The sequence below is a fragment of the Mytilus galloprovincialis genome, chromosome 7 (genome assembly GCF_965363235.1).
Source record: "Mytilus galloprovincialis chromosome 7, xbMytGall1.hap1.1, whole genome shotgun sequence".
In the NCBI taxonomy this organism is placed as follows: Eukaryota; Metazoa; Mollusca; class Bivalvia; order Mytilida; family Mytilidae; genus Mytilus; species Mytilus galloprovincialis.
This window is the reverse complement of record NC_134844.1, coordinates 16,480,860-16,625,038: the sequence shown is the minus strand read 5'-3', so window position 1 is coordinate 16,625,038 and position 144,179 is coordinate 16,480,860. Positions and strand designations below refer to the sequence as shown.

Genomic DNA, 144,179 nt, shown 5'->3' with positions numbered 1-144,179 from the left:
AAGACATACTTGTGACATCAAAAGTAAAGAAACAAGAAACTTCTAAATTTGGGTGTTACAAACAATGCGGTAGAAGCAAGTGCTGTAAAGCCGCCAACACTGACCACTCTTTCAGCAGCACAGTAACAAAGAACCGATACAACATCTATGTTACATCTACTTGCAAAACGGAAAATAGTATTTATATTCTTACTTGTGGAACTTGCAAGCTGCAGTATGTTGGTGAAACAGAAACTAAATTCAACATCAGACTTAACAATCACCGGTCGTTCTATACCAAAGAAAGAAACTGTCCATGCAATTACGAGACACCTCTTAAGAACAGACATACTTTTGATAATATCACCTTTCAAATAATTGAGGTAAACCAAAATTGAGACTCCGAAAGGAGAAAACAGAGAGAAAGGTTCTGGATGCATCAGCTGCGTACTCTTGAACCTGATGGACTTAATGGGAGGGATGAAAAACAGTTCTACCCAAAACCAAAGGAATAAATCACGAATTTCATTCTATTTAACTAAAAAAACTATTTGTTTAGATTTAAAAATTATTATGTACAATAAACGGCAAAAATATGTTTTATATAGACCATCAATCAATATGTTAAACTTTTACACGAATTTTGTGTAGCCGTCAAGCTACAAAGATATTTTTTGTCATGCATCCAATTTCACCTAGATAGATGCACACGCCCGATGAAACTAATTTGTTTAGCGAAATACTGCGTGAATAATATATATAATATAACGACTAATTTTATAACACTCATTAGTGTGTTAAAGTTACATTCTTAGACACTTATATATATATATATATATATATATATATATATATATATATATATATTGTTAAAACTTGTGACACAGAAGAAGGCCATTTGTTGAGCCGAAATATTTGTCAACACGATTTAATAACAACATTTTCGTATAATAACATCTTATATCAGTACCGTTGTGCAAATTTTTAGACTGATATAATTTTTTCCTTATCTGCATAGTATCGCCTATAATAGTAAATATATATAGGGTACTTTTTCTAAAAATGAGAATACTTTTTATATGTCCTTCCAAATACCGTTTCGATCCCTAACATCACTGAAGAGACATCTATTGTCGAAATCCGGATCTGGTGTACTAAAAAAATATTGACACCGTATGTTTGTGGCATAACATCGTGGCCACAAGTTAAAAAAAAGTTTCTGTTTAGTATTAAATTTATATTAAGATCCATTTTGTTACATCTTGTGATCAATTTTATTTGGCAATCGCCAATGGAAGTCAGCAGGGTTAAAGAACATCAGTTGTTCGACCTGTTAGTCAAATGCGTTTTGTTTAAATATACTTTTTCACTTTTTTGGTCTTTTGGAAAATGTTGTTTGTGCTGTTTTTAGACCCTTCTACAACGAAATTTGTTTTACATGCACACGTATAAAAATTGCGGTTTTTATCCAACGCAATCATAGGGTTGAACGCACACGTATAAAAATTGCGGTTTTTATCCAACGCAATCATAGGGTTGAACGTAGTTTTCAATTTAGACTCGTATATATATATATATTTCATCTACTATCCGAAAGCACTGGCGTCTTATCGAAAATGACTCTTCCTTAAAAGAAATTTTTCCATCACCTCCTGTTATTGCCTATCGCAGACCCAAAAATCTCAAAGACATACTTGTGACATCAAAAGTAAAGAAACAAGAAACTTCTAAATTTGGGTGTTACAAACAATGCGGTAGAAGCAATTGTAAGTGCTGTAAAGCCGCCAACACTGACCACTCTTTTAGCAGCACAGTAACAAAGCAGCGATACAACATCTATGTTACATCTAATTGCAAAACGGAAAATAGTATTTATATTCTTACTTGTGGAACTTGCAAGCTGCAGTATGTTGGTGAAACAGAAACTACATTCAACATCAGACTTAACAATCACCGGTCGTTCTATACAAAAGGAAGAAACTGTCCAATTACGAGACACCTCTTAAGAACAGGACATACTTTTGATAATATCACCTTTCAAATAATTGAGGTAAATCAAAATTGGGACTCCGAAAGGAGAAAACAGAGAGAAAGGTTCTGGATGCATCAGCTACGTACTCTTGAACCTGATGGACTTAATGAGAGGGATGAAAAACAGTTCTACCCAAAACCAAAGGAATAAATCATGAATTTCATTCTATTTAATTAAAACAACTATTTGTTTAGATTTAAAAATTATTATGTACAATAAACGGCAAAAATATCTTGTATATACCCCATCAATCAATATTTTAAACTTTTACACAAAAACGTCAAGCTACAAAGATATTTTTTGTTAATATTTTTTGGAAAATGTACAGTTTTTATCAGTATAAATAGATAGATATAAATGTGAAAGATAAATACTGAAGTGTGTCATGTCAACTCCAAATTACAAAATCCTGGATATATATATAGTAAATAGTAGAAGAGATTTTTTTTATTATTTTTTTCATTAATATAAATTATACTGTCACTATAGAGTATAGGGGAAATAACTCTAACATTTATTATGAAATTAATATAATCTTATCTCCCCTTAAAACATCTATTCCTTTGCTAGATTTATTCATAACTATATAATGCCATACTGTAAATTAGTTTATACATTCAATGTTGAATGAAGAAAATAATATGCGACATCTTATGTTTGTATGTGTGTATGTTTGTGTATGTCTTATTTGTTACAATTGTATATTTGTACTTATGAACTTGCTTATATGTTTTATACTTCATCACTTCAGATATAATCATGGATAATAATGTAACGATATTATCAATGAATGTGAGGGGTCTTTTTTCAAACTCCAAAAAGAGGGCAGATGTTTTTGATTGGGCTAGGAGTAAAAATACTTCCATAGTGTGTTTTCAGGAAACTCATAGCAATAAAGACATTGAAAAATACTGGGAGGATGAATGGGGAAATAAGTCCTTTTTCAGTCATAAAGACAGTAAAAGTGCAGGTGTCTCTGTTATGTTTAAAAAGGGTCTGGATTTTGTTGTGCATAATTCTATTATTGATGATAATGGTCGTTACATTATTTTAGATATAACAATTTTTTCACAAAGATTAAGTTTTGCATGTTTGTATGGTTATAATACAGATGAACCTTCATTCTTTGACACAATAATGCAGAATATTTCAATCTTTAAAAACACCAGTGTTTTACTATGTGGTGACTGGAATGTTGTATTAGATAAATTTATGGATACATATAATATCAAACATAATAGAAACCCTAACTCCCGTAAAAAAATTGATGAAATCATTGATGTTTTTGAACTACTTGATCCTTGGCGTACATGCTATCCAGAAGATAGGAAATATACCTGGCGTCAGTCCTCACCAATAAAACAAAGTCGCCTTGATTATTTTTTAATTTCAGAAGACCTTTTTTCACTTATGAAGAATACCATTATCATTCCTGGTTATAGAACAGACCATTCGGCAATTCTTTTCACCTTCTCAGCTTGTTTAGAGAAACGGGGCAAAAGTTATTGGAAATTTAACTCTCAGTTACTTAGAGATGCAGATTATACAAAAATGGTTAAATCATGTATTAATGATACTATTTTGGAATACCATCTGTCAGGTGATATGGAAAATCTTCTTTCTGTTGAGTTGTCATGTAATGATCAAACATTTTTTGAAATATTAAAAATGAAGATTAGATCCTTGTCAATAAATTACAGCATTAATAAATCCAGAGAGGAAAAAAATGTCACTCTCAAACTTGAAAATGATATTTTATATTTTGAAAGTATTATGAATCATTCTCCAAATGATGAGGTTCAAAAATCTTTATTTGAAAAAAAACTTGAACTAGAAAATTGTAGACAAAAGAAAGTTGAAGGCTTGCTTCTTAGATCCCGAGCTAACTGGCATGAGAATGGTGAAAAGTGTACAAATTATTTTTGTAAATTAGAAAAGAAAAATTTTATTAAGAAAACCATAACAGAACTTATTGATGATAAAGGTCAGCATATTTCAGAGCAATCAAAAATTCTGATGGAACAACAAAATTTTTATAAAAATTTGTACTCAAGCAAAAAATTAGATTGCAATGATACATCATTTTTTAATCATAACATTAAGCTTACAGAAGAACAAAGTGATCTTTGTGAAGGAAATTTAACTTATAAAGAATGTGCTGAATCTTTAAAATTTATGACAAATGGTAAAAGTCCTGGTTCTGATGGGTATTCTGTAGATTTTTATAAATTTTTTTTGGAAAGATATTGGCCCTTTTGTCTTTCGATCTCTTCACTTTGGATATGCGGGGGGTAAATTTTCTGATTTTCAGTATCAAAGTATAATAACTTGCATTCCTAAAGAGGGAAAAGACAGACAGTATATTAGTAACTGGCGTCCTATTAGTCTTTTGAATACTGATATGAAAATAGCTTCTGCTGTTATAGCTAATAGACTTAAACCCGTTTTACCATTTATCATAAGTGACACACAAAAAGGTTTCATTAAAGACAGATTTATGGGTGAGAACACACGCCTTTTATATGATTTGATGCACTATCTTGAGGAAAATAATAAGACAGGTCTTTTATTACTTGTTGATTTTGAAAAGGCATTTGATTCCTTGGAATGGTTATTTTTAAAAAATACTTTGAAAAGCTTTAATTTTGGGCCTTCTTTATGTAGATGGTTTGAAACTTTATACTCAGGGGCATCAAGTTGTGTTATAAATAATGGACAAATGTCTAAGTTTTTTCATTTAGAAAGAGGTTGCAGACAAGGAGATCCTCTTTCTCCCTATTTATTTATAATTGGGGTTGAATTATTATCTTTGAAATTAAAAGGTAATCCTGACATAAGGGGAATTACTATCAATGATGATGAATCACTTTTAAGCATGTACGCAGATGACACATTCCTTATGTTAGATGGAAGGGAAATATCGTTGAGGGAAACACTTTCATGTTTTGAATCTTTTTATAAAATTTCAGGTTTGAAAATAAATGCTTCAAAGACAAAAGCACTATGGGTTGGAAGTAAAAAATATTCTGATCTTATTTTATGTCCAGACTTAAAACTTCATTGGTCACATTCAAATTTTAAACTTTTGGGGATTGAATTTTCTTTAGATTTAAGCTGTATCACAGAAATTAATTTTGCTAAGAAAATTAAAGAGGTCTCTGCAATTCTGAAGAGCTGGCAACATCGAAAACTCACATTATTAGGAAAAATTACAGTAATTAAATCACTTGCTCTTTCAAAGTTGGTCCATTTATTGACTGCATTACCAAACCTATCACACTCCAGGTTAACAGAGCTCACTTCATTATTTTATGATTTCATATGGAATGGAAAACCAGACAGAATTAAGCGAAACACACTTGTTGGTAATATTTCACAAGGTGGACTTAATATGGTACATCTTCATTCATTTAATATCTATTTGAAAATTAGTTGGATAAAAAGACTGCTGGCAAACCCTAGCGGTGGCTGGCAGCAGTTGTTACTGGCAGACCTTATGCAGTATGGGGGTGAAAGGGTTTTAAATCTTCAGAAAGAAAAGCTGATTGAGATTGCTAAAAGATGTAAAAATTCTTTCTGGAAGGATGTTTTACTATGCTTTTCTGCTGCAAAACCTATTACTGAGATTTCTGTCAGTGACATTTTATCCTTAGATATTTTGAACTTTTCTTCTTTGGATGATTTCCCATATTACATTCAATGGGAAAAGGGGGGTGTGCAGTCAGTAAGTGACCTTATTAATCGTGAAAATATGATTTTTTATAAATTTGAGCAATTTCAAGAAAAAGTACAAACCAACAATTTTATTAAATATTATGGTTTGATATCAAAAATCCCTAACGCTATGAAAAAATGCCTTAAAGATAACTGTCAAAATCACGATTTAGATAAGTCTAACACTGGTGATACTTTCTTAAAAAAAATCAGGTGTAATGTGAAAGCCAAATTTGTATATAAAAACTTAGTAGATGAAGTTATTCAACTACCAACAATTAAATTTTTGAAATGGGCAGAGCTGTTAGTTATTGATACTACAGAATGGTCAGAGTATTTCATGATAACAAAAAAGTCTTGTAGAGATGCTTATTTAAGAACCTTTCAATATAAATTTTTGCATAGAATTATAGCAACTAATACCTTTTTGTACAAAATCAAATTAAAAGATACCAAGTTATGTACTTTTTGTAAACTTGGAGAAGAAACCATTGAACACCTGTTTTTTGAATGCCCAATAACTTTTCAATTGTGGCAGTCTTTTTCCAATATTGTGAAACTTTTTTTTGTAAATTTTGATCTCAACAAAGAGAATGTGTTTCTTGGTTGCAAACATGAAAGTTTATTATTGAATCTGCTAATCATAATTACAAAGAATTATATATACAAATGTAAATTAAATGAAACAAAACCAAATATGATCGAGTTAAAGAATAAAATAAAGAAATACCAATTTCTTGAAAATCATATTGCAAAGAAAAATGATAAAGTCCAAGTTTGTGAAAAATTTTGGTCTCCTTTACATGTAATATTTAACTAAGTGTTGTTTTCATATTATCTATGTTTAGTTCAGAGAAAAGAAATAATTTATAAATTATGAGCAAATTTGTTTCTTTAAAAAAACTTGTATTAAAAAGTAAGTCATGATACATATTGTAGCAAAACAGATGAGTGAAAGTATTAGTGTTGTATGTGAGTAAGTCAGAGAGAGAGAGAGGAGAGATAAATCAAATACAATTTATAAGTAACCTAAAATATTTTTATTGGTAAAAATTAATTAGTCAGAGATTCTTTTTGTATATATTGCTATATTTTTTTCTTATATATTCTGTATTTACCCCTTGATACCATTGTCAGGTGGTAGTGTAATGGGGTGTGTAAAATCCTGACTATTGAAAAACAAATAAAAGATAAAAAAAAAAGATATTTTTTTGTCATGCATCCGATTTCACCTAGATAGATGCAGACGCCCGATGAAGCTAATTTGTTTAGCGAAATATTGCGTGAATAATATATAAAATACAACAACTAATTTTATAACACTCATTAGTGTGTTAAAGTTACATTCTTAGACACTTATATATATATATATATATATATATATATATATATATATATATATATATATATATATATATATATATATACATGTATATATATATATCTTGTTCATATATATATATATGTGTGTGTGTGTGTCTCTGTGTGCATGCCGGCTGTGCAACGGCAGTTTGTACCATAATTTCAGGACTGAGTAAAACAACTATGTTCAGTCATGAAATGGTTTGACAAGCTATTTCAGAGTGGCATGGCTGCGTGTCAGAATGATCTCTTATCGTATATACGTATACAAATATGTTATCAGGGGCTTCTTTTTTCCGCTCTGAACAAGATATTTTCAAATGCTAGATCATAAATGTTTAGGATGTTACTATACATAGAGTTATAATTTTAGTTCTTTGGTCACTCAAACCCACTGGAACTTAGCGTCAAGGATTGTATAAGTCTCAAGTGCTTTTGACCTGAATATTTTTACCTTGCAGAGTTGTAAACTTTGACACAGCAAGAAGGGTTTCATATGATGGGTTATAATCCTTCTGTACAAAACGAATGTTCTCTCCAGCACCTTTTTCTAATTTTGTAGAGTCAAATGTCCGTGCAGAAGTGCCAAGCTAGATGGGAAAAATTAACGTGTTGTTGAAATAAACATTGTTTATAAGTAATTATCGAAATTCATTCATTCAAACATAACTTTGTTTATTTTATACATGCTGGTTTGTTCACACATCATTGTCAATATATTGGAATTGTATGCGACTGTCATACGAGTGAGAAGTTTAGTTAGCTATAAAACCTGGTTTCAACCACCATTTTCTACATTGGAAATATGACAGTTATTGTTCATTCGTTTGATCGTTTGATTGCCATTTGATTAGGGACTTTCCTTTGGGTTCTGTATTTTTGTGATTTAGTTTTGCTTGACATATAACACAGCAGAAAAAGGCCAGATACAAAAAAAAATATAACAAATGCATTTACAAAAATAGCTCCCTTGAAATAGCTTAAGAATCACAAAAAATTGCTTCGCTGAGCGCAGTTGGATGCGACCGCTGAGGGCCAACCCTGAACAGATGGGGCAAAAATGGACACAATATAAGCACTTGAAACAGTTCTGAATTTGGATTGTAATTAAATATTTGACACATAATAGGTTTATGATACAGACACAGAATAACTGTAGTGAAAGAACTAAGAATTAGTTATATGATTTAAATTTATTTTAATTTTATTTTGCTTTTATGCAATTCACTGCTGTTGCCACCCCAAAACATTCTTTCCCTCAAGATATGGTCATAATCTCATTTAAATTTCTAATGGAGTTTGCAACCATTATTACCCATTTAAATAAATTGTTCTTTGAATATGACTGGATTACCTCTCTTATACTGCTTTAATTGGTCTTTATTGTCCATCACCCCCCCCCACACACAATTCCTAAATGGTTTGAGCCATACACCACCAAAGTCAATCCTAACCGTCCCTTTGTGGTATGGAAACTTGTGGTATAATTTCAGAGGGATTCATAAACTTAAATACTCGATATTGTCTGGAAACTACATGTACTAAAATGCTGATTTTGGCCCCTAACTGTTGGGACCATAACCCCCAAAATCAATTCCAACCTTCCTTTAGAGGTTATTAACCGTGTGTAAAATTTCATGGATATCTATTTACTTATACTAAAATTATTGTCTTGAAACCAACTGTCTTTGGACGATGAAGACGAAGATGACCACGATGCTTACTTGATACCAATATATGCCCATAAATTTTTTTTTGCGGTTGTATAAAAACCGTAGTTTCATTTTTAATTATTGTATGTTACAAAAATGTATGTATTCTAAGTATGCTGAGATACAGCATACATATATAGAAGTTATTTTGCAACCAAATAATAAAGTGTGGTTGTGTCTTTCCTCATAGAAATATTATTGATCTCCTGGTATATACAGTATTTGGTCGTGTATAGTCTGCACTTTAATTACCTTAATAATGTAGTTTGTACAATGGGTGCAGATTACACACAACTATAGACGGTTTTCGGAATTTATAAAATAAACATTTATTTTTTTTTTAAATTAAATATCGTTTTTTTTTATTTATGTATATTGGAAACGTTTATCATATTTATTATATTTATTCTTATTCTTTTTTTCTTTTTCTTTTTAACTTTTCTCTTCAAAATTGATTATTTAAAGTGAAGGTGTGACCACCTGAATGGGTAATTAAGGATAAAGTATGGGTGTGTAGCAATTAAATAATGATGTAAAGTTGTGACAGGTGTTAAATATTATAATCCCAGACACAAAAACAACATGATCAATGAAAAGATTATATAAGATTAAAAAGTTTTAGAATTTTGATTACTGCTTATTAATTGTTTGATCTCTTTTTTCTTTTGTTCCCTAATATTTAAATTATTTCTGTTATATTATATATCAGCTTGGACATACTTAGACAAATGTTGATTTTAAAAGGGATCTTTAAAATTATTAAATATTAATGACCTGATAAAAGCTCTACCATTTCATTATTTTTGACTTTATTAATTATACAATTAAACAAAAAATGTTCCAAGTTTTTTTTTTATTAAATACATGGATTAATAGGTCTCTTTCAATGGATTTTTACAGTGAACAAGACTTTTATATAAAAAAAAAACAATTACATTAAATTTATTTTTTTTACAAAACGTTTTCTTTTGATTTTAAGGGGATGAAAAGGGGTTACTTATAACTGCGTCCTATGCACGGCTGAATACGGTATACACAACAGGGCAGACAACCATATATGTGGAAAAAAATTCTGAAGTTAAATAGTCTTGTTTATTAACAGTATTTCTGATAACTTGTAATTGAGTAAAACAGATTCATTTTTTTCCCAGACATTGTGTACTTATTGTCAGAATGCTAATCAATATCTTGTGGTGTTTTCTGCTATCCTAATTATATATAAGAATCAAAGACAATATCATTTCTTTTCCATATTTTAATCAATATTAACATTAACAATAAGAATGTACATAAATCATCAATTATTTTTCTGCATATAATAATACATATCAATTTAATGATGCAATACAAAATATAATTTTAAACAAAGGACTTGAAAACAATATATAGAAATCATGTAAAACAAATAACAAAAAAAATATCAATTGCAAAAAGTTATACAAATAAATTCATGACACCCTAGATGATGTTGTGTTACTTCATACAAATGGATAAACTTGAATACTATATATGATAACACACCAAAATAAATCATCAATGATTATTACAAAATAATGAAAATAATGGTAACAAAAGAAGCTTAATAACTTACAGGAACACAAATGTTATTTTTCCATCGACTAGTATTCAATAAAAAGTTTATAATATAAACTGCAAAGGACTTTTCTTCCACTAATGTATTTATGGATTCATTAACCATAACACTTCACCAAAAAAATACATAAAGCATGCATTTAAACAGAATTTCAGGCTAACATACTCCCATGAATTGACATCGGTTCACACAAATATTTTACCATTTATGTTTTATATGAGTTTGATTCTTTCAGTGTAAAATATTACAGAAGGAACCTGTTTATCAAATTTTTATTCCACATCATTTTGGATGATTCTTTATTCACTAGATCCAGAGATATAAACTTGATGTAAACTTGAACCATAGTGCACATAGCATATTGACCTATTTAATTGTGATATATGGATAAAATTGCTCCCACAGGAAAATAGATGATCTTTCATCTTTTAGAAAAATAAAACAGTGCCTGTAGACCATAACAAGGAGGTTATTCAACTGAATGCTGAATAGCTCATAAATGTTCAAAAACGTTCATAACCATCTAAAACATATGCATACAAAATCAGATGATTCTCTTTTCAAATATCATATACATTCAACAAATGTACATTGATATGGGTGATCAAGGTATACCTACAAACCATATCATCTGATTGGAGGGTCTAAGGGACCTTTTTTTAGGAACTCCAGATTGAGGGGTTTAATTTGTGTGATTTCAGGAACAGCCCATAAAATAATTGGTAATTTAGGAATTTGGGATTTAATTATATCATGTTGCTGGACCTTACTTATTATTTCATTGGTATTATTTTTGTTGGAAAATCAGGACGCGACCCCCTCTTACCAACTTCACCTTTTTGAAATGACCTAAAACATGATGTATTTATGATCACTATGAAAAAATACTATGCATATAAGATATACACACAAGTATCAAATTTCATTCACTCAAATAAAAGCTTAGTCATTTGTTTTACACATTTCGAGCACAGCAAAAGCCAAAAAAAAATCACTTTTTCCTACCATTTGTTTATAAAAAAAATAGAAATTCATATAGATGTAGACATAAAATGTATAAGATTTGAGTTGGTCCCTATCAATAGCTTAAGAAACACAAAAACTGTAAATTCATTTTGACTTATCGAATGTTACAGTGATGTAGAATTCTACATATATATACAAAAATATTTTTTCTCCATTGAGGCACTTTTTTCAAACAGGAGGGATAATAAAAAATAAAAATTTCAACTTCTGTTTTCTTCTGAAAACATAAACATCCCCCCACATCAGATCAGGCTTAATTATGCATAAAATCTAAGGTATTAAAAAAAATCTGGATAATTTTATACCTATACCCCCTTTCCCACCATTCATTTTCTATTCAATAAACTATTGTGTTGGGCATATCAATGTGTATAAAGCTAAAAAAAAAAATAAAAAAACATACAATGTAACTGCTAACACATATAAAACAAAATATATATTAAATTAAAATCTACAACAACTGTTGATAACGCATGATAAACATAAAGATATATACACACACAATATTACTATGTAAGCTTAAAATAATACTTAGGAACATAATGCAGTACAATTGATACCCTGCTGTTAAATTAGTATTTAAAAAAAATCTCATAAATATCTTTTTGGAGTAGTAATGCAAAAACAATGTTCCCAGAGTCACTGAACCTATTTCCTGATTTCTTAAACTTACACATATGCATACTCTTAAACCAAATAAACATATCTTTTTCTCAAAGAATAATGCAAAAACTTTCCATAAATACAATATAAATAAATGAGAATGTTATTCCAGTGTAATGTCTTTGGTCAATTGTTATACATGATTCTGGCAGTGTAAAAATAAACTCAATAAAACAAATGCTACACAACAGATATTACAATTAATTAATTAAAGCTTAACATATATCTGGGACTTTGTAGCAATTAAATGATATTAAAGCAGTCAATTTTGAAACATGTATCAACATTTTAATACTCTGCAAATAATTAAAATGTTAGAAAATGAAGGGACTTTTTAATACTTAACAAAATGACATTAAAGCAAATTCAAATGTATCCAAAGTTTATGATATGAATAAAAAAATATCAGCAATTAATTACGACTAGTTACAATCATATTTGATTTGGTATAACAAATTATAAAAAAGTTATGGTACACATATATGTACAATTTCCTTTTATATTTCAAACAATACAATCTGATTGAAATACAGGCCATGTGTCCATGGTCAGCTTACAAGGATCTAAATACCACAAGTTCTACTTTCTGTTCTAAAAGACCTTTTGAGATCCTAAGGTTTGTCATAATTATTATAAATACATTTGTACCATCAAATATATGAAAGCATAAGTTTCATTGGCGGATGTTATAATTACTGGAACACAAAAAGTTTCCGGTACTCAGATCCTTCTAACCATAATGTTGACACATGATCTGATGTGGGTTTCACAAAGAAACTTACCACTAAGAATGATCACTAGTATACTGAATTGTTCATGACTTAAGATCAATCTTAGTCAGAAGTTTTTTGTGAAATTGACTTCTGTATTTTAATCAAATTGCAAACAATATAAACTCCATTTTACTAATTCTCTACCATTCTTACTTGGGACTTTGATGATCATCAGATCATAAGTAATAACAAGCAATCAAAATATAATATATACCCTTTAACCAGTGATAAATACTCGGTTTAAACAATACAATGTACATTATATAAAACCTTTTACCAGTGATAAATACTCTGTTTAAACAATACAATGTACATTATATAAAACCTTTTACCAGTGATAAATACTCGGTTTAAACAATACAATGTACATTATATAAAATAACAAAATACTTATAATCAAACAGACATCAGCTGCTAATATGAGTTTTTTTTTAAATTTTCTTATATTTCAATTGGTAGGAAGTTAATAATCATTCAAACTCTTTGCTAATTTTAGGCCAAGAAACTTAATTTGTTACAAATTGGTATTGCAACCATGAGACTGTTTTATCTTCAGAGTAGAATACAAAATCAATTATAGATCGAAATGGGTAATTTCTTTTGCACTTTATTTTTCTATCTATTAATGCCTGGAAACAATCAGGAGCAGGAACATTATTATGTTTTTATTGAACATATAATACTGACATACATTAAGCAACATATTCAGTATAGCTGCCTTAAAGATGCATTAGTCTTCCTTACTGACAGAAAAAGAAAAAAAAAACAAACAAATAAATATTTTCCGAATATTGAGACCCTACAGTATATATTTAGAAAATTAGTAATATTTATACTTTCAAATAGTGAATACAGAATGAGAAAATAAAAACTCAACATAGTTAGTATTTTAACTTAACAAACTTATCAAACTTAAATGACTGAATTTAAAATAACATACAACTGAACACATAGTTCTTCACTTCCATAATAGCCTATAACTTATTACTGTAATGGATTTCTAATTATACAAATCATAATAGTATTATGTTATGAATTTCAGTACCATAACAGCAATTAAAAGAAAAGGCATGACAATGACTATAGCACCTTGAGCAAATCAAAATTGTCTGTTTTTTTCACAGGTTATCTCCCTTACACCACTCTCCATTCTGCTGGGACTGTTATAGACAGGAATTCAACGTGGATTATCACAACTGTGTCACCTGTATAGAACATTACACTTTATCTTTCTCATCTGGAAACAATTCCTTTTTTAATCTGAAGTAGGCCTCTAATCGACAAACAGCATACTCCTGGAAAAGAATGATGTCTGCATGTTAATTTAATATATCAAATTTACTTATATGTCATATTGTGGGTTCATTATTATTGTTGGCTACCAATCTTGGTGGATTTTATGGGTACAGGGAAACAACAAATTTAAATGTTCAATGAATAACAAATGTTTCACAGAAATATATGCTGCCTAAAGCAAAATGTATATGAAGATATATAACAGATGAAAAATAGGTGCTTATACATTTGTAATAATAACAGACGTTAGTTTTCTCATTTAAATAATTTTACATTTGTCATTCCGGTGTCTGTGCCACAGGGGTTTCTTCATTGTGTAAGGCCTTACCATGACCTATAGTTGCTTACTTTGTTTGGTCTCTCATGAGTTGTCTCATTGGCATTCATACCAATAATTGGTGGTCTCTCCTGAGGAGTTGTCTCATTGGCATTCATACCAATAATTGGTGGTCTCTCATGAGGAGTTGTCTCATTGGCATTCATACCAATAATTGGTGGTCTCTCCTGAGGAGTTGTCTCATTGGCATTCATACCAATAATTGGTGGTCTCTCCTGAGGAGTTGTCTCATTGGCATTCATACCAATAAATGGTGGTCTCTCCTGAGGAGTTGTCTCATTGGCATTCATACCAATAATTGGTGGTCTCTCCTGAGGAGTTGTCTCATTGGCATCCATACCAATAAATGGTGGTCTCTCATGAGGAGTTGTCTCATTGGCATTCATACCAATAAATGGTATGACTAAAACAAGGATCAGATATTTTTTTCAACAAATTTTGGTAGTCTTCATTGAAAAGATTAGGTTTATCATTCAATACAAATGGAAATATTTTTTTGTATAACAGAAAAAGAATGGCAAACAAAAAATTAAACAAAAAGGACAATTATGAAGCCTGATCCTGAATGAAATAACTAAAATTATTTCTGTTCTATTATAATCATTATTATTCATGAAAATGTCTGGCAAATATGACCAGTTCCAGACCCTTAGACTATCAGTGACTGTTGGTCCAAGGCCAAACACAATAAGCAATTTGCACGATTAACATTAAACTCACCAAATATCCAAACTGAATATCTGACTTGTCTCTCTGGACGATTGACCAGACTAACCACATTAGATGTGAAGCTAAGGCACATGTATTAGCCTCTATATATAAGGTCTCTAGTACTTCATCTGTACAAGCCTCATTCTTAGCATCTAAGTAGGCCCTGAAGAAATGGAACTGAAAAAAACAAAATCCAAAATAAAATAAATAATATAAGTATCTATGCTATATGTGATTATAATGTCTCAACATAAATACAGTGGTTTATCATTCTTGTCAGTGGCGGACCAGAAGTTTTCATAAGGGGGGGCCGCTCCAGTGATTCCCTATATTATCAACCAAATTTTTCAGACAAAAGGGGGGCCGGCCCCCTAGGGCCCTCTGGATCGGCCATAATGTTTTTACTAGTTAGAAAATTCAAATCTAATTTTTTTAAATAACATGTACCAGTATGATATATAAAAGCATGCTTTGAAACAATGCAAGAACGGATGAAGCCTCTGCAACATAATTTAAATTTTTCTTTTGATTTAATCAAAGAAATGGTTGTTTTAAATCTCACCTTTTTATCTTTAATGTACAGGTCAATAAATCAATAGATTTTATAAGAAGGACAACGTTGACCATAGAATAGATAAATCATGGCTGAATAATCAATAATTAGCAAAAAATATGGCATTGATTTCCACTTTTGATTGATAATGTTGTTTTTTTCAAATCAAAACTTATTTCTTTTTTTTATAGATGGCCAAATTTTAAGGACATTCAGACTAATTATCAGCATAAGAGAGGTAATTCAGTCAAAAGCTAAATAGTTTAATTTAGAGTTCCCAACATTTAGAGGATTTCCTAATTATCATAAGCAAGGATATACCCATAGGCCATACAGACATACAATTACCTTTACTATTTCAAAGATTTATGTATGAGGGCATCTATCTAATTTGATCATCTTTTTCAGGCATGGATGCAGGCAAGAGCATGTATCCTTTAAAAAAGTTATCAAAATATGTAATAAAGATAAAATTATATCAAATTGTGTAACAAAATAAGGACCTCTAATTCCTAATTCTCAGGAGAACTGCATCCTAATATTAAATCCTGGAACTATGCCTGCTTTTTATTGATTGAATATCAGCCATTTATTAATCTATACTAATATAGACTGGCCAATATTGTACTTTGAGGAATGATAAACCACTATATTAGAGACTATGTGGGGATAGGTATTTCTCTGACAGTCTCCTGAAAACATAACTGATACTCACTTGTTGTTGTTTAGATGGGTAAGAGACTATGTGGGAGATAGGTATTTCTCTGACAGTCTCCTGAAAACATAACTGATACTCACTTGTTGTTGTTTAGATGGGTAAGAGACTATGTGGGGATAGGTATTTCTCTGACAGTCTCCTGAAAACATAACTGATACTCACTTGTTGTTGTTTAGATGGGTAAGAGACTATGTGGGGATAGGTATTTCTCTGACAGTCTCCTGAAAACATAACTGATACTCACTTGTTGTTGTTTAGATGGGTTAGAGACTATGTGGGGATAGGTATTTCTCTGACAGTCTCCTGAAAACATAACTGATACTCACTTGTTGTTGTTTAGACGGGTAAGAGACTATGTGGGGATAGGTATTTCTCTGACAGTCTCCTGAAAACATAACTGATACTCACTTGTTGTTGTTTAGATGGGTTAGAGACTATGTGGGAGATAGGTATTTCTCTGACAGTCTCCTGAAAACATAACTGATACTCACTTGTTGTTGTTTAGATGGGTAAGAGACTATGTGGGGGGTAGGGATTTCTCTGTCGGTCTCCTGAAAACATAACTGATACTCACTTGTTGTTGTTTAGATGGGTAAGAGACTATGTGGGGATAGGTATTTCTCTGACAGTCTCCTGAAAACATAACTGATACTCACTTGTTGTTGTTTAGATGGGTAAGAGACTATGTGGGGATAGGGATTTCTCTGTCGGTCTCCTGAAAACATAACTGATACTCACTTGTTGTTGTTTAGATGGGTAAGAGACTATGTGGGGATAGGGATTTCTCTGTCGGTCTCCTGAAAACATAACTGATACTCACTTGTTGTTGTTTAGACGGGTAAGAGACTATGTGGGGGATAGGGATTTCTCTGTCGGTCTCCTGAAAACATAACTGATACTCACTTGTTGTTGTTTAGACGGGTAAGAGACTATGTGGGGATAGGTATTTCTCTGTCGGTCTCCTGAAAACATAACTGATACTCACTTGTTGTTTAGATGGGTTAGAGACTATGTGGGGATAGGGATTTCTCTGTCGGTCTCCTGAAAACATAACTGATACTCACTTGTTGTTGTTTAGATGGGTTAGAGACTATGTGGGGGGGAAGGGATTTCTCTGACGGTCTCCTGAAAACATAACTGATACTCACTTGTTGTTCTTTAGACGGGTAAGAGTCTTCATGGTAAGAATAATAAGGCATTTCTTGTTCACTTTGATAGTCTAAGCACCACTCACAAAAGTGATTACCAAAATCAAAGCCTCTGAAAACAATAAATAAAGATATACCATTAATAATGGAGTCTAAGCAGAGATGCCTTGTTACAGTCACTGGAATGAGTATCTAGCACTTTGTATGCTAACCAAATATTGGTGATCAACATAAATTATATTTAAACCAAATGAAATATTAAAATGAAATGTTAAAAAATTTCAAGTGGAATTTTAAACAAACTGATTCCAAATGGTGTAGTTGCCGAATAAGAATTTTAGTAGTTGCCAATTGAAACAAGATTCAGATTTTTTGTGTGTTAAAAATGAAACCATTTTCACTAAATGAGGTCAATAATTTTTGAATTGTCAGAGTTTAGAACCATAGCCTTTTATTAAAACCCTCCTTCCCCAAACCCAAACCCCAGAAAAATAATTGTTAGGTTTGGTTTTTGCATATATATTTTAACTACACTAAATTTGATGGAGGTTGGAAATGAATGTTGTTAGACTTTGTGAAGATGTGCTGAGTGTTACATAAGTATAAGAATTAAGTAAAGCATTGCATTAGAAGAAAGAGCTACAATGTTATGCAAAAGACCTTAGAACATAGACTTTTTTTTTTGACAGGCTTGATATACAAATAAATAAACTACTTAGACCAATCAGGCACATAAGCCCCTATTACAGTACTAGTTAAAAACTGTAAATTCAGAAATTATTGGGTGCATTTATTATTGCAATTTTTGAACAATAAACACAAATGTAAGTTTAACTGTTGCAATTTCAGAAAAAGATGCATACAATTTATGCTATCAGTATCAAAATCAATTTTGCTACAATGTTTGCAATACCAAAAACATTGCAATAATTTCTGAATATACAGTATCTACATATCAATACAATGTGCACTATGCTATAATTCTCTATATATATGACTAAGTAACTGTGGATTCATTAATTTTCTTGGGTACAAATTTTCATGGAGTGAAGAACACTTGCATTTTTGCATTTTTGTGGCTATTTGATTTTGAGGTTTGCCAAAATCTGCATATAAGACATAAGGGTTGTTAGTCATTGAACATTTAATTTCATGGTTCACCTGTAAAGGAACTCATCATAGATACTATCAGTCAATTTTTGTATTATCTCAAAGAAAGTGTACATTTTATCGTCATGCACCAAAAATTAACGTTACCCTCATCTGACAAGAATTTTTAGAGTTATTTGTCATGAAGATACCCCCCATTACTACCCTCCAGTAACAATGAAACCCATGACAATAGGTATCCGACGATTAATAATGAATCCAGTATCATAATCAACAGCAAACATAATGCAGCATACAATGATTAAAGAAAGTAGACCTCAGTGAAGTCAGATTAAAACTTTAAATCACTACAATGTTTGTGATAGGCAGTTTCATCATAGCTGTTAAAGCATTCATATGAAAAAGTATGAAGATACTCAGTGGTAGCTTGAAGCTTAGAATGAATAAGGCTGTACAAACATACATGCAGCAGTGACTTTTAAGAATTATACCCATAAGCCTAGGCTTACCTTCTTTAATCAAGATATATAAAATAGATCCCTCTCAGAACATACCTATAGTTATAACTGCAATACTCAAGATCTATGACAGTCAGCTGTTTTTCTGGGTCTTTACAATCTTTCATATATAAAAGGTTCCCTGAAAAAGAAAAATCTAAAATTAGTATACCTGTCAGATTCATATTAAAATGAGTATACCTGTCAGATTCATATTAAAATGAGTATACCTGTCAGATTCATATTAAAATGAGTATACCTGTCCGATTCATATTAAAATGAGTATACCTGTCAGATTCATATTAAAATGAGTATACCTGTCAGATTCATATTCATTCATCTATTTTCTAGGCACACATACTTCAGTAGTTTTCTTAATTGGTTACATGCAAGCAGACATTCTTGAAAAAACTTATTAAAATGTTGCATGCTTCCAAAACAATGTCTCTGTATAAAAACAATTAGTTCTGCATCATCTATACCCTTTGTCCTTCTGGATGATATTGGACAGGAAGGGTGGTAAATGGCTCCCAATGTTCATTGGACAGGAAGGGTGGTAAATGGCTCCCAATGTTCATTGGACAGGAAGGGTGGTAAATGGCTCCCAACATTCATTGGACAGGAAGGGTGGTAAATGGCTCCCAACGTTCATTGGACAGGAAGGGTGGTAAATGGCTCCCAATGTTCATTGGACAGGAAGGGTGGTAAATGGCTCCCAACGTTCATTGGACAGGAAGGGTGGTAAATGGCTCCCAACGTTCATTGGACAGGAAGGGTGGTAAATGGCTCCCAACGTTCATTGGACAGGAAGGGTGGTAAATGGCTCCCAACGTTCATTGGACAGGAAGGGTGGTAAATGGCTCCCAACGTTCATTAAGACTTCAGGAAATTTTAACATGCCAAAAACCCTGTACGTTAGAACACTAGTATCTTTAATTTTCTTGTGAAGCTTAACGCAAATAAAACTTTGTATTTACAACCCTTTATTATGTCTATGCTGTAAAAAATGCAATTTTGCATATATTTCAATGCCACTTTACATCCAATTGAAATTTTTATAATTAGCATTGACAGACTGTTACATTTGCTTGTTAAACTTCAAAATGAATAACTGAACATAATTTTTTAACTTGGTATTAAGTTTTTTTTGTACAGGGGCGGATCCAGCAATTTTTAAAGGGGGTGTCCCAACCCAGGATAAAGGGAGGTCAAACTATGTGTCCCCATTCAAATGCATTGATTGTCAAACAAAAACGGGGTCCAACCCTGGGAGTACCCCCTCTGGATCTTCCACTGTTGTACAAATGGTGAAACAGAACACAGTATCATAATAACATAAAACATGAAATTATTTAATTTGTTTTTATTTTAACATGCATGTTCTGTTCTTTCTAACAAGTCTATCTTATTACTGGCACTTAGACTAAGACGAATTAAACGTCATGTCTTTCATTATTCATGGAACTAGCAGGAGTTGGGTAATTCAATTAAAAGCTTGGCTCATCTAAAAAAATCTACAACAATCTATATTTAATGATTTTCTGTGGCTGTTGTCATTTGTTTTATTACAAGGAAAATCAGATCAATAAATGAATGTATATAAGTTTTCATTATATACCAATAACATGACACATGTTACACCATAACAATCAATGAAGCAATGTAATTCTATTAGTCATATAACAAATTTTCCTGTTCATTTATATAGGAATGAGTGTCAACTTGTTGCTCAAAAATATTTCACTTTAAACATAGGTCACATATATTGTGGATTCACTTTAAACATAGGTCACATATATTGTGGATTCACTTTAAACATAGGTCACATATATTGTGGATTCATAATTTTCATGGGTACCAGTTTTGGTGGATTGATGAAAAACTTGCAATTTCCTGATATTTGATTATGGTTTTCCAAAACTATGCATTTAATCATACAAAAACTTGCTATTAGATGAATATTTGAATAAGAGGTTTCCTTATACACACAAAATCCATGAGAATTGGTATCCAACGAAAAATAATGAATCAACAGTGTCAGTATCATATAAAATTTGAGGAAAGAAACAATTTCTGGTCAGTTATAATTACTGCATAAGCTCTCACCTTCTTGTAAATCATTGTGTGAAAATACAACTGGTGATTTCAAGTCTTCAATCTTCTTCCTGCAGAAAATAAATATAATAAGGGTTATATTATGAATGGCAATAGTAGAAATGAGGTAGTCTAATTTGTTTTGATGGTGTTATGGATTAAAATGTGCAATTTCAACTCATCCTACTAATTAAGAAACAAAAACTATTCAAATTTTAAAAATAAACATGTCTAGGTTTCTGAAAATGTTTAATTTCACTAGTAACCATGACAACAAAAGTAAAACAATAAATTTAAAAAGAACTTTTGAAGTATTCATGTTAATTGTGCTATTTGAATAGATTTTTAGATTTATTCTACTTTCATCCTGTTCCTAGTTTGATGGTAACGACTAGTCATCATTTTAATAGCAATGTTTATTTATCTAAACTTTTTTTTATCTAATTTTATTGATTAATAGATTCTTAATGAATATAACAATGATAAAAAAAAAATAAAAAATATGGTTCTTGTAAGCACAGTGCATGTGGGTAATTGTAAGTGATGTACAAATTCAGGTTGAGAGAAGATGGTTGATAGCAATGTAGCATTTACAATCAAAATCACTTGATATTAAAAAAAAATTAAGATGCGATATGATTAACAATCAAATGAGACAACTTGAATTATCCTGAGAATAAAGAAGAAGATGTTACTCTGTTACAGGCTTCAACAATGAGCAAAACTCATACAGTACAGCAAGCTATATGTTTTTTTTTGTTTTTTTTTTTGTGTGTGACATTTTCTGCTTTTCTTGTTACACTTTAATTTAAACTCTGATTAAGTGAAAATTTTGATCATTTACTGAATAGATTAACAAATGATGGCTACTGGTCCAATGTCCGTGTAATAAAGCACACTGGTGGCCCTCTATTTGAAGAAGAAGGATTCAAACTGCAACTCTATTGGCAGTAAACCAATCTTTTGGTACATGTATCCCTGTCCCTGGAAAGACAGTATTTCCTAGCAAATTGTCTACTAAAGTAATATATGATATTAAAGAAAAAAGTGTGAATTTTAAATCGACACTGTACTCCATCACCTTGTTTTCAAAATATTTTGTTGTTTACAATTTATTAAAATGGGTCAAATCTTACAATAGGGCCAACCTTACTTTTAATGTACACATTTAAAGTTAGTCAGGTCAAGAGCTTACAGTATTATGTAACCTTCTATCTAGGTTGCATAACAACATACAACAATGCCCTTTAAATACAATTCTTTCAAATAAAAGTTCATTGACACTATACAACTCAAATAGACATGTATATGTTTATGTCAGTTTGATGGAACATTATAACATTTTTACTTTCGTAAACTTCTTTTAGTTTTTCCATAATACATTTTTTTTTATTACTTTAATATTTATCCACTGTAAAACTGATTATTCCTATATTTGTGTTACTTGCTTACTTCATTATACCATTAAACATGTTAAAGGAATACTCCAAGATAATTAAGTGTACCTAAGTTATAGCCAAAGGATTTGGTAAATAGAGACACAATCAGTGAACAGTAAAATATTACTTTTTGAAAGAAAATAAGATAATTATAGATTCATAAAGGTTGGAATGAAAGGAAACAAAAAATTCTGTAATGTTTGCTTTTGTCAAGGGGCATAACTCTAGAATGGTAAAAGTGATGCCACTGAAATTCATACTTGATTGGTGTCTTGTGGTAATTAGCATTCTGTGTAAATTTCATAACATTTAATTGAGAGAAACTTAAGTCAAAGAACAGAAGGAAAAAAATCAGAAATTTTTCAATTTGTAAAGGGGGCATAGCTCTAGAATGGTAAAAGTGATCCCATCAAAATTCAAACTTGATCTGTATTTTGTGGTAATAAGCAATATGTTTCAAAACATTTGGTTGAGGCAAAACGAAAATAAGGAGAAATATCACCTAGAGTGCTTCAGATTCAATTCAAATTATAATGGTTTCTTTTAAGAATACTTACAATAACCATGATAACTCTGCATCTAAATCGTAGGATGTTATCTTTTGTATGTTAGGATCAGTATCATCTGGTCGGGTGTTGTTCTTAGCTTCTGCTAACCAACTAAATAACAAGGCATAACAGTGTTTACAAATAATCAACAATCATAGCTTCTGCTAACTAACTAAATAACAAATCATAAAACGGTTTACAAATACTCAACAATCTTAGCTTCTGCTAACCAACTAAATAACAAGTCATAACAGGGTTTACAAATACTCAACAATCTTAGCTTTGGCTAACCAACTAAATAACAAATCATTACAGGGTTTACAACTAACCAACAATTATCAATCAAAGTATGTTAGCTGCTGACACAGGATGAGTCAAAGACATGCTTAACTTCTGCTTTCTTTTTGGCTTACATATTCTTTATGAACTAAAAATAGTTCTCATTAATATTCTTTTTTTTATCTCATACTGTTTGTATTGTATTATGAAAATTATTGATGTTGTAATGTTATGCCCTTTGGGGTCCATAATTGGAAAAATAAAAATAAAATAAATATATATATATCTTCTAATAATATATAGTAAGCAATATATATATACACTGCAGCAGAAGGAAACTTGTCTACATTATATACATGTAGCTATAGACTGTAAATAAAGGAATGTTTGAACTTGTGAATGTTGTGTATGAGAAATAGTAAGAACTCAATGATAGAATCTATATATAATTTCTATCTAACAGGATTAAAGAAGACCATCTCTAATATAATAAATCCTCTGCAATTAATGTTGTAAAAATCCTTTTAAAAGAGTCATTCTAAACTATAATGTTTATATGCCATTGACTCTAATTTTAAATTCTTAAATTGATGACAAATATTAGGTTATATCACAATTTTACAAACGACTGAATATGATGAATATAGAAATATTTAAAGGACAATTCCTAAACTTGTTTGCTTTATTTAAAATATTGTACAATGTAGTAAAAACTTATTTTGACCACAAGATGCTAGTTTTTTTATGCATATTTTTAATGTTTTTACTGCAGGTACAAATGTACATCTGTAGATGTCCGTCTAAAAAGAATAAACGCCTCCATCGAATCACCTATTATCGGTTTAATCTAACAATTACCCCCCCCCCCCTCCTCCCCAATCAATGATCAGTTTATATATTAAAGTCAGCAGTACTTACTGTCTAGTGAGTTCTCCCAGAAATCTTGGTTCTTTACATAAAGGCATGTTCAGATTATGAATGACAGCTAGTTTTCTTGCTATCATGCTGGATATCTCTGGTTTGTGTAAATCCTTTCTTGTTAAACTCTTTGTCTATAATAAGCATATGTTTGCATGTTGATTTAAAATAAATTAATTGGCTATTAACTGAATAAAAATCATTTTCATTTGATTTAAGAAAATGCTGGAGATTTTGAAATAAGTACTGAATTCTAAAACATGATTACTTGATATCAATATCTGCAGTCAGGACTGCTCTGATGTAAGTATTTCCTGCAGCAGAATTTTAACACAACCTTATTAAAAAAACAGAATAATTTTTGTTTGAATAATTAGATTATTACAACTCATTAAACTTTTATAAAGTACATGATTAATGAATTTGATTTAGAACCCCCCCCCCCCCAAATCTACCTGAATAAATCTTAGTAACAGATTGATTAAGATTCATTTTTATCAATCTCTCTATTTAACCTAATATATGTGCTTAAACGTGTGTGATAAAGAAATAAAGAAAGCAAAGTCTTACCGGAATATATTCTTCTATTCTTCCATTTGGATACAATCCATAACATTTTGGTCCCAATTGTTTCTCGGACAGTAAACAAAACACCACTGAGTTCTGAACAAGAAACTTTAAGTCTTTAGCAATGTCTCCATACACTCGCAACAAAACTGTTCTTGGTTCATTGTTTTGAGTTTGTATATTATCAGATAGTTCACAGGTATACAGAAGGTTTGTTAATCCACCTCTGAAATAAAATACAAAATTATCATGCATATATGGTGATACATTGTAGATACAATTATATTTTAAGTCATTCAATTGTAAAGTGATTAACAATAAAAAGGAAAAGCAAAATTTAAAAAAAAGATTCCAAAATTCCAAAATTAATGCTGTACATCCATTTTATACCCATGACATCCATCAAGTCCATGACCATTCATTTTATTGCTATTGTCAACAAATAGTTTTACTTACATTATAGACAGACACAATTTACATATTTATACCTAAACTAACTAATTTTGGGCAGCTGCATCTGTATAGGCAATTTATCTCCAACACATTTTGTGTTTTCAAAGTTGAAAGATGAGTTTCAAGCAATGGTCTGGAAACTGTCATATTTGCCAGACACTTGAAGCTTTCAAGCATTTTAAGACACCCTTTTTTCTATGCTGATTTTATGTTTATTTTATAAACTATTTTTAATAAAAGTGAAAGTGTCCAACAAAATACTTTTTCTCAAACTCAAACATAAGGAAATTTTATTTTATATACTTCCTTGCAATTAAGTTTATATAATACATATATCATATGAGATTAAATGGTAGTTGGATTTATTCTTTAAAAGTGACTGATATCATGGATATGTTTATACAGAGAATTTGTAAAATCACTGATATAGTTAATCTTTTTTATAAGTTTATATCTTTTCTTGATGTTACTAAATTCTATCTGAAATACAGCCACCAATATTAGAGTTACTCAGATAACTTAAAGGGTGCATGATCAGGTTAAGTGAACCTTACAGCAACCAATATTAAAGATACTCAGATAACTTAAAGGTGGCATGATAAAGTTAAGTGAACTTTACAGCCACCAATATTAGAGATACTCAGATAACTTAAAGGTGGCATGATCAGGTTAAGTGAACTTTACAGCCACCAATATTAGAGTTACTCAGATAACTTAAAGGTGGCATGATCAGGTTAAGTGAACTTTACAGCCACCAATATTAGAGTTACTCAGATAACTTAAAGGTGGCATGATAAAGTTAAGTGAACTTTACAGACACAAATATTAGAGATACTCAGATAACTTAAAGGTGGCATGATCAGATTGAGCGAACTTTACAGCCACCAATATTAGGGTTACTCAGATAACTTAAAGGTGGCATGATAAAGTTAAGTGAACTTTACAGCCACCAATATTAGGGTTACTCAGATAACATAAAGGTGGCATGATAAACTTCAGTGAACTTTACAGCCACCAATAATAGGGTTACTCCGATAACTTAAAGGTGGCATGATCAGGTTAAGTGAACTTTACAGCCACCAATGTCAGATAACTTTAAGGTGATATGGTCTGGTTCAGTGGCGGATGGAGAACTTTTTGTAAGGGGGGGGGGCCTGCTGACTAACCTAAGGGGGCCTGCTCCAGTCACACTTCAGTGATTTTCTATATAATCAACCATTTTTTTCCCACGAAAGGGGGAGGGGGAGGGGCGGGCCTTCCAAGGCCCCCCTGGATCTGCCTATGTGGTTAAATGAACTTTTAAAACTGTAGTGTACTCTGTTTCTGAAGATATAATGCACCTATCAATTCACTTGTAATTGTTTAACATGTACAAGTGTATTTTGATAAAGATTTTATCAATATCATAAAGTGCGTACTGTACTCATTAATATTAAGTACTAACTGTTTTGCCAGAAATATATTAAGAGTCATCATCTCCTCTTGTTATTGCACAGATCTAAAAATAAAGTCCTGAGCACTCAAAACAAGAATTCATCTATCTATCTTTGTTAATTATTCATATGCATGTCCCAAGTCAGAAAATCTATAACTGTTGTATGTTGATCTTGAACATTTTTTCCCCCTTTTTAAACTAAACAATATGCATGATATTTGTAGTTTTCTATATTTATTTTCATAATTTTTTTTAAATCATATATTTCCAGAATTTGCTAGTTAAACATGAATGAACCTACTTTTTTTAATACTTGTATTATGCATAGCAAAATTAAACATAAACTTAAACTCTTTAAAACATTCAAATAAAAAAATATATACCACATTCATATGAAACTGTAAAACAATAAACAACCAGGAAAACCAGAGATATGAAATGAAAAAAGTCTTTTTTTGAAAATTTATTGATTTAAAATATCAAATACAGAAGAGCCAATTAATTAAGTAATGATATTATTTTTTTTATATATTTTCACATATACATGATATATGTGTGAAGTTTTAGATGTATGTATGTGTGAAGTTTTGGATGTATGTAAAGTAAATATTTTTTACAAAACATTTTTAAACATTTTTACTTAAGTTTTATTCATCATGTTGAAAATACTTTAAAATCATAGTTATTAGTTTTAAAAATACAGTATTTCAAGGTATCGTTGGATTTTTAAGAACATGTATATATATTTTGTGCAATGTGTCTCATAAGCCAAATGATATGGCTGGGTATTGATTGTTCTATGTATGTTTTAATATTGTTGTATGATATGTATGTCAATCAATATGTGACACAATAATAAAATAGATTATTATTTATTCCCCCCTATATCACTATATTGATTTGTACATCTTTTAAATACCATGGTGATATCTTTGTGACAGGTGTTTCATGTTATTATAGATCAATGTGTACTTAATGTAATCTGTTTTTGGATACAGTTAGTCAATGTACGGATAGGAGGGCTCAATGTCTATAATATACATGATATACAATGAAAACAATCATGGAACATATAAATACTGTTGACTTCAAGCAGGTTGAGTCTTTAATGAACTTCTAAACATAATTTTTTAAACAAAATTCATTGCATATGACATGTTGTTAGTCCCTCATTGTAATTGCACTGATGTGTAATGTTGTCAATGACCAGAGAAAAATTAGGAGGGGGGGGGGGGGGGGGGGGGGGTTGCATTGCATTTCAATCCAATTAAACACCTACATTTGTTTAATTTATTAACACATGTTAATACATTGTAATAATTGTGGTATTTTGTTTATCACAAAGTGTAATAAATCAACCTATTTAATTATGATGTCATCTCACCTGATCGCCTAAAGAAGAAACATGTATGATGTAAACACGTAAATTAATGAGTCATTCAAGCGGAAATTTATAAACATCGTACGATATAAACATCTTACCCTAATGTGGTGAATATAAAATCTTCTTTTTTGATAGTTGACCACGATCCACCAAGAAATTCACGACACCATTGGTAGCCTTGGTCTTTATGAGTCTGATATAAAATCAATTCTTTATTTTCTCTCTCTAAATGTTCTTCTATGTTCATTTTTTCACACATTCCACCACGCCAAAGTTCACAAACGATATATATGACACGTTGGACTTTATCAATGAACTTAGTCAATATTTGTGGACCATATATATATCTGTAGATAGACATAGCATTAAGATAAGTGGACTTGGATATCTTTACTTGAAGGTTCATTTTTATATCGGTTGAATCTCTAAACTCGATAACGTTGTGTGGTTGTTTTACTCTCGAAATCTATGTCAATGTTTGTTTACAAGTGTGCGCACAGAGATTTTATACTGTGTATGTTATAAAAATAGACTGTCTGGTTTCCCTTTAATCTGGATCCTGTCACTTTCATGTATGAGCTTACTAAAATGGTATTTTGAACTTAGTGACATAAAGTGCCAAGGAACCAGCAATCCCCTGCCGTTACCGGTCAAATCTGGTTTATTTGAGAACGGTTAAAGTCTGTCTACAAAGCTTTTTTAAATTGTAATCTGTCGGCCGACTGTGATTAAAAAGGCTTAATTTTGTATATGTCTGACACCCCCAAATAAAATAAAATTAACTGCAAAACTACGTTTGCGCGCAGTTGGGGGTTAAAATATTTTACGTATTCATACAATTGTAATCTGTCGGCCGACTGTGATTAAAAAGGCTTAATTTTGTATGTCTGACACCCCAAATAAAATAAAACTAACTGAAAAACTGAGTTTGCGCGCATTTGGGGATTAAAATATTTTACGTTTGCGCGCAGCTTTTGATTACATTTGCGCGCATTCATTTTACAGGTAATCTCAGGTAAAAATAATAATTCATAGATATTAAATTATAAATGACTATACTTTATTGGTATTTTCATAATAGATATGACTATCAATTATTAATTTTGAAAATAGTTTGTTAATTCAAATTATATATTGTTCATATTGAATTCTAAAATCAATTTAAACCTCCGTTATATCTTAAGTTCAAGTTATGATAAATGGGCTATGTCACAGATTTCTTAAACTTTTGCCTACACCTTTGACTTGTTGAATTGTATCTGAAAATCGAAAAAAATATGCGGCTTTATCTCCTTTTTTCCCTGCCTAATAAGAGACTTAGACTAACGGAAGGGGTACTGATAATTGTAAATAATTGAACAAATTGATAAATAAATAAGTATTATGACCTGTATTTTCCCTAAAATATCATTGATTGAATTCTTTCAAAAAAGGTGCCTTAGGAGACTTAGATTAACGGAAGGGGTACTGATACTTGTAAATAATTGAACAAATTAATAAATTATAAAGTATTATGACCTGTATTTTACCCGAGTTTACCTGTCAAAAAATGCGCGCAAATGTAAGCAACAGCTGCGCGCAAACGTAATGATTTTTGCGCGCAAATGTAATGGTAATGCGCGCAAACGTAATGCACCGAGAAAAAAAACCCGATGGAAGTGAGAGCTGGTTCAAATTTATATTTAATTGACATCTGTTAATATTTTTGTGATTTCCATCGCCTTTTTGCCACCTCTTGTGACCTGAGCTTGTGACCCTGTATCCCGGCAATATAACTGTTTTTTATATGATGATAATTTAGTTTTAAAGAAAAGAAAAAAGCTTTTATTCCATTTTAATAGTCCCAAATGAGAACAAAGTCTAATAACTACAAAAGGCAACTGTTCCTGTTTGGTATAGAAAAAAGTTTTGTTTTAATCAAATAAAAAAAAGTATTTGTCCCAAGAAAAACTCATATATAGATATAGGAAGATGTGGTATGAGTGCCAATGAGACAACTCGAGATCTCCACCCAAGTAACAATTTATAAAAGTAAACCATTATGGGTCAAGGTACGGCCTTCACAACACGGAGCTTTGGCTCACACCGAACAGCAAGCTATAAATCTCTTTTTACATAAGATGAATGGTTGGTGCCTATATAAGGAAAGTAGATTGGGGATCGAATATTTCCCAGGAGTAGGATAAGGAATCAAAGCTTTGCGTGAGGGATATATATGTAACATATTTCTGAATTAAAATTATTTCAAAATAGCAAATTTCAATCAAAAGGCAATATCCGTATTTTCCGATTGCTATAGCGGCGCTTGAGAAGAGTGTTCTCCCTATGAAAAGAAAACCTGACCTGTTTCAGTATTGAACCTTGTACAAATGTAATAAACGAAACTCCCTTATAATAATGCTATATATATATTATATCTTTCTCTTTTTGAAAAGATATTCAATACCCATTGTTACGGAATGACCAAATACCGTAATATTTCTTTAAGTTGGAAAAAACTTTGCTGAATATTTTTTCCGTTTGAAAGTAATATTTCAACAAGAATGGGTCCCTAGTATACGGATCCTCCATCCGCACTATCATTTTCTATATTAAGTAGACCGTGAAAATTAGGTAAAACTCTAATTTGACATTAAAATTAGAAAGATCATATCATAGGGAACATTTGTACTAAGTTTCAAGTTGATTGGACTTCAAAAACTACCTTGATCAAAAATTTTAACATGACCTCAACCAAAAACTTTAACTTGAAGCGGGACAGACGGACGAACGGACGAACAGACGAACAAACGGACGAACGAACAGACCAGAAAACCGTGATAATGCCCATAAATGGGACATAAAAAACAATAAAAAAGTATTACAACGAAACGTTTGTTGACAGTATGGCTAAACAAGCATTTAAAAAAAAAAGGAAACAGTTGGCTTGATAGTAGAGGGAAATGGTCTTATAAAGTAAATATACGTCTTCACATATGGAGCTGTTGGAATAATGTTAAAGAAAAACTGGTAGATAGATTGTCTCGTTGGCAAATGAACAAACATTTAATAAATTTTTATCAAGATTTTACTTGACACTCGAAATATCTAATTAATTTGTTTTATATATAACTAGAGTAGAAAAAATATAAATTTGTATACGATCATCCTTTTGAAAGAAATTCTACTATTTACATACTTAAAAGATAAAATCTAAGATTCAGTTGCATTAAAACAAGGAAAACAGAACTGCTATTAGAAATGCACGATGAACCGTTTTAAAATTTGGGTTATCTCCCGTTGATCATATTATGAAGAAGAGAAGATGTTTATTTCCATTAAACGGGCTCACAATGATCATAGTACGATATAAGAAATAAATAAGACAATTACAAAAAGAAACAGCAATAGTCTAGTATACATACAGTTTGAACGTATGTATTTACATTGACATTTTGTCTAATAATTGCAAGTGAATCTGTCCAACAACGTTGTTTCCAACATAATATCTAATAATTCTAGATTACTGTACGTCCAAGTTTCAGTCAATTTATTTCTGTATGCCATTTTTTGAATTAAAAACATTTTATAATGATGTAGTTCAACGACCCAATGCACCACGAATATGTATTTTCATTAAATTTGTCAAATGTATTTTCGTCACTGCCCAAAATTAACTTTAACAATAGCGATACGAAAACAGAAATATGGCATATATAATGACAATACAGCCAAACCTGTTTATAAAGGTAACCATTGGGACAAGAGAAAACTAACTTTATAAGAGATTTTACCATTAAATAGTGGTTCGTTTTACATATGTATTTCTAGAAGTTATTTTCTACATCAGGGAAAGAAGAGGATGATCTGACAAACACTGGTTCATGATTATACAATGTTAAAAGAGAGGACATTTAATGCAGATTTGACAATAAATTATTCGCAATCCTTTACATAACCTTCTAACACAGCTGATGAAGTTTGACATGACATTGTGTTATGCTTTAATTAGTACATGCTGTTTAAAAAAATCAGTTTATAAAATAGAATAGAAGTGACTAAGACACTAGTCAAAAGCCATAAATAATTCGAACAATTATAACTATGTCATTAGTTGATTAGTTGATGAAAATTTAAAAAAATCATCCATTTCATTCATTCATTCAACAAAAAAGACAGCTTAATGTTCAACAAGAAAAACAAATGAACACAGTCTTTGAAACCCTTTACAGAAAAATAAGAACCCCTAGCAAAAACCCAGATGCTCCAAGAACTGTAAGCAGTTGTTGCTTAAAAACATGTATTTTTACTAAAACAAATGATCCTCCACCCTGAATCAAAATTACTGTAGACTGTTTTAGCAGTAGCTGTTCGTAAAACAGGGTTTTGGACTGTGATGGACCATCTTACTTTTGGTCTATATTCTTTATGTTTAATTCTAATGTAGTATACTTAAACATTTTCCTTTCTTTTCGCTTATATTATATACGGTCTTTTAGTTAGTTTTCTCGTTTGAATTGTTTTACATTGTCATATCAGGGCCTTTTATAGCTAACTATGCGGTATGGGTTTTGCTCATTGTTGAAGGTCGTACGGTGACCTATAGTTGTTAAGGTCTGTGTCATTTTGGTCTCTTGTGGACATTTGTCTCATTGGCAATCATACCACATCTTCTTTTTTATATTTGCTCTCTTATTCAAACTATATTCTAATAGCTGTTGTAAATACATGCCTCCAGTATGTGGGAAAAAATGAGGGAGGGGATATCATGCATAGAACAATTACTTACGTAAAGAGTTAAAAAAAAATCAAAAGGAAAAACGGATCTTTACCTATTATGGTCCAATATCCAAGATCTAAGTAAATGGTTAGAATCAGCATACCCCATGAATCCAATTTTTGATGCTTCAGCATTTCAAGGAACCCCATGAATTTATTTATAATTGTTGAAATCAAATAAAGTTTAATTCTGATCCCTTATTTGGACCAACTTGAATACTGGGCCCAAAATCCAAAATTTAAATACAGATTTAAATTTTGCATTTGAAAGAACCCCTTTTCATCATGGACCATGATTTGGATCAACTTGAAAAATGGGCCCAAAATCAAAAATAAATCTATCACTCCAATTATAATTTTGGTGGTTGATAATTACCAAGACAAGACAAGACAAGACAATTTATTACAACTTAGGCACACGTATGTACCGGTGCTACAAGAGGATAACAATTATACATTAACAATTACATATATACTTATACATTTACAAGCAAGACACACAATAAATTAATAATTGATATCATATAATAAAACTGAAATATATTTGGTTGATTTGTTTGCAAAATTTTTAATTGCAACGTGGTTAGAAATTATTGTAACATGCTATACCACATGTTTGTTATCTTGATAAACGGTGAACATTATTGCATAAATAAATTAAAAGTATAGTTTTAATGCTAATGAACGGACATGTTTGGCACCAGCCCGCCCGCGTACATCTCCAAATCAATTACCGATTTCGAAAATGCAGTTAAAATGTACAAATGTGTACATATTATGTAGTTAATTGTAAAAATCTATAATACACATTGTGCGTAGTTTTATAGGAAAAATAAACGTACAGTCGACTCTCGTTATGTCGAAGTCAGCCGGACCAGAGAAATATTTCGAGATACACGTAGTTCGACTCAAACGAACACCGGAAGTTCGACAATCTAAGGGACACAACGCTTGCTTAGCTTGGTAAAGCTAAAATAAATCCGGGTGAATATGGCAAGGGGGTCAATATTCTAGTATCAGATCGATGTATTTGTTTGTCACAGTCTTTTATTATTATAATGACATTATTTTTACTTATTCAATTGTTTCTATTAAAAAAAAAATCCTATGGCTTGTCCACATGTTCCAAGAGAGTAATTTCCAATCGATAGTTTCGTTATTCAGGTCGGTTATAGCTGACAAAATTGTTTATTCTCGGATACAAGAGATTTAAGAAAATTTTGATTTCTATTCATTTTGTTTTATCTCACTCTTTCTTTTCAAAAGAAAATATAACAAGATTAAAGATGCCGTTTGAGTAGTTTTTAGGTGATCATCAACGGAAGCCATAATCCTCACTTTATACACACCCAAGCTCATTAGTGTAAATCACAAATTAATTGTTTTGTAAACATTTTAAATACTTTTTCATGAACATTAACAATGTATCACTAATTATTTATAAAAATTCTATAAAAGATAATCTTAGGTAAACACTCATGGAAATAGCATGTCATAAATCAATACAGTGGTCAGTGACCGGAAATTTAATTACACGTGTATTGTCAGATTATCTCTCTTCAATCCATTTAAATCCCGGAGGTCATGTTTTGACATATGTGTATTAGTTCGAGATAAAAAAATGAATTTTGAATGCTTTTGTTAACCTTGGGACCGTAAATTTAGTTCGACTCAACCGAAATTTCGACTCATCCAATTTCGACTCATCAGGAGTCGAATTACATACTTTTGTATGGAATAAAGTTCGGGACCACGTGAAAACTTCGACTCATCCGAAATTTCGAGTCAACCGAGTTCGAGACAACGAGAGTTAACTGTACATTATTATCCAATGAAAATTATATTTCAAATCTGGACCCCAACCTATTAGGATCAAGTAGAAATTGAACATGAACTCCACAACAAAAATAAAATACCACATAACAACCTTTAAAACACAATAATTTTTTTTTAGTTATAACGAAATTTTTGTGACAACTCCTGACTAAAATCAGTTGAACAGATAGAATTATAATTTAAACTATTACTGTTCAAAGGGAAATAACTAAAAAAAAACAAAAGACCAAATGACATATTTAAATGACATATAGAAGTCGATTATAAATTCCACCATTTCTGTTCACAGGGAAATAACTCAAAATTATATGATCAGAATCACTTTTGATACTGAAAAAGTCTACAACCCAACAACGAGAACAGCTAAAATCGTGAAAATTAGACTTGACTTTCATTAAGTGACAGGAGACAACTTATCTTAATTTGAAAAAATATCATCAAAGCGTTTTCATGTTAACTAATGAACGAACACTGTTTGTCAGCTCCCGCCTGCCGTACATACCCAAATCAATAACCGATTTTTCTTTCAAAAATCCATTTAAAAGCGAAGAAAAAACACAACAGGTACTTCGTGGAATACTGAATTCAGGTGCTATACACAAATGGATATATATAGATTCTATCTTTATCTCACCTGGTCCAAATGTCCAGTTGACCTATTGTCATCATCTGGCGTCCGTCTTCCATCGCCTGTTTAGCTTTGACAGCTCGGTCTATTCCACCGAAACTACAATGCCAATATAAACAAACGTAATTATGTTAAGCATATAAACCTCCTTTCTTTTTATTTAACGAAAACAAACATAGTAATCAAAATCTTGGTCGGAGAGGTAAAAATGCTTTCAGGAAAAGGAAGGATAAGCATCATTATTTGCATCTTGAAATCGCCTAAAATTAAAAAAAAATTAACCATTTAGAAAGAATACTTTAATAAATGATCTGTACCTTTAGTGTGTAGCAATCTTATTTGAGGTCTTTTAAAAACATATCGAAATTGATTAATTATATCAGACAGAATTAAAAAGTATAAAATAAGCATAAATAACTACAAAAGTATGTCTTCTAAAGGATGCTATTCAATTAACAAAACTTTTCCTTTTTTTTTCAATTCAAGGTGCTCTAAAGTTGACTTATCAAACGGTTCTTTCAAGTTATGGGGGAAAATGCAAGGACTGGTACATACACGTTGCAAATTGAATCATCGATTGAAAATGGTTACAATCTCTGTCAAATAACGAACGCTCATTCGCACTAGATAATTATGTGGGTTAAACGTCAATGCAAATAACTTTAAGATGTAAAGTATCAGTAAGATTTGAAATATTGATAGGTTGATCAACAATCAAAAGTTCTTTTGGAAAAAATAATGACTTCGTAAACTTTTTTGGGCTCTGTATATTTTCGCTATCCAAGGATTACGATCCATCCCTTGACTAGTGAAGATGATTTCTGTGGTTGCCTGTGTAATGTATACAATGACGCAATGATTTATTGCATCTCATTGTATTTTTTAAAAATTTGTGTATGAAAAATATCATTTCCACGACGGACGTGTTTCTTTGTTAGTTTTTCGTTAGTAAGGCTAATTGATAAAGATAATAATTTGCCCTAAGTTTATAACTACCATAACTCAATCATTTTTTTTGTTAAATTGATACAAATTTGATGAAATACCTCTGATATCTTGTCATACTTAGTTGTTGTATCGGTGGGATATGGGCTCTACTTCGATGACTGTGTTTGTGTTTTCTTCTTATAACCGTTCTGAAATATTGTACACTGCATTAAATGGTGTTATTCTGATTTTATAGATAATACAGAAATAAGAAAATGTGGTATGAATACGAATGAGCAAACTATTCAACAGACACAAACCCATGAATGTGACCAATGGAAGCCACTATACGGCCTATAATAATGCACGAGGAAAACCACTGCCATATGGAAGATATAAAACGCCTCCGCATGAAAACGTTTGAAAGAATTCAAAGGAGAGTACTAGCTGCATAATGAACTCAATAAATAAACGAAATATACATATATTATGATGTCAGACAGCTATCAACGACAACCACTGAAATACAGGCTTCTGACTTGGAACAGGCTCATCAAGAATATGCCGGGAAGTTTTCCAATCGTCATTGCATTGCTGTCATGGTTTCACCGACGAAAATGTTATTGTGATATTTAAAAGGGAAGACATTTATTACAATGTTATTTGTTCGTGCATATTTATACACGTTGAGGGTCTTGGGAATTTCAGTCCAAACATTAGCTAACTATTGGACCCCTTTTTACAAAATCCTATATCCGAACACAGTAACGAACTACAAATAAACACAAGTCAGTGGCGGATCCAGAACTTTTCCTAAGGGGGGGCCCGCTGACTGACCTAAGGGGGGGCCCCTCTCCAGTCATGCTTCAGTGATTTCCTATATAATCAACCAAATTTTTCCCACGAAAGGGGGGCCCGGGCCCCCCAGCCCCCCCCCCCTGGATCCGCCTATGCAAGTATGTAATTTTGATATATCGAAAATGACTTGTGGCTACTGAAATTTACTCGGGCGAACAGTTTAAGCCTATCAACTTACCCATACAAGAAACTACAGTTACCAAAAACATAATCCTTTTGTATGTGTTGACAGAATATCATTCTATCCACACTAGATAGTACTTTGCATTGTGCCATTTCAATTGTGATCCCTCGTACAGTATAGTTTACTCTATAAGTTTTTAACCGCACAACTTTATGTTTTATAAATAGAAAACTATGTCTCATGTACATGTATTAAAATAGAGGTTCCGGTAAGCTTTAGTGTGACGTAAAGTTAACTATTTATAAATTGTTATACAAGATTTGCGATTTTTAAAAATAGCATATTAGAAGTCGTATAAGGCCACATTCACATCAAACGTCATGCACTGTATCCTGTTTACGATAATCATAATTTCATGTGGTGAATTCTGTTTTAACATTAAAATTTGTTCTCATCTGTATAACAGTTTTTTTATACTAGCACATGATATTTTTTTCAACCGAGTTAACTACATGAAGTGTAATATAGGTCGGGGCTGTGTTATTGATTTTTTTTTATTATCACTCATTCATTGCTGGAGAAAAAAAATATTTTAGAAAGACAGCAAGAATAACACGGTTAAGGCGGTAAATAAGTAATTCAACGTTGAGTTTCAACAATAAATCTTGTGTCTGTGTGTAATTGTCACTACCACACCGCCAAAAATATCTTCAAAACATTAGTTTGTCATCCACTCATGCATGGTCGATGCCTTATGAAAACCGTTATCCTGATCCGATTACTTATTCAGTTCTTGGGAAGTTATGATGATTCAGCCGACAGTGCTGGAAAACCTTGCCAAAGTTTGTCGTTCGTTTGTTTGTAATACAAGATGTACCCCCTTGGAGCCTATGCTTAAAACAATTTGCTCGTTAACTTTCCTGTTAGAAAGTTAGGAATCGATCAAAAAGTGGATTTTGTCTGTCAAAGTAATTTGACTTGAGTGATGCAGCAATTTCAATAGATATATGAATGATAATAGTTGGTCAAGTTGTCAACACATAGCCCTACAACCCCAGCTTGTCTGGCAAAACAGCCGTTGGACACAGAGTAATCTCGGACTAGTCAACACACCTACTCCCAATTTCTATTTATACTAATTTTAAATACCTTTCAGATTTTGTATCACATCTTGGTTGTATTGTTCCCATCATGCTACGACTCTCGTATTGGTGGTTCCTTCTCAATATTACTCTGAAATATTTCATTTTTAATAGTATAGTCATTTCAATTAATTGTGTGGTTTATATTTTTACTCAAAGATGACTTGATCTAAAGATTGACAATTGTTATTATTTCTGTAATGTTCTATTAATGATGTACATGTATATATTTATATATTTCTGAAGTTGATGAAATTTTGAAATTTCTGCATTGCAATTTAACTTTGAAAGGGCAAATAGTTATCAAAAGTACCAGGATTATAATTTTATACGCCAGACGCGCGCCTCGTCTACATAAGACTCATCAGTGACGCTCAGATCAAAATAGTTAAAAAGCCAAATAAATACAAAGTTGAAGAGCATTGAGGATCAACAATTCCTAAAAGTTGTGCCAAATATGGCTAAGGTAATCTACTCCTGCGGTAAGAAAATCCCCAGTTTTTCGAAAAATTCAAAGTTTTGTAAACAGAAAATTTATAAAAATTACCATATAATTGATATTCATGTCAACACCGAAGTGCTGACTACTGGGCGGGTGATACCCTCGGGGACGAAACGTCCACCAGCAGTGGCATCGACCCAGTGGTGTAAATAGTTATCAAAAGTACCAGGATTATAATTTTATACGCCAGCACACCGTAATTTGTAAGCAATATTTAAATATAGAAAAAAGAGCCACCAACATTAAAATACGATATATGTTTATTTTCCGTGAATACGTTAAACATGTATAAAGAAAATTTCGGACCAACCATACAAATATTTCGGACCTAATTTCCATTTCAAAAAACAACGGCAGACATTATCTGTTAACCAAGCTTTGTTCTTTACCTATAAATAAATTAAATAAAATTTTAGAGGATTGCAACACAATTTCATATTACAGTCCTAAGTATGAAATTGTCCAAATTATAATGGCATATTGTTATTCTAAACTGTTTCCAAAAATTGATCGCCCTGAAGATCATAAAAAACATTTTATTAAAATAAAGTATGTCAATAAAGGTTTTGATTTTGTAAATATTGCCGGTATTTTTAACGACCATTCTGTTAAAGACCAAATTCCTGGATATTTTGATAATACTGAACTCCCTCTCATTTGTTATATTTACAAGAAATCTACCCGAAAATATGTGTTTAATTATAGCCAATTGTGTAAAGATGTAAATATCACTGAAAATACACCTATGTCGTGTAATTGCAGTAATTCAGAATACACCTATGGACCAATTTCCCATGTTATAACAGGAGACCTTAACATCGTTCGCGACCGAGAGTTAAAATCATTCCTCAGTAAAGGACCTAAATATCGTCCCCCGTCAACTATTAACTGGAATGAGTGTCGTAATATCATCAACGACTCACTCCGCGCCTACTGTTTGAAATGGGTAAAACGGGAAAAAGCTGACAAAAAATCTTTGGACTCTTTTTTTAATTCAGTAATGAAGATAGTTGATATTCGAATACAACATTTTAAAGAACATTTTACCCTCAACAAAAACTATAAAAACCCTATTTCGCGTATCAAAAATAAACTAACAGAACTAGCCAAGGAATTTGTTTTTGTCCCGGCTGATAAAGCTGCTAATAATATCATTATTGTTTGACGTAAATTTTATATAGAGGTTCTGCAAAAGGAAATCACGAATTCACCAACATTCCAACTGACTTCATTTTCTGAAAACGACATCTGTAACAAACATAAACTTTTAGCTACTTCTTTACAAGCAGAACCAAACACAATGAAAGTCCCAACTATGTACTGGCTTCCGAAGCTGCACAAAAAACCTTACAAATATAGATTTATTTCATCTTCCAGCCATTGTTCAACTACTAAATTGTCTGTTTTACTTACTAGTACACTTGGTACAATAAAAAACCTGATAATAAATTGTTCAAATAAGGCCTTTGAAAATAGTGGAATTAATTACTTTTGGAGTGTCAAAAACTCGTTGGAAGTACTTGATAAATTGCATGCATATATTGGTGATTTTGAATCTGTTCAAAGTTTTGATTTTTCTACCCTATATACCACTTTGCCTCATATTCTTATTAAGAAAAAATTCACATCCCTAATTAACTGGGCATTTAAAAAGTCGGAATGCGAGTACATATGTTCAAACTCTTTTAGATCATTTTTTAGTAGCAATAAACAAAAGAACTATGTCAATTGGACATGCTTTGATACTATTTATGCACTTGAATTTTTACTTGATAACATTTTTGTTCGCTTTGGAGATTCCGTATATCGTCAAGTTATTGGAATTCCAATGGGGACTAACTGTGCACCACTTATTGCGGACCTGTTTTTGTATTGTTATGAGTTACAATTTATGACTAAAATTAGCAAAGACCCATCAAAACAACATTTGATACAAAAATTTAACAATACTTTTAGATATTTGGATGATATATTGGCTCTAAATAATGACGACTTCAGTATGTATACTAAAGAAATTTATCCTGTAGAACTTACTTTAAATAAAGCTAACGATAACAATGACCACTGCCCTTTCCTCGATCTTGATATCTATATCATAAACGGGAAGCTTAATACAAAAATTTATGATAAAAGAGATGATTTTTCATTTCCTATTGTTAATTATCCATTTTTAGATGGTGACGTTCCCTTGTCACCATCTTATGGTGTTTATATATCTCAACTTGTACGATTCGCTCGTGTATGTAACAATGTATTAGATTTTAGCGAGAGAAATTTATGTATTACTGAAAAATTATTACACCAGGGTTTTCGATATCACAAACTGGTCAAAACATTTACTAAATTTTATCATCGGTATAAGGAAATAATTCGTAAATATAACTCAACATGCAGACATCTTATACGTTCAGGTATTTCACATCCAAAATTTTATGGAAATATTCTTTATAAAGCACAAAAATGTCAGTATTCTCCTCAAAAACTAACAAAACCTTTAAATAGACTTATTAAAAGGGGATATAGTTACGATACTGTTGTCAGGTCATTAAAGATTGCATATTTTGGCTTTAACATTGATTCACTGATAGGGTCTTTGCATCGGAACTAAACACATTTATTTCTAAAAAAAACAGTTGTTGGCATGACACGGGTTATGTTCTTCTCATATATTTTATGATAGTATGATACTAAACCCCTAACGGGAGGGATTGTACCTGATATTCATATGATGAAGACATAATCTTTCAATCAGTTTAATTGAGGTCTGGAGCTGGCATGTCAGTTAACTGCTAGTAGTCTGTTGTTATTTATGTATTATTGTCATTTTATTTATTTTCTTTTGTTACATCTTTTGACATCAGACTCGGACTTCTCTTGAACTGAATTTTAATATGCGTATTGTTATTCTTTTACTTTTCTACATTGGCTAGAGGTATAGGGGGAGGGTTGAGATCTCATAAACATGTTTAACCCCGCCGCAATTTTGCGCCTGTCCCAAGTCAGGAGCCTCTGGCCTTTGTTAGTCTTGTATGATTTTAAATTTTAGTTTCTTGTGTATAATTCGGAGTTTAGTATGACGTCCATTATCACTGTACTATTATGCATATTTTAGGGGCCAGCTGAAGGACACCTACGGGTGCGGGAATTCTCGCTACATTGAAGACCCATTGGTTGCCTTCGGCTGTTGTTTGCTCTATGGTCGGGTGGTTGTCGCTTTGACATATTCACCATTTCCTTTCTCAATTTTATTTTATAAGTAAAATAATCAGAGTACTTTCCAATAAATGTGGTTTTAAATGCCAGCATTTATCTATAATATGGACAGTAACTGTTAATAAGAGTAAGGCTGACAAAAGTTAACGCTTTATTGCTTTCTTTTAAGGGGAGACAATTTACCAATTTGTTTAATATACATTTTTACCTAAGAACGATTTCCACCTCATCTTTCTAAACTAGAAAACTTGAATCCTTTGTGTCTAAAATTATACGAAAGTTTGCTTTTCAATGCATATAAATGCAAAGCATTCTCAAAAAAGATATACGAGTATAATAAGGAAACGTTTATCGGGGGATACGCATAAAAAATTTATCTAACCTCCTATACATTTCTAGGAATATGATTGGTTAAAAGCGTCCTCGTGGAAACCGTGTATATTTAATATTAGGTTAGTTGGGAGGCGGGGCTTATTTCATACACGGTAAGTAGTGGAGTTATGTCCCTTTATATTTCATATAAGGTAGTAAGGAGGCGGGGCTTATTTCATACACGGTTAGTAGTGGTATTACGTCCCTTTAGAAACCGAGAAAAAATCTTAAAGGTTTCAACAGACGAAGAAAGTCATGATCAAGTGAAATAAATTCATAATACATATTTAAATCTAACAAGTTGTCATTGTTGGCATCTAGTTTTGTAGGATTAAAGGAAGTAGATTCTTAATCATGTTAATGCTAACTGTATTGAAGACTTGCTCATTTTGATAGGTCACTAGTCTAAATTTTATACGTTAAGATAGTAAATAAGATAAATTCGTTACATTGGAATTTACTGACCCCATATATACCGTGTCACTAGCACACTATGTAACTAATAATGTGAGTGAAACGTCAAATTGAATTCATGAGGTTTCTAATAGACAAGCACATGAATACATGACGGTGTTGAATTGCTCAGCTCCCCCCTTTTTGTATGAGTGTCTATATCCACTATGTACATTGCAGTTTATATTTTTATGACACCTTTTTAGTGTCATGGTAATACTACAGGTTTTTAACTTACCTATGTAAGACATAGAAGTTACTTAACCAATCTTCTTTCATATGTTTGTGTTGTACTATTCCTCTATGCATATCAGGCAATACTTTCCACATACACGGTTTTTTTTTTTTTTTTTTAAATTTTTTGCGCAAAACTCGTTTCCTTTGGGATATGCAGTTCAACTTAATGGCAATAGATTTTTTCAATCTACTCTATGTGCAACTTATTTGATTTCTTTTTAATAATCTATCTCTCTTGAAAATAATAAAGAACTTTAGAAGTAGGTATAATAATATATCGCTGTTCCAGAGACGTATTCTATATGTTTTCAAATAGTTCAAAACTGAATTGTCTCGATTTTGATGAAACAAAATTCCAAACATTGTCAAGCACAAATACACAATACGAAAATGTATTTCCATGTGTATTCCAGTTTAAACTGGAGCCATATTCCTTACATTAATACCAGTGAAAACTAGAATAGAAGAAACTATGTTATGTGTGTCATCGATTTTTTCTTACGTGTGCTAAAAGAAAAATAAAAGATTCAACTATTCAAAAACGGCATTAAATTACTGCGTAGGACATGCACCATTACCTTACAAATCCCAAAATGTTGACCCAATGCAAAATAGATTTTTATGAAGTACAATATTCAGTGGCGGATCCAGAACTTTTCCTAAAAAGGGGGGGGGGGCGCTGACTGACATAAGGGGGGGGGGCTCCAGTCATGCTTTATTGATTCCCTATATAATCAACCAAATTTTTCCTACGAAAGGGGGGGGGGGCGGGCCCTGGATCCGCCTATGATATTAGCCACGGTTCAACTTCTCAAAATGTCGGTCAAATGTTCAGTGGAGCTTATTAATGTCTATTTATTAATCATACCGGCTTAAGATAATTCTCTATAGTTACATTTATTTTGATTATTATCATATTGTTCAAAATGATATATTGATGCAACTTAAAGGCAAATATTTTATTGATTTGATAAAAGTTACACCTAGATTTTTTGCCATTATCGACCAAAAAAGTGAAACGCACAGACACTGAGCACAGACAAATGCAAGTTATTTTCGAGATATTTTTTCATCATATCTTTTGAATAAAAATTCAACTATTCTGATCTATACGAGCGAAGATGTTCCGGTCCGGACGCTATATAGTTTCTTAGATTTGACAATAAGATGAACTAAGATCGTAGGAACTATTACTTTTCACATATTTTGTATAAAGCAAATTGTCGTTCTTTCCTGTCAGACCCCCATCCCCCTCCTTTCAACTCCCGTCCCGCTTTTGTATGATTGCAACTTATGTATAAGTTTGAACATGTGATTACAATAACAATATAAATGTTCAATAGCCACGATGACATAATATATATATATTTATTAGAAAAAAGGGAAGGCTTATTGTAGGATACTGACTTGATATTTGAGAAGGTAAATCAACAATACTGTTATTTTTTTCACAAATCAACATACCAAAAAATCATTACTAGTACTTCGTATTCATTTCTACAACTTAAAACATGATGTCCAAGATATTAAACTGATATTACACACATACACCAAAACGAATATACTGATAAACGATAGATTGACAAGTTTTTACTTTTAGATTGTGCATCACGAAACATCCAGCAGTTCCTTCTATTGACACGTGTCGTATACGTTTTACTCCGAATTATTTTTAAACATATGAGCAATATTCGGTAAAAAAAACACCATACAACCGCTTGATTTGTAGATGCATCTTTTCATACCGCGAAACCCTACCAAATCTATAAACATCAGAAAATTGTTACAATAATTCTTCATCGATAGAAGTTATTCAAAAAAGTATGTGTCGTGAGCATCAATCTAATTAAAAACCGATCTCTCATCGCTCCTGTTTCTGATATGTCGCGTGGGCCACGCGACATATCAGAAACAGGAGCGATGAGAGATCGGTTTTTAATTAGATTGCGTGAGCATATAAAATGAAACCCTGTGTTTATGTAACAGACATTTGCTGGGTATTGCCGCTGGTGGACTATTTATCCGCGATTTGTATACCACCGCCTGCTCAGTAGTAAGTTCATCGATACTTACACGATTGGATTGATGCTTTTTAATTGAACATTTGACGTTTCTGTAGAATATAATTTCTTTTCTGAAACTAGATCTCGGAACTGCTTTTATTGATCTTAGATAATTTTGTCTGTACTGGTTAGACCCCTCTTGGTTTTTTTCTCTTAAAGGTTTTACACATTTGACTTCGAAACATTTTTGCGTAAACCCCTGAGGGTTTACGCAGTATATATTGGACGAGTGATGTAGTCTTTCGGAACACAGGATGTTATTTGGAACACTTGAACTGTTCTTTCCATGACCATCTTTCAAATACATGCGCAATAGCTATGACCACTTTTCAAATGCATGCGCAATAGCTTACTAATCTGTTGAATATGCATTAGCATCTTAAGTTGCTATAGAGATATTTTACGTATGATCTGAAATTTATATAATACTTTCTTGCACACGATTACAGGCTGCTAATATCAAGGAATTGTATATTTTAAATATACAATTCCTTGCTAATATTAACCTACATGCGTTGTATTTTAATTAGTCAAACGATGTAACAAGCTGTGCTAGATATGAGATAAGATTTCATGTAAACAATGCGCTTTATATTCTGAAGGAGAATAATTAAAAATAAAATCTTTAGAAAGAGTTTTAGTAGCATTTTCTTTACAAGATGTGGATGTTGTTTATACTGAAATTAAAGGGAAGTCTTTCTTGCATATGATTAAATTACAGTTTTTTTTTTGTTGTTAAATGTTGCAACTTTTATAAAAAAAAAAATGGTTATTAAAAATAAAATTAAATAGATATTAAAAATGAAAAAATAAAATATTTTGAACCAGAACAATTAAAAATAAAATCTTTAAAAAAAAGTATTAGCACTTTTTGAAATTTTACGTCTAGGATAGACCAAGGACATGGGAATCATAAATACGTGCCTCAAATAGGTGTAAAAACGAGGATTTTTCAAAAAAAAAAATCGTTTATTGAAAATAACGTTAAAATTAATTATGAAAGTTATGTCCGTATCTATTTCATTAATATTGCAAATTTAAAGTTATTTTCTTTGTTTAAATATTGCAACATTATTTACTTTTTTTTTTAAACAAGGAGGTCACATAATAACCTCTGAATCCTTTTCGTCATTTAAATGCGACTGATAAGTATAGATATTCAATATGAAAAGGGGGGAAATAACCGTGAATGAAATCTAACTCTAAAATTTGTTTTAAAAAAATACACATTTGACCATGCAGATGTAAGAAATGATACTTCAAGCAATGAAACTACGAATTAAATGTGCCACTTTCATTACGACTGATAACCTAAAAATGAATCATGCATGCATTTTTAGCAGACTTAACCAGGTCGGCGAGAAGATATCGAATATAAAAAAGAAGATATGGTTTGGTGTCAATGAGACAACTATCTACAAGAAACCAAAATAACACAGAAGTACAAACTATGGGTCTCCGTACGGCCTTCAACAACAGACAAAGCACGTACCGCATAGTCGGCTATAAAAGGCCCCGAAAAGACAATGTAAAATAATCAGTCAAAAAAGAAAATTAACAAAGTCCGTATCATCGTATGCGTAACTTAGTTGCTCACCAGAGGAACGCTACGCAAGCATTTAAACCCGCGTTCCATAAGTCTGAAGAACGTCGAAAAGCAACGGTATACGCTTGGTGAACGCTTTTCCTTCAGGAAAATTTTAATGGAACATAAAAAATTTCATTCAGCTCAAGCGTTTGTCAAGCGTATACCTGTAAACTGCACGTACATAATATACACTAGCTCTGCACGAGCGTTGAAAACGCTACAGATAAGTTTGAGACACGTGAAGGGCACATTGCATACAAAAATACTCGTCGCCTTAAAGCTTTCATTTAGGAGAAGAAGTCCGATACGGGTGAAACTTCATCAAACCTACAGAAGATATTACACCCTCTCCAACCATGCAACATGGGACAAGACATAGAAGTACAGGAACTACTCCCATTAGTTTGAGCTGTACAAGATCTAAAAAAATATCCCGCCTGCCTCAAAGGTGCATAGGATCGACCATGGTCCAGCACTAATGATACAAGTATCAACCAGAGTTACAATGACGTGGTAGTAAGTCTTTAAAGGCCACCGAGCGGCCTTCAAAAATGAAAAAAAAAACTCTATTTAGTCGGCTATTAAATGCCCCGACCATTAAGATTTAAAAACAAAAATCAAACAAAACTAAATAGCCTTCTTGATAACAAAATAATTTACGAAAAAAACTTGACCGACATGAATTATGAACAACAACCACTGTACTACATGTTCCTGGCTTTAGAATGGACACTGGTATATAAACAATGTGGTGGCCATAAACCCAACCCTCCCTAATGAACCAAACCATAAGGACAACACATCGCAAGAAAAAAACTGTAAAATATCAGTTGCAATTCGCGTCCCTAAAAATATGGGTAAGGTGCACAATAATCACTTACATAAAAACAATAGACACAAATCACTGAAATAATCGCACTTACCGAAAGCTATTTCAAAGCTAGTGAACATGTAGACGAACCAGTGGGCATAGACGGACTGGTAAACATGTAAACAGACGGGCGAATGTGACAGACTTATTGACAAACATTCACATATAGACAGACCTGCAGTCGGGAATGTAGAAAGACTAGGAGAAACGCATAGGTACGCTTTACGCACACCCAATGCACGTTTTAGGTCGTTGTGCACACGATACAGATATGATTGACAGGTTGAATGCATCAAATTTACTAGCGTATTGGTAGCGTGCATGATTTTTTTTACCACGGCCGACGTACGTCGGATCTATACGTTGATGTGTGAAGCCGGTATTACATTAGGTAAACAGGCAATGTCAGTTTCTAATTCTTATGCACAACAAAAGTAATATAAAACAATACATCTTTATTAAACAATTATCTAATATATATATAATGCCAAACAAGCATTTGGGTTTACGATTGCATTTCTTTTTTTAAAGAAAGCAACTTGTTGATCTTCGACACATGCTGTTACAAAATGATAGAAATTTTTATAAATTAAGGAATGTATCTCCCTCGTGCAAAGCTCTGATTTCTTTCACGGATTTGGCTATACTTTTTGGACCTTTTGGATTATAGCTCTTCATCTTTTATATAAGCTTTGGATTTCAAATATTTTGGCCACGAGCATCACTGAAGAGACATGTATTGTCGAAATGCGCATCTGGTGCAAGAAAATTAGTACCGTAAATTTTATTTACTACCACTGGGTCGATGCCTCTGCTGGTGGACTATTAGTCCCCGAGGGTATTACCAGCCCAGTAGCCAGTACTTCGGTACTGGCATGAAAATACGGATTTTTTGTGTTATTAAAATTTGCTGTTACAAAATGATAGAAATTATTATAAATTAAGGAATGTATCTCCCTCGTGCAAAGCTCTGATTTCTTTCACGGATTTGGCTATACTTTTTGGACCTTTTGGATTATAGCTCTTCATCTTTTATATAAGCTTTGGATTTCAAATATTTTGGCCACGAGCATCACTGAAGAGACATGTATTGTCGAAATGCGCATCTGGTGCAAGAAAATTAGTACCGTAAATTTTATTTACTACCACTGGGTCGATGCCTCTGCTGGTGGACTATTAGTCCCCGAGGGTATTACCAACCCAGTAGCCAGTACTTCGGTACTGGCATGAAAATACGGATTTTTTGTGTTATTAAAATTTGCTGTTACAAAATGATAGAAATTATTATAAATTAAGGAATGTATCTCCCTCGTGCAAAGCTCTGATTTCTTTCACGGATTTGGCTATACTTTTTGGACCTTTTGCATTATAGCTCTTCATCTTTTATATAAGCTTTGGATTTCAAATATTTTGGCCACGAGCATCACTGAAGAGACATGTATTGTCGAAATGCGCATCTGGTGCAAGAAAATTAGTACCGTAAATTTTATTTACTACCACTGGGTCGATGCCTCTGCTGGTGGACTATTAGTCCCCGAGGGTATTACCAGCCCAGTAGCCAGTACTTCGGTACTGGCATGAAAATACGGATTTTTTGTGTTATTAAAATTTGCTGTTACAAAATGATAGAAATTATTATAAATTAAGGAATGTATCTCCCTCGTGCAAAGCTCTGATTTCTTTCACGGATTTGGCTATACTTGTTGGAACTTTTGGATTATAGCTCCATCTTTTATATAAGCTTTGGATTTCAAATATTTTGGCCACGAGCATCACTGAAGACACATGTATTGTCGAAATGCGCATCTGGTGCAAGAAAATTAGTACCGTAAATTTTATTTGCACAGGGGAGTTTGTATCAAACGTTTGTATAAATCTGCGGCTCATACAATTAAACTATACAGTCATTTGATTAATCAAAGTCTCATTAAGTTAATTCATTGGAGTTATTTCAAGAAAAGAATTGTGAAATAAACACAGGAATTTACTGATCGACAAAGAGAACAAAACATTTAGAAGAATCATTAACTAAAGTGTCCAAACATAATAAATACAAAAACCTAAGTTCCAAGATCGACGTGTCTGATGAAATTGCATCTTATTTTCGAGCGTCTTTTACCAAAAAGTACCATGACTGTCCATACACCATCAGCGAAACTGACCGATTAACAACGGAATTGATAATATAGCACACACTGACTATTCTAATTTGAATCTGTACTAAACTCGGAAAATACGCGTCGCACAAAAACAAATGAGGTAGAGCGTATTTAAAACATTTGTCTAAATCAGGAAAACGACGAAGATTCAATTTAGAAAAAAATAAATAAAACTGGACGACAAGCCCATGCTGTAAGAGACATGCAGAGAGTTCACTAAGGAGTTGTAAGTGATTTAAAGTTCAGAGTCGTGGAAATATTCGCGTCGCGCACGCTCTTGCAATGTCAGTCCCAACGCGTAAGTTGCACTAGCTGTTAATATGATATGCTATATTCATATTCTTTAAATTTTTCCCGCAGTCCGTGTTAAACTTTTTTTTGATTTTTCTTTACCGAAAGATCTGTACATACATTTTCTTTTATATAGTCCTCGAAAATGATGGCTGTCAGATGTACATTTAGAAGGTGGATTAAGTCAAATGACTCGAAAGGTGGAAATATTTTATTGCATAACACAACACTGTTACTGGGTATATTACACATGAATGGGGTTTGTTTGACTACAATGTAATACATGGAGAAGTAACTACTAGGCGTTTACGCAGAAACCAATCTTTCTATGTAAATTTGACTACTATTTTCTTCTCAAAGGAAATGTACGACAGCAATTTAAATCATTAACATTGTAATGTTAATAGTATATGGACATATGGGGAAACTTTTGCTAAATTCCAATTCAGGTTTCAACAACTTTCCGGATTTAGTCTCTTAACTGAGTAGAACACTTTCACAAGAAACGGTCATGCACCGTTTAATAAAAAATCCTATCAAAAACTAGAATCGTTATGATATTGAAATCTAAATTTTCACTTTTTGTTTTATACAAAAATACGGTGGTCAATTCTGGGAAGCACTACTAGAAGGCGGACGGGATATCGGTTAACATTAGAGACTTCTACTTACTTAGTAATAGATTGCAATGGGCTTTGCATGAGAAGGAAGATGTAGACACTCTTTCCGAATGGATTAAGGCAGTGAGGTCGTTGATACAAATCAGAATTAAGAAACTGAATGGGTCTATCAATGCCCATGCTACGTCAATCTTTAAAGACCCTATAATGTTGCAAAACACTTATCCTACCTTCATGACAACTATGTTGTTGTCCCCGCAGATAAAGCCAAACAACATAGTTTTTGTGTGAAAAACTCAATACATTAACTGCTTGATAAACGAATTAGGTATTGACAATTTACTTAGAAACCCAACATATACCCTCACGACACTTACCAAAGAGGAAATTCTGGATAATCATAGGTCTGTTCTGTGTTCCTTAGGAATTTCAACCAAAAATGTTGAACTGGATGTTCCATTATTGAATGGATACCTAAACTGCATAAGTGTCCTTACAAACAACGGTATATTGCTGGGTCTTCCAAGTGCTCCACGAAACCTATTTCTAAATTATTAACATCTATGTTATCAGCAATCAAAGACGGCCTTCAAAGTTATTGTGAAACTAAAATTGAGATAGGAAATGGGGAATGTTTCAAAGCGACAACAACCCGACCATAGAGCAGACAACAGCCGAAGGCAACCAATGGGTCTTCAATGAAGCGAGAATTCCCGCACCCGTAGGTGTCCTTCAGCTGGCCCCTAAAAAAATGTATACTAGTACAGTGATAATGGACGTCATACTTAACTCCGAATTATACACAAGAAACTAAAATAAAAAATCATACAAGACTAGCAAAGGCCAGAGGCTCCTGACTTGGGACAGGCGCAATATTGCCGCGGGGTTAAACATGTTTATGAGATCTCAACCCTCCCCCTATACCTCTAGCCAATGTAGAAAAGTAAACGCATAACAATACGCACATTAAAATTCAGTTCAAGAGAAGTCCGAGTCCGATGTCAAAAGATGTAACAAAAGAAAATAAATAAAATGACAAAAAAAAAAATAACTGCCTATTTCAGAGGTGGCGTGAATCCGATGTGGATACTTAAAAAATCCAAAGATCTTTTAGAGTACATACAATCTAACTCTCTTTCATCTAATAGTATTTAAACATTTGATGTTTCTACACTTTATGCAAGTATTCCACATTCCAAACTAAAAGACAAATTGAAAGAGTTGGTATTGCTTTGTTTCATAAAAAAGAATGGCCCACGAAGATACAAGTATCTTGTCTTAGTAAGGGATAAATCCTACTTTGTAAAAGATCACTCTGAATCAAAAATGTCTCTGAATCTGACATTATCAAGATGCTTGATTTCTTGATTGACAACATGTTTGTTACGTTCGGATGACGTGTTTTTCAACAGACTATCGGCATTCCAATGGGAACGAATTGTGCCCCTCTTCTTGCCGACTTGTTTCTTTATTATTATGAGGCTGACTTCATACAGGAACTTTTTAGGAAGAAAGATAAGAAGTTAGCAATATCCTTTAACTCTACTTTCCGCTATATAGATGATGTTCTTTCACTTAATAATTCAAAATTTGGTGATTATATATGTCGAACGCATCTCTCCCGTTGAACTAGAGAAAAATGATACAACGGATACAGTTATGTCGGCCTCATATCCTGACTTACATCTAGAAATTGACAATGAGGGTCGATTGAAAACAAAACTTTACGATAAAAAAGATGATTTTAGCTTTCTAATTGTGAACTTTCCATTTCTAAGTAGCAACATTCCAGCAGCACCTGCATACGGTGTATTTATCTCCCAATCGATACGATATTCCCGTGCTTGCATTTCCTATCATGATGTTCTTGATAGAGGGTTGTTGCTCACAAGGAAGCTATTAAATCAAGAGTTCCAAATGGTGAAGTAAAAATCATCCCTTCGTAAGTTTTACGGACGCCATCACGAGTTGGTTGACCGTTATGGAATAACCGTTTCACAAATGATATCGGATATGTTCCTTACGTCGTAACTACAATCCCCTTTCCTTTCATACATGTGACCTACCAAATTAGACTGTTTACCGGATTTGTTATCTCATAAGTAACATGACAGGTGCCACATGTAGAGCAGGATCTGCTTACCCTTCCGGTACACCTGAGATCACTCCTAGTTTTTGGTGGGGTTCGTGTTGTTTATTCTTTAGTTTTCTATGATGTGTAATGTGTACTATTGTTTGTCTGTTTGTCCTTTCCATTTTCAGTCATGGCGTTGTCAGTTTATTTTCGATTTATGAGTTTGACTCTCCCTCTGGTATCTTTCGTCTCTCTTTTATGCTCGTTTACACATTGTATTTCAAACATATTGGACAAAATTGTACCCCTGACAACATGTTTTTTTATTTTGACAATATTCTGACAACATTTTGAAAATGTTGTTTTATTTTTGTATAGGCCACTTAGGTATATATAGTTTACCAGGCTTATAATTTAATACACCAGACGCGCATTTCGTCTACACAAGACCCATGAGTGATGCTCAGATCAAAATAGTTATAAAGCCAAATAATTACAAAGTTTAAAAGCATTGGGGACTAAAAATTCACAAAAGGTGTACCACATACGGCTAAGGTAATTTTATTTTCATTATGCCAAAAGAAAACCATTAATAAATGGCTACATCGTAATGAGCATTGCATGATTAATCCGTGTACAGATCTAGAAATTCAAATGCCATATACATTTCTTTCCTAAAATAAGATAATCAAAAATACCACAAAAAACGCGACAAAATACCCTACGCTGATCACCAATCTGTAGCACATAAGGTCACCAGTGTATGGTGTGGTTCGTGTTGCTCAATCTTTAATTTTGAAGTTGTTATTTTTTTTGAACGGTTAGTGTCGTCTTCACGCATGGCTTGAGTAGTCTTATTTTCTTCGACATATATATATTTTTTTATTGCATCCTGCGAATCGTCCCCACTTTTGAAAACTACATCATTTCTTAGAAAAGGAGGAGTTACGATCAGACCAGTGTTTTGTCCTCCTTAAGATGTTCACAAGTTAGACATTAGCCTGGAACAAAACGTATTTATAGTCTTTGCAAATATTAAGTTCAAATCTTGGTATCCATAATGAGTTTATTTAAGTGTGTCTGTAGTATTTAATACCCCAGGTGTTGTAAAAATATCTTTGTGGATAAGTCCTTTGCTCATAATTAATTTTATCAAACCATGTGTGTAAAATGAACTTTTTTTTTTAAATCAGATGCTTCAATTTCGATCTGGTTACGATGTTATATATTAGGCATTTCTGATTTCAGCTGACCATATAAGTGAAGGCAACAGTAGTATACCGCTGTTCAATAATCAAAAATCGTTGAAGCGAGAACAAATCCGAGTTACAAATTTAAACCGAGGGAAACACATCATCTATAGGAGGAAAACAATAGAACATGGACTACTAGTATTGAACTGCCATTTACCTAAATAGACACTGAACGTTTTAAAAAGCATTGGTAGGTTTAATATGGTTTCATGCCTGCAAAACCTCCTGCTTATATTATAATTTTCAAAATACCAATAAAAATGACATCACTACATGACAGGAATACAGTACAAAAACACTCAACAAAGAGAAGCACATAAACAAGTAATGAAGACAATAACAATAAAAACCAAGGAGTAAACAAAGACTCACAAATCCATATAAATAATAATTAAGGAACAACACGAACTCCACTAAAAACTGGGAGTGAAATTAGGTGCTCCGGAAGGGTAAGCATTTCCTGCACAGTATACGGCACCCGTCGTGTTATTTCTTTATTCAGTTCGATCGGTAATGATGGAAGGTTATTATGATGGAGAAAGAATATCAGATATGATTTCTGACACACTTTTGTCATAATGGCCAATCAGCTCATGATGGCGACCGTAAAATTTCTTGAGTGATAGGAACATTATAACATGTAAACCGCAGAATAATAATTGACCCCCAAGAATTTACGACAGCACACCAGAACACCACAAACCAAACGAAATATAAACTGCGCGGCGCCAGAATGAATCAATGCCACAAAAATTAACGTGTTTTGTTTACGTTTATATTAACACTGAAAACAAAATAGATTTATTTAATTGACACGTACAAGAAGAGTACATTGGGATTGGTTATTAGAAATTTGTACACATAGATTACGGTTGTCATAAATGTTATTGTGATGTCGTCCATCTGTGTCAATATTGAGACACAGAACAAGGTATGAAACAGTCTACTGTAACAGTAGTATCCTCCATGGGGTATATGAATTACAAGTAATGACTGAAATAATGGTTATTCAGTGTTGAACCTAGCGAAATTCTTTTTATTTTTGTCTCTGTTAGAAGGTACTGAATGAATTCTGACCAATACGAGTACAAAACAAATAGGCCAGTAGAGGTGTACAATTAGTACCCATTAGAATGATGCATATCTGTTCAAATATAAAACTTTCCAACATGTCCAAACACAAAATATTGTCGATAAAAAAGTCCAGCATTTTTATTATATCAAACCTAGTGTATGTTCTGAAAGAATCTTGCATTGAGGTTCTTCACAAAATGAGAATTATTATAGTCCAAAACATGAACGTAATGTAACATTGGAAAACTGAATCTCATTTCGTGTTTCAAAAATTTAACCACATCAAAAAGTTGCAGCTTCAAAACGGACCATCATACATTTCAATGAAAGAAAATGTTACCTATACTGCCTCCTTGAACTTTGACTATTAAATACTATTATGTGGTGTTACACGACAGTCTCAGGTAAGGAGAATGTCGAGCGGTCACAGACATGTTACAGACATGTTTTCGATAAACATTCCTCATGTAGTCTTTGGCTGATAGACGTCTTATTTGCAATCGATACCACACCTCCTTTCTTGTATGATAATATAATGCAAAATATAAACGACAACATTACTCCAAGAATAGTGTGTTTTGCAACATACACTAATACATTTTGTTTTATTTGAAAGGATTTTATATGTAAAGGATCTATAACAAAAATAAAATATATATATTTTTTATTCATTACAAAACATATAATATCAAATCTTATGTGGAATATCTTGGATAAATCACAGTGTTATCTGTAGCTGTATACATTTATATGCCATATATTGTTAGAAGTCATTTAATAATTTATAAAACTTCCAATGTTACCAATTTCCCATGTGAAGGAAAGTGAACCCTTCAACACACTCTATTGAATTTGAAATGCATAAAATCAAAGATATGCTTAATAAAATACGTCTCTGAGGAGCCAATTTATATGACTTCGAAAGTAATTGATGAAGAAAAAAATAATAATTTGGTGCACTTCATTATTTTGCTACGGCCATTTGCTAGTATCCTATTTTTAATGATATCAATTTTTGCGAATTTGGGGTCAGGTTATTATCGTGATGTTTTATTCAGTTTCACAATTGATCTTTTTTATACTTTCACTGAAGATGACAAGGACCAGTGTGAAGAAGGTCATCATAAAAATATACAGTTGTGTGTATTAATCTATAATTATTAGAAAGTTTTATGATTTTTTTTTGCTTTTTCGTGTGGAATTGTCGGTGCTGTCAACTTTGTCAATGTTTTTTTTCCTTCTCTCAATTACTGTGTTATTATTGATTAATAAATAATGGCAAGAGTAGTATACCACTGTTCAAAATTCATAAATCGATAGAGAAAAAACAAATCCGGATTACTAACTAAAACTGAGGGAAACGTATCAAATATAAGAGAACTACAACACAACAGAGACACAACACCGAAATGTAACACACACAGAAACGAACTATAATTTAACAATGGCCAATGCTTCGCTGAGTGCAGCTTGATATGACCGCAGTGGTTGAACCCTGAACAGTTGGGGCAAATTTGGACATAATATTCAAGCTTGATACTGTCTGAATTTGGATTGTGTTCCAATTTTTGACATAATATAGGTTTCTGACACAAAATAAATGTGGTAAAAGGCCTTTCAAATATATTGCGCAATACTGTACAATTTAAGATTTTTTCTTGAAACTTTTAAAAAATTCGAAATTCAAAAAATTTGAAAAAAAATAATCCCTTCAACATTGAGGACCCCCCATTTTTGAAACCCCCTTGAGCAATAACCCCAAAACTCAATCCAAACCTTTCCGTTGTAGTATGGAATCTTGTAGTACAATTTCAGAGAGATCCATACACTCAAACACAAGTCATTGTCTGGAAACTAGAAAAATGCTGGTTTTTGACCCTTTTTGGGCTTCTAATTCCTTTATATTTGTGGCAATTAACCCCATACTGAATCCAAGCCTTCCCTTTTGTTATATGGAACCTTGTGGTACAATGTCAGAGTGATCCATACACTAACACAAATTATTGTATGTTTGTTTTTGGCCCTTTTGGGCCCTAAATTCCTAAACTGTTCGTCCCATAACCCATAAAATGAATCTCAACTTTCTACTTGTGGTATCAAACATTGTTGTACAATTTCAGAACAATTGAAATATTTATACACAAGTTATTATCCTGAAACTAGGTTTTGGGCCCCTAATTCCTAAACAGTTTGGACCATCATTCCTAAATTCAATCCCACCTTCCGTTTGTGGTATTAAACCTATTTAAAAAAAATTCATAGATATCCATTCACTTAAACTAAAGTTATTGGCCGGAAACCAATGTGTTTTCGGACGATGACACAGACGAAGACGCAGACGACGACGACATGATACCATTATACGATCCCAAAAAAGTGTGTGTGGTCGTATAAAAAATGCATATCTAAGAATTTAGAAAAGAAAATTTCTCATTGTAGGTAAAAATGTTTTAACAGAAATTAGTTTGATTACAAAATTAAAAAAAATCAATGATATTTTCCTTTTGTTTACATGTTTTGAAAATAATTCCCGAAGGAGATGTCAACAAGACTGAAACATCAGACAAATGCATCTCAAACATGTTTAAATATCATATTAACTCAATAATAGTTATCTCTACGTCAATTCAGCGTACACAATTACAGATAGGATTGTTAATGAATATGCTTTAACTAGTTCTATTTTAAAATATTTTAAATGATCAAAATAACTATTTAGATAAACAGTGTAGCATCTCTACCACAATACAACTGACAATTATTAGCAGTTAATACAATATATAAAGATATGAAATGAAAATGGAAAGTTAAATATGACTATTACACTTTGTTTTGTTGGCGTCTTGTGAGATTGCTCTTTAATTTTGTTTGAATTTGTTACAATATGTGTTATTGTATATCTGTATTAAGGTGGCTCCTGGGTATAAATCCTTTTTTTTCTAAAATAGGATTTAGCTATATTTTTTTATAAATCAACTTAATCATATACTTAAAAGAAAAATGAAATTAAAAAAATGGGGTCACCGTTCATTTAAGCTTACAATCTGCCTCCGGAAGAAGCATACATTTTTGTTAATGTCCTTTTTTCTGTTGAACTAATAGGAGAAATAAAGGTAATATCGAAATAAAAAAATAACCTAATTACAGAAATCGCTTAAATTTTACAATTATTTAGTTTATGTACAGCTAATTTGAAAACAATAATAAAAAATATAGGTCACCGATGAGTTAAAAAAGATATTTCAAATCTGATGCCAAAAATGGCATTTTTGCACCAAAGGGGGATAATTTGGAGCTTTTTCAATGATATAAACATTTTAAAAGTCATCTGGGGCCAAAAACCAAATCAATTTTTTGGGTTGATTTTTGTACCATATCATAAAGTAATAACTAATGAATACAATTTGTAATGAAAAAATAAAGGTTTAATTTTTTGCTGAAATTTTTGTACCCACGAGCCACCTTAATGTATGTTTAAATAGTTTTGATTGCTGGATCCTTATTATTATCACATTAACCTATAACTTTTTGTTGGAGGTGCTTACTCAAGTTTTACAATATGATGGAACTTTTAAAAACAACTGTCATGCAAATGTAAGGCTAGCAAAACAATAAAGTCTTACTCACCAAGCACAAAATGAAATTAAATGAATTCTCTTTCAGCCAGTAAAATCATATGAATTGAAATATTATACATATGAGTTAGTTTACATTAAAATAATATTGGGTACACTTTGATAATATTATTAGAAGTTAAAATGCATACAAAAAATATTACATAAAAGAGAATACAAAATCCAAATGATAGCCTTTGATGCTAAGATTTTCATTGACGGTAATGAGAAACAATTCTGATACTTTAAAATAGGGAACACGTAAAATCTTCACATTTATTGGTTTGTCTGGATCGGGTATTGAATAGAAACGGAATGTTGATTCCATGGCATTATATTTGTGAAATAGCGTTTTCGATTGCTTGTTGTGCAACGTATTGAAGTTAAAAAAATAGAATAGCCCAGACAAAACTTGCAAAATGTTATGACAATGATAAAAAATGATTGTACATATCCATTCAAGTTCATATCAGCTCTTCCTCAATAATTTAAAAAAAAAGAAAATCCAAATCTGAAGCACAGACAAGGTTATTGCAATTCAAACACCTGCTCCTATTGTAATCTGAGTTTCTTTTTCTTTTTATATTCCTCTAAATGAGCAACTGCATATTCCTTTAAAGAAATGAAACGCGTTTATATAGTGTTTTGTCAAGGTCATGCTTGAAAACTGCTTATAACATAGTTATACTGCTACACAATCCGTCGAAGGTGTACTGATTGCCACTATTGTCTAGCAGAACATGGATAATAAAGTGGTTGACATTAAACATCGCATTTTAAGTATCTACATATTGAAGTTTGATGTTAACTGGTTTTAATAGTTCTTATATTATGTTGTTTTAACCACTGTTCAAGTGTAGGGGAGGGTTATAAGCCAAAACACATATTGACCCAATGCAATTTGTATAGACAAGTTCTATACAAGAGGTCTTCAGTGGATGTTTTTGTTAAGGTCTGTTATATTTGTTTTTTGTTCTTTATAAATAAAGGCAACAGTAGTATACCGCTGTTCAAACTCATAAATCCATGGACAAAAACAAAATCGGGGTAACAAACTAAAACTGAGGAAAACGTATTAAATATAAGAGGAGAACAACGACACAACACTACAATGTAACACACACAGAAACGGACGAAGCATCAGAAAAAATCCCCCGAGAATAACAAATATAACATCAAAACCAAATACGTGAATTTGGGATAGACAAGTACCGTGACACGTCTTATCGCAATGTGAATTTACACTCAAAAATAAGAGAAAACAAACAACGCAACGTTAAAATGTAACACACACAGAAACGAACTATAGTATAACAATGGCCATATTCCTGACTTGGTACAGGACATTTTTAAAAGGAAAAAATGGTGGGTTGAACCTGGTTTTGTGGCATGCCAAACCTCCCTCTTTTATAGCCATGTGAAATACAACATTAAAATGACAACCCAACACCACAGGACTACAATATAAACAAATTGGAGAACACAATCGACAAAGAAACACACAAACAACAGCCAACAAAAGGCAACAAGTTCAAAATTTTAATACGCCAGAAGTGCATTTTGTCCACACAAGATCTACTAGTGACGCCCAGATACAAAAGTTTGAAAGCCGAAACAAGCACAAAATCGAACAGCATCGAGGACCAAAAGATCAAAAAAGTTTTGTCAAAAACGGCCAGGGTTTTCTGTTAGTTACCAGAACATCCCTAATATTTAGAATAATTTATACTTTTGCAAACAGTAAATTTATAAAATAATATACAAAAGATGTACATGATAAGACTGAAGTATTAACTAATTACAGGAAACAACTGAAATACATTAAACAAGGTATTAAATAAAACTGGAAATCAACATCAATTCTAGAAAACTTCCATTTCTTCTTACCTCTTAATTTCATGGTGTTAGTTCAATTATTTTTTTAATTTGATGTAATCACCTTTTTTTCTGTTTAGTTGGTTTTTTTCATATTCAACCTATTAATTATGTTTTACATACATATTGTGCATTATAACTTACCTTAGGAAATAAATTGCAAAACTTGATAGTATGGCTTAACCTTTTCATGATTTGTAAACATGAAAACTTAGAAACTAAGCTTACTCCATGCATGCATGGACGAAGGTAACTAACGTTAACTTAGTCCATGCATGCATGGACTAACACAACAGACTTAGTCCATGCATGCATGCACTAAGGCAACTAACCCTAACTTAGTCCATGCTTGCATGGACTAACACAACAGACTTAGTCCATGCATGCATGGACGAAGGCAACCAAGGCTAACTTAGTCCATGCTTGCATGGACGAAGGCAACTAAAATTAACTTTTTTAAAGTTTAAAAAATTTATAAATGCAAAATATTTCAAAAAAATCAAATTTTTCAAAATTAAAAAAAAAAAAAAAATATTTAAAAAAAAATTTCTTTTAAAATTTAATTCTTATAAAAATAAATGAAAAAAACATGAAAAATTTACAAAATTATTTTTTTCCAAAATGCTGAAAAAAAGTTTAAATTCCATTTTTTTTTTCAAAATTAAACAAAAAGAAGAAAAAAATGGTTAATTATCACCACCAGATATAGGTACCCTTGGATATAGGTATAAATGCCACATGAGAATATTCACGTCTGCCAAAAGATTGGAAAGTGTTCACATTTCATTTCAATGGTAAAAACTCTTCACTGAACAGATCAGTTGGAGACGGTCAGTTGGAGTTGATTTGTTTAACATAACCTGGTCAGCAGCTGCAATTAGTTCCTGAAAGTTCCTAATCATTTAGTAGTGGTAAGTGTTATTTTAGTTTGTTGTTATTATATCTGTAATAAACATGTTTTGTTGCACTATGATTTTTGCCTTTGTCTCAATAGCAGCTAACTTTTTGTATATATTGTACATGTACATGCATTTAGTCGTCAAATCATCAACCCAACAATGTAAGATCTGTAAATTTGCTTTCACAAATTTTTTGTTCTTCCCATGCCGGGATTCTAATCCATGCTACTGAGATATTGTGACACCAAATCTGTACAATTTTTAAACACCAGAGAAGAGCAGATGATTTAAACACTTTTGTGTAATCCAGCATTATATAAGATGTTTTTGTGTCTAATGTTATTATTGCAGTTTGAGCATTCAAAAACATGTTCATTGTGTCCACTGGTTGTGTTTGGTTGCTGTCTGCCATATTAAATGGATTTCCTTTTTTTGTTATTTGCTTAAATTTGTCTATTAGCTTTCTCTTTTGAAATTAAATAAAAACAGTTCACAAATTAAGTGTGCTGGGCTTATTTTAATTAACCTTCATCAGAAACATACTAACAAAAATTTGAAAGCAAAGGATGTAGATACCATTATCTTGGGACTTAATAAGCCCATGTATAACGATCTTTAAATTCAGGCTTTTGCTCATTGTTGAAGACTTCAGGTGACCTGTACTTGTTTACATCAGTGCCCTACTATGCAGGGCTAGTAGTTGTTTCAATTGCAATCATTCAATGTATCCTTGCTTTTGTATCATTTAAAGACTTCAATTCTTTAATCATTTCAGTTAACACATTTTAATTTCAAAACATTCAACAGATATTTCCAAATAACAAATTTTGTAAACAACAGATATAATTGGTAACTGGTAATTATTTTACAGTCAATATGTTTTTATATTTATCAAGAGGCATCATAATCATGTTCATTAAATTCTTTCCTTGTCAGACTGTTACTGATCTCAAAACCAGTGAAAATTGCAAGTAGCTTTTAGTTTCTAGTAGTACTATTTTGATAAGATGTGTAATTTTTCGTCATTTCTTTTGATGTTCTGTCATATCCAGTCAGACTATTTCACATGTTGAACTTTACTCACAATTATATTTCATCTGTAAATGCTAAATTATGCAACTTCTAATGCAGGGAGACATGAGGGTTACTAATTTTTTAAATGTATAACTAGTTTTTATCTAATACAGTATATTTTTTAATATCAAAATAAAAATAACTAAAACTGAGTATTTAATAACAATATTTATTTGCAATTTTTTTCGTTTTCCGTTATCTAACTTTAGTTTGCCTCAACTAAATGTTATGAAACTTATAAATCTAGGAAATTTGTAGAACATATTGTTGTTAATTGACCATGTTGATTTGCCATAATTTATCACATTCACACATATTCATTGCAAAAACATCTTCTTTTTCACAAGTGTCTACAGGAGCTTGTGTTTCTGTATCTTTTCTTTAAAGAATCATCATGATAGCTTCTGTTCCCTTCACATTCGAGACATAAATGAGATCTTCAGGAAAATATCTACTCCTTATATTTTAATCTGAAAAAACAAAACAAAAAATATGCTTTGACATAGTTTGACATATTTTTACAAGATTGTACATACTGAAATGTCTTGCCTGCTTTATGGTCATGATTGAACTTTCTGTTGCATGTTTCAATCTGAAGAATATACCACAATTAGTTCCTAAAACATATACACATGACTAAATTTTTCTTCCAACATGATTTTTATTTATTTACTAATCAAGGTGAGAGTAGACAATGAAAAGTAGATAAACATATATAGATTACCGTAGCTTCTTAACTTTAATTTGATATCAACAAAATGTATCGTGGCAACTTCTCAAATATCAGTGGTGGATCCAAGGGGAGGGTTCCGGTGGTTGGAACCCCCCTTTTTTTGAGACGATCAATGCACTTGAATGGAGACATTTAGTTTGAACCCCCCCTTTAGAAATGTCTGAATTCACCCCTGAATATAATACAGGTTACCCAATCATCACAGTTGGTTGACCATTATGGATAAACCATTTCACAGATGATATCGAATGTTTCTTACTTCGTACCTACAATCCCCTTTCCTTTTCATGAATGTGACCTACCGAAATAGACTATATACTAAGTTTGTAATAACATGTGCAACACGAAGGGTGCCACATGTGGAGCAGGATCTGCTTACCCTTCTGGAGACCCTGAGATCACCCCCAGTTTTTGGTGGGGTTTGTGTGGCTCAGTTTTTAGTTTTTAATGTTGTTTCTAGTGTACTATTAATTGTCTGTTTGTCTTTTTCATTTTTAGCCATGGCGTTGACAGTTTATTTTCGATTTATGAGTTTGAATGTTGCTATGGTATATTTCATCCCTCTTTTTTTTAACAGGAGGTTAATAAGCTGTAATTAGCAATGGATGTTAGTAGCCATTTCATTCTTTTAAATTAAAACTAGTCTGAAGTACTGAACCATGTTTGATTGAAATATTTGTAGATGCTATAATGACACACTTCTTCAAACATCAGTAACAGTTATAATCATACCTTTGCTGACTTCAGCATTTGGTTATGTCTTCAGTTTCTTTTCTCATCTGTCATAGTATCAATATTATATATGTAGCATACCACCATCTTGATGCATTCTGTATTACAAATAGTTACTCAACAGTTTTATCGTAGCAATCTTTTGGTGTTTTTTTTTATCAGGAACTACATGTTCTATATTCTGGAAATCTTACAATGCATGGAAAAGCTGAAATTATAAATTAGGTAAATAAATTTTAATTAATATGAAACGACACAATCAGCTTTTTTAATGATAAATGTGTACTAAGTTTCAAATTGATTGGACTTTAACTTCATCAAAAACTACCTTGACTAAAAAAACTTTAACCTGAAACTGAGGGAACACTTTTAATTTCTATGTTCAGTGAACCATAAAAATGGGGTCAAAAGTCTTTAATTTTGTTTTAAAATAAGAAAGATCATATCATAAGGAACATTTGTACTAAGTTTCAAGTTGATTGGACTTTAGCTTCATCAAAAACTATCTTGACCAAAAACATTAACCTGAAGTGGGATGAATGGATGGACAGACAAACAAACAGACGAAAGGACGCACAGACTAGAAAACATAATGCTTCTCTACTATTGTAGGTAGAGCATAAAAGTTCATAAAAGAACTAGCAAAAAGAGGCACCAACAAAAAGAAACAAATCTAAAGTAATTGTCCATTAACCAGGAAACCCTTGTTTTTCCCCTTTTGTTGCTCCTAATTCATAAACAGATTGAGTCATAACTCCAATATTCCAACCCTTACTATCCTTTGGAGTTTTGTGGTGTGGAAACTTCAGGCAATTCTATAAACTGTTCCACAAATTATTGTCTGGACAATAGAAAATTGATTATTTGGGCCCCTTTTATACCCCTTTTTCCTACACCATAGGGACCATAAATTAACCCCCAAATCAATCCAAACCTTCCTTTTTGTGGTTTCAAACTTCACAGATTTATATTTACTTATGCTAAAATTATGTTGGTAAATTTCAAAATCACATCTTTAAGGTGGTACCCAACACTTGAACTAAAATTAATTTGGCTCGTTTAATTTTCTTAAAATTTTGACAAAGTATTTACTTTGACTCTTTGACAAAAATATAAAAATTTAAATTTTTTTGAACCAACCGTTTTATCAGAAAAATTACACTGGTTATATAGCAGTTTGACAAACACTCATTTTGATCATTGAAAAGCTTAATATCCCTTTAACAACACAACGTAATTAAATTGTTTAGCTGACTTTACAGAGTTATCTCCCTGTAGTGTTAGGTACCACCTTAAAAGTTGTGTGAAATAATTCAAATATAACTTTTGGATTACCTCCCTTACACAGCTTTCAAATTGTCTTGACTATCCTTTAACCAGAAAAATAATTGTTTTTCATCTTTTTTGCCCCTTATTCATAAATGGTTTTATCTATACCCTCAGCCTATCCTAACCATCCCATAGTAGTATAGAGCATAATGCATTGGGGTATAATTTTAGAAAGATCATACACTTTTACACAAGTCATTAACTTAAAAATACAAAAATGCTTGTGTTTGGCCCATCATTCTTGACTGTTTGCCCCATAACCCTAAAAATAAATTCCAACCTTCTTCTTATAATATTTAACATTGTGGTACAATTTCAGAGGAATTGAAATACTTATACACAACTTATTGTCCTGAAACTAGATAAATGCTTGTTTTGGTCCCCTTATCCTAAACCTTAGGGACCATAACCCCCAATATCAATCCCAAGCTTCCTTTTGTTGTTTTAAACATTGTGTTAAAATTCTATTAATTTCTATTAACATGATTAACTTATACTAAAGTTATTATCTGGAAACCATCCGTCTTCAAACGATGCTTAGCTGACCACAAAGACGATGTGATACCAATATAATTATATGATTTTATGGTTGTATAAAAAGGTATTCTAGACTTTAAACTAGAGGCTCTAAAGAACCTGTGTCTTTCACCTTGGTCTACATGTATGTGAATATTAAACAAAGGAAGCAGATGGATTCATGACAAAATTGTGTTTTGGTGATGGTGATGTGTTTGTACATCTTACTTTACTGAACATTCTTGCTGCTTAAAATTATCTCTATATATAATGAACTTGACCCAGTAGTTTTAGTGGAAAATGTTAGTAAAAATTTACAAATTTTATGAAAATTGTTAAAAATTGACTATAAAGGACAATAACTCCATAGGGGATTAATTGACCTTGTTGACCATTTCGGTCATGTTGACTTATTTGTAAATCTTTCTTTGCTGAACATTATTGCTGTTTACAGTTTATCTCTATCTATAATATTTTAAAGATAAAAACCAAAAACAGCAAAATTTCATTAAAATTACTAAATCAGGGGCAGCAACCCAACAATGGGTTGTCTGATTCATCTGAAAATTTCAGGTCAGATAGATCTTCACCTGTTAAACAATTATACCAATTATACCCTTGTCAGATATATGCTCTAAATGCTTTGGTTTTTGAGTTATAAGCCAAAAACTGTATTTTACCCCTATGTTCTATTTTTAGCCATGGCGGCCATCTTGGCTGGTTGGCCGGGTCATCTGACATATTTTTTTAACAAGATACCACAATGATGATTGTGGCCAAGTTTTGTTTAATTTGGCCCAGTAGTTTCAGAGTTCTAGAAGATTTTTGTAAAGGTAACAATGCCGGATGCAAAGTGATGGGAAAATCTCAGTAGGCCCTTTGGGCTAGGTGAGCTAAACATTACTTTTTTCTAGTTTATAACTGAGTGAAGGCAATATCATATATACCCAATAAATCATCAAATTCGAAACATATTTCTATGTTGATTAAAATGAAGCTTTTTATTATTTGATGCAAATTTTATGTTCGGAGAGCATTCTACAGCTATTTTCCAGTATTCATTTAGGAATTACTTGATCATAAAAAAAGCGGTGTTTAAAATATAATACAGGGGACTCATATTCATTTTAACTTTATTTTGTGCTGCTACTTTTGATTTTACACAGTTAAGATGGGTCAGACTTATTCAAAGTCTCTATCAGAATGCCGTCTTATTTTAATCTTTACAAAGAGTACATGTACCTCAAATTTATCGAAAAAAATAGGGGTTCCAGACCATTTAAGCTCAAAATTTTACTTTAAATAGGTACAAGCATGTTAAAGGGACCATTTTCAATGAAATGATAGGGAAAATAGAGGTACTGACATATTTTTATGGGATATCAAATAAAAACTGTCTGTGACACCTCAGGTCTGACCTGGTCCAAATCTGTAATGTACAAAGCTGAAATATAGCTTCAAATATTAAGCAAATACAAGGACTTATATATACATGTATGCGTCCCTGGCAAATACAAGGGTCACCAATAAGGAAAAATAAAAATTTTGCCTTAAAACCCAAATTTTGGAGGGAAAATGGTGAAATTGGGTGAAATGTCAATTTGAGCCTTTAGCAGACCTGTACAGAAATTGCTAACAAAACCACATAGAAGCACATTTCAGAGATGCAAGTAAGAATTGTATAGCTTAAAATTTATAAAAAAAACATAAATATTTAAAAGTTTTTAGGAAAGTTAATTGTTTAATAACATGTAAATTATTCTCACTGATTTTTGTGATAATTGTCTGTTGATGGATCAATAATAAAAAAACAAACTTTTTGTTTTGATTTATAAGTTAATAGGCAGCTTGGAATTAATAAAAACAATGATGTCATGGATGTATGAACTGTTAATCACGAAAACAGGAATTTAATACAAGGATTTACAAGTTCGTTTAAAATTACATTTTGTATATATTCTGAGACTTGTATTAAAAAACAAATTATTTTGTTAAAAAATAGCAATGAAGATAAATTAATACATTGTACTCCAGTGTTCTACTATCATGACAGTGACTAAGCAAATAGGGGAAATAATAAATTGGTTGTGGCAATACAAAAATTCAGCAAATTTTTCAACAAACTTTAACATGTAATGTTCAAATAATTAACATTATGCAACTGGAGTACAAAAAAAAAATCAGAGCAAATTGATCCAGGGCGAACAAGTACAAGTGTGAGTGATAAATTTGTCCTGGTAAAATATGTCAGGGCGGACAAATATTACTATATAGTATAAAAAGTCCATGGTTACAGAATTTACCAGTATATATTTAGTCCGATATTAGTTATATATGTCCCCAGACAAATTTTCCTAGGTAATCATGCCCTATAAAATCCTATAAAAGATTCAATTACTTGCATTTGCAAATTTAAAACTTATGTTTTAGTAATGTTTAAGAGTCACATAGTTAAATTTTTGATAAAATTTATGTCCCCAGACTATTAATTTTCCCACAAAGTCATGTCCATGTCATTAGAAGTCCTTGGTTTAAATGTCCATGCCTTTAATTTTTAAAAGTGAATATGAATGTAATATGTTTTAACATTGTTATAGACAAAACGAAAGAGTTGTGTATCAATCTGTTACAGCTAATTTCCTAAAGCATGTAGAGCAAGACTTAAGTTAGCTTGCTTGCTTTGTATTTAAATTGTACACTCATTAGGATAATATCCAATTAAATTCAAATATTAAATATACAGGTTAAACTATGCCTATATATATTATATAAAGATGACCATCATGTCAATCATATTAACAAAGCTTGTATAAACAATTATACAAACAAAGAAGGCAAGCCAACCAAAGTTTTGCATAACATGCATTAGGAAATTAGCTGTAAATAAAATTTGTCTCCAGACTAATTTTCCTAGGAAATCATGTCCATGTCATATTTTCCTAGAAAATCATGTCCATGTCATTAGGCAGCAACCATTTGATTTTCTGGGGGGGGCTATGGTTTTTTTTGGAAAAAAAAGTTTGTTTCCAGTTTTTGGAGAAAAAAATAATTTGTTTTTGATTCTGAGAAAAAAAAATTGTTTGTTTCACCCTCAGCTGCCACTATATGTAATGCTAAAATTGAAAGAAAAAAATTGTTTTCGAATTGTCGCGAAAAAAATAGATTGTTTTTCGCCACAGGCGAAAAAAAAAATTTGTCCAGAAAAAAAAACCATAGCCCCCCCCAGAAAATCAAATGGTTGCTGCCTTAGTATTGAATTCCTAGGTAAAAATGTCCTAGTCCAAATAATTATGACAGCTTGAAAGGCTATTATATTTTTTTTCTTTGAAGCCTTACTTCGACGAACTAAGTAAGGCGTCAAAGAAAAAAAATATAAAAGCCTTTCAACTTACAAGACGTCATAATTTGATGAAGTAAGGCGTCAAAGAAAAAAAATATAATAGCCTATCAAGACGTCATAATTATTTGGACTAAAAATGTCCATATCTTTTATTATAAAAAATGTTATAAGCAAAGGAAACTGAATATTTATGTTTTTAATAATTAGGTTATTAAGGAAATATTCTTCATTTTTATTGGAAAAAAATTTCTTCTATTTTCCAATCTTATCTATAAAAAAAAACTTCTATTTTAGATATATTTTATGATACAAAAAAACTATTAGAAAAACAAGTCTTGTGACATATTTTCCTAGGAAAACAAGTTACAAACATAAATTACTAGCTATGGACTGATTTTCCTAGAAACATTTGTCCTGGGACTTTAATTCCTAGTAAAATCATGGACATGGACTTAATTAACTAGGAAAAAAAGTCTGGAGAACAAATTTTACAACCGGACCAAATTTACTGTTACACTATTCCAACTAATTATGACGTCTGGCAAGGCTATTTTTATTTTTTTTCTGGGGCGTCCGTCCCAGAAAAAAAATAAAAATAGCCTTGCCAGACGTCATAATTATTTGGACTACTGTTACACTAGGACCACAGGCACTAGACGTTCCCCCTTTTATTAATTTCTTGATTAGCTACTGTCACGGTGTATATGTATATGAGACAATATCTGAAAAAGTCGATTTTTTGGCTATAAGAAAAAAAAAAAAAAATGTCTTTAAACCCGGTATTTTAATAGCACAAATCAAAGAACACACATTTGGGATCTAGGAACTGTTGTCTGTATTTCAAACAATTATTTAATAAGGAAACAATGATAATTTTAAAAATGGTACAACAAAAATCCAGTTCTTTCCTGTTACCAAAGGGAATCAATTTTAAAAAGTTTCTAATGGGAATAAGGAATAAGTTTAAGACGTTATTTGTGGTTTACTAGTATATCCTACAATAGTTTATCAAATGCCAATTATTGATTTAAACATTTGCAATACAAAAGGTTTAGAAATATACTTAAATATAGTTCGGTATGTCGGTAACATGAAAGAATCTTGAGTAACAGGACAACGGTAACAGGACAGAGTTGGTAACAGAAAGGATTTTTCTGCTTTATTTTAAAGTTTAAGAAAAATACATCATTTTAGATTGGTCACAATTGGAAGATAACAGCAAACAATGTCATTTATACTTCGAAACTGTATTTGCAAGATGAAAAATCTGCCTAGGTAATGAAAAACTCTAAAATTAATTCCTTTCTGTTACTATCTACTATACTTAAATTGCACAATGTTCTCTGCTGTTATCAAAAGCAAAAAACCTATTTTGTTATTCAATATACTGTATATTATTTTGGAATTTATTTGATATGGTGGTGATAACTTATATTAAATGAAATGGTTGACATATAGTAGATTAACTCTTCGATTCTTCAGTGAAAATGTCTTGAACATCCTTCCTGTTACTAATGATGGTTATGCTGTTACTTTTTATCAGGTAACATGACAGAACGTAACAGAAAGGAATTACGCGATAGTTTTTGTCCTTTTTATGGGCTATTTAAAAAAAAATGATGCCAAAGTGTGACAAACATGGTAAAAAATTAAGTCATTGCTAATCTTTTTTCTATCATTTTTCTTTAATCCAGAGACATTCAAGTTTACAAAACTACCAAGGGTTAATGCAAAATAATAATCAAAGAGCTGAAAGCTCTGAGGAAAAATGACGCCACTGTCTCTTATATTGGGATAGTTTTTATGCAAGTCTTGATTTTCACATACCGTAATTAGTTTAACAATGCAACATGTCTCGTAAGCATATAATTGATATTCGTATATGTGTGTGTGTGTGAAGTGAAGGTGACAACTGGCTGTTTTTTTAAGACAAATGAATAGGTCAAGACTACCTGAATTGTACAAATAAATACCATAGAAAGGCTTGTATATTTCTCACTGGTACATAGTCTGAATCCGGGTCCGTTCGCCCCTTTCACTTTCACACCCTACATGTTCGCACCCAATCTTAATTGGTTTTGTGTTTAATAACTCTGTAAGCAAGTGTTTTCTTATAAGTATAATTGTTGTCATTGTCTCAAAACAAAGTGAGACAGCATTTTTTTTTTGTGTTGAATAAATCTTAATCATGTTTTAGATAGCGTATTGTTAAAAATTATAATAATCCTTTCTAAATAAAGTGGTATTTTGTCAACGTTTTATTTTGTGTTGAATAACTCTTAATCATGTTTTGGTTAGTGTATTGCTATAACTTTGTTTCATTGACTTCTTTCAAAATGAAGTGAGATTCTGACTATGTTTTTTTCTGTGTGTTGAATAGATTTTATCATGTTTTGGTTATAATAGTGGATTGCTATATTTTGGTTCCTATATTTTATTGTTTCGTTGTTTCAGATCAAAGGGACCAAGCTGTTAAAAACAATTATCTTTTGTGTTTTTCCTTTAAAATCTTCAATGTTTTACTCATACCAAGCTATAAATACATTCAGTATTTACACCAAAGCAATTTAAAACAACAATCATGATTTTCCAATTATTCAACTTGAATTTGAATTAAAATTGGGCTCGAATGAGTAGAGTGCAAACGGACCTTGGGTGCGAACGTGCGAGGTGCGAACGTGTAGGGTGCGAAAGTGTATTGGGCGCGAACAGACCTGATACCACATAGTCTGAACCCCCTTCTCCCACAAAATATTAGGTAAATAATCTTTTTGTTACTGTTATCAAAGGTCTAATGAAACTCAGGTAATTTCAAACCTTTGTCAAAGAATTCTAGTCAAACCGGCACCTGGTTATATTGGCACCTGGACAAATCAGCTCCTGGTTAAATCGACACCTGATATAGTCAATTCGTCACCCATGTTATATATAAATTTTAACAGTATTTTAAGCAAAAAGAGTAAAAATAAGTAAGGGGTTGCCAGAATTTTTTTCAGTATTTAAGCAAAAAGAGTTAAATACTAACTTTCACATTTTTGGGTGTTCATGTACATTTTGTATATATTTATTTTTCTCAACTTAATGACTTTTTTTGTGTATTTTTAATGAGTGGGTCTCATTAGGGTCTAAGCGTGAGGCAGGATTGCCGATTTTTGTTAAGCGTGACACGGGAAAATCAAATTATTGTGTCGTGAAAACGGGAAATGAGGTCTAGCGGAACCCGGGAAATGTCAAAAAATGAGAATTGCTTATGTACATAGTGTAAGCGGGATACGGGAATCTGACAAAACAGTAAGCGGGATCCGGGATCGGAACCCCCCAATGAGACCCCCTAATGATATATATATGAGTAGTCAAAATAATTATTACGTCTGGCAAGGCTTTTTAATTTTATTCTGGGACACCTTTCTATGACCGCAAGGCTATGTTAATTTTTTTCTGGAACGCCTTCATACGAAGCCTTCCTACGAACTTCGTAGGAAGACATCACAGAAAAAAAATAAAATAGCCTTGCCAGACGTCATAATTATTTGGACTAATACATGAGATATTGGATATTTCTATGCATTATTTAAACCAGTTGAGCATTTTACAGGATTGTTTGTTTAATGCTTTTTAAACTTTACTGAAAAAAAAAAACACCTTAAATTTGCTTATTATTTGGCATGAAAGTTTGATTTATTGAAAGGGACTCATAGTTTTCCATTTTATTTTAATAATTGTCTAATTGTTAAAACAACAGCTTGGGTAAGGGCTCCGTTGTTTACCTTTATACACAACAACATAATTTCACTTTGGTTTCGTTGTTTACCTAAATACACAACAACATATTCACTATGTACTTGGTAACAGTTATTAATTAATTGAATAGAAAATATTATAACAAATATTATTTGATGACGAATTGACGTCAAATAGGTGCCGATTTGACTAGATGCCAATTTAACCAGGTGCCGACTTGACTTGTACGTTTCAATTCCTCTGCGATCGTTTGCGGTATTTTCTTGGGAAAAAACTATTTTCCATCATCAAAGAGAAGAAGAAACTGCTTGAAAATAATTCTGGAACGCTTCATGATTGTTAAAATAAGTTAAATTCACTCAAAAAACAATTTTAAAACTTGCGATGTTTTAACAGGAAGTTTTAAAAGCACGTGTAAAAGAAGAAATTAACCGGTGAGAGTGGAAATCCGTACATAACAGATATCACTATAGCACGACTTTGAAAGCAAAACAGTTCCATCCTTTTGTAAAACAGTCTTTAATATACCTATCACATTAATGTTTGAAGGGTCTTAAGCTTATTCAAACCATAAAAGTCGGTATGAAACACCAAAACGGAATGAACAATAACCGATTACGTTTTGTAGTTTACAAATTCTAAACTGGTTCCCGTCAAACTACAACACTTTGTTAGTTGTAAACTGGTTCCTGGCTGATTACTACACAATGACCTCTCATGCATAATGATGGAACACAAGCAAATTCCAGTTTGTATAGAAAATAGTAAATACGAAACCAAGCGCGGTAGGCAGAGAAATGTAATGAAGTTCAGGTCGCCAGTAATGGAACAATGACTGCGTCATTTTCCAAAAACAAAAATTTTAACAACATTTTACTCATAAGAATTCATCCACTTTTCAAAGGAAACAACAAAATAATAATATCAACTGACAAACATAAATAAGAGTATAAATATCAATGTAATTTTTTTGTTTGTTGCAATAAAGGTACTAAATGATTTTCCTGCAATTTTTTTTATACTTATAAACAGTTTTTTTTTTTAAATATGTAAATTTCACCAATTTTTAGTGTATTCTTTAATATCTTATATTAAAAGTTTTTATATCTCTTTGCAAAAGCTTTAATTTTATATAAAAAGTATAAGGAAGCAAACATCTATGATCTAATTACATCCTCTGAAAATTTCACAACAATTGCTTCAGTCAATTCTAAGTTTTCTTCATTTAAAAAATACAAACATGTGTTTTTTATCCTTTTGTTACACTCCTGACATATTTTTTCAGCAACTGCAAGCCTGTTTTTTAATGGAATGCTTAGAAAATCAGTAATGATATCTATTTTTAATTTACAATCTCACAAATAAATAAATTTATTAGATATTTGATTACATATTTTTTTAATTTCTGAGCAAAGAGCAAACTTTTAACATGTTTAATGAGAATTACACTTTAATTTTTAAGAATCTTTGGTGAATAGTGTGCAGAAAAATCACTTTAACAAGACAGATCGGCTTTCTCATTACATTGTAAAGATGTAACAATTATTTTAATAAAGAATCGTGTTGAATTTTGTTATAGATAAGCTACATCAGAAACTTGTCAGGAGTGTAACAAATGTTACACTCCTGACCATAATTTATTGCTACCATATTTTAACATGAAACTGACCTGAAATCATGTAGAGTCTTTATATTTCACATATTATTTTAGTGCAAATTAAGAACAGGTTAAAAAAAATTATATACTTCTTACATATTTATAAATTTTGCTAATTGTCTATTTAAAAAAAAAGATGGCTTTCCTTTAAACCTTGTTCAGTCTCTTGTTTGATATTATATATATGCTGTTTTTATGTCAGATAATGTATTATGATAAGTTTGTTCGTACTACCAAAGATGGTAGCAGTATGTGCTCTGTATATTAAAAATTGTCCAAAAATGTACCCAAAAATGTCAGGAGTGTAACGCTTTAAAAAGTTTAAGTGTAACATTCATGTTAATTTTATAGAAACAATGTTGTTATTATTGGTTTTCTTTTCTGGAATTTGAGTGTGAACACCATCTGTTGCATATTTTCAGTAACAAACATGCCATTATTATGGCCTTTATTGCTTGTTTAAGCTCAATACTTGTATGTCAGGACTGTAACACATTTAAACAAGCTAGTTCAATTGCAATTTTAGTTCAAAAATTTCAAAAGTAATGATGTAGACTTGTATTCTGTGTTAAGCTGAGGTGTAGTAATGTCATTTTATAATAATTGTCAGCTTGTTTTTCTTCCAATAACTTACCTTTGCTAATAAGATTGAAATCAGGCATTTTTTTGTGTTACACTCCTGACATTGAAGTATTGAGCATACAAAAGCAATAAAGGCCATAATAATGGCATGTTTGTTACTGATAAACTGTAACAGGTAATGTTCACTGAAATTCAAGAAAAAACAACAACTATAACAACATTGTTTCTAAAAAAAAATACATCTTAACCCAGTTGTTACACTCCTGACAGACCTGGGTAGTCCTCTTATTGTAACCATAATATTCCAGTAGTGGAACTTCAGGGACAACTGGATGCACCTGTGCTAAGCTATGATATTAAACAAAAAAATAAACCGTGCAAGATGTACAGAAACATGTTATTTCACCTACAAAGACATTTTCTGGCAGCATATTGACTTTTACTAACATTTTTTTTTTACACAAACTTATTTGACTTAGGCCATAGTTATTATATTTTTAGTTTTACGAAATTTTTTGACAAAACCAATGGGTAGGAGGACGGAAAAAAAAAAAAAAAAAAAAAACTGCTGCTGCTGATTTTTTTTTTTAATACCAACCGTCAATATCAAAAAAAAAATTTTTTATTTCACCAGGAGATTTTCTACTAGTGTAACAACTATTTTTTTTTCTTGACAAGGTTTGAATTGAAAATCAATGTGCAACAACTTACTAAATCACCAAGAGCATAAATTTAGATTCTTTCATGCAGTTATGAACTAAAATTTATTTTTTTTTGCATGAAAAACACTGGGTCGGAGGAGAGAAAAAAATAAAAATCAACATTTTTAATTTTATTTTTTTTCCTATTTGGCAAAAATTAGGGTAGGAGGGTTCGTAAAACTAAAAATAAAAAAACTACGGCCTTACCTTATGAGGCTCATAAAAATGTAAATATATGGAAGAATTGAACAAAAAAATCATAGTCAAGATATAATAGTTGGATAAAAAATATTACAGATATAGTATCATACAAGAGACTGACAAAGGTTTAAAGGAAAGGCATCATTTTTTTTTAAATAGCCCATATCACATTAAATGTAAGTGTATTTCCTGTGTCCTATAACTTTTAAAAAGATGATATAAAAACACACTTAATATTGTGGTGCACACTTAAAAATATTCTCAGAAAGTTGAAGAAAAGGCTATAACAGGATAGAACACCAATAAGTATTTTTCTATAAATTCTTACTTTGGATGGGCTTGATTTTCAAACCTGGCTGCCTTTCCAACTATTTCTTTGTACTAATGCATTCAGGAAATGATGCTCTTCACAATACATAATGGGAAAATAACTCTAAGTCTTATAAACGTAACCGTGTGGTAACAGGAGGGAAATCACCTCTGGGGACAATTGTTTTTTGTCTTAAAATTTTATTACATGCTATAGTTATAATATAAAAAGACAAATTAAGGGCAAGTTTATTATATAATTTATCATATATGTGAGAATCGGACGCCTGTTTAATTAATTTGGATATTATTTAAATGATTTAGTTTTTCAAAAAAACACAGGGGACAACATGATTTTAGGGGGGGTTGAACATTTAAATTACAATATTTTATTGGAAGAAATATAAGAATGAGTGTTTAATTGGCAAGAGTTGGTGCATTATATAATTTAGTTCATACTGAAACTTGAAATTTTCAAAAAAGATGGTTGAATAAAAAAATAATTGCTGGTGAAGTGGGGGACATGGAAAATCGACTTTTTCAGATATTGTCTCTTATACAGAAGAATTCTAGAGTTTTGTATCACTTTGACAGTCAAATCCTGACACAGCAGCCCAACTGAGACCAGATACCATTTTTATTCATGAGTTATGATCAGTATCAGATATATTCAATGAGGGGGGGGGGGACAGGGATAAGGGAGACAGGGAGAAAGGAGGTAGGAGAAAGGAGAGGAAGGATGGGAAAAAGGAGAAGTTGGAGAAAAAAATAAAATATGAAGAAATAAAATATCTCTCTTTTTTCCGGTAAATTAAAAAAAATAAAATAAGGAGAAGAGGGGTAGGAGAAAGGACAAAAGGGGTAGGAGAAAGGAGAAAAGGGGTGAGAGAAGGAAAAAGAGAACCCCCCTGTCCTCCCCCTCATAAATGCATTTTCAGATCCTTTTTTCGCTTGTTCAAAATCTTACCACGAAAATTCCTTAACTCTCTTTTTTATTTAATTGAATGTTGATTTTGTTTGCCTCAAAACAAACTGTTTTTCCTGTGAAATATTTTCAATCTCCTTGCTTCTAGTATGAAAAATTTGCAAATCATCTTTGACAGACGACGCGAGCACGAATCGCAATCTGTCAACAAAGTTCTAAATGCACATAAAAATAGTCCGCTGTCGAGTTTTAATTTGATTTAGAATGACAAGACATTTCATCGTTCTTTGTAGAACAAACCATGATATCAATACACATTTGTATTTTATTGATCTTTCTAGGGATGTTGCGACTTTAATAATAAATATTCGTGTAGTAATATGCCCTAACTTTTCTGTACGAAAGGAGACCGTAAACGGTAAAGACAGAGCAAACGAAACTTGAGGATGAAGATGAAGATGTGTTGATAAGATCTGATACGTAAAATGCATAAAACTTAAATTTTCTCGGTAAAAAGTCACTTACTATTATTTCTCTTTCAAAACTGCCATTAAGGAAACACGCATTAAAATACCCGTTTGGAAAAGGGGGGGGGGGGGGGGGGGGGGGGGTCTCACTGAATAGTAAAAAAGTTATTGAAGTTAGAATTAGTCCGACCATAGATTTTCAGGTCCCTTCAGGTCTTTTCATTTCTCCGTTCAGGTCCAACTTTTGGCATCAAAAACTTGTTTTTAATTTAAAACATTTTAATTTTAATGAAATAAGGATATTTACAATTAATAAAATTCCAACTTGAAGAAATTCCATCCAATAATAAAAAAGTTATTGCAATTTGAATAATTTCAGTCGTATATTTTCAGGTCTTTTCAGGTCCACTTTCAGGTCTTTAGTGTAACCCTGTCAATGGGGGACACATATTCCATGATTCGCCGTTTTTACACATCTATTTAAAACCAAATAACCGCAGCTTTTAACAATTTGTATCAAATCAATTGCATTACTTCTATATAGATGAATAGCAGACATTTCAAAAGTATAAAGAAATCAAAATTAGGGCATTCAGTCAAATATTTACTTACAAATACTTCTTTGAAATCGTGTTTTTATTCAGGAATTTAAATTGTCCGAAAATCGTTGTCCGTTTTTCGGTCATTTTCGGTAGGAGCCACAATTTTGTCTCAGTTTAAAAAAAATATTATATTTGTTATAAAAATATAATTTACAGGTACATTTTTTCCATTTCAGCCATCCTTTGAAGTTTTTACACCTCAAAATCCTTAAACGGCGAAATTGTGTCCCTGGCGAAAATGAGCACCCCACTCTATATCTAACTTTTGAGCTGCAAAAAAAAACCCAGTTTCTTTTAACGGAGCTATCCATTTGATTTTTATGGGGGGGGGGCTGTAGATCATGTCTTTATTTTAAAAACAATAATAAACAAATATTTGTTTAAATGTAAAAAGAAACTATATGTGTGTTTTGTAGATTTTAAAAAGGCTTTTGACAGTGTCTGGAGATCAGCTCTGTTCTTAAAATTACAAAATAAAGAAATACAAGGCAAATTTTATAATATACTGCATGACATGTACAAAAATGTACTCTAATACCTTATATTCATGTAAATATCAAAATATGTTTACCAAGCCTTTTCTTGATAATCAGGGTGTCAAACAAGGTGACAGTTTAAGTCCAACTTTATTTACTGTAAATTCAGAAATTATTGCGAGGTTTTGATTATTGCGAAAAATGCGACAGACTTGTAAACGCAATAATTTTAACTCGCATTTTAAAATCATTGATATGAATTAAACAGGATTTTTCTCAAAATCATTATAATTAAAATCGCATTTAAGTCTAAAATGACAAAATCGCAATAATAAATGCACGCAATAATTTCTGAATTTACAGTAATATATTTGTTGATGACATAGAAAAATACTTAGATACAAACTTAACTAGTGCAGTAAATTTAAATGGTCAAAAAGTGAACCATTTATTGTATGCTGATGATTTATTATTGATATCGGAATATGCAGATGGTCTCCAGAACTCTCTTGATTCTTTACAAAAACATAGTACTGAATGGCACATTTTGCATTGAAGTCAAAACTACCATATAGTGAAAATTTGTCTGTTAAGACTTGGCTCCAGCTTTTTAATTCAATGATAACTCCTATTTTAACTTATGGATCAGAAGTATGGTTATCAGAATTCAAACCAAATTTTGAAGCATTTATAGACAAAAGTAAATTAGACAAAACACAAAACTCCATATTTAAAAACATACTTGTGGTTCATGGAAAGTCTTCCAATCTAGCAGTGCGGTGTGAATTAGGCACTTTACCCATTCGCATTAAATGTTATCAACTTATGTATAAATATTATGAGCGTCTCAGTAATATTGTTGAACAGTCGGGTTTCAAGGCTGCTTTTGAAGTGGACAAAACTCTCACAAATAGAGAACATTCATGGTCTTATAAACTATCTGAATTAATGAAATATATTGCAATACCCTTTAAAAAGCATTGTAATAGTAATTTCAAACAGAAACTAGAAGATTTCTACAAAAATAAAATTATATTTGAACTTTCTAAAATAAAAGATGGACACTGTGGTAAACTTTTATTTTTTAGTAAAATTTAAACAACAAGAATATTTAAATTTTAATATTCCTAAATACCTTTAACCCTTTCCTCCATAATGACGCCTTTTGACGCCACCCCCCTTACTCAATAATGACGCCTTTTGACGCCTTTGTAGTACCTCAGTTGAAACACTTTGACTACAAAGTGTCTGCAGTTGACTTAATAAAATTGGTATCCATTATGAAAAGGAATATCATAGGAATATATATATATATCCGACTCAAATTTATTTGATGAAATAGTTGTTTTTCCCAATGCCTTAATACTTTAAAGCATATGTTCAGCATTTTATCAAAAAATCCTATGCGAATCAAGTATGCAAAAAAAAAAAATTCAATGGAGGAAAGGGTTAATTGAAAAAAACTCACTAAATTAAGAATAATGCACACTCATTAGCAATAGAAACTGGGAGGTATGCAAGACCAAAAATACCATCTAATGAGAGATTTTGTAAATTTTGCACAGGAAAAATTGAAAATGAGATTCATTTCTTGATTGAATGTCTGCAATATAACAAAATTAGATCTAAATATAAAATTAATGATATAAATTTAAATAATTTGGATGAAAATTTTACCAAAATGTTAAATCCTATGTCTGAAAAGGAATTAAAATCTATTTGTATGTATATTGAAGAAGCTCTTGATTTGAGAGACCACCATACCGTTTCATCAGATAATAATCCTTGACAGTAGTTTGTCCATATACATATATATATATAAATATCTTATATTGTGTGTTTTAAGTAAATATATGAAAATCTAGAATAATACTGAAATATAAGTCTATGGTATCAATATCAGTTTATAATGTATTTGTATACATGTATAGAATTGGCTTGACTTGTTCCATGAATCTTTATTTCATTTGTGTGTTGTTTTAATATTATTAATTATCTGTATTTGGACCACGCCTCTATTGAGCTCTTTCCAATAAAATATTGAATTGAATTGAATAAACAGGAATCTTGGGAGGGGGCACTTCCTATACATATAAGGTGTCAGCTGGGAACAGTATATTTAATACATGTACACATGTTCCCAATGCATAGTCGGATCCTTGGCCCCCCCTCCCCCCTTTCGTGGGAAAAAATTGGTTTATCAGAGGCGGATTTATCATTTAGGAGGGGGCCTTCCCCCCCCCCTTTTTTTGGAAAAATTTGGTTGCTTATATAGGAAATCACTGAAGCGTGACTGGAGCGGCCCCTCTTAGGTCAGTCAGTGGGCCCCACTTATGAAAATTTTTGGATCCGCCACTGTTTATATATATAGGGCCGCCCTATATATATAAACAGTGGCGGATCCAAAAATTTTCATAAAATAGGGAATCATTGAAGCATGACTGTAGCTTAAATTTCACATTATTATACAGTTTTTTATCAGAAGCTTTATTTTGGCTAGCATACCAATTGCTAATATATTTAGTGTGAATTAATTTGCTAGATATGTTCAAAAATTTATATTGTCCGAAATGTTTTACTTCTTGTTTAATTTCAAAAACTTTTTCTACTAGCAAATGAGAACTGGCAGAAGAAGTTATGTTAGATTTGTGAAGCTCTTGGCTGCATTTATAAGCATCTTTCAATAGACTGAATTCAGTTGTAAGATTTTCAAATCTATACCAGTATTTTACGATTGACTTTACAATATCATAATGTAAGGGGAAAAGACTGAAGTGGGGACCCCCTCTTAGGCAGTCTATGGGCCCCCTCTTATGAAAATTTCTAGATCCGCCATTGTTTTCTAGTTTAAAAATATGTGAATAGGTGTTGAAAATATTAAGAAATATATTAAGTCAACAAATTAAAAAGAAAATGTGGTACACTGTATGATTGCCTATGAGACAACTCACTATTATGTTTCTAGATAGGCAGAATCAGGGGGCCCGGTCTGACAACACCTTTTGTTAGAAAAATTTAGTTGATTGTATAGGGAATGACTCGAGTAGGGACCCCCTCTTAGGCAGTAAAAGGGCCCCCTCTTATGAAAATTTCTAGATCCACCATTGATTTCTAGTTTAAAAATATGTGAATAGGTGTTGAAATATTCAGAATATTAAGTCAACAAATTAAAAAGAAAATATGGTATACTGTATGATTGCCAATGAGACAAATCTAGTCTCTAGACAATAGACACAATTACATTAGAAATTAACAACTTTAGGTCACTGTATGGCCTTCAACAATAATAAAACCAGAAACTACTATCTATAAGTTACAATAAGGAGGCTCGAGGGTACATGTATAAAAATTTAAGAGAAAAATAAACATTTATTTTTTCATTACAAAGGAGTAGATTCAGTAAGACCCCTTTTTGGCCCCAAAATATAGCAGTTTTACAAACTTGTGAAAATGTAATCCTTAAGCTATTTATTGGAAAGTAGCTAGCATGCTTCTGCTAAATAAATATAGGATGTTTTTGACAATACAATGCATATATCAGGTACTACATGTACTAGCATCATTAAGTTATGCTAAATTACTGAAATCTTCAAAATTTTAGATTTTTTGGTAAATTTTAGACGGTTTCTGTCTTAAATGAAAGTGTAAATTTTCCCCTTACATTATGATATTGTAATAATTCGTGTTCATTTATAATATTGAAATGTTAATTATACCCCATGCAACGAGTTGCGGAGGGTATAATGTTTTTGACCTGTTCGTCCGTCCGTCAGTCCTGTTTCTTGTCATCACAACTCCTTCAAACCATGCATCAGAATTTCATGAAACCTTTTCAGATAATAAGGACATACTATGTAGTTGTGCATATTGACGGGAAATTGCGATTCAATTTTTTTTCTAGGAGTTACGCCCCTTTGAACTTATTTACTTTAATGTACTACTGCAACAGTTTGTCATCGCAACTCCTCTCAAACCACACAACAGAATTTCACGAAACCTTTTCAGATAATAAGGACATACTATGTAGTTGTGCATATCGACGGGAAATTGCGATTCAATATATTTTCTAGGAGTTACGCCCCTTTGAACTTATTTACTTTAATGTACTACTGCAACAGTTTGTCATCTCATCTCCTCTCAAACCACACAACAAAATTTCATGAAACCTTTTCAGAAAATAAGGACATACTATGTAGTTGTGCATATCAACGGGAAATTGCGATTCAATTTTTTTCCTAGGAGTTACGCCCCTTTGAACTTATTTACTTCAATGTTCTACTGCAACAGTTTGTTATGGCAACTCCTCTCAAACCACACAACAGAATTTCACGAAACCTTTTCAGATAATAAGGACATACGATGTAGTTCTGCATATCGACGGGAAATTGTGATTCAATTTTTTTTCTAGGAGTTACGCCCCTTTGAACTTATTTGCTTCAATGTACTTCTGCAACAGATTGTCATCTCAACTCCTCTGAAACCACACAACAGAATTTCATGAAATTTTGTAGATAATAAGGACATACTATTTAGATGTGCATATTGGCAGGAAATTAATTTTTCTTATACAATTTTTTTTTCTTACACTAATTTAATTTCTCAATGTGGGGACGTGGGGTATGTGAGTGTGCTCACTAAGGTTCTTTAATTGTATTTAATGATAAAACATAATATATATATACATGTAAAGGTTGAGGATGAACACAGATGTGGCCACTTTCATTTTTTGACAAAAACCATCAGAAAAGTGACATTTTTTGGCAAATTCAATAGATTTTTCATACGAAAGCTTGAATCTGAGCGTTTTTAATGACTAAGTCAGTCAAAATCTTTCACATTAACTAATTGAATCAATTGAAATAGACAGTTAAGAGTTTAAAAAGTGTCCAAAATCTTTCGTTAGATGAATTTGAAATTTGAGGCCAAAATCGGAACCTTACCTACTCCTTTTATCATGTTTATTTGTTACCTTAAGTAGTTGTTACTTTATCATATAGTACAAATATAATTTAAAAAAATCAATTTTTGATGGCCTCAGATGAATTGTAAAATGTAGATATCATTAAAATTGCTCAAAATTATCTCCCTTTTGTATAAAAATGCCATTTTTGGAACTCATCCGTGACCTTTATTTTTTATTATTATTTTCAATTAAGCTGTTCTTAAACTAAACTATTGTAAAATTTGAGCGATTTCTGTAATTAAGTTCTCTTATTTCGATATTACCTCTATTTCTGCTATTAGTTCAACAGAAAAAAGGTACCTTTACAAAAATGTATGCTTCTTTCGAAGGCAGGTTGTGAACGGTGAACCCCATTTTTTTTTATTAAGTATAAGATTTAAGTACGTTTATCATTTTTACAGAAACAATTTTTCCTTGTAGATGTTGCAGATACATTCATACAAATTATGTTGAAGAAACAAAGAGAAAAGGAACTTGGACTGTACCAGTTTGTTGGCAGCTTCTAAGGTGAAGTATACTTATTTAAATGTTTTGTAAAAATAAGAAGATGTGGTATGATTGTAAATGAAACAACTCTCCATGAGAGACCAGTGAGACAAAAATTAACAACCATAGGTAACTGTACATCCTTCAACAATGAGCTATACAACGTCAAGGACTTGAAATTACCAATGAGCAACTTAGGGCCTGATTTATTAACAAAACATTGAACGATAAACTGTTATGATATACAGCAACAAACTACTGAATTACAAGCTCCTGAATTGAGACAGACACATGGAGTTTGTAAAACATTAAAAATGGTTGCTGGCACGAAACCCTCCTTCTAACCTATGACAGTGGTGCAACATTTCAACTACATTGTAGCAAACTATAAAAATCATTTGAAAAGGGCTTAATTCTAAGATCAATACAAAGTCAAAGCACAATAAAAAATCCTAAAACGAAAACACATGAAATACACATCTGAGATTTATAGCAGTTACTGAAAGCATGTTCTAATAATCAATATTTTATCCTTGTCCTTACACAATGGGCTGAATTTCTCTTAAGGGCATACCGTACAGTTTTGATCCTGTATTTACAAGTTCGTGAAAATTTGCATATAGGCTATTTTTTACCTGATTAAATCAAATATGTAATAAAAAATATACCTTCATGTGCTACTTTTTGAGAAAAATGAGGTCGAAATTTTGTATATTTGCTCAAAATTCAGATATGTGGCCCTATTTTCTTTTTTCGAAAAAAAGACATAATTTTTTTGTTATAAAAGATAAACACAATTTTTTTTTTGTTAAAGTCATATGAAACGAGTGAGTGGTGAAAAATAATGTTTGTCCAATTCTTGAACCAATGGATGTATACATTCATAAACTTAGTCCTATGTGCAGGATTTTATCATTATTTTCGCAAATATATCATATAATCGCCAATTTTTTTCTCTCTCTGTTTGTTATGATTGAACAAATATGGCTGCTCATTAAATGCTGTGATTTGAAGCCGTGATTTGAAGCCGAGTTTAACCGATTGTCACCTTATAGTAAACAAATCACAAAAAGCATGGGTATTGAGCACGTGTTTAACATGTATAGTCAGATATTTGTTTATTTCAATGACAGATCCATGCGTATTGTGGTCACCGGATTTTTACGAGGAGGGTTACGCTCAGGTCACTATGCATACTGAAAATATGTCGGCAAATTGCTTGCTGGCAGCAAGCAATTAAAAATAAGTACTCTTCTTCTAAATGTGGACAAATTAAAGAATTTTCATCAGAAAAAAGTATATGTACATAAGTTGTTTAATGAAAACTAACCATTTACATGATTTAGTTATAAAAAAACATATGCATATTTTTTTTTAATTTGAGGTTTCTTATGACTTTAAATAATCGGTAATTTCTGTATTTTATAAGTATCCTAAAAAATTATGCATTTTTTATTCCGAAATAACTCGTATTTATCAAATGTTCATGAATTGAGGAAAAATATGTCATTTTTGGCTTTATGTTTATCAAAATTAAAAGAAATCCTTTATTTACAGTTTTATAAAATTTGGGTCACATAATCTCCCTGCAAATTGAAAGTCAAACAAATTGCTGTTTTGGAAAATGGGGTTCCATGAACTCGTTTTCAAATAAATTCAGTTTGAATGATAAAAATCAGTTGAAAAATGCATTTTTCTCTGGTATGTTAAAGTTTGATGTCGCGAAAATAACATTTTGCATTAGCAACGTCATTACCTCCTCTGTAACTGTATCGTATGCCCGTAAAAGCTAACCTAGACCTATAAGTGAATGATTATAGCCATCACTTGATGTCATCTAAACAAATAACATATAGATGGAGAGAAATTTTAGTTTAAGTCGCAAAAATGATCAACAAGAAAAGATCATCAAATAAGTATCATGAATGGTTGAAATTGTCAGTCAACTCCTAATTATTTAATAAATTAGCCACAGAGTTTTTTGTAAGGTCTAGTTTTAATTAGGATTTTATTGTAGATAAAGGAGGTAAATTTCCTCTGTTGACAAAAAAATGGTTGAGGAGTCGGAAAGTTTGACTGAAGATTAAGGATATCAAATGAAGGTAAACATAAATTTAAAGTAATGTTTATATTTGTATTAATACATGTACCTCGAGTATGCATCAAAGATGTATTGGGTAAGATGGTAATAACTGTATGTGAAACAATAAAATTTGTTTAAAGTGGGCAGTACATGTATATTAAAACATACCATCAACATTAGCACAACTAAAAATGCAATCATAAAAGCATCTGCAAAGTTTCATAGAAATCTGTGAAAGTATGACACAGTATCCATGGTATCAGTTATTTGATGTCCATGTCATTCAAGGTGGATATTGTGTCATTGGCAATAGACAAATTTCCTATTTACATGTACCCACTTTAATCGGAACAAATTTGAGGATAGGTTAACTGTTTAATGCATATATGCCATTATGTTTTCTATACATGACTAAATCATCAGAAAACAGTAAACCTTCCGCCAAAATTGCACCATTTATATTTTTGAATTTACTTCTTTCGGGTGTTTGTAGTGACAGAGTACCAAGATGTCTTACCACAGAGAAGGTATCAAAACCTGTTGAAAAAACATAGAATCCGAGTCAAAAGTTGATAATGTGAAAATAGACTATTATACCACATCATCTTATTGTCGAGCCTGCAACTTTTGTTGCAGAAAGCTCAACATATATATGATGTTCTGGGGGCCAGCAGCGGAGTTAGCTGAATTCTTAAAAGCTTTATATTTTAGAAGGATGAAGACCTGGATGCTTCATACTTTGAATATATACCAAAATGCCTCAGGTTACCAAGTTTCTCTCAGTCACATGTCTAATGTCCTTGACCTAATTTTCATGGTTGAGTGTCTACTTGAAAAAAAAGTTAAGATTTTTATATGACTGCAAAAATTCAAAATTTTGGTCGTATATTGGTATGAGGTTGGCGTCGTTGTCGTTGTCATCCGAAGACATTTGGTTTTCACACTATAACTAGTATGTAAGTAAATAGAAACCTATGAAATTTAAACACAAGGTTAAAGACTAGAAAAGGAAGTTTCAAATTGATTTTGGGAGTTTTGGTCCCAACAGATTAGGAGTTAGGGGCCAAAAAGGGCCCAAATAAGCATTTTTCTTGGTTTTTGCACAATAACTTTAATAGTATAAGTGAATAGAAATCTATGAAATTTTAACACAAAGTTTATGACCACAAAAGGAAGGTTGTTATTGATTTTGGGAGTTTTGGTCCCAAACAGGGAATGAGGGTCCAAAGGGTCCAAAATTAAACTTTGTTTGATTTCATCAAAAAATGAATTATTTGGGTTCTTGTATATATGTCAAATCTAACCGTGTATTTAGGGTGCAATCAACAGTTTTTTTCTATGACGTCATATTTTGAGGGACCATCTATAATTGACCCTTAGTGGTGTTAATGTTAATGAAGATACTTGTATAAAACTAGATATCATTAGAATCAGAATTTTCTCTAGTTTATAATGAAATAAAAATGAATTGTACTTTTAATAGTACCAAAAAGTTTTATCCAGAGAAAATGGGAAAAACATTGCCTAATCTATGCATAAAAAACATGAAATCAGGCCATGTGCACACCCATGCAGACATGATACATGCACATTTTTCATATTCAAAACAGTATGAATTTCATAGGTTTTTACCTGGTCTTTCTAAAATTTATGCTTCAGGCTACGTTCGCCTGCTTTCGAAAAGAGATACAGTGGGTGCAAATAAGTTTTGCACTTTTCACTGCCAAAAAAACAGGATGTTTACAGTTTGTCTCCCCTTAAAACATGTGTATTTAATCTAATTTTTAAAAATTATTTTTAATCATTCAACCTGTTATAATTGAAGCTAATTAACTTAATTTTACAATTAAATATAAAAAACATTATACTTTTTTACCGATTATGTTGATAAAAAGGGACTTCCCTCCAAGTCTATTTTTAGTCGGGGGGGAATTACCCCTAGTTTTTTTATACGAAACTGTTTATAGCACCCTTAGATTTTTAATTTTTGGTCCTGTTTTCAAATTGGTCTACATTAAGGTACAAAGGGTCCAAAATTAAACTTTGTTTGATTTTAACAAAAGTTGAATTCTTGGACTTCTTTGATGCTGAATCTAAACATGTACTTAGATTTTTGATTATGGACTGTTGGTCCAAATCGGGGTTCAAATTAAACTTTGTTTGATTTCAACAAAAATGGGGTTCTTTAATATGCTGAATCTAACCGTGTATTTAGATTTTTAATATTTGGGCCCGGTTATCAAATTGATCCACATTGACATGCTTGAGGTTTAAAGGGTCTAAAATTGCACATTATTTGATTTCATCAAAAATTGAATGCTTAGGGTTCTATGATCAATTCATGATGATATGCTGAATCTAACCATGTATTTATATTTTGGATATTTGACCATAATAGGTAAATGTCCAATTTAAAATTTATAAGTTTTTTTCTCGCCTTGACGGAGTAAAAAAATGAGACATAGGTATGGTGTTCCCCGCGGCGGCAGCATCAACAATGTATTAGTTTGTGATTAGGTCAATTTATGGTGAACCACTAGTGGTAGGTCAATGATATTTGGTATGCAGTTGTATAAGCATTGGCATATCTCATTTTCATGGAGATTTTTTGACTCCGCCTCCTTAGTCATGGTCTATAGACTTTGATAATTTTGCTAAGTTATATGTATTAGTTTGTGATAAGGTCAGTTCAAGGGGAACCATTAGTGGTAGGCCAATGTTAATTGGTGTTCAGTTTTATAAACATTAGCACATCTCATTTCCATGGAGAATATTTGGCCCTGCCCCCTCAGTCATGGTCTATTGACTTTGAAACTTTTGCTTAGTTTACATGTATTAGTTTGTGATAATATCAGTTTAAGATGAACTGCTAATGTTAAGTCAATGATATTTGGTATGCAAATTTATTGTCATTTGAAAGTGTTGTTTTCATGGAGATTATATAGCCCCACCCCTGATCATGGTTCATTGACTTTGAAACTTTTACATAGTTTAAGTGTTTAGGTTCGTTTAAAGGGAACTACTTATTATGAGTCAATGGTAATTGGTATGCAGTTGTATTATATTTATCATTGGCACATCTCATTCCATGGAGATTGTTTAGCCATGTACCTTCAGTCATTGTTCATAGACTTTGAATATTTGCATAACTTACATGTTAAAATATTGCTATTTAATTTCAACATTGCATTATCAAAATTACATGAATATTTGCATAACTTACATGTTAAAATATTGCTATTTAATTTCAACATTGCATAATCAAAATTACATGAATATTTGCATAACTTACATGTTAAAATATTGCTATTTAATTTCAACATTGCATAATCAAAATTACAAAAAGGGGATACATATCTCTGTGATAACAGTTTATTAAGTGTAAGTTCTTAGACCACATTCATTCTGTGTCAGAAACCTATCTTGTGTCAACTATTTAATCACAATCCAAATTCAGAGCTGTATCAAGCTTAAATGTTGTGTCAATACTTGCCCCAACTGTTCAGGGTTCGACCTCTGTGGTCCTATAAAGCTGTGCCCTGCGGAGCATCTGGTTTGTAAAGTGAAATTCTCTCTTATTATAAGTAATAGGATAACTATATTTGATATGTGAGTACCTTGCAAGGTCCTCATGGCTGTCATACAGTTTTCACTTGACCTCGACCTCCTTTCATGGATCAGTGAACAAGGTTAAGTTTTGGTGGTCAACATACCTGCCAACTTTTCAAAATGCCCATGGGGGTTTTGCGTGCAAGATGGCTGTCATAGTCATAAAAAACCTTCAAGGAGCCTTCAAATACATTTTAATGTTGTTTTTTGGCTTCTTCATATTTTTATTAGCCTAATGTCATCGTAAAACTAATTGTTTTGTTTAAAATTGTAAACAAAATTGCTCTTTCAAAATTTGAATTTGGGAGCCTCCATGGGGGAAATCCCCCGCAAATAGTGACAGTTGGCAGGTATGGGTCAAGTCCATATCTCAGATACTAAAAGCAATATGTCTAGTATATTTGGTGTATGGAGGACTGTAAGGTGTACATGTCCAACTGGCAGGTGTCATCTGACCTTGACCTCATTTCCATGGTTCAGTGACCTTGACCTCATTTCCATGGTTCAGTGATTATAGTTGAGTTTTTGTGGGTTTTTTTCTGTTTTTCATATACTATTTGCAATAGGTCTAATATATTTGGTGTATGGAAATAATAACAGAATGATTGTTAGGTGTACATTTCTAGCTGGTATGTGTCATCTGCCCTTGACCTCATTTTCATGGTCAGTGGTCAAAGTTAAGTTTTTGAGTTTTTGTCTTTTTATCTAATACTATATGCAATAAGTCTACTGCTATAATAACTATATTAGGTGTATGGAAATATATTAGTTGTATGGAAGAATTATTAGCTGTATAGATGTGTGCCTTGTATGGTTCATCTCACCTTGCCTGTCCTTGGCCTCATTTTCATGGTTTAGTGGTCAATTTTTTGTTTTTTTGGTTAATGTTAAGGTTATGTTTCAATTGTAATAAAGCTTTATTTTAAGGACTACAAAAGAAGGCGAGACATTTCAGCGTGTGCACTCTTGGTTTTATATTAAACCCTAGAAAGAAGCTACAGATTAATGTTAACTGCAAAAATACTAAAATCCTTTATTAATTAGATCATGTAGATACAGGAAATGAAATATTTTGAAATTTTTTATCATAAAAATGGTTATGCTTATATATTCAAGTTTCACTAAATTCCAAGAAGGGTTTCCACAAATAACAATGACTGATTTTCAAAATGATCATCATGTAAAAATGAAGAGATGTGCTAAGATTGCCCATGAAAACTATCTTTATGAACAATGACAGTTCAGTGGTTTTCTTTCAGCCTTTAGCAAAAATAATTACCATATATATTGTAATAAGCTATAAATAAAAGCCCCCCATTGTAAAATGTTAAACAATTAAAAAGTAAAAAACAGCGTCCTGATCTTTATAAGTTCGAAGAATAAAATTGAGTCATATTATGGTATGATGTTGTTGTTAGCGATGTATGTCGACACATATGGTTTCCGGATAATTATATAGTTTAAGCGAATGGATATCCATGAAATTTTACACAAGGTTTAATACCATAAAGGAAGGTTGGGTTGATTTTTGGGGTGATGGTACCAACAGTTTAGAAATTAGGGGCAAAAAAGAAGCATTTTTGTAGTTTCCAGACATTAACTTGTGTGCCAGTGTACTAATCTCTCTGAAATTGTTCTTCAAGGTTCCATATCACAAAGGGTAGACTGGAATTGTTTAAAGGGGTAATTGCCTCAAACGTTCAGGAAATAGGGGGTCAAAAACAAGCATTTTTCTAATTTCCAGACAATATTTTGTGTTTAAGTGTATGGATTTCTTTAAAATTGTACTGCAAAGTACCATACCACAAAGGAAAAGGCTGGGATTAAGTTTTGGGGTAATTACTGAAAGGGGGTTGAAAAAAATTGGGGGAGGGGGATTTTTTTTTCTCATAATTTTGATCAAAATCCAAATACAGACAGTCTATCAAGCTTGAATATTGTGTCCAAACATGCACCAACTGGTCAGTCAAATAACAAGGCTGCGCTGCGCATCATTTTCTTAATCATATTAATCTGACATGTTAAAGTTTGTACAATATGAAGTTACTAACCTGTTGATTTTGTGTATTTCAGATTATTATTAAAAAAAGAGCACTTTGAAGTACTAGGAGAATTTGAAAACATCTTGGTGAAATAGTCTGACTGATTATGACAGAACATTAAAAGAAATGACGAAAAATTACACATCTTATCAAAATAGTACTACTAGAAACTAAAAGCTACTTGCAATTTTCACTGGTTTTGAGATCAGTAACAGTCTGACAAGGAAAGAATTTAATGAACATGATTATGATGCCTCTTGATAAATATAAAAACATATTGACTGTAAAATAATTACCAGTTACCAATTATATCTGTTGTTTACAAAATTTGTTATTTGAAAATATCTGTTGAATGTTTTGAAATTAAAATGTGTTAACTTAAATGATTTAAGAATTGAAGTCTTTAAATGATACAAAAGCAAGGATACATGGAATGATTGCAATTGAGACAACTACTAGCCCTGCATAATAGGGCACTGATGTAAACAAGTACAGGTCACCTGAAGTCTTCAACAATAAGCAAAAGCCTTAATTTAAAGATCGTTATACATGGGCTTATTAAGTCCCAAGATAATGGTATCTACATCATTTGCTGTCAAATTTTTGTTTGTATGTTTCTGATGAAGGTTAATTAAAATAAGCCCAGCACACCTAATTTGTGAACTGTTTTCTTTTAATTTCAAAAGAGAAAGCTAATAGACAAATTTAAGCAAAAAACAAAAAAAAAGGAAATCCATTTAATATGGCAAACCAAACACAACCAGTTGACATAATGAACATGTTTTTGAGTGCTCAAACTGCACTATAACATTAGACACAAAAACATCTTATATAATGCTGGATTACACAAAAGTGTTTAAATCATCTGCTCTTCTCTGGTGTTTAAAAATTGTACAGATTTGGTGTCACAATATCTCAGTAACATGGGTTAGAATTCCGGCATGGGAAGAACAAAAAAATTGCGAAAGCAAACTTACAGATCTTACATTTTTGGGTTGATGTTTTGACGACTTGCATGTACATGTACAATATATACAAAAAGTTAGCTGCTATTGAGACAAAGGCAAAAATCATAGTGCAACAAATAAAATTGAGAAAGGAAATGGTGAATATGTCAAAGCGACAACCACCCGACCATAGAGCAAACAACAGCCGAAGGCAACCAATGGGTCTTCAATGTAGCGAGAATTCCCGCACCCGTAGGTGTCCTTCAGCTGGCCCCTAAAATATGCATAATAGTACAGTGATAATGGATGTCATACTAAACTCCGAATTATACACAAGAAACTAAAATTTAAAATCATACAAGACTAACAAAGGCCAGAGGCTCCTGACTTGGAACAGGCACAAAATTGCGGCGGGGTTAAACATGTTTATGAGATCTCAACCCTCCCCCTATACCTCTAGCCAATGTAGAAAAGTAAAAGAATAACAATACACACATTAAAATTCAGTTCAAGAGAAGTCCGAGTCCGATGTCAAAAGATGTAACAAAAGAAAATAAATAAAATGACAATAATACATAAGACTACTAGCAGTTAACTGACATGCCAGCTCCAGACCTCAATTAAACTGAGTAAACATGTTTATTACAGATATAATAACAATAAACTAAAATAACACTTACCACTACTAAATGATTAGGAACTTTCAGGAACTAATTGCAGCTACTGTCCAGGTTATGTTTAACAAATTTTCAGCTCCAACTGATCTGTTCAGTGAAGAGTTTTTATCATTTAAATAAAATGTGAACACATTCTAATCTTTTGGCAGACGTGAATATTCTCATGTGGCATTTATACCTATATGCAAGGGTACCTATATCTGGTGGTGATGATACACAGTGATAATTAACCATTTTTTTCTTCTTTTTGTTTAATTTTGAAAAAAAAATGGAATTTAAACTTTTTTCAGCATTTTGGAAAAAAATAATTTTGTAAATTTTTCATGTTTTTTTCATTTATTTTATAAGAATTAAATTTTAAAAGAATTTTTTTTTTAAATATTTTTTTTTTTTTTTTTTTTTTTTTTTTTTTAATTTTTGAAAAATTTGATTTTTTTGAAATATTTTGCATTTATAAATTTTTTAAACTTTAAAAAAGTTAATTTTAGTTGCCTTCGTCCATGCAAGCATGGACTAAGTTAGCCTTGGTTGCCTTCGTCCATGCATGCATGGACTAAGTCTGTTGTGTTAGTCCATGCAAGCATGGACTAAGTTAGGGTTAGTTGCCTTAGTGCATGCATGCATGGACTAAGTCTGTTGTGTTAGTCCATGCATGCATGGACTAAGTTAACGTTATTTACCTTCGTCCATGCATGCATGGAGTAAGCTTAGTTTCTAAGTTTTCATGTTTACAAATCATGAAAAGGTTTAGCCATACTATCAATTTTTGCAATTTATTTCCTAAGGTAAGTTATAATGCACAATATGTATGTAAAACATAATTAATAGGTTGAATATGAAAAAAAAACAACTAAACAGAAAAAAAAGGTAATTACATCAAATTAAAAAATAATTGAACTAACACCATGAAATTAAGAGGTAAGAAGAAATGGAGGTTTTCTAGAATTGATGTTGATTTCCAGTTTTATTTAATACCTTGTTATTATATAACCAGACATTTGTAACACAAAATGTAGACAAATCCGAATAGGTTTAAACCTGAACGCCAAGTGACGTCATATTTGAAATTGTAAAAAAGGACAAAAAAATGACGTCATATAAATTTGTAAAACAGATCATCAAAAAATGAACAATGACGTCACATTTGAATGAATAAGATAGAATTAGGATTGATTTAAGATTATATTTGAACTTAATACTGATATTGCATTTAATAACAATGCACATATTAATACTTATTAATAGAAAACTAAGGTAGCAATTAACTATATTATAAAGCTATGTCCGGTTTGTTTTGAATCTAACTTCAAACGTAAAATATCGTACTGATTACGTTGAACAAAATGAAATCTAATGAATGAATGCGGTGATAAATTTGTTTTAAACCATAACACATGAATATAATAGAAAAGACGTCAACACATTTGACAAAATCCGATGAAAATTACAAATATAACATTAAACATTTAAACTAAATACATGAATTTGGGATAGACAAGTACCGTAACACGTCTTATAGTAATGCGAATTCACACTCAGCAAAACAGTCACAATCGGGAATAAGTCACGTTCGGTAATTAAAAGATTAGACGACATAATGAGCAACCACAATCTACCATGTGGTAAAAATGTCCTTAGTTAGTTTGGTGAAAGACACATCGTATGGATCCACCAATTCGTGATGGTGTCCATAAAATTTACGGAGTGTCAATTTTAATCTCTCCTCCTCATAACTTTGTTGCAGCAGTTTCTGCGTAAGGAGCACACTCCTGTATATGAAGTCCGTATAGTGTGAACAAACACGAGAATAACGTATCAATTGTGATATGTAAACACCATACGAAGGGGCAGAGGTTATGTTACTGCTGAGAAATGGGAAATTGATAATTGGGAAGTTGAAATCGCCCCGTCTATCATATATTTTCGTGTGAAGTCGTCCATCTACGTCAATATTGAGGAAAAGATAACAGTGTAAGTAATAATTAAGTTTTGTTTCTGTTTTTTTAGTGGGAGATATTATGGAAATAATTGTGCAAATCGTGATACAAGCATGAAATTTGGTATAAAGGTTGACTAAACGATACTTAAAAAAAATCAGCTGCTGGACCTAAAAAAATTTCCATTTTCTCAAGATGGCCACCGCTCATTTGGCAAATGGCGTCATATACAATAGGCTAGATTTCGAAAATCTGTTGAAAGCTGTGTTATAGGTACATTCCAAATTCAGTTTTGATAAACATTAAAATTACAGTTCCTAAAATACGACAAAACAATACATAAATGACGAAAAAGTGACTTCCGGTTCCAAAATGGCGGTAAAAACGTTGAAAATGGCTACATTTCGTAAATCATTTGAAAGCTGTGTTTTAGGTATAATCCAAAGTAAGTTACAGTTCCGAAAGTACAATGAAGCAATACATAATTGACGAAAAATTGACCTCCGGTTCCAAACTGGTTGCAAAAACGTTGAAAATGGATACGTTTCGTAAATCCTTTGAAAGCTGTGTTGTAGGTAAAATCCAATGTAAATTTTAATAAAACGTAGGTTACTGTTCCTAAAGTACGATAAAACAATACATACATGACGAAAAGGTGACTTCCGGTTCCAAATTGTCGGCAAAAAAGTAGAAAACTTCATTTTTTTTATTTTTTTCATTTTCTTCTAATTTACAAAAGATATCACTTACTTTGTTAAGTTCAAAAAGCTAGTTTGGTTACGAAAGACAGGTTGCATTTTTGATAATTATCTGACAGTTGCCAATACACAAACGCGTACATATAAGGCAAGAACGGTAGCGTTTACAGTTATCAACCGCTAGATTTTTTGCATCCGCATTTCAAAAGTTCCTGAATTTGAGGGTGCAACAGCAGCCAAAGAAAGTCCATTTTGGTTCCTTACTGTCATTGTTATTTTTCATTCAAACCCAGTGTTCATGACTTGGTAAGTGAACCTGTTGAATGCATAAATCCGGTTGAGTCCACCTTGATATGCTTCTCTTTTGATGGTTTCCGGAAGAGAACATCTGGTAGGCGGAATAGCATCATAAGTGCGCTGATTCCTGACAAATGATCTAAATCGTGCCTTGCAAGCAGAAAATGTTGACGTTGCCGTACATAATGCAAGCAAATGCTTCTATGATGTCCATGTCTGTGTCTTCATTCAAAATTAAAGCGAGCAAAATTATCCGTTACGACTGGAAATACTTTCCATGTCTGACCTCTTCACTTTCCCACCAAATGCTGACACAGTGTCACATTCACAGAATGCATGGAAGAAAAGAAAAGCAGCTGCACGAGTATCAAACACATTTGATATGTCATAAACATGAAGCCATCGAAAGTCTGTATTCCATCAAAAACCTATTAACAATTTGCCCATACCTAATACTGCGAGAGCTGCAATCCCTAATACTACAAAAATCTGTGTCAGTACTACTTAAATTTATTTTTTATCAACCATTTTCAGCAGCAAGCTTATCATGGACAAACATACGTTTATATAATTGCCCGTGGTTATAAAGAGATAGCTCGGAAGTATCCGTATTGAAATTGCAAAGAATATCTCACTTTCAGGAAGATAAGCATTTTTATTAGTCTCTAAAGAAGCAATTCTGTCGGCTAGAAACTTAAACCATTTCGTTTTGTTGTCATCTTCATAGAGACTACCCCAAACCATTGGCGTTCTACCGGAACCAACAACTTTCCGTTTAGCACCAGCATCTGGTCTTTTCTCGGTCCAGCCTTTAAATTATTAATTTAGTAAACATCAAATACAATGTCTACTCATAGAAACTTATCGGTGCAAGATATTATGTAAGGCACTACGGCATCATTTTCATCATGTGCAATATCATCAAACATATTTGTTTATGATGGGCCTGGAATGGACCATTGCTGGCCAACCAACGATAAATGCGTCAGAACTTAGATCAGTTAATGATAGATCGCACAATGTTTCAAGCATACAAATTTGCTGCGATCTAATAAAACTGTTAAAAGTGACATCCTTAGACAAAGACAGGGGAGTAATTTGGTTTTCGTGGATAAAGAAATCTTCCAAGTCAAACTGTCTACTTTGACAAGAAATGAAAAGTCTAGAAAAAAGATCGCAATCACTTTTCATGTTCTTCAGCTTTGTTTTTTAACAAAGACATTTCCAGTTTCATTTTACGGCTTTAATAAAAAAAATATCGGTTTGGTTTTAAAAAGCATATTCTCCGTCATTTTGCTTTAGCTTCAAGGATCTTTGTATCGTTTGGAGCTAATATCTCGGAGCTTACATACATATCTCACCGGCCTCCGAGTCAACAGTTTCCTTAATTAGTTATCAAAAGTACCAGGATTATAATTTTATACGCCAGACGCGCGTTTCGTCTACATAAGACTCACAAAAGTGTCAATTTTGTACAAATCTGACGACTGTTCTAGAATAAGAAAAAATGGATTTCCAAACTAGTTCATCACTTTAGAAAGCCTTTGATACTTTTCAAAGAAATCTATTTTGTGTTTCGTAGAGTCTTCATAATTTCGTTATCTATTTCAAAATGACTCAAACCAGTAGATCTTTCAAATTCATCTATCAGTCTACTGACTTCCATCCATCCATCGTCTAAAAGCGATCTTCGCTGGTACCAAATAAAGTCATCATAGATACCAGGACTAAATTTTATATATACGCCAGACGCGCGTTTCGTCTACAAAAGACTCACCAGTGACGCTCGAATCCAAAAATTTAAAAAGGCCAAATAAAGTACGAAGTTGAAGAGCATTAAAGACCATCGGCCCTTCACAATTGCATTATTCTGTTTTTGTGCCTGATCAATTGTGATATAAGAAAACAACTTGCTGGTCTTACGTACCGTGAACTTACCATTTTCAAATTCCATTGCCACCTTGTGGGTGATGTTCGTTTGAAGGGAAGCCATATCTCGGAGATGGATCAGTTACCATAGAGAATAATTAATACAATCTGGACCAAAACAATACGGTATCCTGCTTGATATGCACCTATTGTGAGGTACGATATCTGACTCATAAAATGAGCGTACGACCGAAGACACAAGCAGTTCTTATAGATTTATAATTGAACGCCAAAAATAAACTGGGGTCGAGATGACTCTCTTTCCTTACACCAGTCTTTCAAATAATCGAACGACTCATGAGCTATATTTTCTGCGTTAATGATTCGCACAAGACACACGCAGTTAACTGGTGCGCCTGTCTAGTCCTAGGTTCATTTGAATATACATGAAAGTAACATGACGTTTTATGTGTTGCAATTTCGGCTTCAGTGAGGGCACAAGTCCATCCACCTTCATGCAATATATCACCATTGTTTTCAAAACAAGCCATTTCAATGTATTATCAACAAAACATAACGAAAAACTTATCTTCTCCGTACAAATCTGGCCATTCCAACTGAATTTGCTTAGCCAATACCAAAAGTGTGTGATCTGTAGCTATAATTGTATCTGGCTGGGATTTTGAAAGTTAACCACTTTTTTCACCTTATCAATCGAATGCTTGATCTATTCATCTGGATGGGCGTGTTTTCTAACAGTGGCAGCATAGAATTACACTTACTTGAATAGAAGAGCATATATTTTCAAAGGAATTAAATGACGACCAAAATATGTTTACGAAATTCAAATCCTCGTATGTAAGATGAACTTCGATTTACATCATTTCGCTCTCGAAGTGGGTGCAAATCACTCTGTGAGACTATAAATAGTTTGCGCATGCGCAAAATTGATTAATGCATTTGTTGCATAACCTTAAAAATGTTATCAAACCGATTCATAATATCATTAAAAATCCAAAAGCACCAAGTAAATAGTAAATAGTTCAAATGTTAATGTGTGAATTTTGTTACATTTGTGCGCATGCGCAAACCCTGGAAAGTCAATTATTTTATTATATTAAATACGTTACATGCAAAGAATGTAGCCACCAAACATGATAATATTTTTCACTTAAAGAAGGTCAAAGAAAAAGTTTTCCAGAAAAATAAGTATTTGCGAAATGGAAAAACAACCATTTTGGAAAAAGGCCGTTTCCATCTTGTATCATTATTTGCACAATTCTCTCGATTTTGATTGCTAATATCTTCCTGTATTGTTTCAATTTTTGTTATGCTATGACTTTTTACAGCTTAACATTCGGTATGTAATCTGCTCATTGTTGCTCATTGTTGAAAGAAGTTTGCGCGGAAAGTTGTCGCATTACTATTATGACACATCTTATCGTTAAGCTAAAAAAAACATGTGCTGATTTGGTTTCTATTAAACACTGGAAAACTGAAACAATCCTATTTTTTTTAATACACAAAAAAATGAACGTTTTATTGTATTTAAGTGATAACATAGAAAGTTTTTCCTATCAATGCGTTGATATGTGCTCAATTTCTTTTGTATCTTAATCAGACTTCCTTTTTTTCATTTGTTATAAAATTCGTTATGACGATAATCTTGTAGTGTTGAAAGGAATAAGATACACGTATGGTCATGACGATTTCCGTATACTCATGTTTACTAACAGACTGAACCAAACAAGTATTTAGACCATATAGATATTTTTTCGGATTATTTCGCAGAAACACACAGCGTATGATCCGAACCAAATAGTTTTATTGTATTTGAGTGATTACGAACACAGTTTAAACCCTTTGTCTTTGACATATTGTTCGAATCTTGGTGAATATGTTACTTTGTCTTTGCTAGAGTCAATTACAAACACTTTAATGTTATCCTGTGGAATGTTTTATATTTGAAGTCAAACAACAGGCGTTTGGGACATGAGCCTTTCCCCTCCCCCTCCCCAATGGTTAAATAAGTTTTTATATTTATTTCTTCTTGTTTTCATTTAATTCTTATATGAATAGAGAGGAAACTGCTATTGTTCAATCGTATGACATGAAGCATAAACGCATTAAATTGGAACATTTGATAAATGTTTATTTTCTAAAAACACATTTAAACGCCAAAATAAAGAGGAAAAAGAGAATACAATGCGCCAAGTATTTGTGAGGTTCATGTGGATATCACGCAGAACATACGGACCATACGCGTATGGTCGGAATATATGAGTATTTGCGTATGTGATCTTTACCATACGCGTATGGTCAAACTATTGATATGGTCCAGACCATATACACAAATGAAGTACGCTTTACTCACCAAATATCCAAAAGGAATTGTCTCTCCTTCTCCTCTAATATGCTGATCAACACCCCATATTGCCCAAACTAGATGTACAGCTAACTCGCATATTTCAGTTTCATGAAACAATCTGTCTTCGTCGGCCTGTGTTGGATTTTCCGTATTTGATCTTGCCATCAAGTATGCTCTACAAATCTGTTTCTGGTATGGAACAGACGGAGAAAGATTATTCCAGAATTATATACAATTTGGCATCAAGTTTGAATTTCAAATTTGTTGATACAGTCTTATTTGTGGTGTATATCAGTTACGTCGATTTCATGGGTATTGGTAGCCACGAACATAAAAGCTCAACATAGTTTTAGATAACATGGTCTTGTATATAGGCCTCGACAATTAAACGAAATCCAAAATCACCAAAGACACACATTTCCTAATTGACTTTCGAATATCAATGTCCTTTTGTTCATATCTTCCACGGAGCAAACATTTTTGTTTCGTCAATTTTAAATGGAAATCTATTGATATTGAGTATGCTATCATAACTTTAATTTGGTATCATTTTACTATTTTTTTTACAAAACAGAAGATATACATACATTACGAAATTTAAACTGTATTTAACTTGATCTTACCTCCTATACATTTCTAGGAATGTGATTGGTTAAAAGCGTCCGCGTGAAGACCGTGTATATTTGATATTAGGTTAGTAGGGAGGTGGGGCTTATTTCATGCACGGTTAGTAGTAGAGTTACGTCCCTTTATATTCCATATTAGTTAGTAAGGAGGCGGGACTTATTACATACACGGCTAGCAGTGGTGATACGTCCCTTTATAAAAAACAAATCGGTACTGAGAAAAAAACTTAAAGGTTTCAACAGACGAAGAAATTGATGATTAAGATTGAAATAAATTCGTTAAACACATTTAAACCTTACAAGTTGTTATCGTTGGCAATTGTTTTTGTAGGATCAATGGAAGTAGTTTCTTAATGCTAACAGTATTGAAGACTGAATTGCTCATTTTTATAGGTCACTGGTCTAAATTTCACACGTTAAGATAGTCTGTAAGATAAATTCGTTACATAGTGTGCTCTTGATGTAATACGGTATATATGGGGTCAGTAAATTCCATATTGGGATTCGAGCTATGCTCTCACTCCATATGGAATTTACTGACCCCATATATACCGTATTAGGTCACTAGCACACTAATTAACTAATAGTATTCTCGATCGCCTGAAACTTATAGCATATACCTATGTGGTTTTCAAAACGAATGAAACAGAAATTAAACAGATTTTAGGTCTACCTAAATATACACAATTGCAAACACCTAAAACCATACCAATATTTATTTTTATAAATATCAAAACGAAGTTCAGCATACATAAATATGATTTTGTCATATTTATCAAATCTGAATTCACCCTTTTTATCAGTTGGAAGAGATGGTCATTAGATGCTGTTGACAAAAGACAATATCTACTTTCTTTAACGAAAATGATAGATTTATTATTCTGAAATCATGCTTTTAACGTATTATACTTTGTCTCCTGGTAAGTATACTCTATTAACACTCGACGAAGAAAGTAGCCCCTGGCAAGGCAAATTATTTTTTCAAGGCACATATGATTACCATAGTGTTAATACATAAAAGCAACAGAAGTATACCGCTGTTCAAAAGTCATAAATCGATTGAGAGAAAACAAATCTGTGTAATATATATTACAAAATCAGTGCTTTCATACTGTTTTCTATTAACATAAAATCGACATAATATACACATTAAGACATGAGTGATCAGATATGTGTATAGAGATCAAAGTAACGAATCAATGTAAAAAGACTTAAACATAGCAGAAACACTGACGAAATTAAGATCCCAAGAGAAAAAAACCCACACAGTTCACATAATTATGAACACAGAACTGACGATGATGCAATCATCCTTTAAAAGTGAGTAGCATTGATGTATTGATGAAGGACTCAATTCTGTCTAATGTGTAAGACCAGCGAGTGTAAATATTTCTAAAATTTTAGTAGTAATTAAATCAGTTCTATTACAATAACTGTTTGATAAATTCCCTTCGTCTTACCCCCAAAAAATTAAACACTCAACCTTTGGTACACACAAATTGTATAATAGATTTTTGTATAACCGTAACACGTTACTGAATGTGAAGGTTGGAAATATACAAGCAAAGAAAACTTTCAATTCATTCTTACAATAAATAGTAGCACTTATTCTTCAGACAGAAAATACGTAAATCAGCAAACACAACGACGTTCATCATCAAATTATAATATACCGTTAATGTCATTTCAATGGCACCATCACTGATTCAATGTTTCATTATATAACAGATACCACACTCGTCTCATTATCATTTATAACATAATCTATTTTATATTGATACGATAATGATATAAAGTGACTGCGAATAATGAACAAAGCATAACAGAAGCACTCACTCGGGTCTCTGGAATAGGATAGTCCGTATCCTTGAGAAGAAACCATGGTTTTGTTCTTACAGCCCGGTATTCAATACAGCATTCAATAAACAGCATACTCAAATCGTAGGCTCTACAATCAAATAATTAATATTTTGTATCATCATCATAATAAAAAAAATTGGGACAACAGTGAACAAATTGATCAAAAAAGGTTTAGAACATTAATTAAAAAAAATCGGTTTTTTAAACGATTAAGCGTTCTAAAAAAACAACATTTGGAAATATCTCTATCTATGATTCAAGGAATTCTATTAAGTCTACACTTCTCCTTTAAGGGAAATACATATTTCCGAGTGTGTTCGTGAGAAAAGAATATACAAAGTACGGTCATTTCGATCGGACTGCTGGGGATTGGACTGCAATGCTAAGATTTGACAGATATCTCATTTGACAATCCGTCTTTATAGTTATTGTATTTTCAAAATGTCATGTTACGTTAATAAGGTATCTTATAAACACAATAACATATCTTATTAGCTTAGTAAGATATCGTGTTCACTTAATAAGATATTTTGTTCAGATCACTTATCAGATATCGTATAAGCTCTTCGATATATCTTACAAATTAATAAGATATCTTATTAAATAGTATATAAAGATATCTTATTAAGATTGAGATGCCAAAAAAAAAAACCCAACAATAGCGTTTTGTTTAGGGTTAGACTTCAGAAAACCACCTGGTCCGGGACTTCCCGCTGTGTTGAAGGCTCATTGGTAGGCTTGGATTGGAATGCGCTCTTTAGTCGGTTTGTTGTCTCTTTGACAAAGTCCCCATTTCCATTCTAAATTTTATTATTTGCTGTGCATATTGTGTTTTTGTGTCACGAATTGATATGCTACATCTCAAAATATATATCAATGTATCTGTTATAAGGCTAGTGCACAGATATATATATTTGGAATGAAAGGAATGCCATAATTAACATTTTAATTAGGAAATACAAGTCCCATAATGTATCAGGGTAAAATCAATTTAAAAGAAGAAACGAGATGTTTTAAAACTTTAAAATATGTGTATGGAATACAACAAGCTTGACTTCTACACTGACCATCAAAAGAACAACACTTTCAGACACACAATTAAACTCGTAGTATTTTGAATTTTGGATTGTGTGGGGCATAAGTTCTTTATTTAACACCATGTTAAACAAAGTAAGAGAAGTCTTTTTGACATGTTTTTTTACATTTTTGTTCATCAATAGGAGATTTATGTTGTGTCATAGATCAAACTTATTCGTTCACTGTATTCTTACTTGTTTTCGTTTATATATCTCTTTGATCGAGTTCTAGGCTTGTTTTTCTTATCGTGCTTTCCTTGATAGAGGATTGCTGCTCACAAGGAAGCTATTAATCACAGAGATTTAAATGTTGACGTTGAAATCATCCCTTTATAAATTTTACGGACGCCATCACGAGTTGGTTGCCCGTTATGGAATATCCGTTTCACAGATGATATCGGATATGTTCCTTATGTCGTAACTACAATTCCGTTCCCTTTTCACGAATTTGATTTAGCGAATTAGACTATTTACAGAGTACTATACTCCACATGTTGCACCTTTTGTGTTGCTCATGCCACATGTGGAGCAGGATCTGCTTACCCTTTCGGAGCACCTGAGATCCACCCTAGTTTTTAGTCGGTTTCGTGTTGCTTATTCTTTAGTTTTCTATGTTGTGTCATGTGTACTATTGTTTGTCTGTTTGTCTTTTATATTAGCCATGGCGTTGTCAGTTTATTTTCGATTTATGAGTTTGACTGTCCCTCTGGTATCTTTCGTCCCTATGTTGTAAAAAAATCCGGTAAATAGTATAATTCGGTCAGTCACATTCGTGAAAAAGAAGGGGATTGTAGTTACGACGTAAGGAACATATCCGATATCATCTGTGAAATGGTTATTCAATAACGGTCAACCAACTCGTGATGGCGTCCGTAAAATAACGAGGGTATGATTTTAACTTCATCATTTATAACTCTTCATTTGGAATAAAAGTTACCTGTAATTGTAGGCACTGTATTCGAAATCTATCAATTTCAAACTGGCTAGAAGGCCGGTCTCCTCTTTTTCTGGAAGGTACAGTATATCGCCTTAAATAAAAATACTGTCGTAAGTTTAGATTAGCAATAATAAGAAATATCTAATTTATAAAAGGTGACATAATTATTCAATAACTCGCTTGGTCGTGCCTATGAAGCCTTGAAGACATTGTTAAATTTAGCTATATGTTATACCTTTTCATCAATTAAGAAATTTTAATACAGAATTGATGTTGTTAACAAATATCCTTTTACCAAACAAAAAAGATTTTTTTATTAAACTTTTTTTTTATTATTTAGTATTGAGTTGCAACATGAATGGAGTCATTTTAGTTGCATTCTTATATATCCTAATGTCTCTGGTATTCCGTATTTAAGTTTCAATTTTATTGATGATCATCTACCCTCCCCACTTATTCTAATATCAATTTTGAGTAAAAAATACGCGCACCATTTGACAAAATAGTTGCATTTTTAATTGTATCATAATTATTATATTAGTTTAATTGCTGTTTATGATTAAGTTATAATAACCATAATATCAACAATTGTGTGTGAAAAATATTAGAAAGTAACTATTGATGTATTACCTGCTGTCAACCCATTATGTGAAAATACAACTTCTGACTTTAGATTAGCAGTTGCCTCCCTATAAAAAACCAGAACTTTTTTCAATAAAAATGTAAATATTTAAAAAGGTAATAAAATAATGATTATATTGTTCAGAGCATTCCTTTTTTATCACTACCCGTAATTTAGATAATAGCTTAAACGTAGTTGGTACACCAAAGCAGGAATTAAACAACCAATTTTAAGGATCTACTTCTTATACTTGATTTTCTCTATCCTATTAACATATATACACCTTGGTTTTATTTAATTTGAATATTATAGTCCGATTTTTGCAAATTCAAACATATATCCAAATTGTATTGGTCATCCTGTTTAATTTGAGCAGCTACAGGTTTTAGATTAACTTTGTAAGAAAATCATTCTGATTCAAACATAAAGTTCTCAATAACTGAAAATATCTAGACGCGCGATTTCTTGATTGACAACATATTTGTTACGTTTGATGGACTTGTTTTTCAACAAACTATCGGCATTCCCATGGGCACCAAATGTGCCCCATTTTCTTGCTGACGTGTTCCTTTATTCTTTCGAGGCTGGCTCTATAAAGCACTTCTTAGGAAGATTTGTTTTAGTTCCACTTCCCTCTTTATAGATGGTGTTACCTCACTAAATAATTCACAATTCGGTGACTATACATCTAGTCCATCAACAAAAAAAAATAAAGGGTACAACAGATCAAGTTAAGTCTGCTTCTTATCTTGACTCACATCTAGAAATTGATAATAAGGGTCGGTTGAAAACAAATATTTAAGGTAAACGAGATGAATTGGCTTGCCAGTTATGAACTTTTCATTTTAGGTAACAAAATTCTAGCAGCGCTTGATAATGAGTATACAAATTTCAATAAATATGAAAAACTCGGACTTGTATTTCCTATCCTGATTTCCTTTATAGGGGTTGTTGCTCACAAGGAAACTATCAAACCAAGCGTTGCAAATTGTGAAGTTGAAGTAATTTCTTTTGAAATTCTACGGACGCTATCAAATATCCGTTTCATGGATGATATCTGACATGTTCCTTATGCTGTAACCACAATGTTGTTCTCTTTTCACGAATTAGACTATTTATCGGTTTGTAATAACTTTAGCAACACAACGAATGCAACATATTGAGCAGGATCTGTTTACCCTTTAGGAGCACTTGAGATCACCCCCAGTTTTTGGTGCAGTTCGTATTGCTAAGGTTTAAGTTTTCTATGTTGTGTCTTGTATACTATTGTTTGTCTTTTTTTAGTCAGTTTATTTTCAATCTATGAGTTTGAATGCCCCTCTGATATCTTTATCCTCTCGTTACATAGAAATGTTCTTAAACCCTTCTGATTGATACATTTCTTTTGTTCTGGGAAAACGAAGATGCTCTACTATTTCTTACTTTATAAATTAATATTAAAGTTTGTGATTTAAAAGAGCAATTTTTGGGAAACCATTACAGGTATGTCAATGATATTTGGTATGATGTTTGAATAAGTACTCACACTTTGTCATGGAAATTATAAAGCATCTGCCATGCAGTCATGGTACATAAACTTTAATATGTTCAAATCATTGAACTTTGGCTTAGTTCGTTTGTTAAAGATACCGATTTGGTCAGATTAATTGTATATTTATTATAAACTTGCATTAGTATTTCAATATCCCATTTCCCTTTTAGATTATTTTGCCTGCCTTTCGTAATATTTTATTAACATACTGTATATGTCGAAATTCAGTTCAGTCTTATAGAATATTTTGGTTAACTTCCAATGGTAATTTACCTGTATGCAATGAAATGTTATGTGAATTTTTTTCTATAATACTGGACAGGATAATAACACATCGACAGACATTATACATATCAGCAAGCAACTGATAACAAGGGAACCTAACATCGTCCTTCATGAAAATAAATCAAATGATTGTGATAATTACGTAGAAGACAAAAAGAGTCTAAAATTATGTTGATTACTCTACACTAACAAAATGATCTCCAATATGATGAAATGGTACGACCAATAGAAACAACGTAACTGACAATGATACAGCTATACTTTGAGGTGTTGTTAGAAAACGAACAAACCGAATTGTATTATATAATGGTTTTGACAATAAACCATACGAACTAGTACGTAGTGCCGTGAGAACGTATTCAGAACAGAAAGGTGTTCATATAGCGTTCACAAAACTGTTGAAAAAGCGAGAAAGTTGGCGTAAATCTACTTACATAATACGTTTGAATATAAATGAAGATGAATTTTTAAATAAAATTGAAATAGAAAATTAGTTCTGGCCAAAAGGAATATACTGGAGGGATAATGTTCCCTACAACTCAAATACAAACAAATACCAAACAGACTCACAATAGAACTAATGACACTATATTATTTATACTTTTTTTTAATACTTTTTGTAATTACTTATATGTTGCGGGTTTTCGACATGGAATATGAGAAGTGCAATAAAATAAAATTGAGAATGGAAATGGGAAACTAAAAGTAAAAATAATACAAGACTAACAAAGTAAAGGCCATGAATGGTAGTTATGTCCTGCACCATTATTACAGGGCATATTTGGTCCTAAATATACTTTTAGAAGTAAAAGATCATTATTAGATTATACGTGTGTACCTGAGTATTTGTCAAATGATATTTTGTCAAATTGTCCGTATGAAGTTTCTGATCATTATCCAGTCTTTGTACAGAAGAATATTGATCTGCTAAGTAGGACGTCAAATGCATGCACCATAAATAAAAAGACATTGAAATGGTCAAACGCAGATGATTTTGAACTCAAGATGTATCAATCCAAAATCGACAAACTTTTAAACTTTGCGACAAACTCTGATAATTTATCAAAAGGCGACGTTGAGAGATTCTCCTCTCTACTAATAAACGCTCTTCATATGGCGGCAAATTCTTGTATTCTAGTTGGAACATTCCAACCGAACTTAAAACCTTATTAGAAAAAAAACAAAATCTTAATGGAAGTCATTTTGAGCAATGAACGTAAATGGATAAACGAAAATAAAACAAGGGAAAAACTGATCTCAGCTATATTGATTTATAAAAAACTCCGATAATTTGGTAAGCGAAACGAATCGCTGAAAAGCTTTGTCAGGAGGAATAATTCTGGGTTATAAACAGAAATGGATATTGGTGAATTTTATCAACGAGTACGCCGTATGCTAAAAAGGGGTCAATCAACTACAAAGATGTCATACAATGGTATTGAAGCTACAAACGATAGTAGTATACTTGAATTATGGTGTGAACATTTCTTCGATCTATACTCTAAGCAACCAACTAAATGTTTCAATGAAATTATTTCAATGAAGTTTCGTCAAAAGTGCAAACATACTTTGAAAAAAGTGATAAAGCATCTATTCCAGAACCTGAAAAAAAAGTTATCTTGGAAGAAATGCGTGAACAAATACATACTCTTACGTGTGGAAAAGCACCGGAACCGGAGCGTATTACTAACGAACATGTACTTTATGGCGGTGATCAAGTGATCAAATGTTAACTTTGTTTAAACTTTTAATATGATCTTGAAAACTGAATATCTACCTGTTTCTTTTCGATATTGTATTAATATTCCACTGTATGAAGGAAGTAACAAAGATAAAATATTTAGAAAAGATATTTTTGTCTCGTATTCAAAAGCTTTTGGAATATATAAACAATGTTGTACCTCATGGCTAACAAATTGGTTTTGTAAAGGAACATGGATCAATTCCTGCTATTTATACATTGAAAGAGTCAATTAGGTACTATATTGAACATTGCTCCTATGTGTTTTCAATATTCTTAGATAACGAAAATGCCTTTGATCGTATTTGGCAAGACGGACCTTTGTTTAAATTATGGAATGTAGGAATTACCGATAAAATCGAGAAATAATACATATGTCATATAAGACAGCAATTACACATGTACAATATAACCGTTTAAATAGTCAGGTGTTTAAAATAAAGCAAGGTGTAGGTCAAAGTCGAGTTGTGTCAGCTTGGCTAATTGCTTTAATTATCAACGATTTAATAAGTCAACTTTTAGAAATAAACTGTGGGCTGATGATTTGACACATACATATACCTACTATTCTACTAGCGGACAACACCCCTTTATTAAGTGGCACACAATCTGGTTTACAAAAAATGTTGAATGCTATTAATGGATATGCATATACATGGCGGTTGAAATACAACGCAACTAAGAGCACTCACCTTCTGTTTAAACCATCAAAATATACTATAAAACATAATGAGTCAAAGCATGTGTTTTGTTTGGGTGAAACAGAGGTTCATATGAAGCAAAGTATTATTTATGCTGGAACCTTTGATTGATTGTTATATGAAATCATACGATCGTACAGAAAATGCGTGCAAAAAGATGCACATAAATGTAAATTCTCTATACAGTATAAGACTTTTTCGGAGTGGCTTGAATTCAATTACAAATACTTTTATTTGGAAACGTATTGTGTTACCAACTGAACTTTACTTGAGTGAGCTTTGGGGACATTTAATCTTTGCTGAAACTAAATTGTTAGAGCAAACACACCGATACTTGTACGATTTGTATCAAATCTAGATAAACGGTCGCCAACTGAATCTTGTACAAGTACTGTCGGACTATGGTCTATACAAGGACTAATCGATAAATTCAAATTATTGCTCCTCGGACGGTTGTTTAGAGCTAAGTTCAATACAACTCATAAACACGTATTTACTCTACGTCTCAGTCATTGATTGCTTGGCGAATCCGATAAACGTCCAATAACATATGAAATAATAAAAACTCTGATTAAATATGACATGCATTCCTTTCTTTAGAGCTATATGGGGGCTTTATATATCCCGGATAAAAATCTATGGTCCAAAATTGTGAATGAATCAATTGAAATCAGAGAGGAAAATATTTCGAAAAAATCTATAAAGTGTCTACAAGAACTTTGTTGTTACTAAGAAATTCAAACAGATTCTTTCTCAATTTTAAGATTTTTATTTCACAGACTTTTATGTCTTGCCATTGACTATCCGCATTTGAATTATAAACTATTAGTCATGTTGAAACTTAGCTCAATAGCAATTAAGGATGTTTTCTTGATGTTTTACAAGTCTAAAAATCTGTACGCGTTTTTCAACAAAACGATAGCGAATTAATCGTAGTCATACTTTGTGGCATTACAGATTTTATGCAATCTGTGTAACTCTGACAACTGGAGAAACATGATGTGCTGCTTAGCAGATCATATATTTCATCTGTACGGTAAATTTAAAGGCAAATTATCTGAACATAGGTTCAGTTTTGGTCACTAAAATATTTGAATCAAATAAATGTAGCATATAGACATATTGGCACTCATATCACATCTTCCTTTATTTATACATATATATGTAAAATGTATTTGTTTTTCTGTGTGTGCGTTAATTGTAGTTTGTAATTGTATGTTGTTCATTTCTTGTTATTAGTATATTAGTACTTGTGTTTGAAAATGTAAATCTTTAGTATGATGGAGCAATTAATCAATCGATCAGTCCTTGAGTGTTTCCTATTGTTTTTGGATTGATGTTTTGTACACATTTTTTAGGCATTTTTTTCTAAAGGTTCATCTGTAGTTTTCCAATGTTGTTCCGGATTCTGATTATTGTTATCTGTGTAGTACTTTATATAATTGATTGTTTAATATTTTTCATTTTCCAAAAGATGTTGTATCTCCCATGTCTCTTTCTTCTCTGTTGTTTGTTTAAATCCCTCATTGTGTATTTCTTATATTTCTAATGTTTAGCCTACTAAAGATTAAACTTACATTACATCCCTTAGGTTCTGTCCAAATTTAAATGAATTAATTTTCTCGACAGTTTTATCCGTTATATCAGCGGTTAACAGCCATCTAAAAATAAGTAAATCGCAAAGTTGGCATCATTCAATTTAACGAATTCAAGATTACAAAAGGTCGAGGCTTCTTTAATTTACTATCAATTAATTAAAAATCAAAGACAATTACCCAGTTAAAGACTCTTTAAATATTTTTATTTATTATTTTTACTGTAAATCTGTTTTTTTTTGTTATATCTACTTTACGTGAGTCTGCATTTATGTATGCCGTCATACGACAAAATTATTTTTATGTCTACCTGTGCGAATTTCAAACGCGCAATTTTACACCAGTAATGAAAACCTTCTTTCATTTATGGGTAGACTTTACATAGATAAATTCAGCCGTATAGGAAAAGCAAAATGAGAATGTTGAATTTGATGTATGCCTTTTTGTGCTTCTTTGTTACATTTGTTGTTTATGTAGTGATATTAAAATGATAACACAGTATTGACTGTTGTACCCCTATTTTTGACATTTTTACTCTTTGAGTATGTTTGTTTTGTTCATGCATCGTTGACAATGTAATGGAATTTGATGCGACTGTCATACAAGTGAGAGGTTTAGCTAGCTATAAAACCAGGTTCAATCCACCATTTTCTACATTAGAAAATGCCTGTACCAAGTCAGGAATATGACAGTTGTTATCCATTCGTTTGATGTGCTTGGACTTTTGATTTTGCCTTTCGATTTTTGATTTTCCCTTTTGAATTTTCCTCGGAGTTCAGTATTTTTGTGTTTTTACTTTTTAAGCTTTATGCAATAGAAATTTGAGAAGATTTGAAACTATTGGAGATTTTGATGCTAAGATTTCTATGATATATTTGAATCTTAGATTTTATACAAATATATATATCAGGCTTACAAGGTATTTGCCAAAAATACCGGTTTGGAGGTAAAACGAATTCCAGAGCCGTTGGTGATATTTGCGCAGTTAAATTGCATAGGCCTTTTAATCATTTATGAAAATGTTTTGGTGTACATACAGTCACTGATCATATAGATATATCTCCTTATTTATGACTTTGACAATGCGTTACCGTTGACTTTTATTTATGACGTCTTTAAAAGTACAGGTTCGCAGATGATTACGTCATTCCCTCCAAATTCAATAAAATGTTTTTTTGTATCCTAAATATTTCGTTTGGAACAGTTTTATGAGTTGCAGTTCAGAAAAAAGAACACTGACTTTGTCTAATTATAATAGAAATAACGCAAGTGTTTATTTTTAGACATCGTATTCCTCATCTGCCATCGTCTTTGCTAGCCAATACCCAGGCACATGGAATCCATTTATGACAAATTCACTTACAGAGAAAATCTCAATACATAGAAATTCGTGAAAAATACCATGTTTCTCATCCAATCAAAATACAGCATTGTTTTAAAAGGTGGAATAAACATTTTAATTCAAGCAAAAGCAGGAACAACATACAATTTGAATATCAAGGTACAATCTAGCTTAGATGGGGTCAGATATGTGACTTATAGGGTGTATTTTGTAAATGCGGTCTAAGAACGCTTTACCTTATCATGGAATGAAAGAGAGTCTATAAATCAAATGTATACATACCTTTGTATGTTTGAAATTCTCCTAAAATCGAAGGAATAAAGTATAGTTCCGTAAAAAATGCTTCTGAAATACTTATGAGACAAATACATATGCGAAATTTATCAGGGTTTTGTTTATAGCTATCAAATGACATAAAAGGGTTTACATGGTTTACAGGTTTCAATAGTGTGATGTTTTACATTATTTGTTTGCAAAAACAACTTCGTGATATTAGCTCCAACTTGATATTGTTGTGTTGAAATACTGAAGGATCGTTAACTGTCAAATTAAAGGTTGCATGCATAAAGACTAAATGTGCTGAATTATTGACTTTAAATCAAAAAGCACAACATCAATTGTTTTGTTACTAATTTTGACGAAATAGAAATGACCGATTACAACACAATTTTATACTCTGTTTGCATAAAAGTTAAAAAAAAAAAAAGCCAAACACAAATCTTTTTTTTTTTAAATTTCATTTGTAGGTCATGCATTTCTAAAACGATGACCCAAGTTATATTCGATAGTGTAAACTGATTTTTTCTTACCTTCTTTTTATTGTTTAATAAATTATTCCACAACATAATATGATCATGCTACTATACAGACATCTTTTATTTCGTCATGTGTGGATGAATATTGTTATCAAGTTTTTCGTTGAGAGTAAACAGACAGTTGTGCTTTATAAAAACGTTTGCACGGTAGGTATATTGTCCGACTATGGTTGTGTTATTTTCTTTTGAGTGTCAAGTGTGATGTAAAATGTTAACACACAAGACATGTTTTTGAATGGTAAAAAAAGTTTGTCCTTGTTTGTAGTTTTATGATATTATAGTTGTGCATGCCAGTATTGGAATTACGACATATTTTCTCATTTCTAAAAGAAATTCGTAATTAAATTACCCGTATTTGTGAATTAAACTTTATAATTGATCAGTTTGCAATTTGAAACACCTTTAAAATTATTCATTGTTTTCATCATTATTTTAAATGTGATATTTATTCCTGTTTTACAGGTAAATAAAATCATCATAGATACCAGGACTAAGTTTTGTATATACGCCAGACGCGCGTTTCGTCTACAAAGGTCAATGTTATAGCTTTTGACACATTTTAATTGTTTTCTTTGTTTACAACTGTTACTTTCTTGTTATATTGATGATATTCATTATTTTTGGCTTTTTGTTTATTGCAAATTTATATATTTCACAAGGTTGTTTTGATATTTTATAGTATGTTTGGTATTTGTATATAGAACTGAATAGTTGTAAACTATTCTTGTGGTCTTTATACTTTTCATAATTTTTTTTTATTTATTGTTTACATTTATTTTTTAAATTTTGGGGTTTAATGCATAAGTAAAAATATGATTGAACAAACTTTTGTTTTAAATCCCAAACAAAACATTGATGTTAGTTGGCAATGCAGGGCTAGGCGATCTCCTGCTGCAGAATGGAGTTATTTGGTCAGGTTCTTAAACTGGTGTATTAGAAGGTAAACATTATAATCGAGCGCTGCGATTGCACAAAATTGTATTTTGAACGATTACGTTGGAAGCATTTGGTTCTTGGCTGCTTAATTCAAATAAAAAGTGTGTATTTTTCGATTCCAATTTTCAACCATTTGTTCTGTCAATCTTAGTTCAAATCAGATGAAATCTAACAGCCGGCAACTTTAAAACCTTGCTGATGTCACCTTATGTTGGTAAACTATTTGAGGCATTTAGTGTATACTGCAATGTAGGTGAGAGACAAATGAAAAGTTTCTGTAATTCTTACATAGAAATGGTGGAACTTTTATTGTTGTTTACATGATCAACAAAGGAGGATAATTGGGAACTTCATTTGGTATGTGTTGAAAATATGTTACCATTTTTTTTTTGCATATGACAGTCAAAACTATTTCCGATACATGTCAGGTTATTTGCTTCATATGCAAAATCTGCCAAATACCCATTCTGACGCCCATGTTTATCTTTAATCTAGTAGTTTTTGCGTTCATGGATTTTCTAGATCTCCAGTTGACCAAACAATCGAGCAAACGTTGAACAGAGATACCAAAACAAGAGGTGGCATTGTTGGTTTTAGTTTAAAAAAAAGTTCTGTTAAACGTTGTTTATTAAATGCACATGTATATGGCTACGAAATTATTAACATCAATAAATTAATAGTCATGCATATCTGGTTGCTTATTTTGGTGTTTGTCGTTGATTCTATGTTTTTTTTTTTACCTTTGAATAGCCTTTAGTTACTTGTTGGTATGTTTCAATGAAAGAAATATACCTTTGTATCAAGAAAACTAGTACGTATGCTTTTTTTTTATATTCAAAATCATAAATTTTGGAAATTACCCTCCCCTTTTTTTCTTGATCGTCTACGATTTAAAAATTGAATAAAAATTAACCTCCGGTTTAATAAGATATGATTTATTCAATTTAAAAAAAAAAGTACCGAATACTTGCTTATTTTTTCATATTTCTGTATATATGTGTAAATCAAAATTACTGATGTACTCTTTTTAAAAATAAGTCCCCTTTTAACCCTTTGTGGACACTTTTTCAAAAGTATAACACCTCATGAAATATTCTTCAGACATTACTCTTTAGATTTATACAAAAAAATGCGGTACCCTGGGTATAACACAGAACTGAAATTTTACCCTACCGGCTAATTGACTATTTGGTACGCAAGATACATGTTTCTCCCTCATATTTCTCGTCATTATCAGTGGAATAAAAAATATACAATTTCCAAATCATATACATTGATAACAGAAAAGTAAGAAATACTTACGGAGTGCAAAAATCAATCAGAAAAGTTGGTGCTTTCGACAATGGCATATCTTGTGCATGTATTTCAGCTAATTTTCTCGCTATCAGCTCGAAATATAGATCTTCTTTCAGTTGAGACCTTTTAAGATGTTCACACTTCATCATAAAACAGAGAGCATTTTAGTTACAGTCAACTGTTCTAAATTTTACAGTATCAGTTGATAATGGAGATATTACTGTGATCAAAGGAGAATATTTAGTACCTGTTAGCGAAAACATTAAAGGAGCGAATAGTATAACAGGGATGATGTCAAAAGTTTATTTCCTACAGTTTTGTCGTACATTATGCATTTCACGCAATGCTTTCGTTTTTCCCGTATCTGTGACCCCTTATATTTCAATCACCTTCTTCTGTTTATTTTACAAAACAATTATTAAGTACATCTTTTATGTAAAAAAATATCTGGCAATTATAACTTAACTTTCAGAGCTTGCGTTTTGTATCATGTTTTCTTGAAAAACTACGCAGTTCACAACGGTATGTTGATACAATAGTTCCAAAGTTGGCTGTATTTGGAATAGACAGCTCACAAATTTGGACCAAAAATGTAAATCATTGACTGATGGACGAAAGATGAAAAGCAGTATACCCAAAATTTCGATCGGGGTATAAAAAGATGACATAGGATTTTGTATTATTTTCTCAATTCACTCTGTTCAACCGAAAATAAATTATTTATATACTCTAGGCTCCTTATTTTCTAACGACACCCTAATACAAACCACGAAAAATAATACGTATGTCTCAATTATTTGCAGTGAAATTGTTTCTGTATTAATAAAGACAAACACCATTATAGAGACTGTCAGGTGCGGTGACCATCTTCATAATTTATTAAACATATAAAACACAAGACAAATGTCCGCAAATAGTTTTCACCTCTAATGGTATCAGTTCATTCAAATAATACACAATGGCATCAGTTCATTCAATTTACATGCGATCTACAAAAGAAAAGCGCATAAGTAAAATATGAACTCTACGTATATAAGGCATGAACTGTTATACTAAAGATTAATCTTCCTATACACAAATACACGTATACACTACTCTTTAAATGGTCTCCACCCTTGTCGATAACTTTTCTCGTGCACGCATGACTTTAAATACTAACGGAACATTTTACTCTATTGTTATTACAATAAGCCCGCTACCTGAACTCGAAAATTCATTAGCCTGTCGAAAAAAATATATTAATTTTCTCAATTCACTCTGTTCAACCGAAAATAAATTATTTATATACTCTAGGCTCCTTATTTTCTAACGGCACCCTTATACTAACCACGAAAAATAATACGCATGCCTCAATTATTTGCAGTGAAATTGTTTCTGTATTAATAAAGACAAACACCATTATAGAGACTGTCAGGTGCGGTGACCATCTTCGAGTGTACAAAGAAAGCATGTCAGATGCCGAGTTTTCTAGAAAAAGATAAACATTTATCAAGATTATCAGCAATGTATCCAATTTTTGCGTTTTCGGTTTTCCAACGACCGTGCGCTTTAAAGAGTCTGTCTGAAATTCCATTATTTGCGGCTGCAGAAGCACCGCCTGACCAGAAACTATGAAGGCCATATAGTTTGGCATCTAGACCAATGAAATGCTTTGACAATTTCTCTTGCACGTGTATATGACATTTTTGCATAATTTTTTCTTAAAACAAATTTCTTATATTTCTTAACATAAACAAAAAGATCTGAAAATATACATATCAGAAGTCAAAACAATGTCACCTGCTTTTATGTAATCTAACAAAATTGCTACAGGACAAAAGGGTGTATTCGTTTTAGCTATAACAACGCTTTTTCTTTCCTGTAACAGTCCGTTTGGCTGCTAGAGATAAAAATTTCTAAACATTCTGGTTTGAAAGCCAAGGTTATTGGCCTTAATTGAACAAAGTTCACTATATCTCAAAAATCCTGCGTATGAAACCGTACAAATAGATAAAAATCGCAAATCTCTAAGTGTCCCAGGCATGGGGTAATCGTAATCAGTAATCGTAATCAGCTGTAATCGATTACATTTTGCAGTGTAATCCTATGTAATCAGTAATCATTCCATTTCTGATTACAAGAAATCCTAATGTAATCGATTACATTGCAAAAAACAGGTGTAATCATGATTACTTTTAGATTACTTTCAGATTACATTCATATGATTACTTCCTGATTACAAATCTTGTATATATATGAAAATAGTTTTTGATAGACAATATGAAAATAAGAAAATGTAAAGCTTGAATGAAAAATCATGAAACTGGTATTCACAATGATTGGACCTTGTTTAATGTGGTAAATTGTATCATCTATATTACAAGTTTGTATAACCAAGTGTTTTATTTTGTTAATATTTTACTAAAGGAAATTGCCTCTCCAATATTTTGTTGTAAGATTGAGCTCTTATGATACAAGAATATGCCTTGAAAGCATTTTTTTCCTTGATTGAAAACTTCTGATATTAACTCCAATTTCATATAAGTTTAACCAATATTTTTGCATAACTACATTGAAATTCAAATGCAGAAAACATTTAGTTCCAATTTTACTTTGATGGTCGACATAAATATATGAGCTCACTTAATTCAAAATGGAAGTTAAAACCAGATTTCATTTATTGACAATTTGAATAAATTTTGTTTTCCATAAATTCTTGTATAATACATGTATATGCTTTCTAATTTTTATTCTTTATTAACTTTGAGCCTTACGGCTCATCAGTACAAACAAGTACATGTACAGTGTATACATATGGCATAATATTACAAACAATATGCATAGTAAACAACAGGTGACGTCAGAAGTAGAACGAGTACAAAATCTATTTTATTAAAATAAACTGTTTCTTCATTTAAAGAGAAATGTATATACTTTCCTAAGTTACAAAGCTGTTTTGTGTTTTCACCTGACAATTATTACTAATTAGATCAATTATTAAAAAATTTCAAACAAAATAATGACAATCAACCACTTTTAACTTTATTGATATTGTTATTAAGACAATAAAATTTTAATACCCAAGCTCACCTATTGTTTGTTAAAAAAAAATGGAAGTGGTGATTAACACCTGTAAAAACATTAATGGATGTGTCAATTATGTCCCAACAGACAATAAAACTATACTTAATTTTTTTTTCCTTATTTGTTCAGGTTTTTTGTTAATTAGGCAGTTGGTTAAAATTTGTAGAGAAAAATAAAGTTTTATCTTTTACATAGAGAAAGGACATGCACTTGTCTGTAATAGCTATTTTATCAAATTACACATGTTACACTGTACTTGTCTATAAATTCTTTTAATTAAGATGAATACTTTAAAGCTTTTTAAAAAATCACCAAAATTAGCTTTTTTGTGAGGACAAAAAATTATAAAAAAAACTTTGATATTTGATATCATGATTACTTTAAAGAAGAGTAATCTATTGTAATGGATTACATATGAAAAAGGGTGTACTTGTAATGTAATCGATTACATTTTATTAGCAAAGTAATTGTAATTTAATCGATTACATTTTAAAGTAATCGACCCCATCCCTGAAGTGTCCTGGGATTACAAAATCTATTAAACAAAGTTTTTATAATAGTGGCATCTATGGGTTCTTTCTTCTGTACAGGCCTATTTAAAATCCGTTTCGAAGATTCTACTATACTACGAACTAAATCAGATTCGCAAGGATCAACTAAATTTGCTAACTTGTGTGCCCACTTTATATACTGTAGAAAGCCGTTTCAACTGAACTATAATGCTTTACTGTCGGCATGAGATGTTGTAAATAAAGGCTTACGTACAATTCACTTGCCGGTAGGATTGAATCTATTTCTGGATAGTTTTGTGCCCATGCTAAAAATCTTTTAAAAAAATTCTCTGCAAACAAAACCTTCTTTTAATATCTTTTAAAAGGAAAACATTGAATCAACTTAAATATATAAATATAATTACCCCTTATGGCCAGATGTGTCCCAGTGACCAACTATCACCCAGTGGTGAACACAAAAAAGGTCCAATTTCCAAATGAAATACTTCTCAGGGGTCCAGTGACCAAGTAGGCAAGTACACTACCAGTGTAGGTGACAAAGTACATCTGTATAAACATAGTCCGATGACCAAATAATACCATGTCCAGTGACGAACGTTTTCTACAAAAACGTTTTTAAACATTAGCATTCAGTTTTACTGCTAGAACTGTACCGGAAAATTTCCCGTTTGCAAATATTGAAATCAAGTTATGTCCAGGTACACAAATTTTCTCGTTCTAATGAAATTCTAATACGTCTTCAGCGTATTCCTTGTAACATAAATTCTCGTTAAACAGTAAAGGCCAAAATGGTGCCGAAGGCCATCTAGGGACAACCAAAGTGCCTTTTGCTCTGCACTTAACTAAATGGTTGATTGTCTTAGATGCTAGCGAAACTGGAGGTACTAACCGATTGTTTTCACGAGACCAATTACATGTGAAAGTATCTACAGCTGATGTACCAGGGTTCCAATAAATAGAACTAAATCTTTTAGTTTTTGCGTTTTCAGTATTCGCAAATCTATCAAAACTGTGTGGGCCCCACATTAAATCAAGAAATCTAAAAAATTCAGGGGAAACACCCCAATCATCTACATCTACTATTCTACTTAATAAATCAGCTTTTTCGTTTTGCTCCCAAGGGACCCGAAGAACGTGTAAAGAAATTTTATGTAAAACACAAATATTAAAAATGTCTAAAGCTAAGTTCTGTAACTCGGGCATCTTATGGCCTTTCCGCACTATACTCACAGCATTCTGATTATCTGTGTGTACTGTAACCGTACTATTTCTAAGTACTTTATTTAAAGATTTTAAGCCTATTTGTATCGCTTTTATCTCTCTCCATGTGGAGATTCTAAATTTCTCATGATTTAACCACATCTTGTGAAAAATATAAGCTGTATCTGAGACAAAGCCACCAGCGCCTGTGTCACTCGCGTCCGTAAATACATGAAAATCTGAATAAATATTAAACAAATCAGAAGGTTTTAGCGACAAAATATTCTCTTGCCAAAATCTCAACTCTTCAATACAATCTGGTAAGGTAAAAATATTTACAAATTGATCCCAATGCTCACGTTGATTGATCACCGAGAAAATATTTCTAGTCATAATCTGTGTGACAATACCAATAGCAGGCTTCAATGAGATAATCTTACCGCAAAATCCGGCTAAATCTCTGATTTTAACTCGTGAACCTGTATGTAATAAATTGCATAACTGAACAATATCACTTAATTTTTTGTCTGGATCTGAAAGTTTCCCCAATTTCAAATCCCAGTGAAAAACCTAACCAGTCTAAATCTTGCGATGGAATCCATTTGCACTTATCTTTGTCCCGAATTAATTAGATCTGTTTTCACTTTTTGAGAATGTAAAGTACATATATCAGACGTTTCAGCTACACCGAACCCGTCGTCTAAATAAGCAACTACTTTTATCCCGTCTTTCCGCCAATTTTTAACTAACGGTCTTATAACTTTAGTAAATATATAACCGCTTGTTTTCAGACCAAATGGAAGTATTGTAAAAACATAAAACATGTTTTTCCATTGAAAACCTAAATATTGTCTGTGTGTATGGAAGACGTCTACGTGATGATAGCCCGACTTTAAATAAAAAATGAACCAAAAACTCTCAGACTTAATATATTGACGGTTTTCAAATCTTCAAATTGAATTCTACTCAAAACTACATGTTCATTAAAATGACGTTAATCCAATATTAACCTTTCTTTACCTTTCGAATTGACAGATACCGTTAGCAGGTTTATTACATGTGGTCTAACGGTAAAAACCTTAGTTGACCTTGAAATAACAAGATCTTCAATTGCCGTATCAACAAACTTTCATGCATAAAAGCAGATTTATTATTTTGTAAAATTACACTATCTGGTTCATTTCTCATTGGAATTTTATACCCGTTTTCAATTACATCAAGAATAAAATTAGACGCTCCAATATTTTGCCAAAAAGTAAGAGATTTTTGTAATCTACCTTTTACATGAATATTTTTGAAACCCTCTTCATAATCACAATAAGAGATAAACATATTTAAATTATCATGTACCTGAAAAATGTCACTGTGTGATCCATACTGTTTAAACGGCACCTCCTCTGTGTCCAGTTTTTTGTCCTTAGCTCGGCAATCTCTAGCCCAGTGCCCAAAGTTGGCACATGAATAGCACATGTCTCCGGCCTTGGCTTGTCTACTCGGGCCAGCTTGGCCCTGGCTGCCACGAAAGGGCTGTTGTGTAGAAATAGTAGGAATAAAGCTCCCCCATTATGTGTACCTTGACTTGGTGCTCCTGCTGCTTCAGCGGGTCTTTTACGGCCTTGTTTTTTCTCAGTCTTTGTCATCTTAATTGTCCTAACTGCTCTACTTTCCGCCGCTCTGATACGTTTTTCATCCTCATACTGGCAACATCATCTGATAAATACTCTTGCACTGTGTTCCAGCCACCCTCCGACTTATCGGCTATCCGGAACAGCTTGTTACGCTTCTTAAGTATTTAACTGGACTCATCAAGAAGCTTCGTAGCTCTAGCGGGCCTTTTACTGTCAATATACTCTACGGCTCTGTCAATACTGTCTATAATGTCAGAATTTAACTCAAACTGTATCTGGTTACCTTTAAAACGAAACGTGGTCTCAACTTTCTTTACCTTCTTAGCAAGGCTGTGAGTTTTGTCGTCCAAGTTTCTCTCGATACCTGCCAACTTGCTAGTCATGTATGTCGTGAACAATGAAAACAAATCTGCATTATTAACGTCTTCGTCGGAATTTCTATCTGGTTCAACGGACTCCTTACTTGGTATGGGTACATCAGTGTCGGACATTAAAACTCTTCCTATACACAAATTAACGTATACACTACTCGTTAGATGGTCTCCACCCTTGTCGATTACTTTTCTCGTGCACACACGACTTTAAATACTAACGAAACTTCTTACTCTATTGTAATTACAATTAGCCCGCTACCTGAACTCGAAAATTCATACGCCTGACGTAAATAAATATATTTATGAACTTTCTAACATTCTAGAAAGGTCTGCATTTTATTTAATAATAACCCCGTCGTCAGGAATCGCATTAACGCTTATGTTTTTTTTATAGAGGGTTCCCGGGAGGGAAAATTATTGAATCATTTATTTTAATAAATTCTATGGCATATGGTCTCTTGTAAAAATACTACAGAAAATGTGTACAAATTGTCACAAGGGGTGGTATGATAAGAGCAAATATTTTACCCTTATTTTGCTAATAAAGCAAAATTGACAAATTCTTCCAAAAAGATATGAAACGAGTCATAATTTGCCCATATGACTGCAAAAATTGTTAACTTATTCAAGCCGTACAATATTATGCTAATTATATTAATAAATGAACCTGTTGGTATAATATGCAAGCTTTCTTGAAGCTATATCTCTATAAGGTCAAGCGATTTATTCCATCTAATTGTACCTTTGCATGCAGAGTATTTGAACTAAATAGTTAAGATTTAAAAACGAAACCAAGCTAATATTTTAAACAATTTAAATCTTTTGAAATGAACGAAAAGCAAACTGAAAGATAAAGAAAACAGCTAGATAGCAAAATAAAGCAGTTCATTTACCGGATATAGTTCTTCTATTCTGCTTTCTTGATTATAGCCGTAGCATTTCGGTCCCAAATTTCTTTCAGCTAAAATGTTGAACACAAGTAAGTTCTTGATAAGAAACGTTGGAAACGGTTCTTCCACGATTTTCCCATAGATCCTTACTAAAACCTGGTTAGGTTCTTGTCCAGTGGCTTCCCATGAACATTTGTATATATAGTTTGTGGTTGCCGATGGTCTCATAAAGAAAAGAAAAGTGAGATGAGGTCATGCATTCCACAGGGAGTAAACAAATCAAACCATTGTAATATACATAATTGTAATACTGGTGGTATGAATTTTAATGTGTGCATTAAATTATTGTATAAATAGTTCGCTTGTGAATTTTTCTTAGGCTTAAGAAAGAGAAGCAGCAATTAAGCTATTACAGGTGATATTTTTTTCAGGTGATGCACTACTAAAAGTTGAAGTTTTAAAACTATGGAATCATCTTAAATGTGACAATACCAGTACTATATTTAAAATGCTTGGCGATCAAAAGAAAATCGTCTTGGGATTAAGGCGTTTTACAGCTAGCTCGTAAATATAGTTTGATTCAAAATATAGAAGACAAAATCAAAATGGGTAATGCACGGATTTCTATAAAAACTTTTGAAAAAGAATCTTGGCATCATGAAGTATGGAATGATAAAAATAATGTCATTGTTTAGAACTTGTATTGGTACGAAGCCTTATGTAAAGGTTGTAAATAGTAGTTGCCACCGACGTATTTTGTCACTTTTCAGAGCTGGTTAATTACATCTTAAAGTTGAAACAGGTCGATATGATAGACCACCAAAATCCCAACAAGACCGTTTATGTATTTGTTTTGATAGTGGCCAAATCAAAGATGAAATCGCTTTCTTTTTAGATGTTGTATTTATTCTTACACGAGACAAGAATTATATGCCAAAGTCTGTCTTTTAAATGTTGAATTTGAGTATCTACGCGATATTGAAAAAAATCGTTTCCTTATGTGTAATGAGAATATGGTTCTTTTTTTAACAAGTTCCTTTTATTCTATGTTTTACCGACGAAAACGTGTTATCTAAAAATTAAATATGTTGTTTTTTGGGGATTTATTTACTTTCAATACTTTTTAAATAAAAAAAAGTTCTCCTTTTACGTTTCAAAATTTCAACCCTGATATCTATAATAGTTTATTTAGATGTTTTAATGTAAGTCTAAATATTTGCACAACAGCACTGATACATGATGTTATTATATGAAGATGTTGTTATTGAATCGTGTTGACAAATAATTCGGCTTTACATACAGCTTTCCTCAGGTGTCAATGGTACCTATGTTAAAACTGAATTAATGGTTTTGCATTAGCACATACTAGTAGCTGAAAGCAATACGGTTGATAAAACAAATGGGACTCTATTGAATACTTTTTGTATTGGTTATCAAACATATTTACTCCTTATTGCTACGAGTAGATAAAAAATGATTCATTTTCCGGAAATCGATATTTGTAATTTTCGTCCATTACTATGTCGGTCTGTGTGTCAGTTTTACAGATGTTGTTACATTTTCGAGAACGAAGTGTGAGATTGTTTTAACACAAATTCAGGTATCCTTCAAGGTACTACGTGATGCAGCTTACTACTTCCACATCTTCACCAAATAACTTTCATATATTGAAACTCAATTCATTTCAATAAGTTAAGTTTTTATATCTTAATTGTTCGGTGTTCGGGTCGTCAAATACGCACAGATGTTTACGCTATATAGATGATGTTCTTTCACTAAATAATTCAAAATTTGGTGACTATGTGGAACGCATCTATCCAATCGAGCTTAAGATAAAGGATACTACAGATACAGTTGAGTCGGCCTCATATCTTGACTTACATCTAGAAATTGACAATGAGGGTCGGTTGAAAACAAAACTTTACGACAAAAGAGATGATTTCAGCTTTCCAATTGTGAACTTTCCATTTCTAAGTAGCAACATTCTAGCAGCACCTGCATACGGGGTATATATCTCCCAATTGATACGATATTCCCGTGCTTGCATTTCCTATCATGATTTTCTTGATAGAGGGTTGCTGCTCACAAGGAAGCTATTAAACCAAGAGTTCCAAATGGTGAAGTTGAAATCATCCCTTCGTAAATTTTACGGACGCCATCACGAGTTGGTTGACCGTTATGGAATAACAGTATCACAAATGATATCGGATATGTTCCTTACGTCGTAACTACAATCTCCTTCCCTTTCCTGAATGTGACCTACCGAATTAGACTATTTACCGGATTTGTTATCACATAAGCAACACGACGGGTGCCGCATGTGGAGCAGGATCTGCTTACCCTTCCGGAGCACCTGAGATCACCCCTAGTTTTTTGGTGGGGTTCGTGTTGTTTATTCTTTAGTTTTCTATGTTGTGTCGTGTGTGCTGTGTTATTTGTTTGTCTTTTACATTTTTAGCCATGGCGTTGTCAGTTTGTTTTAGATTTATGAGTTTGACTGTCCCTTTCGTATCTTTCGTCCCTCTTTTAAGCTTTAAAAATAATATCATGTACTATTTCTTTGCATATATTACTATTGTTTCTATTCATAGTTCCCCATTTTAAGGCGTATTATAAATATTGATCCAATGAAAGGACTTTATATTCGTCATCTCTCCTTTGTAAAAAAAGTAAATATGTTAGAAACATTAACTGTGAGATAAGATGATAAAAGCTGTATTTTTATTTCCAATTTTGTTGCTTAAACAGATAGAAAATTCAAACTTATTTTCAGATAATACGTTACAAAAAGTGTAATTGAGTTTATCTGTCCTCGCCAAAAGAAATCAACAAAAATATCGAACTCCAAGGAAATTTCAAAAACGCAAAGTCCCTTATATAAAAAAAGATATCAGAAAATCAGAAACTCAAACACATCAATCTGACATGGTACAGGCATTTCATTGTGTACAAAATATATATGATCATATTTATGAAGATAATTCAATATGACCGTGAAATACTTTTACAAATTGGACAACATTGTGATGGTCAAATTGATAATGAACGCGTTCAGTTTCATTAAATCTGGGCGTTTTTTGTTATTTCCCTGACTGATATGTCGATTACTTCAACGAAGCTGTTAAAACAACAGCTATTATATACGAATCTTCTGGATCTATCAGTAGAATTTTTGTTTCTGTAATTTTCTTATCACAAGGACACTACATGAATGCACACACCGAAATGCTCGCCTTCTTTACTAATCATTGATATCATGTTGCTAGTCCTAAATGTAAAGCTTTATTACAACTGTCACATACACTTAACATTAACCAAGAAAACTAAACATTGACCTTTGAACAATGAAAATGAGTTCAAAGTCAGATGAACCATGCCAGACAGGTATGTACAGCTAACAATTCTTCCATACAACAAATATAGTTGACCTATTGCTTATAGTTTAAGAAAAACAGATCAAATCACAAACACTCAACACTGAACAATGAACCTGAACATGAGGTCAAGGCTAAGTCAAATAAAACCTGCGCGATTGACATATAGATCATAAAATATTTCTATACACCATATATATATAGTTGACCTATTGCATATAGTATTAGAAAAAAAAGACCGAAACTCAAAAACTTAACCTTGACCACGTGCACTGAACCATGAAAATGAGGTCAAGGTCAGATGACACTTGCCAGCTAGACATGTACACCTTACAATAATTCCATACACCAAATATAGCAGACCTATTGCATACAGTATCAGAAAAACAGACCAAAACACAAAAACTTTACTGTAACCACTGAACCAAGAAAATGAGGTCAAGTTCAGATGACACCTGCCAGTTGGACATGTGCACCTTGCAGTGCTTCAATACACCGAATATACAAGACCTATTACTTTTAGTATCTCAGATATAGACTTGACCACCAAAACTTAACCTTGTTCACTGATCCATGAAATGAGGTCGAGGTCAAGTGAAAACTGTCTGATTGGCATGATGACCTTGCAAGGTACGCACATACCAAATGTAGTTATCCTATTACTTATAATAAGAGAGAAATTCACATTACGAAAAATCTTAACTTTTTTTTCAAGAAGTCACTGAACCATGAAAATGAGGTCAAGGACATTGGACATGTGACTGACGGGAACTTCGTAACATGAGGCATCCATATATAAAGTATGAAACATCCAAGTCTTCCACCTTCTAAAATATAAAGCTTTTAAAAAGTTAGCTATCGCCGCCGCCGCCGGATCACTATCCCTATGTCGAGCTTTCTACGACAAAAGTCGCAGGCTCGATAACAACGATAAGGAATATACTGAGTATACTATTCTAAGGAAATCAAAACTTTTTATGCCAGTACTACTTAATTTATCGATAAGAGCTACATTTTGGAAATGGTATGCTAATGTATTTTCATCTTATCTACTAAAATATGCTACATTAATTTTTCAAAAATATATAATTATATTATTTGCTTGGCAGAAAAAAAAATCAGAGAATTGTGAGACTACGTTCAGTTAACTTATAAGTCCAACATCTATGAAGTGTTCTCAATGAGAAATGACAATCATTCATAGAAATATAATCACACACTATGCTTGAACTCGTAGAGTTAATTTCATATATTCATAATTTAATCAAAACAAGTTTTTGTATTTGATGCCTCATTAAGAAGATGTTAAAGAATGCCCAATATGGTGTATGATATGCCTCGATACATACCTTTTTTTCATTTAAACAGATGTGCAAAGTAGTAGTGTTTCCCATTTTTGGAATAAAAATAAAATCTTTAGTTGTAGATTATTTTACGCGCTTTTGATGGTCCATTTGACTCTTTTGCAATTTAAACTACACTTCCGGAAAGTCTAATCAAACAAACAGTTTTTTTAAATGAAACGGTCAATTGATAAATGTCATTGCATCGCATTTGCTACAACTCATACAAAGCCTTTTTCGAAAATAAGCTACGTAAAAACTGAAAGTTTCGAGCTAACGTTTACAACCTGTTCAAATAACATGGGTTTGAATACTCTATTTGTCAATAGTAACACTATTCAAATACGTACCCAAATTCTTCACATTTGAAAGTATGATCTACTATCTGAAAATGTGCCTTGCATATTTTGAAACATTTCTGCTTTGGAGTTTCCAAAATCACTGTAACTGTAAAATAAAGTTTCAAAGAAAACAACATTAATGTTACATGTGCAATGATCGTTGAAACTAATATCATACTACTATGTGTTACAGTGAAACATTTATAATTGCTACTAGTGAAATATCCGTCTTCCTTGGTATCATTTGTTTCATTACTAGCATTTCCGTACTCGCATGGATGAATTGATACAGTGTGTGTGTGTGTGTGTAAATGTGAAGATCATAAAATAAAATTAAAAACTAATTGTAGAAGAAAAAATGCATCAGAAAACAACTCATCTCACATTTAAAAAAAAAATCGAAAATTTCTATTAATTTTAAGGTAAGGCTAATTCAAATGTGATTTTTTTTTCTATTTCGAATTAATTAATTGAAAATTAACGCATCACACATGTTAATTGCAAAAACTCATAAATGCTCCCTGTTTGAATGCAGTAAATATAACCTTTTATGTATTAATTGTGGCTAAACATTTCTTGCATAACAATTTTCGTGAATTACTTATAAAACAAATTGCACCTTAACTAACCACGTAAATGAGTGCACAAAATAACTTACAACATAAATGAGTGCAAAAGGTAACCTAAGACAAGCATTAAAATTAGTATATTGATTATCTCCTTTGTTGAACCTGGTCAATATTGATTTACGCACATGCTTATGTTGTATTGATTAATTTTGTACAGTTTTAAATATCCCTCGAGACGGTTCGCCTACATGAGCATATGCACATATAAACAGGGATAAAAGGGAGGACATACATGATAGTTACTATATAGATAATGCTACATAAGAGGAGATACTAACACTGTAGCTGCACTCATTTAAAAGCTCATTCAGTTCACTTAGTTTTTGTTTGTTCCCTTGATGTTATTTCTTTAAACGTTTTATGTGATTAAATCATTTTGCCTTCAAAATATTCTCCTCTGAATAGACTCATCATAGATACCAGGATTGAAATTTCATAGTTACTCCGATTCAGACGCGCGTTTCGTCTACCTGTGTTTCCTCTTTGAAGGTTTGCAAAAACCAGAACAGAATACCATCATACTGCTGAACTTTTGGTTGACAACATGTTGTTGTGAGTGTCTGATTGCTATTTTAACCAAAGGTCTGTATTAAGTTTGGTAATATGATACCACACTTAAGCGAGTGTATCCATTTCACATCTGTATATGAACTTGACAAGAAGAATATATCCGAAACGAAGATAACTGCTTTATGTCTTATCATTTTATTTAGTATAGATTGACGATTTAAAACTATGATCGTTCATGCTATTTATGCAGGAAACCTTTACTTTCACGAGCATTTATAATTAGAATTATACAGTATATTGAAAGATGACATTCGAGCTCAGCTCCCATCCCATATACAATTGACTGCATATATCATTTTAAATGTAGGTCTTCACAAAATTGTAAAGATATATAATATATGATAACTAGGAAACGTTTTAAGGGGAAATGCGTTGACAATACACATAGGACAAAAACAAAACTTCTTACAATTCTTACAATTTTATCAAAACTTGACACTTACCATTACCCCCCTCTGTTGGCGACGGAACCTGGGCCATTATCCTTTGAATCTACAACAAACAATGACACAGGCATTCATAAATATATACATATATACATACAAACAAACGAACAATGTGGTTACATGTGTCGAAACTATTAACTGAAGCATTTAGTCTGGACTTGACTAACGGTAATGTTGAAGATCGTAATGTTCTATAGGCTTGAGGTGTTCTATCCATGGTGGGGTTACTATTCAGGAGAACTCCTTTATGTCTTACAGAAATTTGCAATGGTTTACATCGGTTATAAAGTTGATTATCCGCTTTTCATTGTTTGAAACTATTGACGGACGGACAGATGGATGGACTGACGGGTGGGTGGACAGACAGCGGTAAAACAGTATACCCCTACTTTTTTTTTAAAGCGGGGGTATGATAAAGATACCCTTAAAAGTTGTAATATTAAAGCTTTATACGTATTTTAATGACCAATTGAAGAATGGTTGTTGTGAGCGATTTACAAGCCGTTTATTATACTAATGAATTTTTACGAGTTATTTAAAGAAAAAAAAAAACCAAATCCTCTTGTGCATTCTAAGATTTGTGATATGTCTAAAAATGTCCCCTTCCTTTCATGGATCCATGAGAGTGTCTACGAATTGTGACGGTTAATTTACAGACATCATCGAGCAATTTACAGATGCTATCAATTGACTACAAGTTTTTCATATTTGTGTGAAGGAGGCATAACGTTTATGACAATAGAAAAAGGATATAGATTCAATCTGTTAACGTAGATTCGTTATATTGTGTTTTTAAGGACCCTGATGCAATGTGCTTTCTTTACCAGTCAGTTGTTAATATTTAAGTCGTTTATTTTTTTTAATGGAATTGTTTTACATATAGGTATATATGTCGTGTACATGTTGCGAATTTGTACATATTATTATTTGTATAAAGAAAACATACAAGTTATATCTTGTGGACAGTTGTCTAATTGGCAATCATACCACATCTTCTTTTTTATATGTACAAAATATTGCTTAAGAAGGGTTTTAACTTGTACAAAATATATGAATTTAAATAACGCAGTATTTGAAATGCATTGCATAATAAAGAACGCTGAAAAATAAAACGCGTACAACGTTTTTTCTTTATATATAGACGGCAGTGCTCACATAGTTTCAGAAATGTTTTGATTGCGTAATGGCTTATGTTGACATAATGTGTTTTCATATAATTGTATATAAATTATGCAGTCCACATTGGCGTATATCAGTGTGACATTAAATAGTAGCATGCACTTTCGCAATGATAATAAAGTAGATAACTGGTTCATCTGATGTTATACCCCATCCACTCTTTTTTTAACAAGCAAAAATAAAAGCAATGTCTCCTATGCATATTCTTAAAAGACAGAGGGAGGTAAATGTTTTACTCGGACCATGCTTCATTATTAATACCTTTGGAGTTATTGAATCTGCGCTTCAAAGTTTTAGGCCTTCAACATTACTGTTGAAAATATTATACTTCAAATTATTTTTTTTAATAACTAATAAGATCATTGTATGAGGTGAATGTCATGTTTTTTATCATTATATATGTCTGTACTTATATATCCCGTCATTTTATTATTGTGCTATGGTGAACACATAGTATTCTTGTCTTTCTGTTTTCTAATGGGCTTTATCTATATGCCTTTTTGTGTTTCTGTGCTACATATGTTTTGGTTTATATAGTAATTAAGATTATAACACAGTGTTGGCTGCTGTGCTTCTTTTTCTGACATTTTTGCCTGTTGCTTCTGTTTATTTTTGTTCACACATCGTTGTCATTATAGTGGAATTTCATGCGACTGTCATACAATCGAGATGTTTATCTAGCTATAAAACCAGGTTAAATCAACCATTTTCTACATAAGAAAATGCTTGTGCCATGTCAGAAATATGACAGTTGTTATCCATTCGTTTGAGACTTCTGAGGTTTTGATTTAGTAATTGAGTTTTCTTTTTGAATTTTTCTCGATGTTCGGTATTTTTTGTTATTCTACTTTTTGATGTTTAAAATATCTATCCTCTACTTTAAAAACAGGGTATTGCCTGTCGAGAACTTTTCTCGATATATAAGGGATTTCATTGTAAAATCTATCCTGGCTTTACCCTTGCATCTTTTTTTTTTTTTAATAATTATTCAGTTTATTGCACTATTGCATCTTAAGTATCAACTAGTAGGAAAGTTTTTTACTATCGCCTTTAAAGTATTAATCTCAATGATATTTCCACAGATTAGAATATTAAATATTATTTTTGATTGCATGAGTGTTGTAAAATAGTTATCCAAGATACTAGGACTATAATTTAGTACGCCAGAAGCGCATTTCGTCTACATGAGACTCATCAGTGACGCCCATATCTAAATATTTATAAAGTCAAACAAGTACAAAGTTGAAAAGTATTGAGGATCTAAAATTCCAAAAGGTTGTTCCAAATTGTGCAAATTGTGCCAAACAAGGTTGTGTTAAAAGGTATAAAGAAATTAAAAAAAATGATACTATTCATCATATCATTAACTGTATCAAAATGGACAAATCACACTAACAAGAATGAAAAATACAAAAAAAAATGATGAAACATTGTTAAGGTTATTAACATCTGTAGACAAACCAATGATTGGTATAGTGAGATCTCACTGTATAAATCCTTTGTAGGAATTATAGAAACATATCGTTATTTTGACAATTGATACAACTTATAATCATTTAAGCAATACTGAGTGTGTACATGTTATAACATGAACAAGGCACTTTTGTACATGTGATAACTTGTATGTGTGTATGTACAATTATTATTTATTAAATATATTAATGACCATCTCGAAATCTAATAGAATATTTCAATATTTATTAACTTTACAATGGATTGTATTCAATTAAAACAATTTTGAAATTGTAATCTTGCACTTGAAAACCTATACTTCAAAATTCCGCTTTTTTTGTGTTACCTTTAACAACAAGCTAAACAAAGCTTATATTTGTCTCACAAACTAACTGCAGACACGCTGTAAAATATGCATAGTCTGTTGGAGACCATTCAATAGTGCAGTTGATATCAAGTTCACTACAAACCAGTAACAGTGTGAAATGGCCTATATCTGTACTCGACTGTACTAATTTCTACTCGACCAGTCTGACTTGGTCTGAATTTTACTCAACATGACTCGACCCCAGTCTTAATCATACTCGACTGTACTGTTTTGAATTTGACCATTATCTTTGCCATTCAAATATTCTGAACTGTTACTTGAACAGTCAGAAACATTCTAAACCCATTCTCCACCTGTACTCGACCTATTTTGTCAGTCTCAACCATACTTGGCTTATTAACCTGTACTTTTTTTTTAAATTTAACCATCGAAATAAATTTCATTTAAACTGACATGACAACAGCCAAGGTAAAATAAAGATTTATAGCCTTGTTTATGACATATATTTATATATACAATTCTAAATTGAAAAACAACGTTCACACCTATGTTTTTCAATTTAGAATTGTATATATTGGAGAGCAAGTAATACGATGAGTTCTAGACCATCGCAATCGTGTCCTTAGCAATGGAAGAAATGTTTGTCAGTGGGGAGAAACAAAGTTGCTCTTGTTGCATTATTTGTGTCGGAATAGAGTGACAAATTCTATAGATTTACACTTAAATGTATTGATTTATTTATTTAACATGGAAGAATGTGTCACAAAATACATGTTGAAAATGAAATAGTGTAGAATGCTCTGAGCTTATAAGCCAACATGAAGAAGCCGATTAAAAATGTTTCTTCATGCAAAAACACTCAGCTGATAAAGGTTACGATTCCATTATTATACAATCTTCTGATACTGATGTGGTATTTTCACAATTGCGTATCAATTCAAACATTGTAAGTCTGACAGGTACATTTACCAAATGCAGATTATTAAATGTGCAATCAATGTGTGCAAAATTTGGGGAGAATGTTTGTAGAACACTGCCAGGATGTCACGCCCATACTGGTTGTGATTCAGTAAGTGTTTAGTCTGGTAAAGGAAAAAGAAAAGCTTTCGGCGTTTTGACACGTTATGTGGGGTTTTCAGAAGGTCTATCCTGTCTTGGTAAAACCTTTGAAGAGGTAGGCAAAGAGTTGTTAAAACACTCGATAGGTTTTTGTGTTCTATATATGGCTAACAAAATAATAACATCGATGAATTACGACTCAGAACTTTTGAAATGCAAAAAACTTTCATTGCTATCTAATGCCCCAAACAAAACATGCAATGTTAAAGCACATGAAACAATCCAACTTTCAGGCGAAGATTTAGAAAATATGCTCTTGATTACAACACTGGTCCGTCGCCAAACAACTATGATTGGATTGTTATGAACGATTTGATCAGTATCAATTGGCTAGACCAACCACCAGCATTAGATGCTTTATTAATTCTGATAAGCTGTTCATGTAAAGCAGGTTGTGCCAACAAAAGATGTTCATGTGTTCGACTAGGTTTATCCTGACATATAGCTGTTAATGCTCGGAGATTGAAAAAATAAGGATTATTAAATCGTTGATATTGCTAACGATGACGACGAAGATGATGGAGATGATGATGATGATGATGATGATGATGATGATGATGATGATGATGATGATGATGATAATTCGGTAGATGCAGGTGACCAAACTGATGATGATTCTATGGATTGACCTGACTCTCTTCGTGACCTTAAAATGTGGTGACTCTGTTGTTAAAAAATTAAAATAGACATCTAGGAACCTTGACAGTTTTGTGTGTTTTAATATGTATAAATACGTGACAGAATCGTGCATTTCTGGTTGCTTATGTTTGTGTTTGTCGTTGATTCTGTGTTTTTGTTTCTTACCTTTAAATGTTTTTCAACAGGCTTTAGTTACTTGATGCTCTATGTTTCAATGTAAAAAATATACCATTTTATCAAGAAAACTAGACCGTATGTTTTGTTTTATTCAAAATCATAAATTTAGGAGATTACCCTCCCCTTTTCTTTCTTGGTCCTCTACGATTTAAAAATTAAATAAAACTTAGCCTGCATATTCATAAGATATGATTTGTTCCATTTTTAAAATAAAACAAATAGTCCGGAATACTTTGTTATTTTTACATATTTCTATAAATATGTGTAAAACAAAATTTTTGATTTTAAATAAGTACCCTTTTAACCCCTTTTGGACACTTTTTCAAAAGTATAACACCTCTTAAAATATTCTTCAGACATTACTCTTTAGATTTATACAAAACAATTGCGGTACCCTGGGCTGTAATAGAGAACTGAATCTTTACCCTACCAGCTGATGGACTATAACATTCATTTAAAATTGCAACATTCTGTTCAACTTAAATATCAAGGCCTTTTGAATCACTAGATAAGTGATACACGAGTTAAAGAAAATAAGGGCCTATTTTTTACCTGTAAAACACACATGTACTGAGATAGCTAAACCGTATTGAAGTGCTTCTGGTATGCAATGTCTTTAATTTTGACAAAAAAAGTATTCTAATTTAATAGAAATTACTGCAATTTCGGAACACATTTCTTGTTTTAAAAGGTTATCAAGAATTGCTTAGGAAGTTAAATTATCAGAATGGTAACACATTTTTCGTTTTACAAAACAAAGGTGTCATTTTTTTAAATTGAAAGTTGATTTATATATTTTTTGTACATGATAAATAAAAAATAAATATTCACTGCATTATTAATTAGACTCAACAGCGGACACTTAGATTCTATATTAAACTTAAGGTAATGGTAAAAATTGTTCAGTTACTATACAATACATCTGAAACATTGAAAAAAAGCAAAAATATTTAAAATATTAGTCTTAATTCGAATTCAGTTAAGGTATTATTTGACAAGGAGGCCGAATCCCCTATGGATTTTATTCACCCTCTATGGATCCGTAGGGATTCAGTAGTTAACCGTATAACGATTTTATCGCACACTGGATGTTTTCTACTGAGTTTTGTTGAAAAACAAACAATGAAACACAACATTAATAGATGACGTCACCATTAACGCGTCATGAACCCCCTACAGTCTCATAGGGGGTCACCACGTGACGGCCTTAAACCAATCAGAATGTGATAATTTACCCACGGTGCGATAAAAACAATTGGTCTAGGTTGGTTAAGACTTGGTCGAGTATGGTTCAGACTAGGTCGAGTATGGTTCAGACTAGGTCGAGTATGGTTCAGATTAGGTCGAACACGGTTCAGACTAGGTCGAGCATGGTTCAGACTAGTATAAAACGGTTAAGTACTGGTCGAGAAAAGATCGATAACAAGTTCAGACTGTTAAATATGGTTCAGACTAGTATAAAACGGTTAAGTACTGGTCGAGAAAAGATCGATAACAAGTTCAGACTGTTAAATATGGTTCAGACTATAGTCGAGTAGAATCAAGTAAATTTAAGACCAGTTCATATTGGTCTAGTAAAAATCAGTACAATATCATATTTTTGTCTTTTAGAAAAGGTTGTTCGTGCTGCATTTAAAATCTTTTTACAACGATTTCTTTTACATGTACACGTATAAAAATTGCGGTTTTTATCCAACGCAATCTTAGGTTTGGATGTTGTTTCAATTTAGACTTTATATATATATATATATTTAACAAGTCAAAAAGGGTACAACATTGCCATAAAATAACTATAAAATGAACAAATATTAGATATTTTGGATAACTGATATCCTTCTTCAGTAATAAATAGCACGATGTCAAATGAATCATGACAATATATTCTAATTGAGACACTACCGAAATCTTGAAAATTTATACAATTTAAGCGAACATCACAGACGCTGGTACAATTATATATATAAAAATACTTGTTATTATTATTCAATTCACACAAAGTAATTAAAAGCAAACGGCAACAGAAATCATTTAAAAAATTGTTGATCCGCGCAATATTCCAAACTGAAAATAGTCAACCAAAGGTACAAAAATGTGAACGACCAAATTGTGAATCTTGTTTATACCTATCCGAAGGAACCGAATTCGTCTTTAAATCAGGACACATTTTGAAAATAAAGAACAGTTTTACATGTGCACGGAAAATTTTCTATACATTATCTCTTGCAGGGGTTGTCAAGAAAGTTTTCTTGGACAAACCGGCAACACCATAAGAAAATGTACGACAGTACATAGACAGCAAGAGCCTCAAGCACAAGCATTTTATTAAGAAATACCGTCCGAATTTTAATAGATGAAACGAAAACTAAAAGGCATTTCCTTTCAATTATGTACTTTTACTTTCTTTTTATATAGTACCTACGTTGTGTTATATTATGACGATCAGGACAAAATGATGATGACGCTAATAGACGTTACCCCTGACGACGTCGCCAGCTTCCATATCTTTAAAGATCTGTTAAACAGTGAAACCGGTAGGATACTATGGAGAACATTATTAACATTTTGATATTTTAAAAGACAAAATGTAATTATTTATATTGAATATAAATATATGGTGCATTTTCAGCCTTTTTTCCTCTTTATATAAATATTTACTTTGTCACTTTTTCGGTCTTTTGGAAATGTTGTTTGGTGTGTATTCCGAATTCTCTACCAAGAATTGTTTTTTGTGTACACGTTTAACAGAGGGGCGAAAGATATCAGAGGGACAGTAAAACTCTTTGATCAACAACAAATTGACAACACCAAGGCTAAAAAGGAAAAAGACAAACAGATAAATAATCGTACACATGCCACAACATAGAAAACTCAAGACTAAGCAATACGAATCCCACCAATAACTGGGTGTGATCTCAGGTTCCCCAGAAGGGTAAGCAGATCCTGCCAAACATGTGACACCCGCCGTGTTGCTCATGTTATTACGAATCCGATAAATAGTCTAATTCGGTTGGTCACATTTATGAAAAGGAAAAGGGATTGTAATTACGACGTAAGGCGCATATCTAATATCATCTTTGAAACGGTTATTCCGTTAACGTTCAACCAACTCGTGATGGCGTCCGTAAAATTTACGGAGGGATGATTTTAACTTCAACATTTGGAAGTCTTGGTTTAATAGCTTCCTTGTAAGCAGCAACCTTCTATCAAGGAAATCATGATAGGATATACAAGCATTGGAATCCCGTATAAAAATTGCGGTTTTTATCCAACACAATAATAGGTTTTAACTTTTGTTCATTTTAAACTTGTTTATATGTATATAAATGTGAAAGGTTCTCCTTTTATTACCAATCATATCTCTTTAACGTTCATTTCTACACTAAAAAAATTAACTGATATAAAAAAAATCCCACATATATAATTTAAAAAAGTACAACATACCTATAAGATTCTATCCCCTCTGCATGTGCTCACTAAAATTTACAAAGTAGATCTAGACCTCTTACACATCTCGATATCTGATATGCAAACGTGATTTTATTCAACAAGTAATGTATCAGTTTTCAACATTCTTTTTGCTTAAATATATAAAGTTTATATACATAACTTTCTTTGTTAAAATGGGTATTAATAACAAATTTTTTAAAACAGATCGTTATCTATATGACTTCTTTCGTATCTATATGACTAAGGACTTTTTGTCATAATAACTAATATCCTAACCATTAAAGGAATTTTCCAAAGTTAGAATTGAAAAGCAACTGTTTAAGCGATGGTGTGCATACAGATGGTTCTTCTATTTCACAACCATTACATGACAAAATGTTTCCTCTTCGATTTTCTAACAGAATATTACAAATTCTAGTTGACCTGAGTAGGTGGTACAATCAATATTCAAATTTATATGTTATATGTGTATGAATGCAATTGGTAATGAATACTATATATGATTGTATTTTGTAGATGTTCACCTCTTGTTTCAATGTAAATACTTTTTATTAAGGCATATATTACAGTTTAGACACCTTCTGTGCATATGGAGAGTCTTTAATAAGAATGCATAATCCAGGATATTCACATTGTTGTGGCGACAATCCCGTCCTCTTTTTCGCGATTGTTACATCATTGAAAGCTAATTATTACACGTTTATTACTTGCAAAGCGACAGGTAAGCAACACAATACTTCATTCTGTTATTCGTTTGGAGTTCTGGTTGCTCAATCTTCAGTTTTCTGTGAAGTATTTATCAACAATATCTGCCTTTGTTCATGGTGTTGTTCCTTTTAAACACAGTTTAATCGGCTGTTGGTATATCTTCTATCGATTTTTGTCATGAAATCAATTGAATAACTTCGATTTATCAATTGACCGAATAGATCAATGAGTATTGCCTGAAGACTTGCATCATGCATGCAAACTTCTAGAAGCGTATTGGCGCCATGTTCGGGTTATAACGAAAACCTAGCTTTTCTCCAAACATTTTTTTGTAATGTTTTTCCTATGTTTGCGTTAGGAAAAAAAAGGGAAAAAAGAAATAAAGTGAGTCTGTCTGTCGACATTATTGTACTGTGTAAAGAATATTACAAAAGGATGTGAAATACTTGAATGTACAAGATGTGTGTATGCTAATTTATATTTACGAAAGACGTCTTTGTACCGATGATATCATTCAGTAAATATTAGGCTAGTTTGTGATATCGAAAACCCTGGTGTAATAGTTTTTGGTATCAATAAAATAAGTTGTTACATAGAAGAGAGAATCGAACAGATTGAGATATATATTTATATATTTATATATAAACACCATAAGTTTGTGACAAAGGAACGTCGCCATCAACAAATGTATAATTGATAATATAGGAAATGAAAAAAATATCTCTTTTATCAAAGATTCTGGTATTAAGCTTTCCTTTTAAGATATATGTAAGAAGATCCAGAAAAGAGCAGTTTTCAATTTAAGTACATGTTTAAGCATTATTTTAAATCAGATCAGCAGGATACCTCTATGTAAAGTACATACTAAAATTGTCATTATTGAAAGCCCATATATCATCCAAATATCTAGAAGTGTTGTATCAGATATTTATCAACGGTTATTTGCTGATTTTAGTCATAACATGTAACTAATAACAATAAAGAAACAGGTCCACAATTAGTGTTGCACCGTTAGTTCCCATTGGGATTCCGATAGTGTGACGATATACGGAATCGCAATAACAAACATAATGGTATCTAGTAAAAATGCAAGGGCAGTTATAGTTTCAAAGCAGGTCCAATTGACATATTTCTTTTGTTTGTGGTTACTAAAAGATGATATAAAAGAGTAAGCAGTCTTATCAGCCGGGACAAAAACCTAATTTCTTGACGAAGACTTCTAGCTTATGTTTGATAGGAGAAAAAAGTAAAATAACAAAAATACTGAACTTCGAGTAAAATTCAATCGGAAAGTCCTTAATCAATTAGAAAAATCAAATGACAAAACACATCAAACGAATGGCCAACAACTGTCATATTCCTGACTTTGTACAGACATTTTCAAATGTAGGAAATGGTGGATTGAACCTGGTTTTATAGTGCTAATCCTGTCACTTCTATGACAGTCGCATCAAATTCCGAAATATGGCTATTATTGTTTTTGTTAGAGTGAAAAGTTCTTTAAAATATTGCATACGTTTATCAACTATATAAAAAAAAAAGATGATGTGGTATTGATGCCAATGAAACAACTTTCCACAAGAGACCAAAATGACACAGAAATTACCAAATATACGTCACCGTACAGCCTTCAACAATGAATCAAGCAAATATTGCATAGTCAGCTATAAAAGGCCCCGAAATGACAATGTAAAACAATTCAAACGAGAAAACTAACGGCCTTATTTATGTACAAAAAATGAACGAATTTATTTAACTGAATTAAAATGAAAAGAATCTAATGATTTCTTACCAGCTTTTCCCCGTTTTATCCATTTCTAGCAGTTAGTACGGAGGGTGTGGATAATGTTCCTACACTCATTCCAAAATATAATTGTTAGGTGACATTTTATGTCCTTTAATGAAGAATATTTACAACTATCGGTCACGACCGAAGTTGAGGTTTTCTTTTATAACATGAGAATTACTGTTATTTCATGACGCAGGTGTATTGTCATTGGTATTAACATTTTTTGCACACATCGCTATAAGTAAACACTTATTTACGGGTAGGTCGTTAGTAAACAAAACACATAAGAAGGAGTTCAGTAACATCTAAAGACCCAGGAATTTGTTCTTAAAACATTCTGGAAATTAGGTCCGATATATTTATATTGTTGGTATAAAATTTTCTTTGATTACGATAAATTCAAAGCCCACGAGAACGTTTTTTACGAACAGTTCTGGTAACTATATCCAAATTGTTTACATAATCGGTTCTTGATGTATTAACAATTCCAATGATATAATCATTAAGACTGCGAGAATATATTGTCTGTAAATTTTAAATCCAATTTAATTCAATTATTTTCTGTGAGCGTAAAAACTTTGAATGAGATTCTCCAGGATGGGTATATCAGTTTTATTGTTTTAACTTGGTGATGCTATTTGAGTTTTATCGGAGCACACACTGTTCTTTTAGACATTTCTGATTGTGTGTAAGTCAAACAGGTGAGAAGGAGTTTAATTTCGCTACCTTTGCTATCACGACATAGCTTTTAAAACTAATAATAATATAAGAAATTGTGACATTATCTTCGCACATAGATACACCATTTTATTATAAATAGATAATTTGTTATTAATGAAAAGATCTTTCATATGCTCTTGAATCAAATGTCAGTTTTTCTACACCAGTTTTGGAACAATTAAGTATATCACATATTACTTAGACTTTGACACTTTTATTCTCATTAACACTTTTTTTTTACGTTTAGATGGATTTTAATATTTTTCTTCCGATGCTGATTTGGGGGCACTAGCTACGAGACATACATTGAATCAATAATGAAAGTGAAAAAGTGAAATGATAATTCGCTTTGAGCAGCTAGTATGGTTCAATTTTGTCAAATAAAGCTAATAAAGATTGGTGATGAATTGTTGAATTGCAAGTGAATAATTCGACCTCATTGAATCCGTATTCATGTGAACCTCAATTTAACCCATTAGCTAGAGATGGATAACGCATGAATAGTGCGTGATCGGTTATTTTAAGGAAACAAATATCAACATTGAAAGTGAAACAATGGTAAATCAGTTGATGAATAGTGCGTGTTCTGTTATTTAATGGAAATAATGTCAACATTGACGGTGAAAGAAAGGTAAATCATTTGATTGACTGATTCGATCCACAAAAATCATTCTTATACAGGTAAAAACGATAATAAACATATATTGTTAATCTATAATATGAAATTAAACAGACCTAGAAAAACCCAATTGCACTCTTTCGCTTTTATCGATTCAATGTATCTACATGCATCTATATGAATGTTTATATCGCTTATATGACCATCGGAGGTCAACTCGATAGTTAATTAAATGGCGTCAAGACTAAAAAACACGAAATGAAGCTACAAATTATCGAGCCAATGCCCTGTAAATTGTTCGTTTTATACTTTTTATAATTTGAATAAATGTTTTACATGATTATAAATCAAATATGAGAATTTGAGTCAAATCGATGAACATGAATTTGACAGCTAGTGCCCCTTTAACGTATTATTATATCCCTTATTTCATTTTGGGGAATATTCTTATATCAATGGATCTGGCTTTTTCGCCTACGTACGGCCATAGAGCTCTTCAGCTGTTTTGGTTTTCATAAAATTTTTCTTTCAAATTTTCGGTTTTGCGCATTCCTGATGAAGGTAAATCCCGAAAAGCGCTCCGGTCATATGCAATTATTATAATGTAGTTTTCATTTTTTGTATGTCGTATTTCAAATCGAATCTTGACACAAAGAGCTAAAACAGCAACATATTTAATAGGTCTGTTTCAACAAATTCTGAAATTCGTTTTCACCCAAGGATTTTTTTTAGCATAGTATAAAACAGGCCTCCATATAGGTATAACAAGTTTGTAATATACAATTACTATTTGTGTTTATGTAAAAATTATGTCAAGGAAAAGAAAGTTATATATTTTGTTATGTTATTTAAAAATAAGTATACTGACGCATTGTTCAAATATCTATCATCCGGGTCACCTGACTAGCATTCATTGCTATTTATTTCAACTTTCACCTACTTTTTATTATTTAATAAGAACCTACAATACGCAATCTAAAAGATGCTGTGGTAGCTGTTGAATAGCTTTGTCTCGTTTTCAAAAGTTAACTTGTGTTTGTTAAAAATATAAACGGACGAAAAGCAGTTGGTCTTTTATCTTTAAGACTTTGTGTTCATATTTACCTTTTAATTCGCATCTCTTCTCTATCTCAAA

At 31.9% G+C, this 144,179-nt stretch overlaps 2 protein-coding genes and 3 long non-coding RNA genes across 7 annotated transcripts; 1 reads left to right on the top strand and 4 right to left on the bottom strand.

Annotated features, from left to right (window-relative positions):
* Positions 1-10,038: 10,038 nt before the first annotated feature.
* On the bottom strand, positions 10,039-43,503 carry LOC143082422 (choline/ethanolamine kinase-like). Of its 2 annotated transcripts, XM_076258080.1 has the most exons (13): positions 43,394-43,503; positions 38,623-38,706; positions 36,611-36,700; positions 35,571-35,663; positions 28,441-28,683; positions 25,074-25,296; positions 24,504-24,637; positions 23,316-23,417; positions 21,332-21,390; positions 19,283-19,367; positions 17,619-17,730; positions 15,209-15,376; positions 10,039-14,150 (listed from the first exon to the last, which is right to left on the bottom strand). In XM_076258080.1, the coding sequence occupies exons 1-13, from the start codon at positions 43,483-43,485 to the stop codon at positions 14,073-14,075; spliced, it is 1,563 nt and encodes a 520-aa protein (XP_076114195.1). In that variant the 5' UTR covers positions 43,486-43,503; the 3' UTR covers positions 10,039-14,072. The 2 variants fall into 2 exon arrangements, with proteins under 2 accessions (XP_076114195.1, XP_076114194.1); XM_076258079.1 differs by lacking the exons at positions 38,623-38,706; positions 43,394-43,503 and adding an exon at positions 37,528-37,680.
* Positions 43,504-56,034: 12,531 nt separating this feature from the next.
* On the bottom strand, positions 56,035-112,170 carry LOC143082421 (choline/ethanolamine kinase-like). The gene is made up of 6 exons (XM_076258078.1): positions 112,091-112,170; positions 106,264-106,322; positions 105,634-105,724; positions 103,597-103,708; positions 101,141-101,323; positions 56,035-59,611 (listed from the first exon to the last, which is right to left on the bottom strand). Coding segments are annotated over exons 1-6 (507 nt in total). The 5' UTR covers positions 112,093-112,170; the 3' UTR covers positions 56,035-59,551.
* Positions 62,997-94,072, bottom strand: LOC143082420 (uncharacterized). Of its 2 annotated transcripts, none has more exons than XR_012980388.1 (3): positions 93,969-94,072; positions 64,313-64,520; positions 62,997-63,317 (listed from the first exon to the last, which is right to left on the bottom strand). It is a non-coding gene; the product is annotated as an uncharacterized LOC143082420 (long non-coding RNA). The 2 variants fall into 2 exon arrangements; XR_012980389.1 differs by lacking the exon at positions 93,969-94,072 and adding an exon at positions 78,139-78,189.
* Positions 78,009-92,727, top strand: LOC143082419 (uncharacterized). Its single transcript, XR_012980387.1, has 4 exons — positions 78,009-78,122; positions 84,542-84,628; positions 86,625-86,709; positions 92,373-92,727. It is a non-coding gene; the product is annotated as an uncharacterized LOC143082419 (long non-coding RNA).
* A 1,562-nt stretch (positions 112,171-113,732) lies between the features above and the next one.
* On the bottom strand, positions 113,733-139,306 carry LOC143082418 (uncharacterized). The gene is made up of 6 exons (XR_012980386.1): positions 139,203-139,306; positions 130,865-130,913; positions 129,232-129,328; positions 124,168-124,387; positions 116,504-116,637; positions 113,733-113,753 (listed from the first exon to the last, which is right to left on the bottom strand). It is a non-coding gene; the product is annotated as an uncharacterized LOC143082418 (long non-coding RNA).
* Positions 139,307-144,179: the final 4,873 nt, after the last annotated feature.

What these genes read in the sequence shown, in the direction of transcription:
- LOC143082422 (XM_076258080.1), bottom strand. Translation starts at nt 43,485, where the DNA reads ATGTGGAAAGTATTGCCTGATATGCATAGAGGAATAGTACAACACAAA. An exon ending in AACTTCTATGTCTTACATAG is followed by an intron (nt 38,707 to 43,393) that starts GTAAGTTAAAAA and finishes GAAATATTTCAG; the next exon opens with AGTAATATTGAGAAGGAACC. An exon ending in ACACAATGATTTACAAGAAG is followed by an intron (nt 19,368 to 21,331) that starts GTGAGAGCTTAT and finishes TTTCTTTTTCAG; the next exon opens with GGAACCTTTTATATATGAAA.
- LOC143082421 (XM_076258078.1), bottom strand. An exon ending in ACATAATGGGTTGACAGCAG is followed by an intron (nt 105,725 to 106,263) that starts GTAATACATCAA and finishes TTTTTATTTAAG; the next exon opens with GCGATATACTGTACCTTCCA. An exon ending in ATCCTATTCCAGAGACCCGA is followed by an intron (nt 101,324 to 103,596) that starts GTGAGTGCTTCT and finishes GTTCCATACCAG; the next exon opens with AAACAGATTTGTAGAGCATA.